At 37.3% G+C, this 144179-nt stretch overlaps 1 protein-coding gene across 2 annotated transcripts; it reads left to right on the plus strand.

Annotated features, from left to right (window-relative positions):
- Positions 1 to 1557: 1557 nt before the first annotated feature.
- LOC131054977 (uncharacterized) lies at positions 1558 to 79618 on the plus strand. 2 transcript variants are annotated; one of them, XM_057989582.2, is made up of 11 exons: positions 1558 to 1884; positions 21191 to 21372; positions 51645 to 51703; positions 51788 to 51842; positions 51947 to 51995; positions 77613 to 77762; positions 77957 to 78027; positions 78164 to 78224; positions 78346 to 78434; positions 78563 to 78847; positions 78995 to 79618. In XM_057989582.2, the coding sequence occupies exons 2-11, from the start codon at positions 21232 to 21234 to the stop codon at positions 79145 to 79147; spliced, it is 1113 nt and encodes a 370-aa protein (XP_057845565.2). In that variant the 5' UTR covers positions 1558 to 1884; positions 21191 to 21231; the 3' UTR covers positions 79148 to 79618. The 2 variants fall into 2 exon arrangements, with proteins under 2 accessions (XP_057845565.2, XP_057845564.2); XM_057989581.2 differs by lacking the exon at positions 1558 to 1884 and adding an exon at positions 18628 to 18753.
- Positions 79619 to 144179: the final 64561 nt, after the last annotated feature.

The raw sequence follows: 144179 nt of genomic DNA on the forward strand, positions 1-144179 counted from the left end.
TCATAAACCAACATTGCAAGTTTGATAATAAATTTGTATGTAGCTTCAATGAATGTGCAAACATAGGCAAGAGCATTGAAATGTTAGGCAAATTACACCAAACGAATGGAGGTTTGCAGGATGTCATAGATGCTGGATATGTGATCTAGTAGATTGATATGAAAAAAGAGAGGCAAAAAGTGGGTGCAGATGGTTGAAAATGGTGATATCAAAATGACATTTTGTAGGTCTAAATAGTAGCTAACAGACATTTTCATGAAGCTATTGAGAATGGATAATTTTGAATGCTTAAAAAGAAATGTAGGCATTGTAATTTTAGATAAAGAATGATTTTGTTTGTAGGCTAAGAACAAAGAATTAATATTGAATTTTTAAAATTTAAAATTTTATCTTGGAGACCTCTTGTTGTCATCTACCTGTCTGGAGCAACCAATAGTTTGCAAATATTTTTGGGATTGCATCCTCCCAATTGTCCTTATGTGCAATAGTAGTTTGCTAATAAATTAAATGTAAGTAGGTGATTTTGAATTTGAAGTTTTTGAATGGGAAATTGATTTAAATGGCAACAAACAAAAAGAAGAATGTTTCTTAAATCAGTCAATTTGATGAAAAGAATAGACAATAGTTCTTATAGTCTTAGGTTGGGGTCTCAAGGAGGGAGGCTTCCTAAAAAAAAATTCCTAGCACAAAAAACAAATTCTTCATGAGATCACTTCTTCCTTAAAAATTTAAATAGAGCTTAAGCCCCCTTATAAGACCCGCCTTAGATGATAACTTGATATCAGAAGACAATTTTTTGTTGTTTAGGAAACTAAGGTAATCTAGATAATCCGACATCATTCTTGATACGTTTTGTTGGATATTAAAACAATTTTTGAAATAATAAATAACAAATAAAAATTATCAATTTGTACATTTTATATTAACATTAATATAACCATAATTAAATCTTACTTTATTTTTTGAAATTAAAAATTTATTAGATTTCTTTAATTTATATTATTTTTTTAGTAAAATTTTAATTATTATGAAATAATTATGTTTAATTTTTTTTATCTTAATTATTATAATTTTTAAAATATAATCATTATTAAAATTAAATCATAATTATTATTAAAACTATACTAAAAACAAGGCAAGTACTAGCCACTATGTGGCACTTGTTTTATTACTCCAAATAAAATAGAACCCTCCCACTTGTCTTCAACTAGATTCATAGCTTTTTAGATGCACAACATTAATGAATTTGTATTCTTGATGTTTAATATTAAAAAAAAAACATCTATTTTACAAATGATTTTTTTCCATTATAAGATATCTTTCAGTATATTTTACATATATTTTTTAAATATAGATATATTTGTCTCTATCTCTATAATTTTATAGATCCCTCCACCTCTTTAATCTCTTTATCTTCCTCTCCCCTTATCTTCATATCTACTTTTATCATAGCTATTAAAGAACTTAATTCATCTGATCCTTTATTGATTTATATTTATTGTGACATACTATAACACTATTAAATTCCTCTATTTATACTTTAATATAATCATCACACGTCCGTAGGTATAGTGCCCCACAAATTGTTGAATTTAATCAGCATGAACATTGCGTGCCATAGTCAAGTATTTGTCAAATGGAAATATTGTGTGCTAAACATTTAGTATATTCAGCCGGGTTTCATGAATCTTTCACCTTCCCAAAAAAATAAAACTTCGTACAAGTTGGGCACGAGGCACATATAGCAGAAACCCTGGTAAAGCCCTTGCATGAATTCCAAAATCCAGTCTCTCTCAGCATTCACGTGATTGAAGAGACGGCGCAGCGCAAAACGTATAGTCGATTACAGAACTCTGTCCTCTATTCCGCACCATAATTCTTCAAGTAAGTTCAATTTTAAAATGGATTAATCTCGCGACTGCTCCACGTATTGGTTATTTTGGACACCTCTTATTAATTTGTAATTCCATCGTAATATCAAACTTGATAGTTGCAATTTATGTTGAAATTTTTTCAGTGCCCACAAATGGGTTCCATTTTAAAAAGTCTTTTAATACCACTAATTTTGGCTCTGATCATTGTGGTATACTCCCCAGTGTCTGTTTCAGCAATAAACCCTAATGTATGACCTACCCATGTTTCAGCTGGCAGTCCGAAAATATGTCCTTCATCCTAAATTTTCATTTTTAAACAGAATTGGGTTAATTGAGATTTTTCATTATTTAAACTTGAAACTGTTGCCTTCAATTTTTGTTCAGACTGCTAAACTCTCTGGGAAAGCACCGGTAGAGCCCCAGGCTGAAATCCCAGTGAAGGTTAAGCACCAAGTTTAGCAAGTGCTTCGATCTTATCTGTATTATGCAAGGGATTTTAATTTTACTAATGCCAGAGATATTAATGCCCCCAGCTTCAGTATACATCAATAGAAGAACTTAATCCGAGCCTTTAAGAAGCATCTACTTTATAATCCAATTAATGAGTTTGAGCCCTTCTTTGAAAGCATTGCTATCCATAGCTTGTTGGTTCCACATCAACTGTTTATGAAGGAAAACCAGGCTTGCTTGCAACTGTGTCAACGCGAGGGCTTGAGAAACTTAACAAAGAGCATTCAAATATATCCAGTTGTTCTTCAAAAGAACTGCAAAATAAACTGCAATCCTATGGGAATCTTGGAGTCAGTAAGCCTTCTGTTGTGAGAATCATAATCTGTTGTCCGTCAGTTATTAACGATGATCTACATGGAAACTTCATGGTAGTAATTATTGGTTTGAATGGTTTACAACTGGGGAAAAGCAGGATTTTGTGTTATTTTAGGAAACTTGATGCTTTTAGTGGGCATTGGTTGCTTTTGGGATGAGATAATTGAGTCATTTTATACCAAGGGTGATCTCCTTAACAATGGTTCAAAATAATCTCTATGCTTTATAATAGAATTTTCATCAAGTTGAGGAAAATAGAAGGAAAGTATCTGCAGCATTTTCCTTATGTGTCCCAAAATTCTTAATCCTGAACTAGTCAAATCTATAGGGACTATACCAGGAGGCAAAAGAGGAAATTGATTTTATAGGGGCAAATTGATTAAACTTATCGAATATACAGTTGGAATGATTTTTGAAAAGAAAAAGTTATCTGCATTCATTAAAAAAACATCTCAAGAACGTGAAGCCAATTACTCCATTGTGTAAAGATGATCGAGAAAATATTATGTTATCAGATGGACTAGATGTAGTTAAAAAAGCTAGTCCAGAAAATTCAGAAAATAATTCAGTTTATGCAGTTGGCTAGAGTAGATGTAGTTAATACAACTGTTTTACAATTCCAGAAAATTTCCATAGCATGATAATGGAAGGAGGAGATTTAGCTAATGGAAAGGAAGACCTAGTTGTTGACAGCTTCAACAGAAGCTTTCTGCATCTGTTCAAGAACTATAAATTTATGAAATTTAGAGAGCTCCTTATTTTAGTGCATAAGCTGGACATTTTCTTGAAAGGAGGCTTAGCAAAAAACTTTGAAAAGATGACAAAGCTGCCAGAAGGATTGCATATACATCCAATAAGTCGCAGGAGCGAGTCAATTTTTTGCTGGGACTTGGATTGCCCTTTTGTGCTCTTTGTAAGATACCCTGGCCGCAACCTGGTATATTCAACCAAATTTTGTATTCACTTCAAAAGAAAGTTGATTTTCTTTTCAGTTCTGTGTATGTCCCCACAAGTGCCCACAACTTCTTACCTCCAAAGGCTCCAATGTCCATGAGTGCTAAGTCTATCAAAGACAAAACACTATATAAAACAAAATCCCTGAAGAATGACCACCTGTACCAAGTCTTCAGCTGCTCCATTCTGGTACAATCATTGTCATGCCAAGAGTTGTGAAGCATGATCCTCGTGAAGTAGTGTACCAACTGCGCCAATCCCTATAACGATGCAAAAGGTACCTTTAATGTCACATGATGTTTGGATCTCATCATCATGCCAACCTCCAACACTGAAGTAGTGATCCCAGTCTCTCCAATCCATCCAAACAGCTGCTGTCCTCAAAATACACCCTGAAAACTCCATGATCAGCAAGGTAGGATGGTCATCTACCAACACTGTATGAGTTAGCAACCAGTGGTATAGGGCTAGAATACTTTTGCCCTCATGCTCATCTCCACACCGTAAACCATATTCCATCTGAAACTCCAGCATATACCACTCAAAATCAAGTACCTTTATGACATCATCTTCATACCTTCGATCATAGACCAGCTGCAACTCCACACCTCTACGTACATACTAATCACCATGAAATGTGTCCATGACATGTGTGACAAGTTCTGAAATTGAGGTATCATTTTTTATTAGAATTTGACATCTGTCCTTAATGTTTGAGCCTTGTTCAACAAGTCCAAGGTGAGTATCATTTCTATGTTGATGATAAAAGGTGCACACATGCTGTATCTCAAAGTAGGCTCCCTGTTTGACACCACACAAAATGTGGAATACCACTTCACAACCAAATACCGAGCAATGCTCACATTGAATCGACCATTGCACCACATAAGTAGCTTAAAAGTTAAACACTTTTGTTTCCTTGAACACACTTCCATAGTGGGAACATCATCAATTGGCTCCATAGAATTTCTATCCAGAAGGTATGTTTAATTTGTATACAGTGCATAGACTTCATGATCCCACTTTGCTGGATTTGTTGTTGGTTTAATTGCATTACCATTATTGCAACCAACTTCACAGTATATACAAACATATGCACCACTTAAAACTCCATGTTTTGTGCAAGGCCAATCAGATATTTTTAACTGGTCCATTTGATCAGAATTTTGCTGACCATGGACATAAATTCCACAACTCTTACATCTGTATATGGAATCTGAAACTGAATCTTCAATGCCATTGCACATACAGTGATCTGATGTTTGAGGTACATTAGAAAGCATGGGTCTAACTTTTTTTCCTGGAAGTACCATTTCCTCCTTCCCAGCATTACTGATTGGGTTCCAGTTTTCCATGAAAACTATCAATGAATCTACCAGAGGATCATTAAAACACCAACCTGCTGAAACTTTTGCAGGTTCGTTTTCAAAATTTTCTATCATCTCCTCAAACTTATCTTCAGTCAACTGTGACAAGGTTTTTCTTTCGGCTTCATCATTCAAACTCCTTAGCCATTCCTGGTCATTGCCTTCAAAATCACACTCTGACAGGTGCAGTGATACAACAGAACAATCAGTGATCCAAAAAAGCAGAGGTTGCCAGATCTTATCCAGATCAGACTCTAATTGGGGTATGTTTACAGACATCAAAGTCTCTGCATTTCCCTTAAGTGAACCACCGATAGGCATAGTCAGCTTGAGGTTCTTGTAAGTTGTATGCTGCTCTTCAGAAGCTAGTGCTCTTAAGAATTCTTGATACTTTGCCCCTCTTAAAGATGATCCCCAGAAGAGTGTTCCCTTTCCATCCTTTTAGACACAATAGCTTCGAGCTCTTCATTTGTAGATACTACAGTTATATTCTTCATTGTTACCATCTCCTTCATGCCTTCCCTAGTTTCCAGTTTCATTCGCTTTGCATTTTTTTTGTAAAAGTGGATCTACTAATGTGTCCTGGTAAAGTTTCACCATATGCAACTTTAATAGGAATGAGAACTTGCCACTGTTGCATCTCAGAATTTTAAATAACACCCGAGCTGCTCTTGGGGTAAGATCTCGGTATCTATCTGAACCATAACCAGTGAGAGTTTTACCTGAGCCAATCTGCCCATATGCAAGTATGCAAACATCGTATCCATCAACAAACGATTGTACCAAGTACCTTGTATCTTTCGAAACTTCCTCTTGAGTGGTACCACTATCAAGAACATGGTCATGTTGGTGTTGCTTTGACTTGTTAGTTGTTACCCTTCCATGGTTGCTCTTCTGTAGATTCTTTTGGAGCCACAATAATACTTCTCTGTTTCTCTAGCTTCTTTTTACCACCTAGTACCTGCCAGTGATTATAAACTCTGACCTGCCTTTCATACCTTCCACCTTACTGAAGTACTTCTTCCTAAGAACTTGGTCGGACTTGTGGAGGGCTTCAATCTCAACCGACTGATTGACTTCTTTTTTTCAAAATTGCAGCAGTTTGTTCATTCTTCCTGCCAATGTCACCTGGGTCCCACACCATTGCTTGTGAATGTCCTTGAACTTGAATAAGGGAATCCTTATTCCCCAATCTAAAGATCATCTCGCCAATTCTGTTAGGGTTTTCATAATAAACCTGTGATTCCTCCTCATGGGGGTCGGTCATAGTCAAATTATTCATCACAATAGCAAAACTAATATCTTTCAAGTCATTATCACAGACCAAGTTATCCAAATTACAAATTGATTCCTTACCCATAAGATGTAGAGTTGGTTCATGCAATGGAACATTAGTAGAATTCATACCTCCACATAGCTGATCAATCAATGCTGGTTTGGCAAACTCTGAGATAGCATTTTCCTCAACTTTGTGGTAGTCATGAAGACTTATGTGTTCTCTACTTATAGGTGCAATAGTTGATTCGTGCTTGATCATATCCTCGTATGGCTAATTGTTGTCTTTCCCATGATCATTTGTAAGCTGCAGATCATAAGCAATTGATTCCTCTTTTTTTTCTATCCTTTCTTCAATGGTAACTTCTTAGTTTTCTTATTGCTTCTTACTTTTCTCATTCATTTCAGTTTCTCCACAAGCATCAACTCCCTGTTGACTAGGCACAATTTGAATGTTAGTAGATCATTCATCCTTTGATATCTGTTATATCATTTGGCAATTTTGGAGACCACAATTTCATTATGCCTTTCTTCCATGCCTATAATCATCCTTACCATCGCACAGGCTGGCAGAATTTTGGCTCTGCTACCACTGAAAGATTCCTAATACTATTATGGTAAACAAATGACAATAATAACAATAGCTGAAAGATTAAAAACACCACTGTTCCAGATTCTTTGTAGACAAATAACAGAAATACACCAGTTTCTGATCAGTTTTTCCTAATCCTTTTTAGGAAAAACTGATAAGTCTGTACTTCTCAGATACACAAATTGACAATATGATATTGATCATGCTATATTCACCATTACTCAATACCAGATAGAGAACTGCCTGGAAAATTATATATTTGCACCACAACAGATGAAACAATTCATACAATATTTTTTTTCCAGAATTACCCGTAGACTGAATCTGAAGCTCAATGGCATATATTTTTGAACCTTGGCCACTAAAAATGCACTTTCTTTCTTGCAGATCAAAATCCCTGTGTTCTGCGATTTTAGAAGACCTGTGACCAGCGAATGCATGCAATGATGTTTTAGGCATCAATACAATGGCGCCGGCTAATTCCAGCACCCTCTCCCAATCGATTTCAAGGAAGATCCAACTGTTGCTCCCTTCTCTTATGCTGTTCCTCCTGCGAACTTGCAGATGCTCACTAGGGGTTTTGCCCCAGTAGCAGACTCTGCATTCAGGCAATTCCCAAATCCAAAAACATCCCCTTCCTCATCTCAGCTAGCCTTTTTAAAGAGGCGGAATCAAGGCTCACTTAACAAGTCGGCTAAAAGAGAGGAAACTGCCACAAACAATAGGTTGGCCCAACTTTATGTAAATTTATTTAAGTATTATCTTTTAATGATATTCACCAAAGTCGGCTTAGGAATATTATTTAATATTTGCATTTATTAATGATTTAATTTATTTAAAATATTGGTGGTCGACCCTCCTTAAATTGGGGACATTACAAAATCCAGTAGGAACATATCAATCTTCTACATAGAAATCCTAGCCCAATCCATGTGAAGAGCACACAAAGAATATTGAGAGGGGGTGTGAATCAGTATTCTGATTTTTAAAAAACTCATGAAGCCACTTTAAACGGCGATATAGAAATAAGATCAAGCAGAAAGACAAAGAAACCAGAATTTCTCATGGAAAACCCTTTCGGGTAAAAAACACAGCACAAAAAATGATTATATTAACTGAACAGATGGGCACCAACCTAAATTACAAGTGAGCACCAACCCATCACGAAGCACCAACTCCGAAAGCCTGAAGCACCAACTTCAGTTTTGAGCACCGATTCAAATATATTGAGACCAAAATTTAAAACACATCCTGCAAACTGATCTTAACTCCGTATAAGTTCATCTCCATATACATGCTTCATTCAAAAGCCTTTAAATAGCATTGAAGTGCCAAAGAATGGACTGATACAAGTCTGTAATAGAACGCTGATTACACAGCAGCAGCAGAGATATAAACCATGACCTTCAAAAACTTGCCCAACACTAACTATTGTTTCCTCATAGAACTCATACCAAGGCTTGACCTTACAGAAGCAAGTTAAGAGCCACACCAGTTCAGAAAGACACACCTGAATATGGTCCTACCCATCAATTATCTCAATGTTGACCTGCAACAGCAAAACATTATCGAACAACACCCTTAAAAATTCACAATGTCTGCAAGGTTTTACTGAACGACCCCCATCAACTCCATTCTACAGCAACACAAATAAATTTTCTTGCCATTATCTCACAGCAAATTCTTCATGTCTCACTCATAAAACAATTTCAAGCTCTCTTTTCAATTGAAAATCATTGCACAGAAAATACAGTTTTGTCTTCAAAGGAAGATTAACCACCTTTGAAAAGATAGTTGTATCTATTTAAAACCGACCTGCTCCTCCCAAATTTTTCGAAAATCCCACATAGTTTCCTTTTATTACCCCCTTCAAAAAAATGTCACACACCCTTCTACTTTTACCATATATATTTTCAAAGAACAAAGAATCAATTTTCACCTACAAACGTATACAGCAGATTGGTTTTTGTTGAAAACACATCTCTGAAGCTTTTCGGTTTTTTTTTTTAAATGTTTCAGATTTTTGCCGGAAAAATAAGAATCACTTAAACACAATTTTTATCATCCTATTTTTTTAGACCAAGACAACCTCCCCCATGATCATTGTGTTTTTCAAGAGCTGTTTTTTTTAAGAACAAAAGAACAGAACTTGTTCCGTTTAAAGTCCTGCCAAATCTGAAGCCTACGATATCATAATTTTTTAAAACATCCACTACCATGAACAAAACGTGCCAGCCATTACATGAAACATGAAAAGTCCCTTTTTAAACTGTCAGAGATTATCAAACAAAACGATTCTGCCAGAACTCTGAAAAGAACGGTTTTCTGAAGAAAACAAATCATATTTAAAATATGATGTCCAACATGCATACTTACAACAAAAAACTTTATGTCTTCCGAAGACAATATCGCAGCCTGTTTTCATAAGGCCACAATCAAAGAAAAAAAAATGCCACAAACTTTCCAAAAGATTACACCCAAAGAGGATATTGCAATTTCACCAAACACGTGCCTAAAAAAACGTGTAATAAACCAGAGAATAGTTACCAAAAAAATCTCCCAACTGAAATTCTGAAGGATTTGCACCAATGTTCTTTCAAACAAATCGCTTGATGATGTGGCATAAAGTCTGTCATAGCAAACAAATTTGACATGGCACAAAAACAAACAAACAGCTAGTTGATGCAAACAAGTAACTAGCTGAAGTAAACAGACAGACAGGTGAACCAGACACACAGGCTCTTCAACCAGACACACAAGTGAACCAGACACACAGTCTCCTCAACCAGACACACAAGCAACTCAAATAGGCAACCAAGCACCTCAACCAACCAAGCAGGCAGCTCAAGCAAGTAACCGAGCTGCTTCCTCAACCAGACACACAAGCAACTCAAATAGGCAACCAAGCACCTCAACCAACCAAGCAGGCAGCTCAAGCAAGTAACCAAGCATGCAAGCAGCTCAATTGAAACTTCAATTCAAACTCTGAATCTCAACAACTGACCTTTGACATCAATGACAAAGTATTCAACACCATGGCCTCCCAAATAGTTATAAGGTTCTCAAAAATATACCTTGCCTTAATAAAGCCAGTTGGAATATGATTAACAAAGGAAGGCAGGACATCAACCAATCTGAGAGAGAATACTTTTGCAGGAATTTGTAAGACATTGAGGAGGGTGATGGGCCTTGTAATGTCCCCGGCTAAGTTTAGGCCTGTTATAACAGTAATTAATTTATTTCAATATATTTATGACTTAAACTAAATTTGATTAGGAGACAACTCTATTTTTAGCTCTTTCCTTAACATAAATTAAATATGTGATATTCCATAGATTTAAATAATTTATCAATTATTCATGAATAAATTGTCAATCCACCATGGATTTTACGACGGGTCGATGGTGCGCGTGCAGGAGGTGTCGAGCGGCCGAGCTAGGGTTTCGAAGCCCTAGCTCGCGGGAGGTCTCAGGTGCAGGTGCTGCAGGGGAGGGGAGTGAAGGTTGTCGGGGGTGAGCGGCGAGCTGGGCGCGGCTGGAGGGAAGAGCTGCTGCGTCAGCCGTTGGGGGAAGATTGGCTGCGCGGTTGTTAGGGGTGGCGGCGCGGGAGGAAGGGCTCCGGTAGCCTGCGGGTTGTGGGCTCTCGGTGGGACTCCCGTGGGGTTTGGGGGGTCAGTTTGGGGGTACTTTTGGGAGGAGCTTGGAAGGGGGAGCTGTTGGGGCGGTGTTTTCCCTTGGGTTTCTTCGGGTTGGGGTTTTTGGTTGGCCTTCGTGGTCCTTTAAAACTTATTGAGTTACGATGTCGTGTTTTGGTGGTGAGGCCTCTTAGGGGGCTCCATCCATGGATTTCCGTGCAGCGGTGGGCTCTAAACCCCCACCTCAGAATACGAGGACATTTTCCAATACCCTTTTTTCCTTAGAACCGGGGATTGGAAGTAATGGTAATTCTCGCCTTACGAAGATTAACGGGTGCCTGGAGAGATGCAGTGAAAGGCCGAAGTTGGTCATTCCTCCAGAGATGATAGCGGAAGATGTGGAGTACTTTTCAAAACACTCGCTCTATTGCAAATTTCTGGGAATGAGGGTCTCCCTGCAGTTCCTGGAAAACTGGGCGCAGAGGTCTTGGGCACCAGATGGGGAAATGGAGATTATGCTGCTGGCGAACAATTATTTTATGGTTACTTTCAATTGTATGGAGGACCGAAATAGGGTTTTTGAAGGAGGCCCATATTTTCACAATCAGGTGGGGTTGTTCATCAAACCTTGGCATGCGGGGTTTAACCCTTCGGAGGAGCTCCCAAACAGGGTTCCTGTATGGGTTCGGTTACCACGTCTTCCAGTGGAATGTTGTCGAGAGGACGTGTTAAGGATGCTAGCAGCACTGCTGGGGAAACCAGTGGGATCTTCATCGCAAACCTTAGGGAGAAAGGTAATGACCTTTGCGCGCATTTGTGTTGAAATTGATCTCAGTAAACCATTACCGGATGCTGTAGATATGTGTGTGGGCTCTTACTCATGGGTTCAACAGCTAGACTATGAGACTCTACCCTTTCGTTGTCGACTGTGTCATGAGTATGGTCATCTTCAACGTAAATGCCCTAGATATAAACCAGTGGTGTCCCAACCTCAACATCAGGCCCAGGGTCAAGATAGGGCGGATAAAGGTAAAAGTGCTATGGTGACTGATGTTGTGGGGGCTAAGGGGTTTGTTCCAGTGAAGACAAGGAACAGAAATCGGGGCCAGAAGAGGTCCCTTCAGGAGAGATAGGAGGAGGATACTTTTAATAGATTTGAAGCGCTGGACGACCTCAACCATCAGGAAGTGAATCCGGGATTTACCCCATTGGATCAGGGGGCTTCAGGGGAGGCACCGGAAAAAGCTAGGGAGGACTTTTCCCAGGCCTTGGTAGTGACTGGAGACCAACAAATGGAGTTGGAGCAAGCTGTAGGGGCTGAGCTGGGACTCAACCCTGGTTTGGAGGCGATTTTGGGTGGGGGGGAGGGGTCCCCGATAGCCCTGAAATTGGAACCGGCTGGAGCTAGGACTAGTAAGGCTTTTGTTCACCTGGGTCTTTATCAGAAGGATTTTAAGAAAAGTGCCTCAGAAAAAATCTCAAAGGCTAGTAGAAAGAAGGATGTGGATAAAATCAAAATGATGGGAGAGAATTTGATTGAGTCAGGGTCAGTAAAGACCTTGGATTCTCACTTTTCCAACCCTCCCAAATGATCGTACTCTCATGGAATGTAAGGGGCTTGAACAACGGCCCTAGACAAAAAGCTGTTCGGGATTTGATCAGGAATCAGGCTCCTGATATCCTTTTCTTGCAAGAAACTAAACTGTCAGTGGAGAGTATGATGGGTCTTGTGCCAAAGCTGTGGGGGCGTGGCGAATGTCAGTGTGTTGGGGCAGCTGGATTTGCAGGAGGAGTTGCCTGTCTTTGGAACCCTCTAAGGCTTCACCCTGTCTGGTGGGCCGCGTCCAGATCCTCGATATTCGGGGTGCTTTCTAGCCTTGAGACTGGGGAGGTCATTTTGTTTTCAAATATCTATGCTCCCAATGATCTTCAGGGTAAGCATAACTTATGGTCTCATGTTGTTGGTATGCGAAGGTTGGCCCCTTTTCATCCTTGGATTATGGCAGGAGATTTCAATGCCATTCTGGAGTTGAGTGAGAAGAAGGGGGGTGTCATGCGGTTGGAATCGTCTTTAGTCCTCTTCCAGGATAGTATCTCCCGGCTGCAGTTGGTTGACATCAAGCCTAGCAATGGCGTGTTCACTTGGAACAACAGGAGAGTTGGTGAGAATTGGATCGCTGAGCGGTTGGATCGCTTTCTGGTGTCTTGTTTTTGGATTGGCGGGGGGTGGTCCACAACTTCTGAGATTCTTGACTGGAGAGGGTCAGATCATTGGCCATCAAGTTGGTTTCGTCCTCGGCTCGGGTTGCCCGCTTGCCTTCTTTCAAATTTCAACTTATGTGGCTTAGGGACCCCTCTTTACAGGATCTGGTGGCGGATTGGTGGAGGAAAGGTAGGCCGGCCTTTGGCACTGCCATGTTCACTTTTGCCAAACAGCTGCAATTTGTTAAGCGCCAACTTAAACAGTGGAATTGGCAAGGGGTTGGGAACATCTTTTGTGAGAAGAAAGCTGCCCAAATTGTGTTGAGTGAGATCACCAGGGAAATCAGAGAGCATGGGTTGTCAGAGGATTTGCTCAGAGAGGAAGACAAGGCTGTCAAGGTAGTTGAGGAATGGGAGACTAGGGAAGAAGTTTATTGGAAGCAGAGAGCCCGCATTGATTGGCTGAAGGAGGGGGACAAGAATACGGCTTTCTTCTTCAACTCGGTGAAAGCAAGGAGACACGGAAATTCCTTTCCTATTCTGGTTAATGATAGAGGTGAGCAGTGCTTATCCTTGCAGGAGATGTCTAGGGAGGCTCTTCAGTTTTTCCAGACCCTCTTTAAGGAAGAATCCCAGGGGGAAACAGAGGAGGAGAATTTGGTTCTTGCCTGCATCCCTTCTCTTGTCTCGAGGGAGATGAATGAGCAACTTCTGGGGCCTATCTTGATGGAAGAACTTGAGAGGATTGTCTTCCATATGAGGAAAGGGAAGGCTCTTGGACCGGATGGGTTCCCGGTTGAGTTCTTTCAAGAGACTCGGGATATTATCAAGCTTGATTTATTGGATGTGGTCTAGGAATCCTAGAGAAATAAGCAGATGCTTAGGGCTTTGAATGCGACCTTCATTGCTTTAATCCCCAAATGTGAAGGGGCCGACCGGTTAGGTCAGTTCCGCCCCATCTCTCTTTGCAATGTGATTTACAAGATCATCTCTAAATTGATTGCAGACAGATTGAAGAAGTGCCTGGGGAGTGTTATTTCGGAGGAGCAAAGTGGGTTTGTGGAAGGCCGCCAAATTCTAGATGGGGTGGTCATTGCTACGGAAACCATCCACTCTATGGCAACTTCCACGGAAAAGGCTATGTTTATCAAGCTGGATATGGCCAAGGCTTATGATAGAGTTCGGTGGTCCTTCCTTTAGAAGATCCTCAGGGCTTTTGGTTTTGTTGATGAATGGATCCAGTGGGTGATGAGTTGTGTTACGTCCACCTCTTTTTCGGTGCTTATCAATGGGGATCATACTGAGTTGTTCGGGGCCTCTCGGGGTCTCCGCCAGGGGGATCCCCTCTCCCCTTATTTATTCATTCTTCTTGCTGAGGGTCTGGGGAGGCTGATTAAGCATAATGTGGCCCTGGGTAATATCCAAGGGTGGAATTGGGGTAATGACCTGCAGCCACAGTCTCACTTGCAGTTTGTGGATGATACAGCCCTTATGGGGCTAGCTCGGATCAACGAAGCTTCCAATTTACGGAAGGTCCTGGATGTATATCTTGCGGCGTCTGGCTAGAGGATTAATGAGGATAAGTCTTCCATCCTCTTTTTCAACACTCCAGAAGACATCCAAAGGAGGATTGCTGTTATTATGAGATTCCAAATTGGCTCCTTGCCCTTGACCTATTTAGGAATCCCTATCTCTCCTGGCAACCCTCCTAGGGAGTCGTGGCAGGGGATTTTGGATAAATTCCGATCGAAGGTTGATCACTGGACCCATAGATGGTTATCCTTTGCAGGGAGGGTTCAACTGATTCAGTCGATGGTTCAGGCATTGCCGACCTATCGATGTATGCTTCAGGTGGCACCTAAGTGGTTCTTGAAGGGCTTGGATTCTCTGGCTAGGCAGTTCTTATGGGCAGGAAATCTTTCAGCTTCCAAGTGGAGTCTGGTCAACTGGGACCTGGTATGTAGCCCAAAGCAGGCAGGGGGGCTTGGGTTAAGGCAATCTATTCTTTTTGGGGAGGCTCTTGCAGCTAAACTGTACTGGAGGTGGTGTGTTGAGCATGATCGAAGTTGGGCCAGGATTCTGGCCAATAAATATATGCAGAGGATCCCATTGGAGGAAATCCCTAGATATCCGCTTGAAGGAAAGGGCTCTTCGATCTGGAACACGCTTAAGCGGGGGGCCTCTCTCATTAAGGCAGGGCTTTTCTGGATTTGCAGAAGGGGGGAAGAGGTCCTTTTCTGGAAGGACTCTTGGGATGGTTACCCTCCCATCCTTGATCAGTTTCCTAACCTTGGAAACCTGGGCCAGAGATTTTTGGACGCAGGATGGTCAAGGGTGAGTAATTTTAAGGTGGTCTACAGGTGCGGTCAGCTGGATTTGGAAAGGTGGAAGAATCCTGATGAGTGGCCGGTGGTTGGGATGGAGGAAGAATGTGCTGAGCTGCAGGGCATTTTGGCGAATAGACACTATAGCTCTCTTAAGGGGAGGGATGGGCTAGCTTGGTCCCCAAATCCTAAGGGCGTCTTTTCTGTGGCTAGTGGTTACTGGGAATTGATGAGGCGAAGACTTGAGGGAAGGGAAGTGAATTGGTGGAAACAGGTATGGAATAATGCTTCTTGGCCGAAGTGTAATTGCTTTGCTTGGACTTTGGCTTGGAATAGATGTCTTACATGGGACAATATCCGCAAGCGGGGATTCTTGGGGCCCTCTATCTGTGTTCTGTGTGGTAACGGAGAGGAAGATTCCTCTCATCTGTTTTTCAGATGCCCTTTCTCTATGCTTATCTGGCACTATTGGTGGGGGGTGTGGAAGCATCCTTGTGTCCATGCTGATTCTCTGGTGGAATTTTGGAGCAGTTTGGGTAGACCTCCTATTCCGTCCTCCTTTATCCAAATTGTCTGGTATATTGGGCCCATTTTCATCCTGTGGCAGATCTGGCTCGAAAGGAACAGGAGGATATTCCGTGAGGCCAAATTGTTTGTTCAACAAGTCTGGAATAGGATCACAGTTATGATTCGGGAGACAGTGGAAGCTAAGTGTGAGGTGACCTTCCCGCTGGGTAGAGACGAGGCAGATATTTTGAGTAGGCTTGGATTGCAGGAGCTTTCTCCGACCTCTGCCTGTGTCCGAAGAAGTAGACAGGCTATTAAGAAGGTGCAAAGGGTGGGAAGGTGGGTACCCCCTCAGGAGGAGTTTATCAAGATTAACACTGATGGCTCATTTAGGGGTAACCCAGGCCCGGCTGGAATAGGGGGTGTTGGCAGGAACAGCAGGGGGGAGGTTGTTTTCTTTTTCTCGGTTCATAAAGGATGGCAGTCTAATAATCTTATGGAGGGTTTAGCAATTCTTTATGCTTTGGAGAGGGCTTTGACGTTGGGTTGTAGGAAGGTGATTTGTGAATCGGATTCACAAATTGTTGTTAATTTGTTGACTGAGCAGAAGGTGAGTGGGATTCAGTGGCAATTGGCAGGGATTGTGCAACAGATTCTCCAAATTAGCTCCTTAATGGAGCAGGTGTCCTTTATCCATATTCCTCTGGAATGGAATGGAGGGGCGGATTGTTTGGCCAAGTGGGCCTCAGATCATGACAGTGATTGGAAAGTGGAAGGTTGGGAGCATCTCTCTGGGGACTATTGTCAGGAATTGCAGAAGATTTTCACTGAGGACATGGATGGTAATGAAGCTGGTTGAGGTGTGGTTGGCTTGGTTGTTTTCTCTAGGGGCCTTGGGGCTTTGCCTATTTGTGTAATGCATTTTTCTGATGTTCAATAAAGTTTTTACCCTTTTATTCAAAAAAAAAAAATTGTCAATCCACCATACTAGACAATTAATTCTATTATTAGATAATTAATTGTATCATCCATAATTCTTAATGCAAAATTCAATCCTTGTTACTACTTCAGTTTTAAGGCAGGAGGAGATGACTATGTTGCCAAGCGCTTAGATACCAAACTCAATAGGCTCCCTCAAAGCTTACAGATCCAAGCCCTTACCTTATCTTGGGACTATGCCCTCAAGGTTTACGGGACGCTGATCCTTACCTTATCTTGGGAATCAACCTATTGGCTGGATTTAGACTACCCCTCTTGGAAACAACTCAATCCCATCTTCTTAATTACTGACAGTAGTAGCAAGAATGAAATTGTATTTACATATTCTTCTTATTGTCTATAACCTTAAGAGTTCTTCCTAATTTACAGTTTGAAATTATTATATTTCAGATATTATTATTTCAGCAGAATATTCTCAGAATGAAACATTAATAGTGTAACAGTAATTGTCCAACATACCGTTGGCAGAAAGATGCAATTCACTGACATTCCTGACTCAGCCTTCCCTCCTTTTTTTCCTTTCGATTGCTTGGTGGTGTGCTTTTCATACCACACCTATACCTCTTCATAATGGATGTGACTTTATGCAAATGTGATGTCTCAATGAAGTGGGAAGACTGGAGTTTACTTTATGTTATCCTGATGGTGGGGCCTGCTAGCATGGTATTTATATTTTATTAGTACAAAAGGTATTGGCCAGTGATCCCAGTGATCTATCGTATCGGCCAGCATTGGACAATCTTTGTTGGGTTTACAAGTCTTGTCTTTGCTGAATCAAATTGCTGTATGGTACAGATTTAGGAGTCATCACTGCCTCTCATTAGTGAAGATAATTACTGTTTACATAAAATTGTGAAGTCTTTGAATAAGACAATTTTCTGAGTAATAATATATTTATATATATTCTTGAACTAAATTTATTACTTAATTAATTTCTGATTTTATTGATATGTTAAGGAATAAGTTTATTATATTTTATTTGATTAAATTCATTACGATAGGATCAGGGGCATGACAGACCTCCAATTCTTTATTTGAGATTTATCTCCAGATTTGGGAAGCAATTTGATGATTCCTATATTAATAGAGTTCTCCCGAGAGCCCTTCAAAATAGCTTCAGAATACAACTGAAAGAGGCTATCATGTACCCAGTCAATGTTCTTTTTGTAGAACTCGGCGGGAAGATCATTTGGTCCTGGAGACTTATCATTCTTAAAGGTTTTTATTGCTTTAACAATTTCATCTTTGGAGATATCCTCTGCAAGAGACGTACCAACTTCTTTACTGATTGTCCTTGGAACATTTTTCTAATCATCTTCTGGTCCCTGCTACACTCATCTGTGTTGTCTTGAGTCAAGAAGCATTAATCATTTGAGGAATTAATTGGCAAAACAAAAGTATAAGATTTGTTTGAAAAAATCGGGAATTAATCTGGAAAAAATCGGCAAAAAATCGGATTAAAAAAAATTTAAAAAATTATAGAAAAAGAGACAGAATACTTTCTTTTTAAATTTAAGGGCATTTCCATAGCACAAAGATGTAGGTAGGTTGCTGAATTGAAATCAGAATTGGGGTAAGTGGGTACAATACATCGGTATGTCAAATTTTTTTGGAGGAACTACTTTGGGTACATTTGTATAAAAACCATATTAAAAAATAAATATATTTTAAAAATTAAATATAGTTTAAATTAAATATATATTAAAAATGATATAATATACTTTATAAATTTAAAATAAATATTATTATATTTACATTTATTAATGGTCTATAAAGATACAAATTTATAATTTATAATTTTTTAAATTATTTAAATTTCTAATTTACAATTTTATTAAATTATATAATTATTCTATATAATTTAATAAATGACACACTAATATAATGTATAATAATTTTAATTTACAAATAATTTTATAATGCTAATTATTAAATTATTTTTAATTATATATTAAACATATAGTAAATGATAATGTAAGGATTGTCACTTATAAATTTTTTTATAAATACCTATATAAAGTTTATAATCCCCCAAATCAGATGTCATAGTTTTTAATTTAGAGTTCAGATTTTAATTTAAAGTTCTCAATAATATAAAGTTACCAAAAATAAGGAAACAACGGAAAGCTTATTCTCGTATTTCTCAAGCTTTATCAGTTGCAGAAATGTTATTTCCGATTTGCAGAAACAGCGAGACAAGGTGAGGCTCTTATTCAAAATGCAAACAAAAATATTTAAGGATTCAATTTTCAGTGATACATAAAGTCATTAAGGTTTTGCAGAGGACAAAACGTCCGGCAAAAAATTAAGTACAAAAATTTCGAACCCTAACTGATTCCATGCATACTATACCCAGAATCGGTCTATTTTCACAGGTGATTTTTAGGGTTTATGTCATTTTTTTAGCCGAGCAGATATTTCGCAATTTTTAAACATGATTTAAACACAATTTTGCAGAGTTCTACCCGCAATTAATCGGCCATTTTTTGGCCCGACTTTGGGGAAAAAATCGGCATTTTTGACGATTCGCAATTATTCACGATTAATCGCGACCCAATGCAGAATTTTGCTTCTTTGTCGTCTTCTGCTGAGAATATAGACTTATAGAAGACAAGAAACGCATCATTGATTTGATTTTGATCAGTCACCAGAATATTATTAACCCACATAGCGTATATGCCCTCCTTAATGTTCTTATCATTCAATAGTTAAAAAGAGAATTTTGAACCTTTTTCACCATTTTTGAGCCAATTAATTTTAGCTCTCATTCTTAAACCTTGAATTCTTTTAATTTGAACATCCTGAAATCGTGTTTTATTCTGGTCAAGTTAGCTATTAAGGGCAGATTCTCAAGGTCATTGGATTAATGCTTCAGGAGCAAACAGTTCTTCCTGCAGCTTATTTTCCACTTTTCTATTGTCAAGTGCTCTTTTTTTCCCCGTAATCTGAACAATAGACTTCCAATAGCTGACATATTCTTGAGAAGGGATTTGTTAATCTATTTAAGTGTAAAAATAGCATTATTGCATTTCCCAATTAAGCAGATCAGTAGTAAGCTTGAATGGATTCTCTTTTCTAACAACAAGGTTTATTTGGCCATGTATGAGAATTTTGACCTCTATTGAGTGATTCTGTGAGAGAGCCAGGATGAACTATGACTCTGTTGCCTTGTCCAACTTGGTCAAAGCTAACAAAATCCTTAGTTGCATAAAATCTATCTAGTCTGCCATAGATTCTTTTATTTACTTTCTGAAAGTTACACCAGGTAAACCAAATACTCTTACCATCTTTTTCATCCCTTCCAAAGGATCCTAGAGATACAAAATCTTTTTTTTTTTTAAAATCTTTGACCAGAAATACTCTTCATTTCCTTTCCATCCCATATCAAGACCTCCGATTTTATCTTCCAGATTTTCAATCACATTGAATTCTACCCCCCATGACCCAAGGAATGTTGGGGAGATTATAGAGCCATCTCCACAGATTTATTCTCTCTCTGTAGTCATTGAGAGCATAAATATCTGAGAGATGAATTCCTCAATGGTGGCATCAAGATCTGATAGATGGGACTAAATGAACAAAAGTGAAAAATATGGTATGCAGATCTCCTAATGAAGTGGATTAGGAAGACTAATATAAACCTATTGCAAGGAATCATTAGAAGTTGTCGATGAAGCTACACTAGATTTAGATGGACCAAGCAGCGATGGAGGTGAGATCTTAATGCATATTATTCAACTACACTACTCATCCCTGAAATATGTTCCCACAAAAGATGTCAAACACCTAATATATCTACTAATACTATAGCAGATCAATCTAGAAAACTAGTGTGATTATGTTGAATATGTTGTTGTTTCAATTCATTGCTTTATTTTAGAAAACATTCATTTTCATCTTCATGTTTCGTCCCATAGTATCCACATTTGACCTTCCACGATTTATGAGAATTGCATAGTCTACTCAAGTGGAAATGAGAGAGTTAGAGACATGGTTAACTCCCAAAATTTTATTTAATCAAGAAACCAACAAAACCAAAAAATCACAATATCACTGACCAAAATCGCACAATTACGAGTGAAGTGGTAACATAATTTTCAATAAAAAATTGCAATAAATATATTTTGTGATAACTTATTGGATTCAACTGTGTGTAGTTTTGAGTCAATAAATGTTGATCCAATTTAATAAGTAGTGGTTCCAAAGAATCCATCTCTCATAAACATATATACCATATACAAAATCTATAGCAGATTTACATGTATACTAAATATCCAAAGAGAATATAAAAGAAAGTACTAATGATGAAGCAAATTATGCTATTGAAATATAGCATTAAAGGAGGTATTGCAATAATAATGGTATTATATATGATCATGTTATGCTTGTTTTTGATTAAAATAATTGCTTTTGACTGGAGCTCTGAACCAGAGAGAGTTTTGAAAGGACCACAAAACCTTGAACAACAAAAAAGGCTACAGCCCTTATTATAGTTGTTACTCCAGCCATTAATGTCAGGCACACATATTTTGTTTACTAAAGATTTGTTTTTAATGGTTTTTTTTTGTATTGAAGAAAATCATTTTCTTGAATATCAGACAAGCTCATATCATAATCTCTCATGACTGTTGTTATAGGTAGTTAATTGTAGAAAAACAAAGCATCCGCATCAGTGTATATGATGGCAGATCCACCGACTGAAGGTAGAAAGGCTCGAACAAGGGTAGTTAAAGCTCCTTCTGCATCAAATGTGCCATCGTCTTCAGATGGACCAAAAATATTGGATGCTGAAACATTCACCCATGGGGGTATTCCTAAGGTTTTCCCTCCCTACTCTCTTATCTTTCACTTTTCTACAGTTGTTGCTATTTACTCACCAATGGTAATGCAATTACTGTTTGTTTATATTAGCATTACAAGCATAAATGCTGGTTACTATAAACTAAGCACTGGCATTTAAATTCATGGCTACTGCTGGCTGGCAGTAAATGATGAAATCTGGAAGTCCCATAAAAATTGGAAACACCTAAAAGTATACCAAATGCTTAGTGACTGAACAAATTTTTTAGGAATTGTTACAACATTGAGAACATAAATTCCCCAGGAAGACCAATGAAATACCATATTCATTTAGGATTGACCATTGCATTCCCATGTTAAGGTAGACTCTTGTGATTGTTTTACCAACTTGAACTCTTTATAATTGAAAAATGTATTTGTAACATTTGCAGCATTGGCTGCAAAGTTTTCACTGATTTGTATTGTATATATTTGAGAAGCTTGCTTTTCCCATAGATGAGACACAACATTTCTTTTTGGAACCATTTCTCCTAGACACATGTAACGTTGGGCATTGTGGTCATGCAGGTAGAGTGCCTTGACCCTATTAGCATGCATCCTCTATAAAGTCCTGAATGCCAGTAGAAAAAATAATGAAATCAATTGTAGGACATGTAGAGTTCCCACCATGACATGACCACCGTTGATTGACTGTGGAGGAGGGTCTGTACCTTACCCACCTGAATATAAATTGTTCTCCCTTTTTCACAGGGCAGCTGACATTAGTGGTATATGGATAGGATATATTTTCTATGTAAGCTTTGAGGAGTGCCAAAACTGTGGAGTTATCCAACTCAATACTGACCAACAGCATGGATGACTCAGATGGGTTACTGTACTGCTTATTGAAACAATTTAGGCTGACCGAGAATGCAACAGTCCTTGTGAATCTGTTGTAAAACTTGGGTGTTCATATGTACCTTAACTCGGAATTTTAGAAGGTTCTCTAAGGATTAAATCTCCATATGTGGTAATTCATTATTTCAGCTTGAAATCCATTCTTACCAGGATACTGGCATTTGAACTTAGTGACTTGTATTAGAAACATAACAATTTTTTTTTGCTCAGAAAAGTCCTTGTTAGAGTTTTAAAGGTCACTCCTTCCTCGTTTCAAGAGCCCATCGTCTTTGATTAATGGTAGAACTTAGTTTTCTTATCCATACATACATGGACTTTGATATTTGTATTTTCTAAGCATTATAAAATCAGTTGTTGCCATATAATTATTACCTTCTGCTCATAGAAAAGTATTTCTTATTGTTTTAGAATTTAGAGTTCTCTTCAGCTTCTTTGCTTCAATCTATGTTAGATGGGGGCGTCGGAAATGTCTGCAGAGCTGTCCCAGCGCCCCTATTCTGTAAAGGAAATGATCCAGAAATGCAGGGGGCATCTGACTGTCCCTGGGATGGCAAGGGATGTCTCATGCCAGAGATGGATAGGCCCTCTGTGAGTAAAATAAAAGAAAAAAGAAAAGTAAAGTGGAATTGAGATGTTAGTTGATAAACATTTCTGGAATCTGCTGTTACCAAGAACTTGTAGCTGAAATACAAAGCTGATATTAGTTTGTGAATAAGATATATAATATTTTAGAACAAAACAGAATACATCTGAAATTTTTGGAGTCAAAAATTTTCTGGTCTGCCAAGTCTGAGTATGTGAACTTTGATTGAAATTAAATAATGTTTCAGACATATACAATGAAAAATCATGAGAAGAAGTTTGAGGTACAATCTGTTAAAATTAGAACCAGAAAGCTAAAAACTCAGATAACAGTAACTAGGAAAACTTATGAGAACAAGATACACAACTATTTATCCTGGGAAAACCCTCCACGTTAGGGTGTAAAACCCAGCCACACCAAAAAAATATTTTATTGAATTTTCAAATTGTGTACAGAACTCTCACACTTAACAGTCAATCATCTAACAATGATTGATAATACTTAAAATTAGAAGAAGACTATAAGAATACTGCTTACAAATAAAGTTAAAGAAGATGATAAGAGATCAAATCTTCACAAACAGATGATCACAGCTGAACATAATAATTATATCAGAAGACTGAAGATGATGCAAGGTCGCAGCAGCAAAATCCTGAGCTTTTCCCCGATAATCATCAAATACACCAGAATATCGATCACCCTAAACTTCACATCCCTCGGCATATATATAACACATGACATGACCCGATATAGCTCACGAAGAAGGAAGACGGAAGGCCAAACACCAAAAGAAGATGTTAGTTACACAACCAACAGACACAAAGAGCCAATGAACTTCAACAGATGAAATCCACGATGGAATAAACGCTGCCAGCACATACACAAGATGGAGACAGTAATACTTCCAGCTAATCGCCGAACAAGAAATAAGGAACAGCAAAACGGAAAGACAACCATCGGAGAAATAAATAACTCTCTATTCTCTTGAAGCTACAACATTAATACTCCCTCTTACTAAAGGAGATATCATTTACAGATTTTCAAGTCATGGAGTCTCTCAACATGACAACACAATGGCTACACCCATATGTGTAAATAGAAAAATTAATCACGGATTCTCTCAACGTGATAGCATCATGGATTCTCTCAACGTGATGTTCACCATGGCTACTCCCATGAGTGAAATAAACACAAGCTCTCATCACAGAGTCACTCAACGTGATGTTGTCATGGAGTCTCTAAACATGACATCCACTATGGCTACCCCCATAAGTGGAAAGAGCATCAAGGACTTTCACCTCAAATTTCTTCCTCACAAAGAAAAATGCATTACAAGGGATTGCACCTCGAACTTCTCCCTCACAAAGAAGAACTCATTAACAACATGAAAAAGATTCATTGAAGCTGAGATTCTCTTTCAGTAAGAGCATCATTCTCCACAATACTAAGCTTGTCTCGAAAATAACAAAACTTCACTCTAGGAAGTGGCTTGGTGAGAATGTCTGCTGTTTGCTCTTTTGTACAAATGTACTTGAGCTCCACTGATTTTCTTTGAACCATATCGCTCAAGTAATGATATTTTATTTCCACATGCTTGGTTCTGTCATGGAAAACAGGATTAACCGAAAGCTTCACACAACTTTGGTTATCACAAAGAATCATTGTAGGTTCCAAAGGCCGCTCAAACAATCTTGCGAGCAATTTGTGAAGCCACATTGCTTCTCTTGCAGCCACACAAGCTGCAACATATTCCGCTTCAATTGTACTTTGAGCAACACATGATTGTTTTCTGCTGCACCAGGAAATCATAGCTGAACCTAGGCTGAAACAACATCCTGAAGTGCTCTTCCTGTCACGTACACATCCTTCCCAATCTGAATAAAAAAAACCTTGCAATTTCAGACCTTCACAAGAAGTATATTTCAGACCATATCCCACTGTACCACACACACATCAAAATATATGTTTAGCTACAACAAAATGAATCTGTCTAGGCTCACACATAACATGACTGAGAGTGTGTTGACGTGTATTTTGTACACTATCAAACACAGAATAAAATACCCAAGGGTACCTTATCCTCTCTTGAGTAAAGCCTCTGAATGCTGAAGATATCGCGAGAAAGGATCAATCAGGGTGACTTCAAGGTTCTTCGTTGTAGGATCTCTACGTGTGGATAAGCACCAGTGGTCGTTGTGAATGCTGTTTCTTCAAGGGGCCTTACGTTTTCGAATTGCAGGAACAAAATTCTCCTAAAGCTAACAGGTTCTCAAAAAAAGATCAAAAGATAGGGTTTGCAAGAGATGAATTCTAATCTAATCCTAAGAATGACTCAATGTAGGCTAGACTTGGTAAGATTCTACCAATTTCAGTATTGCCAAGGAATTACAACTCTATTGGAATTGATGCGATCTTCTAAGGTGATTTAGTGATTTTTCAAATCATCAAGAATTATAGACACTACCATGAAGGTACATATCAATAGTTCAATAATGATTGAAGGTTCAAGCAATCCAAATATCTCCAGTTGACCACACAAGGCGTCCTTACAATCAGTAAGAAGCTAGTGGTTTGGAACGTGAATCTCACCAAAGATCAAGCCCAACACTTAGTCCTTCAAACTTAAATACTACTTCGACTGAGAATGATTCAAGAAAGTAAACAACCATGAAGATAGCCACAAGAATTGCAATAAAACACCATAACTTCAATATTTTATTGATCTCAAAGCCAAAATAGACAACAATTGTTTGAAATTCTTTCTTCAATTCTCAATCTTGCTACAAAATAACTTTCTTCTTTCCAAAAGCTCTAACTATCTATTTGCTCTCTAATCTTCTAATTTCTAATTGCTAATGACAAAATGAAAATGAGTGAGGGTATATATAGCATCCTCAATTACAATGAACGGCCCAGATCAAAAGAAGATCAATGGCTGCGATTTTGACACCTAAACCCTAATTAGGGTTTGTTACAAAAAGTTCCCTTTTAATTGAACATTATTAAATGCATAGCCAAATATTTAATTGGCACAAAAATCGAGGGAACATAGACCAATGATAATTAAGATGCCACATCATTTTATAACAACCCCTCTTCTAGAACCTCATTCCGCTTCCAATGTTCTTTTTTAGCATATGCAACGAATTTGGACACAATTCCTTCAATCTTAGCAATAGGAATCTCGGGAAGATTCCTCATTCGCTCCTCCGAAGTAAAAGTCATTGGTAAAGTAAAAGTCATTGGTACGTTCTGTTCTCTTAACTTTTGATGTTGTACATCCACCCATCTGCGAGTCCATGACAAAACTGGGGCCATCAAAGCTCTCAAGTCTGAAATCTCAGGCTCGTTCCAATCTATCTTCACTGCTTTGTCTTCTCTGTCATAGGATGACTGGAGATGTCTGCCACTGTCCTGAGCTTGATCGGCCACTCTGTAAACCTTGCACTTCCTGATGAAATCTAAAGGTAATCTGGAATGCATCTTTCTTTTCACTTCTAAATCACTTGAGAGATTCATCCAAAAGTCCTCTACTTGAAATTCGTGCTTGTACTTCCTACCAGCTGTCTCTTCCATATACCCATAAGGATCAAAATTCTCCCTTAAGGCAAAGAACGTGAATGAATATAAAGCCAATTCCCTCTCTGCATCATCCAAGGCTTGAGCATTAGGACATACCTCAACTGAATTCCCCAATATGATGGGCACGAGAATTCCACTTCCATGCCTGTGTCTGAATGCCTTCGCATAAGCTGCCAACTGCCTAGTCACCTCAAGTAGCACTATCCTGTCTGTCGGATACCTCGGCAACATGTAGGGAGGTGAAGGACACCCATGAACTCTGATATATGTAAACTTTTGAAATTGGATGAACCAAGCACCATACCTCTTTACAAGCTCCTGTGCATCCAGAGATAGTCGATTGTGAATCCCGCCTTGCAATATCCTAGTGATGTTCATCGTGAAGGTATCATTGACTAACTTGTAGTCACTTCCAGGTGGATGATGCAAATGAACATAAGAGTCACAAACTCTCACTTCTCCGGGTCCTCTTCTGATCACTCCTCTGTGAGGTAGCCCTGCATATTCGAAACTCCTGATCAAGGCATATGTGACGTATGAGCTCATGTGAAACGACTTGGTAGGCTTTAGTCTTCTTAAATGCACATCCAGGCAATGGCTAATAATTCTAGCCCAATGAATCGTTCCTTTCCCTTGAACTATCACTTGGATGAAGTAGAACATCCACTTCTCAAAGTAGAAGGCTTGAGGAGCCCCTGTAACTCGATTGAGCAAAGTTATCAAATCTCTGTACTCCTCCTGGAAGTCGATCCTATGTGGTGTGTTGGGAATCTTGCTCAGGCGAGGACGACTTTTGAGTAACCAATTCTTATTGATAATGCTTAAGCAAGTGTCTGGATCATCTTCATACATTGACCTGGCTCCTTCTAGGCTTTTGTAAATCATATCTTTATGCTCTGGAAGATGGAGAGCTTCACTTATAGCCTCCTTTGAAAGGTACGCCAAAGTGTTCCCTTCCTTGGATACGATTGATCTTGATTGTGAGTCATAATGGCGGGCACACTCGATCATCAGCTCATGACATTGGACTGCTGGAGGGAAACCAGCCGCCTTGATGATGCCACTTTCAATTATTCTCTTTGCGATAGGTGATGGCTTGCCAATGTAAGGGACCTCTCGAAACTTCTTCACACTGAAGTTTCCCAAGTTGGTATCTCCAATATTGCTCCACTTGGACACGATCTTGGTCTCCAATTCTTCGTTCCTCTGATCTTCCTTCATGAGGGCTGGACGACTAGCAGATGTTCCTGCCTTTGGAGTTGCCATCTTGACACCTACACAACATTTCATAATGAGTAATATACCTTAAAGCGTAGAAATATAAAGTAGAAAGGAAGATTTAAGATTTTAATTAAGAAACTTCATGATAAATCTTGAGTTATCATTTCCTAATTAACTATGCAATTTTCAAAACCAAAATTCAAAACTTCAACATTGGGACTAGGATGATCTCGCCATACCTCCACTTGAGTATTAATTCTAAGAAATGATGCAAAAATAGGAGAATTCGCTAGGCAAAAATGTAGATCAAAGCTCTCCTTTGAGCAAAATGCGCCTCCTTTAGTCTTCACAAGAATCAACTCCACCACCTTCTAGCCTCCAACACTTGAGATAAATTCGCTCCAAATAAACCAGATTTCGCACTTCCTTCTTTCTCTCAAATTCGCACTTGAAACAATGAGTGAATGATTTGAATGATGAAAAAACACACCCCCAATATATAGAGTGCTCACCACCCTACTCCTCCTAGGCCGACTTGGCAAAATAGGCCTAAAAAATAAATAAAATTGCAAAAAAGGAGAGGTCGACTTGATAAAATAAATGAAAATAAGCCCCCAAGCGCTCCATTTTTAATTTTAATTTCACAAAAATTAATTTTAAATGCCTCTGTAATAAAAATTCGATTTTTTTTTTGAGGCTCAAAATTAATTTATTAAATACCAATGCGCCTTTTATTAAATGCCAATTTAATTTAATTTTTCCAAATATTTCCAAGTTAGCAATTTGGCATCTAATGCATTTTTAGAGGATATCAACGTTCAAATATGGTAAAAATAAAGAATGCCAATAACTTCGCCCTGGACCCTTGGAGAGGGACAAGAGCGAACTTTCAATTTTGGCCTTGCATTCCTTATTTTTAATTGCCAAAACTTCATCTAGGCATCTAAAATGGCATTTTTAATTGGAGCCTTGAGTTTAATTTCACTTGATCTCTAGAAGGGAAGTGCATTAGGACATTTTCGCCCTGGACCCTTGGAGAGGGACAGGAGCGATTTTTTACTTTTGTCCTCAATCCTTCATCTTTAATTTGTCGATTCTCGTTGTGGGGTAAGCAATGATCCCTTTCATTCATTCTATGCATGCTTAACTTAATTTTGCAAGGCAAAATAGGTGCTCCAAAGATTTTCGCCCTGGACCTCCAGTGAAGGACAGGAGCGACTTTTGCATTTTAGCCTAGGATTATCAAGTTTAAAAGTCAAGTCTTTGTTCACCATGCCTTAGAAGACCTTTTCCATCTTGCACAACCTTGCCTAAGCGTAGTCTTGGAGGGAAGTTATTGATTTTGTAAAAATCGCCCTGGTCCTTCAGTGAGGGACAGGAGCGCTTTTGAGTCCTTTGTGCAAATTCTTGATCGCTTCAATCTTCAAATTACTCTAAGGCGTAGAACATCATTCTCCACTCCCTTTTGAGTGTTGTAGACAAAAGGTTATCCCGAAATGCAAGGTAAATGGGCACATTTGGAAATTTCGCCCTGGACCCTTTGGTGAGGGACAGGAGCGATTTTCCTTATCGTCATCAAAATTTGCAAATCCTGTATCTCAATTGCACCTCAAGGCATTTTAAACATCCTTTCAAACTTGCGCCTTGGCTTAGATTTGTCCAAACTTGGAGAGAAGAGTTGGAAACTAGGTTTTTCGCCCTGGTCCCTTAGAGAGGGACAAGAGTGATTTTGCAATTTCAAGCTTATCCGTCCTTTGCTAGCCTTCCAAATTATCTTCAACGGGCTAAACATGCCCTCTTCCATTCATTTCAATCACAAAACTTGCCTTGTCTTTGCAAGAAATTTTCACTTTTAGAAAATCGCTCTAGACCCTTGGAGAGGGACAAGAGTGCCTTTTGCCTTCTAGGTACATTTCCTTGTTCTGTAAACCCCCCAATCGCATCTGAGGTATAAAACATCATTTCTCCCTCCATTCAAGTTAGGTTTTGCCTCAAAATCTCAAACAAAGGAGAATCTTGAAAAAACGCCATGGTCCTTCAGTGAGGGACAGGAGCACCTTTAGTCATTTGGGTTGATTTCCTCCTTTGTGGACCACTCAAATCATATTCAACGGACAAATCATGCTTTCCTTGATCTCTTCAAATCATAAAATCACTTTGATCCTGCAAGAATAGTGCAAATTTGAAAATCAAGCTCCGGACCTTCAGTGAGGGACAGGAGCGAACTTTGTCTTCTAGGCCAAAATGCTTCGTCTTTCATCATGAAATGTCTTTGCTAGGGAAGATTTCATCTTGTTACACGCCATGAATAAGAGTTCCAGTCCAAAGAAGGTCTAAAAATGTGTATATAAAGAATTTCGCCCTGGACCCTTGGTGAGGGACAGGAGCGAAATTATCCTTCTAGGAAAAACTCCATCATTTCATTGTCTTTAATCAAGTTTGGATGCTCTATCACGTTCATTTCGTCCTCCACCATGCCTTTGATGTACCAAACAAGGTCAGGAATGACTCAAATAAGCTTTTTCGCCCTGGACCCTTGGTGAGGGATAGGAGCGATTTTGATGATTCCAACAAAATCCTTCATCATCCCAAGCTAAAACTCTTTCAGGCGGATGGAGAAAATCACTTATTTTCCATTCATGCTCAACACTTGGTCCTTTTTCACTGCCAGATGAGGGAATTCAAAATTTCGCCCTGGGCCCTTGGTGAGGGATAGGAGCGATTTTTCCCTTCAACCTTCAAAATTCTTCATTTCCATGCCTTCAAACCTTCAAAAGCATCAAAACACGTCCAATCATCTCTCCTGAGACCCTGCACAAAACAAAATAGAAAAGTCAATGACAAATATGCATTAAATAACATTTTCGCCTTGGATCCTGAGCAAGGGACAGGAGCAATTTCACCCTTTCCGGCTAATCCATCCAAAATTTAAGTCTCCAATCATTTCACAAGGCAGAGTTAGGTCATCTTCAAGGCCAGGAACCAGTTAACAAGTCTATCAAAAACAAGGAATTGTACTTAGAATGAATTTCGCCTTGGGCCTCCAGTGAAGGACAGGAGCGATTTCTCTGTTTCAGGCATCATCTTGCCTCCAAAATTTGATCAAAATTTACCTAGGCAAGGACACAATTCCATCTTCAAAATGCTAACACTTAGACAAAATTTGGATTTTACCCCAAAAACCCTGATTAAACCTAACCTGAGACCTATCTGACTTTCTTGACAGGCTTACCCTATCGTCTCAATCTCAATCCTCGGGAGGACGCTTAACAACTTTCAAAATTTGCCTGGACTCAGCTTGAAAAACATCAGAAGAAACCCCTAAGGTTTAGCCCTAGCCCAGACAGACAACTCACTCACTCAAAACCCTAAAAGCAGAGAGAAGAACAGACAAAACAAAAGCGAAAAAGAGGGGGTCCCCATTCTAATGGGGCGATGTGTGAAATGGTCACAACAGAGTGTTAACGGCATAACATATGTCAAGCCTTGTATTGACTAAATATATCAAAGATCCAATCAATTGCCTATACATAGTAGGATCAATAAAGTTTGAACTAGCTGCAACCTCATGTAACTTTTTCAAATTTGCTTCCATGGGAGTTGCTTTAGACTTGCAATCTAACATACCAAATCTTTTCAAAAGGTCAATGGCATATTTCCCTTGACTCAATATGACTCATTTGATTTTTGCCACACTTCTAAACCAAGAAAATAATGCATCAAACCAAGATCTTTCATCTCGAATTCAGAAGCTAACTCTTTCTTACATCTAGCAATGAGATCATCCTCTCCTGTAAGAAATAAATCATCAACATATAGCACTAAAATTAAGGCTTTAGCATCAATTACCTTGAAGTAGATATTTAGATCTGTATCATTTTTGAGAAAACCCAAGCTCAACAAATAATGATCAATTCTTTCTTACCATGCACGCGGAGCTTGCTTAAGGCCATACAAGGCTTTTTTCAATCTGCATACATGTGACTCTTTCTCATGGATCACAAAACCATTTGGCTGCTCAATAAAAACTTCCTCTTCAATTACACCATTCAAGAATGCTGTCTTTACATCCATCTGATGTAATTTCCACCCTTTAACAGCTGCAATAGCAATAATAGTTTTGATAGAAGTGTACCGAGTTACAGGAGCAAAGGTCTCCTCATAGTTTGTACCTTCCTCTTGAGAAGAACCTCTAGTTACGAATCTAGCTTTATTTTTCTCAACACTTCCATCAGCTACATGTTTAATTTTGAACAACCACTTAGAAGAAACAACAGATTTTCTTTTGGGCCTAGGAACTATGTCCCACACATCATTCTTGATTATGGATTGGTACTCTTCCATCATAGCATCCTTCCATACTTGCTGTTTTGAAGCCTCCTCAAAACTTGAAGGCTCAGATGCTATAATATGACTCATCAAAGCAACATATCCTGCAAACTTATGAGGTCTTTTACTTTCCCTGAAAGTGCCTTGTGGGGCTGCATATTTTTCAGCCTCTTGCATAGTATGCCTAGCCCACAAAGGTCTCTTCTTATTAGCTGAAGCATTACTTGGACCAGCAGTAGTATCTGTACGATCAACAGGATCAACAAAATCTTCTAACTCTGTGGTCTCCCTCTGAATCTTTGAAGGGGAATCCAGGATAGTCATATCCATATCTCGAGAAGGCACAAAATCTTCTCTATCAATTTCCATATTAGAATTTTTAGACCTTTTGCAAGCTACATCTTCTTCAAAAGAGACATCTCTGCTGATTTCAATTTGCTTTTGACCTGGAATGTAAATTTTGTATGCTTTTGATGATTCACTATAAACAAACAAAAATGCCTTTCTTTCCTAAAGGTTCTAACTTAGCTTTCATATCTTTTGGAACATGAATATACACTGGACATCCAAAAATTCTGAGATGACTAATATCTGGTTTAGAACCTGTGAAAGCTTCTTCAAGTGTCATATTATCTAGAATTTGATGTGGACTACGATTCTGAACAGAAACAACTGTCCTGCAAGCTTCTGCCCAAAGAAATATTTGAAGACCTTGATCGTGGATCATGGACTTCGCTGCCTCAATAATAGACCTATTCTTTCTTTCAACAATTCCATTTTGTTGAGGATTATATGGGACACAAAACTCCCTCTTAATCCCAGCTTCAATACATAAATTTTGAAACAAACCAGAAGTATATTCCCCCCCATTGTCAGATCTTAAAACTTTGATCCTCTTATCAAACAAATTTTCAACAAGAGTTTTAAATTCTTTAAATCTGGATAGTACTTCATCAGACTTTTTAGATTTTAGAAAATAAATCCATGAATTACGAGCGAAGTCATCAATGAAAGTAACATAATAACAAAAGCCACTTAAAGAAGCAACTAACATAGGACCACACAAATCGGAATGAATTAGCTTTAGGACATCTTTTGCTCTACTTTAACTACTATGAAATAGATGTTTGATGTTCTTACCTAGAGTACATCCTTTGCAGACGCCCTCATGATCTTGATTTAGCTTTGGAAGACCGACTACCACCTTCTCCATGGAAGACAAGGTTATGAAATTTAGATGAGCAAATCTTTTGTGCCACATCTCACTTGTACTTATTGAATCATGTGCAAAAACTTGAATAGGATGAGCTGAAAGTCGTTAAAGGTTGTCATGGCGTACACCAATCTCACGAGCTGTTTTAATGCTTGAGTTCTTCTTCCATGCAAGGACTTTTCCATCAACAAATGCAACATTATAACCCTTATCTTCCAATGCTATAATGGAAATCAGATTCCTCTTAATTCCAGGAACAAACAGTACATCACTCAAGTGGAGAGGAACACCTGAATCTAAGTAAAATGAAGTGGAACCAGCACCCTTCACAGAATAGGAAGCATCATCACCAATGATAATTTGTAAGTGAGAGTCTTTTCCTTTCATATTAGAGAGGTGCTCACGATAACTTGTAATATGGCGGGGGGCTCCACTATCAATAAGCCATGTATCACTATCAGTAGGAATATTAATGGAGAGAGCAAAAATAAATAAGAATCCTTTTGAATTTTCACTAGACTATCTATGAGGAGAAACATTTTCAACATTTGTTGCAGCAGCTTGATGCTTGGGTCTCGAAGGACATTCTCTAGCAAAATGACCAAACTTGTCACATCTGAAGCATTGTACCCTAGAGAGATCCTTTCTTTTCTTAGATTTAGGAGCTGAATCAGAATTCCTATCTATCTTTTTGAAGTTTCCCTTCCTTTTCTTTTAGACATATGGGCAGCAAGAACATGATCTTCTTAATGAATAGATTTACGTCCAATTCCTCTTGCCTATTCCAATTTGCATTCCTCTTGAATGCAATCAGCTCTCAATCAGTCAAACTTGAGTAATTCATTTCTTCCACTAATACCTTGAATGAAGGATTCCCAAGAGTGAGGAAGGCCATTCATGGCCAGCATAACCAGGTCTTTATCCTCAATAGAATCTCCAATAGCATTGAGCTGATCCTTCAATTCTATAATCTTCATAAAGAAAGAAACAACATATTCACCTCTAGCCATTTTGATATGAAGGAGTTGACGTCTCAATGTTAGAGCTCTACTAGTACTGTTGAATTCATACAAACTTTGAAGACACTCGAACATCTCTTTGGCTGAATCCAACTTGGATATAACAGGTACCAGATGATCCTTAACAAAATCAATTAGTATCTTTTTTGCCATGAAGTTATTCTTTCTCCATTGTGCTTTTTCAGAATCATCAGAAGGTTCATCTACAATAGACTTCATGTTGTTGAGAAGATTGTTCTCTTCAAGCACAATGAGGACTCTAAACTTCCATGAAGTATAATTAATTGCACCATCCAATCTGTCTTCAACTTTGAGTCCATTCACCATTGTTGAAACTTGAAATAAACAAGCTAAGATAAAGCAAAGAATATTTCAAAACTAAACAATCTGGTTCTGGTTCTTTTCTTTAGACTCGCTTTGATACCATGTTAAAATTAGAACCAGAAAGCTAAAAACTCAGATGGCAGTAACTAGGAAAACTTATGAGAACAAGATACACAACTATTTATCCTGGGAAAACTCTCCATCTGAGGGTGAAAAACCCAGCCACACCAAAAAAATATTTTATTGAATGCTCAAATTTTGTACAAAACTCTCACACTTAATAGTCAATCATTTAACAATGATTGATAATACGTAAAATTAGAAGAAGACTATTAGGATACTGCTTACAAATAAAGTTGAAGAAGATGATAAGAGATCAAATCTTCACACATAGATGATCACAACTGAACATAAATTATATTAGAAGACTGAAGATGATGCAAGGTCGCAGCAGCAAAATCCTGAGCTTTTCACCGATAATCATCAAATACATCAGAATATCGATCACCCTAAACTTCACATCCCTCGGCATATATATAACACATGGCACGACCCGATATAGTTCATGAAGAAGAAATACGGAAGGCCAAACACCAAAAGAAGATGTCAGTTACACAACCGACATACACAAAGAGCCAATGAACTTCAACTGATGAAATCCACGATGGAATAAACGCTGCCAGCACATACACAAGATGGAGACGGTAATACTTCCAGCTAATTGCCGAACAAGAAATAAGGAACAGCAAAACGGAAAGACAACCATCGGAGAAATAAATAACTCTCTATTCTCCTGAAGCTACAACATTAACACAATCTGTTTCTATCATCTACTTACTATTTGCTAATAATAATCCAGATTTTACATGTACTGAGCTGAAATGAGGCGTCTATTTTGAAGCTCTCTGGTTCAACTGTTTAAACTGAAGCTTGCCATTTGCTGTTTATCAAAAGAAAAACCTATCTGATGTTGCTGTTATGGGAAGGAAAAATGCTACTAACTCTGATGTGGTCAGATCAATTTTAGGGGAAGAAGAGGAAACCTTGTGATTATTTTTTACTTGACTGTAACTTACAGGCTATTTATAATGGTGGATATCGTGATGGGATTTTATTCTACTTTTTCTTCTTCTCCTCTTCCTTTCACCACAGCATGTCATGAAGGAACATGATAATACACCCATTTCTAGCTTGAGAGATGACAATGAAATTTTGTTATTTGTGTGTCAAATTTCAAGTGAATTTCCAATTCAACAGTAAAAAAGTAAGTCTATAGGATCAACAAGAGGATAGCTGTGTTTTATGACTTCATTTAGAAAAAATAAAAAGGATAGATGTGTTTTTTGCACAGGCGGGCAGTGGACATGGCACCAAAAATATAAAAAAGTCAAGACAAAAAAATTTCAGAGGAAGACACAGCTGACCATGTTTAGGATTTAGATTTTATATTTTTGTAAAAATATTGACCTAGATACAACATGGTCGACTAGGTTGTTGAATCTAGATGTATCTGGTGTGGCTTCAAGTATGCTCTAATTTTGAGTATGGGTTGACTTGGTACCTGATCTTTATCCAGGCTCTGCTACACCTATATCAATATTGGGTACAATGATACACATGGTAGGGGAGTGGCATATCGAATATCCCTGATTTTATGAGATTGCATTCTGCTAAGCCTATTTGTAACGAAGGGTTGCCCACCATTCATTCCGCGCCTCTAGTAATACTGGGCCTAAAAACTTTGTAGGATTCAAGTGGTCAGGTAATAGGATCTAACATTGTTCAACCCAAATGTATCTTAACCACTAAAGCTCTAGTTCAAATAAGTTTGCTAATAGTTTGATTATATCTGTAGTTCTTTCTAAAGTTTTGTAAGATTACCATGTATCACCTTTCCTGCACAATAGATCAAAGCACAGAAACAAAAGCACATTCAATTCACAAAAAATAATGTTAAGGTGCAAACTTTACTTCAATACAGTCAATATAGCCAAAAAGTTAAGTCTTATATTCTTGCAACTTATGCCATCAAATAGATTAACTTATTAGCATGTATGTTTCCCATTCATGTTACAAATTATTTTCCACCAAGTTTTCGGGAAAGGATGGCAAGGGATGGGGGCACACATTTGCAGGATGGATTTTGTTTGAGGCCATTTTAGGGGACAGTAGGGACACCAAAGGGGATGGCTATATAAAAGATAGGGAAATTTCAAATATTCATGTGATAGCATTGATAAGGAATTCATCATATAAATTATAAATCCTAAAACACAACATTAGAGTTGAATTGAGATTCATGTGTGAGTTGAACAAATTGACAAATATCAAAGCTCAAATTTAATTGCTTTCATGATTCATTGTCAATGTGCATGTGATATAAAATTTAAAAATACAACAAAATGCCCAAAGGCTACAAGTTTGTACTCCAAAATGACAAAAATATAGAAACCATAATGCTGTCCCTAATCAGTGTTTGCCAACATTGCATCAAAATTGGAGTTTGACTTTGAGCCACTACCACTATGATGGTTTGCCTCATCCAATGGAACTCCAACTGATCCTTCCTTTTCCTCATTAATTCAGGTGGCATCTTAAAGATCAACATCTCATCGTAAAGCTAGAGTTTGCATTACGTTGAAGTTTGATTATTTTGGAGTTGCAAAGCACAATCCATGGCCACTAACGTCTCTACTCTTCTAGAGGTAAGCCTATTCCTCTTGATAGAGTGGATGGTGTTGTATGTGGACCAATTTCTTTTCTATAGCAGAGGAATTGGCAACCTGTGAAAGTAGGCGAATGGTGGTATCCTCAACTTTGGCGTATCCTTTCAGTGCCATGTCCACCATCTGATAGGATCAGTTTGAGATAATGTAGTTCTATCCATCTTTGCTTTTTGTTTGTTAAATGTTGGACCACAAAGATTAGTAAAGGCAAGCCATTGTGTGCGAAGTATGGTTGACTTCTCACTTGAATGCATCTTTCAAAGGGTCTTCATTAGCCCTTCTCTCACCTCTTCATCATCACAAGGAGACAATCTCCCAAGCTTTGGTGCATACCATATGAGATTTAGAACAAAGGCTGCCATATGAAGTGGGGTTAATATGTTGCTCATATAATTCTAAATTAGGATACCCATTACAAATTGTTTGCTTCATTTGCCTAAATATGCTGTCAAATGTCTCATAGATCTCTCCAAGACTAGGAGAGTCCATAATGGTATATCTAATGACATCTACAAGAGGTGAAATGTAATGTCCCCTATTTGAGAATGCCCTGATTTAGCCCTAAATTGTAATGTCCCCTTTTGGGATTTATGTTATTTAGTCTTGAGATAACTGAATACTATTCATTATAATATTTAACGTAAGATTCTAAAACTAGTTTGGAAGACAGCTTATCTTGATAACTTCCTCCGATTTGTATACTTGACGTATATGCCTTAATGTTATAAATTGTTGCTACATATGATCTGATTAGCCTTCAGTCTGATGTATAGATTTTATATATATATTATCTGATTTATTCCACTATCTTCATTAATTCTCTTCTTATATCATATTCAATTTATTATATAAATTATTAAAAACCATCCATTATATTCATAATAATATGTATATTTATAATTCATGTTTTTATAAATATATAAATATAATTATGTCAAGTAAAAATATATATATGCGTATATCAAGCCAATGTAAATCTTGCTGATATCACTATCATACATAAATCTATTATCCTCTTGTGATTTGAATATAAATAAATAAATAAATAAAATTATCTTATCAAATATTTATGTGTTTTCTAATGATCTATTATATAAATTATTAATACCCCAGTGCCTAAAAGCATAACTTATATTTGGAGGCTGTGAGGCCAGACAGATCTGGTCTGCCACTGACTAAGAATGTCTGTCAAACGTATTGCAGTCTATATTAATATTGGTATTAAATTCTGTATAAAAAACATTATCAGACTTCATATTAAGCCATCCTCATGCATACCACCGAGAACATGGATGTTTTCTGCCTATGACTCCCCAATAGCCTCCCCTCCTATGTGCCGATATCCCTCCTTATGTATCTCTTATGATCCTTGAAGGTGTGCGTCCCTTTGAGATAATTGCCCCTTTTCTGAGGGAACGTGACTATTTGATATTTCTTTAATTGATTGCTAATTAAAGAACAGTTTCTTTAATCACACCCTATCATGTTATTATTGTAATTCCTTCTTTAATTAAAATCGTTGTTCCTTAATGAATAATGATTGCGATTCCTCAATAATGATCGCTGGATAATGGTCACTGTCCCTCACTGACGATCGCTGACCTTAAATGATGATTGTTGTTATATGCATGGCTGTTGCTATTCATAATCAGCTCAGCTGTCTATTATGATATCTCTTTTGTAGTGGGGCATGACAAATCTTGCTCAATATTTGTTTATAATTTATGTAATATAATATTAATTTAAATATTTCAAGAATAATTAATAAATATTAATGAAATAATAATATTTAATGATTCCAAGTAATTATTTTGTTTCATTTATGCTATATATAATGATCAACAGTTTAATAATAAAATCAACAGTTTCTTAAAAGTCAACAATTTCTTATCTTACAATGGACCACCAGTCATCATCAAAGATTTTTTGTTTAATAGTTTATCTTTCAGTAGTGTTTGCTGTAGGCCATCTAGTTCACTTTGAATTAACCATCATCAACTTAGATCTTATTGCACCTCAAGCATCCTCTCTAAAAAATTGAAATAACTTGTATATCTAGTCTCCACAAGTTTGAGAAATTCTTTATTTGAAAAAGTCTTGAAGAGAGCAAGGTGTGGTGATTGAAAATTAATATTTGAATATTTCTAGCTTCTGCCACCACTTGGCGCTGAATCTATCTTCCCATTGTTTTTCAATATATTGTTCAACACATGAACATATGGGGTCCAAAAGACGTGCTTCTAAACACCCTCCACCATCATGCCGATTGATTTGCACACACGTGTCAAATCAGTGACCACTTGTACAACATTTGAGGACCAAACCTCCTATATGGCCTTTCTCAAAATATGAAATTAGAAGTCCACATCCTTGCATGTACTTGAACAATCAATAGCTCTAAGAAAATAAGAGCCAACTGAACATGTGACTATAATGTTAACGAGTGGTCAATGTTTAATTTTGGTCCACCCATCCATGACAATAGAGTAGCCGATCCAAATCCAAGTCTACCCCATGTTCTCCATCACCAAACTCACCTTAGAATATTCATTCTCAAGTGTACTTTGTGTTCTCCAAGTGGGGTGAATGAAGGACCTACAAAAGCTATGTACATAGAATGGGATGACATGGGCATAATTTTTTTTGCCAATTGTAGACTTTGCCACATTCCATGTATGCATCTTGAACATACTTGCAACTGTCTCCGCCTTCGCACTAGCACTAGTCTTTCTCTTTGCTTTTGTAAAAACATCACCACTACTACTAGCAACCATAGATGGCATAGGGATAGTTGATTGTGTTGACATTGCCATGCCCTTAGACTCTGGTTCCGCTTCCATATACAATCTATGGACCTCTATCTTCTCATCCTCCTTTATATCTTGACACACCTTAACCCCATGTCCTGTAAAGTCCAAAAGATGAGAATATATTTTGGCGTAGCTCCCTTTAAATTTCTTTTACAAATCTGATACAACCACTCTTTGCTACCTCTCGAAATTTTATTTTTGTCGTTGTTTATGGCTGTCACAAATTAGAGCAGAGGTTTTTTGGAATTAAAGGACCCTTTGCATAAGGTTTAAAATGCTGGAAGGGCACTCAAATGGGTTTTGTGGTTCTTCTTCACGCACAAGGACTCCCACACCTTAATGAATCCCCAGCTGAGGCTTAAACTGTCACATTTCTTTCTTTCATCTCATATTCACTACTCTCACTGCTGCTGCTCATGTTGTTTTGTTAAACAATAATGCAAGTGCAAATTGATGAAAAAAAAATCATACATTTCTTTCTTAAAAATCTGGAAAAAAAAAAACCAACGGAAGAATCACTTATATTTTGCATTTCTCTTGCCATCTCCCTTCTCATAGCTTACCAATGCTTATTTCTCCAATTGCACCTTCAAACCCTACTCGAAATGATTATTTTGCGCCAAATGTAAAAATGAGTTAGAATGAGATAGTGAGACTTCTTTTTGTTCATTTAAGGTTAATTGTGGTGTGGGGTCCACAAAAAAAGGAATAAAATAATTAGTTTTTTGCTTTAGGACTTAAAAAAAATGGCTATTTCATTGTGGTGACTGTCGGCAGTCCCTGGAATGGTTGGGGTGCATCTAAGATGTCCCTAGTTTTCTCAGGAATGTTTAGTGCTGCTCATGGTGGCACTCGTCTCGAGAATGTTTCCGGGACAGCTAGGGTAGATTTTGGAAAATTGGCGATGGCATGAGGACATTTTTGAGGCATCTCTGTGTCCCCAGAATGGGAATGCCAGATTTATTAACAATCACATTTTACCTATTGACACTTTGGCTAGCATTTTGTAAATTCCTCCTTTACTAGCTCCAAATTAGGATGAATCAGAGAAGCAATTAAAAACGTCTTAGGAATGAAAATATATAATCTTCAAGATTGAAATATAATACAATCACTAAAAGTCTAAAACAAACAAAAATGAAAGAATGATAATACGATGATGCTGAAACAGGAAAAACAGAGATCGCATACTGAATGTCAAATAAAAGGCATTAACCCTACATATTCAACTACATATGCTCTTTTATGCTTCCAATTGGAAATTACTACTTGCTTCCAATATGAATTTTGACTAATATCTGTTAGGTAATTTCATGTCTTTGAATGATAGCTTTGCAAAACATAAACACCACTTATTATCATTAATGACAATGTTATTAGACATCAACACTATGAAACTAAAGTCTAAATTAACTCCATACATCGATCATAACCACAGCCTAACTAGGCATCATTGATAACAAAAACAAACATTAGGAGCTTCAATCTAATCTAACGCATCTTCCAAATCCAGTCCAATCCAATATCCAACCATTATATTAACCCCTGAAGATAAAAACTGCATACTAAGTTCTGAAATGACTATCCTGCAAGCCCCTCATCAGAAGAAATGGTAACCCAAGTAGACCCACAAAATGGCAATAAGGTATTGAATTTGATAGAAGGCAGAAATATTTTGTTTGATTATTAAAATGTATTTTTAATTGTTTGTAACTTTGTTTATTATTGTCTTGGCAACATGAAAGATCAACAAGGAAAACCTAGATGAGTGTCTGAAAGGAAAGAGGAATTAAGAAAAGCCTCTGGATGCTATCATATTTGTTTGTCTGCTAAGAATATTCAACAACTTTCTCAACTGATACTGGTTATCTTGTTTAAAAACTTCACAAGAAGGTCAAGAAACAAACATCAGTATTTCATTTTAAGAGATCATAATCTTATCAAATGAGCCCTCCTGTTTCTTTGTAGTGATTCTATTATAGGACTCCATATTTTTAGCCACGAAGGAATTGAAAGGACTCCACACAACCTCTTCCATACAACACTTGTGACATCAAAATGTAGAAAAAGAAAGCACAATAAAAAGAGAAAATCCTGAATTTTTTTTACAATTTAAGACATTTTCTTTCTAATGAAATGTGGGGTAGTAATATGTTAGGAAGCCAGCATTGAAGCACTATTGCTGCAGACCAGACTATAGGGTTATTAATAGAATATTAAAATAATGTTATTTTTAGTATTAATGCTCAATAGTGTATATTCTATTATAGTTAGATCGTCTTCGATCTTCTCAGCAGTTTCTTATTAGAAACTTGCTATTTTTGTAAATATTCTTGTATTATTTATGAGCGTCTTGCTCATTCTGTTAATAGATCAATTCTTTGAAATCTATATGCTTCTACATTTGTTTTATGGTATCAGAGCGGTAGTGATCTAGAGCGGATTTTTTCCTGTAATTCACATTTTCGTGTGAGGACCTGTAATACACGTTTGTGTGTGAGGACCTATAATTCACGTTTTTGTGTGGGGGCTATCGCAAGGTTTTTCTGTGTGTTTGTGCCCGCACTGTAGCTCCCGTGCGACCTGCAACCCTCTGCAACGCGCGACCTGCAACCCTCTGCAACCCGCGACCTGCAACTCTCGGCGTTCCGCGACCTGCAACCCTCGGCGTCGCGACCTCAACCCTCGGCATCCGCGGCTCTGTCTCCGGCGGCGTCCGCGGCTCTGTGCGTGCCCTGCAGTCGATAACACTGTTTTGGGCTTGTTTTTGTGGGTTCAAAACCGCGTGCGGCCATCTCTACTGGTGGCGCGACTTTGTTTTCTTCCCTGTGCCAAGTTTCTTCGGTCTACAGATTTTCTGGGCGTATCATGGCTTCCACAACCCTCTAGTTTTTCGATTAAGGTGTTTACCTTCAAGTTTTTATCGAAAATAAATTTTTCTTGCAGATTCTTGGTGGGTTTTTCGAACCCCAATCTGGGTAGTTGTCCGTTTTTTTTTGGTGCCTCGATTTTCGAGCCCGCGGATCCAGATTCTGACAGTAGATTCCTTTTGGGTTTTTCGCACGAAGTTCTGGGTTGTCTTTGGATTTTTTTGGGTCAGCTGGGAATTTTTTGAAATCCGTGCCTGTTGTATCTGTCTCTTCCTGTCTTTTTCCGTGTCTTGGGAAACGTGCAAATGGCTTCTCTAACCAACCTGATGTTAGAAGGCAGTCAACGCTTTAATGGCAACAATTACAACATCTGGAAACAGCGTATGTTGACCATTTTTGAATATAGGCGTCTTGACCAGCTTGTTTTGGGAAAAGAGCTCAGTCCTGGTACACCTGGTGCAGAGCAAGATAAGTTTGATGAACGCAATCGGGAGGCAGTTATGCTTCTCAAACTCTCAGTGATTGATGATCAGTTACCGCAGATTCCTTCCGGCAAGACAGCTTCTGACATCTGGAGGCATCTGAAGGAATTGCATGAGACATCCGACAAGAGCCGAGCATTCTTTCTAAAGAATCAACTGTTCTCCATTATGATGGACGAACGTATGTCCTTACAGGAACACCTCACGAGGATTAAGGACATTCGAGATCAGCTCGAAGCTATTGGTCGGACTATGGAGGAAGAAGACATGGTAGTAATCACTCTGAAAAGTCTTCCGAAATCATATGAACACTTCATTGAGACCCTCACTATTACTTCCACTAATGTTGATCTGAAGTTTTCAGAATTGTGCACCAAACTTCTACAGCAGGATCGTTGGAAACAACAGTTTGGTAGTGGTACTACATCAGCCTCCTCGGAAAATGCCTTCACAGCCCAATCCTTTCACAAGGATAAAGGCAAATTTCAGTCCTCTCAGTCTTCTCAGCAGAAAGGCTCTTCTCAGACACAGGATGGAGCTAAGAAGAAGAATGTGCAGTGCAATTACTGTCACAAGTACGACCATATGAAGAAAGATTGCCGTCAGAGGCTCGCTTCTGAACAAAAGAAGCAGGGAGGGTCACACCAGAAGGCGCATGTTGCTGAACATTCCGAGCAGAAGGAGTCTGCCTTTTATGCCTTTATGGCTAAGAGGTCTTCAGATCATGCTAGGTCTTCTGCTTGGTACATCGACTCTAGTGCATCACGTCACTTTTCTCATCGACGTGACTGGTTTACAGACTTCTCACCTTTCAGTGATTCCGTTGTATTTGGCGGAGGTGAAGAGTATACAGTTGTTGGCAGAGGCACTGTTCAGATACAGTCTGGTGGCAGGACTCTCCTTTTTCTGAATGTGTACTATGTTCCTGGAATGGAACTTAATCTGCTCTCTGTCAGCCAGATTATGAGGAGTTCTTCTCAACTAGATGTGGTGTTCAGTGCTCACAAGTGTTCCATCATTGATCGGGAGACTCGTCTTACTGTTGCTGTTGGTCTAGAGGATCATGGCCTATATAGGCTTCTTGATACTGGTGATTCTCCTGAAGTGGCTTTGGCAGCTCGTGTTTCTCCTCTCAGCACTTTGTGGCATCAGAGGTATGGACATCTCAACATTCAGTATCTCTCTCAGCTATCTCGGGAGGGACTTGTTTCAGGGTTACCTGATATTCAGACTCAGCATCTGGGAGTATGTGGCGCTTGTCAAGCTGGCAAACAGCATCGGACTTCATTCACACATGGAAAGTCTTCGCGCACATCTAAGGTACTTCAATTACTTCATGCTGATATTTGTGGTCCTATGAATACATCTTCTGTTACTGGTTGCAAATACTTTTTGCTTATTGTAGATGATTTTAGTAGAAAGATGTGGGTGTACTTTCTTAAACATAAATCAAATGTATTTAGTATCTTTCAAAAGTTTAAGTCCTTTGTTGAAAAAGAGTTTGGACATAGTATCATTACTCTTAGGACAGATAACGGGGGGGAATTTTGTTCTTTTGCACTCTCCAACTTCTGTGATACCCATGGCATCAAACGCCAATTGACTACACCCTACACTCCTCAGCAAAACAGTGTTGTCGAGCGTTGCAATTGTACGGTTGTTGAGATGGCTCGCTCTATGTTACAACACAGGAGTGTTCCGAATAAGTATTGGGCTGAAGCAGTGTTTACTGTTGTCTACCTACTTAACCGTTCTCCTACTCAGGCTGTTAAGGGGAAGACTCCAGAAGAGGTTTGGTCTGGTCGGAAGCCTAAGATCAGCCACCTGAAGGTTTTTGGCTCTGTTGCCTATGTTTGGATTCCAGATGCTAAGCGCTCCAAGCTGGATTCCAAAAGTCAGAAACTCATGATGATAGGATACAGTGATCACCATAAGGCCTACAGACTGATAGATATAGACACTGAACGTCTTATCTTCAGTCGTGATGTTGTATTTGATGAAGACAGAGGATTCTTTCAGTCCCCTTCTTCTGAGCAGAGTTCTGAGGATCAGCCTCACAGTGTTCTTATTCCATTAGGTTCGCCTGATGGGAGGGATGATGCAGAATCTATTTTCGATGATGCACTACCTGAGTTCCCTCCGGAGAATAATCCTCCTCCTGCTGCTCCTGTTCCTGATCTTGAGCCTCTTCCAGCTCGTCCAGATGTTCGCACTTATACTCTCCGGCCTAAATGGTGGGCCAAGACCATTGGTGATCTCAAGGATACTGAGCTCATTGAGGGTAGAACCTCCCGTAATAAGAGCAAACAGCAGCATACAGTCAATTTTGCTCTCATGGCTAACATACATAGTGTTTTTGAGCCTCAGACATACTCAGAGGCTAAAGGTATACCTGAGTGGGAACAGGCTATGGAAGCTGAGTTCCAGAGTCTTCAGAAGAATCACACTTGGGCCCTTTTTGATCTTCCTTCAGGGAAGAAGCCCATTAGCTGCAAATGGGTGTACAAAGTAAAATACAAAGCTGATGGAACCCTAGACAAGTATAAGGCTTGTCTTGTTGCTCGTGGGTTCTCACAGAAAGAAGGCATTGACTACGAGGAGACTTTTGCTCCTACAGCCAAAATGAGTACCATACGGCTTGTTCTTGCCTTGGCAGCCCAGTTCAGTTGGAAAGTCCATCAGATGGACGTCAAGAGTGCTTTTTTGAATGGTGACTTACAGGAAGAAGTCTACATGACGCAACCCCCAGGATTCAAGGTTACTGGTCAAGAACAGAAGGTCTGTAGACTAGTCAAAGCACTCTATGGTCTGAAACAAGCTCCTCGGGCTTGGTACATGAAAATTGATAAGTACCTGATAGATCATGATTTTCAACGGAGTCCATCTGATGCAAACCTGTATATCAAGCATACTAGTAATGATATTCTGTTTGTGGTTGTCTATGTGGATGACTTAATCATTACTGGCAGTTCAACACATTTGATCACTGGGATCAAACAGGATTTGTGGCGCACCTTTGATATGACAGATTTGGGACTTCTACATTACTGCTTAGGAGTTGAAGTCTGGTAGATTGAGAACAGTATCTTTCTCTCTCAGTCCAAGTATGCCAGAAGTCTTGTGGACAGGTTCAGAATGTAGGATTGCAAACCTGCCTCTATTCCTATGGAACCCGGGCTCAAACTTTCAGCTCAGTCATCTTCACCAGTTGTGGATGAATCTCTGTTCAGGCAACTAGTGGGCAGCCTCATCTATCTTACTGCCACTAGACCTGACATCAGTTTTGCAATGAGCTACATTTCACGCTTCATGACAGCTCCCAAGGCTGATCATTGGATAGCAGCGAAGCGTGTGCTGCGTTATGTGAGTGGCACTCCTGATTATGGACTTCTGTACACTCGGAGTTCTGATCCTCTACTCAGTGGTTACACAGATTCTGACTGGGCAGGTTCGGTTGATGACCGTAAGTCTACAGCAGGGTATGTGTTTAGTTTGGGATCTGGTGCTGTCACATGGACTAGTAAGAAGCAGCAGGCAGTGGCTCTCTCCTTGATAGAAGCAGAGTATCGGGGAGCAGTTAAGGCATCTTGTGAGGCGGTTTGGCTTCGACGAATGCTTGCGGATATGCATGTCTCCCAGGCAGGTCCTACTCCCTTATTCTGTGATAATCAGGGAGTGCTCAAACTCGCCAAGAATCCAGTCTTCCATGAAAGAACTAAGCATGTGGAAACTCATTGTCACTATATTTGACAACTGGTTGAAGACGGATCCATCCAGTTGCTGTATGTTCCTACCTCGGAGCAGCCAGCAGACATCTTCACCAAGCCCCTTGGTCCTGATAAATTTGTAAAATTCAGGGGGTCTATAGGTGTAGTTAATAGATTGAGCATTAAGGGAGGGTAATAGAATATTAAAATAATGTTATTTTTAGTATTAATGCTCAATAGTGTATATTCTATTATAGTTAGATCGTCTTCGATCTTCTCAGCAGTTTCTTATTAGAAACTTGCTATTCTTGTAAATATTCTTGTATTATTTATGAGCGTCTTGCTCATTCTGTTAATAGATCAATTCTTTGAAATCCATATGCTTTTGCATTTGTTTTAGTTATTGCAAATACAAACTAGCTGGAATGGAGCCTACTCTCTTGTACCTTTCTTAGGAACAATCTTGCAAAGAAACCTAGAATCTAACTATTATCCTTTAACCCTTAGTGAAAGTTTTATCACTTTTGTTAAAACATTTCAAAACCTATTTTTATTTATTGGTGAAATAATGATCGCAATGGGTTCCTCACCCATTACAACAACCATAACTAGCCAAAATGAAATGGAATAGCTGCAATCCCACATTCAACAGATTTGATCCATTCAGGATAGAAATTCAAACAGGAGAATTAAAAGTCAATTGGAACAAGATTCAATATTTTGATCACACATTTCCAAAATTGGTAGTCTGTCAGTAAGCCACCATTCTATGTTTCCCAAAATGGGTAATTCACATAACTGCTAACTAAACAACTGTTATCTAGTTAAAACTAATATTAAACTACAAGATTCTGCCATATGTTTTTAAAATAATGGAAAAGAAAACCAAAGAGCATTTCACACCATCTACAATTCAGCATTGGCAAAACATGACAGAAACCCACTAGTCAACAGACCAACTCACACCACTTACCCATACAAGAATGTACTGTAATCACATAATAGAGCACCTTTTCCACTTGACTTCAATTGCTCTATTTGGATGATCGCCATGCTTTTGGACTTGCAGGTTACTGTGTAGCCTTGTCTGCCTTTGCCATGTAGGATGGCTCCGCATCTGCCCTTTTGCTTGAGCTTCTTATAATGCACTGTCTCATTCTAGATGTTCCATGGAATAACAAATATAAATTCCAAGAATCTCTCCGAAACCCACTTGTAAACCTCTTGTTCCCTGAACAGCCTTGCCAATTTCACCTGGAAGTCATTTTCAATGGGGCCCCTTGTTATTGTTGTCAGTGTTTTCTGTCACACTTGCTCCCAAAGTATTGCATATCATTCTTAGACTCCTAGTGTATTGCACCTCCCAATCTAGAAGGTTTTCCTCGGGTGACAGACGAATGTAGCACTCCTATATGGGGAATCCTTGAGAGACCATTTGACCATCATCCACTCAGCTTGAACATTTCCACACCAAATGCTGTTCAAAACCAAAGCAAAATCCAACGGAAGGAATGCATATTTTCCACTTTTGTCAGCTTACAGTGCATTGTTTGCTCAACCTGACCCTATTTGCCAGAGATGATTGCCTGGGCAGGTGTATCCTCATCATATGCTTCAACAGGCAATGCATAGTTCTTTTGACATTTAATGACTTCCCTTTTATCATGTTAGAGAATAACATCATTCAGTTTGGTGATAGGAAATTTCTATTAGTCTCTTTAATTAATGTGAATTTTGTGTAATAACTTTGCATCCTTCTTAGATGAACATCTTGAATGCCTCCTCAAGGAGCAGTCCTTGTCAAATGCGGATTGAAACTTTTGGTCTTTAGGAAGGAGGGTTGTAAGTCCTTCCCAATCATTTGCCTTGTCATCAAAAGAGTCCATGGATGGGAAGTAATGTATCCCTGCCTTGGCCAGGAAGTCAGCTGGGTGAGTGCATTCACATACGATGTTTTTAAATTTCCAGTGCAGAGTCTTATCCTTCTTCATTGCCCCAATGATTATCATTGAATCCTTTTGCACTACCATACTATTAGTTCCTTTCCTTTTTGACATTTGTAATCCTTCAACAAGAGGTGAGACATCAGAAAAACAAAAATAAATCTAGCCAAGCAGAAATACCAGCAACAAGAAAACACAGAGGGGACCAGGCTGGGACCAGCTGAAACAGAAAGACCAATTACTGGTTGCCCAGAAGCTTAAGGCCCTTGATGGCCTGCCACTCCTTGTTTAAGATCTCCAGCTTGTCCTCAAAAGACAGATTGTTGGGAACTCTATTATCTGTAGCCTCCAGGTGGAAGTGTTATCCGGCTGGGTGTTCTCTTTGACCTTTTCTTTTTTGCTGGAGCTAGAAGGGGAAACAGAACGAGGTGTTGGCCTGATGATGAAGGCATGTGTACTCTATGATGAAGGGTACATGTTCTGGAGGATGGTAGGGTTCTACATCTCAAAACTATTGATAAGTAGGATATAAACATCATAATAATCTCAAAACTATTAAAGTTATGGAAAAAAAACAATTCCTTTGTGGAATGGTTTCATAAGGGGGATCTCATACCCAAAATTATTGTCTTGCTTGGCAGTAACCTACAAATCTACTTGTATCCTTTTACCTTTCAGCATATCTGGTATCAAATTGGTTTCTCCTCATATTCACCCAACAAATTAAATGGCTCCTAGGTATTACATTTTCTTCACATAGCGTGCTTGCTGCTTTTTGTATCCTTGTTCAATCAAACATCATTCCCCTTTTGGTCATTCTGGATGTTGGGGCTGTGACGCCTGAGAAGTGGAAAATCAGATATCAATAAACGGCAACAGTACTTTGGAGTCTTGGACCTTGGACAAGTTCTTTGGTTTGGGTTGGTTTGGGTTCGTTAGTACAAAAACATGTAAATTATATATGTATGCAACCTATAAGCATGAATTAAGATTAGCATGTCACATAGCATCATATAAACAACAAAACCAACATAAACTTGTAATCATAGCATCATGATCATACCATAACAGCATCATATACATCAAGTCTAATATCAAAATGATAAAATATTCAAGTATCATTGTTTCAACTTTCAACAATTTAAAGTTTGATCATTAAATGGATTCAAACTAAGAACATCCAAGTTTAATTTTTCAAACTGAGGACCTGGATTTTGCCGGCAACACCCCCAACGGGGTCAAGGGGCAGCGCCCCTTGCGGGGGTCTGGGGGCAGCGCCCCTTGCGGGGTCAAGGGACTCCATGGCGTGCATCAGTTTTCTGTTTTTTTAAGACGTCTAATTTTCTGCTTTTAAGGTTATAACTTTCACTTTTTACAAGGCGGAATTGAAAAAAAAATTAAATTTGCATTGTTTTTTAACTTTACGGGCCGCCCAGCCGCCCAGGTTCGACTGGGTTCGACCCCGGGTTCGACTGGGTTCGACTAGGGTCGAACCCACTCTAGGTTTTTCGAACCCTGGTCGAACCCAGGTCGAACCGGACCCGTACCACGGACCCGGCCGAACCCAGACCCGTACCAGGGGGGCCCAGAGGCGAACCCAGTAACTTAGTTTTTATCTAGTTTTTGCACCTCCAACCAGAATCATACATAGCAAAGTTGTTGTTTTAACTTTTGCATACGCAGGTGTCCTTAAATTGAGCTACAATTGATTCTTACAAAGAGTGTCAAATACTTGCTGCAGATGGTCATCTTCCTCACATGACTCTCTGAATATAATTGTGTATTCAAGATACACAATGGCAAAAATTTCTATACATGGTCAGCAAGTGTCATAAAACACAGTTAAAAAAGCCTAACCAATCATTTCAACAATATTTGTTTGAATTCAAGGGTTATCTTTTGAATGCCTTTTTTAAAGGTGTGCCTGATGGTAGCCAAAGACGATATTCAGCCTGCAAAAGTATTTGTCTTATAGCTGGTCCAGTAAATCATAAATTTTGAATTTTGATTGTTTTGCTTGGTTGTTGGTGGAAATACTGTAGTTAAAGAACAATAATCAACATGGCATATAATATACAAAAACAGAATGTGGAGGGTTATGCAATGCTATGTGTACAAGGCTACAAAAAATAAATCTGCATGCATGGATGGTGTTTGAAGGTTACTAAACCCAGTCTATTTTTAATTAATTGGAAATGTAAGTCTGATATCCAGTTAAAAGGTTGTAAAACCAAGTCTAGCTCTAATTAGCTGGAAACTAAGTCCAACATCCATCTGGAAAGTCTTACCTTTAGTGAGTTGGAAAGAAAATTATAATATCTTTTCAGGATATTGAGAATATATTTTTTAATTTTGACTAGGAATTCTCATAACGTGTATAATTTTGGATTAATATTTATTATATCCATTCTCTCTACACTTGTTCTCATTGTTGTTTCTCTCTAAATATATCACAGTGATTGTTTATAATAATCACATGCAGGGACCATTTACAATTGTACCATTTGAAGTTGGATGAAGTCCAAATTTGACTTTGATAAATGCACAATGGTTTAGTGACTGCAAGCATGTTTTATTGGTTGCAGGCAAAGTTTGTTCCTAAAGTACCACAAAGGAGAGTGAAGAAACTGACAGCAGTAAAAAAGTATGATCAAAATCTCTTCTAAAATACCTATCTTAATCTTGGTGCTCTATTCTGTTTTTAAATTTTTTGTTCTACTCAATGCAGAGAGGTTGGAGAAAAATCTGAAGCAGAGCTGTCTGAGTTTCTGAAACTTATGAAGGTACATGGTTCTAATTCTAAACTATTCAAACTTCAGCCTTCATGTGGTTTCTGCTTTATGAGTATACCGACTTTTAATCTTAATCATGTCAATTAACTTCTCAGCAATCAAAAGAAGATCCTGGGCGGAGAGGACCTGGAATAGATAAAAAGGGTAAGCATTTCACTTTCTGTATTGCTCTAAGATTTCACTTGCACTCAGTTGCTACAATATTCAACTTTTCAACATGCAAGTGTAACAAACTGACCTTTACATGATATCTCTACCATAGTTTCGTAAACAGATCTAGCATCAATTTACTAAAACGTAAGAAATGTAAGTGTGAATTCACAACAATAGCTCTTCTGGAACAAGGTTGGAGATGCTATTCATGAACCATTGAATTATAACATTTAAAAATTAAAACTTTGCAACCAAAAGAAATTTGCAAAGCAAATGATTTTGGATTCAAGAAGACCTGTCTTGTGCATTTTGTTCATTTGGCTCGGATTCTGTGTTTTTTTTTAAAATATAAATCTAGCTGTGTCCATAAGGGCCCCTGCCCCAGAAACCAGAAATCAGGAAACATAGAAAACAAAGAGCTATAGAAAACCAGGGAAAATGCCCATGCCAGGGCTATAGAGAAACTTAAAAAATGTAAAACCATTACTATCTGTAGTTATTGAAATTTGACTTAGCAAAATGAAGACTAAATTCCTTTGCTACATGATCTCAATAAGCACTACACTCAGATTAACTGGTCTTTTTCAGTTTAGGGACCTAATCTGCAGCTAAACACAATAGATTATGCCAATTAATATAATGTGTTTTAACTTGAAAGAATTATGTTTACTAAGCAAGAAAAAACACTAAAGCAGAAATAAACAGATGATGTTTGAGAGAAATAACAAGAGGAAAGCAAAACTGGAAATCGATAACAGAAAAGAAACTGGCAGAGAAATTCGGAGCTAGCTGGATTGGATGTTATTCCTAAGTGTGGATGTCAGCATGATGCGCTGTCATCTGTATGATGGAATCAACCAGAATACAAATTTACTTTGAGAAATGCCCTATGAAACCAGAAACTCCAGAGAAGATCACCAGGGATGGAAGAGGTAAAATAACAGAAATTTAAATTAAGCTATTGCAAAGAAATTGACAGAAATGGAAAAGAACAAAAGGGAAAGATATCACCAAACTGCCAGAAGTTCCTCCAGATAATAACCTGTAGCTAAAGAAGATGAGAATTTTCTTTTTTTGTGGCTAGGAGCTTGCCTTAAAGTGAAGCCACTGAATAGGTTTTTCAACCTCCATAGATAGCCTATATTTTGAAAATAGTGAAAGAAGCGTGCATTATTTAATACTTAGTATATCAAGGAATGAAAGAACAATAACAGTGCTAAAAAGAGTGCAATAAACTGAGAATAACAATGCAAGTGAATGAGAATGTGATCCCACAATACCAAAGGCAATAGCATAAGGGTCTCAATAGAGATAACAATGGAAAAAGCAAAGAAGTGAGAGCAAACTACAATGCAAATAACCTCATAGAGCTTCAAGTAAACAAAGGAGGAATAAATGCTTGTTGCAATGTTGCTTCTACACTTCTCTTGAATTGGACAAAGTGCTGGGTAACCTTTACATGAAATCACAGTGTTAGTATAAAGCTTCAAGAGAGCTGTTCAACAATGGATAATGCTGGAAGAGCATTCAAGTTGCAAGAAGATTGAATGAATGAGGAATTGTTTGAAAATGAGTCAAAGGAGGGGGGAAGAGAAGGGCGATTAATTGTTCAGGTTCTCTCCAAAGCGGTTACTTGTCGACTGGAAAGGTGGCAGAGGATGAAATGCCTAGAAACAAACATAGAATGATGAATTATTGCAAAATGCTAGTGCATCGAGCACATGTTTGCATGTCACACTAGTGCCTGAACAAATCTAGCTCAGAAAAGGTCCAGCATGCTAGGAATAATCCAAGACTGACACTTGTGACACAAGCTTGAGGAAGAACAATGGAGCCAAGTCTTTGACATCGAGAGGGCAAAAAACTAAGTAAAAGGCTAAAAATATGCCTAGAGAGATGAACACTAAAGTGAGTGTAAAACATAGCATGAAATTGCAAGGGTATGCAATTTTCAACATTACATTTCGCCCCCACTTTAGCAAACTTATAAACTATACTAAATATGCATACAAAAGTAAATAAAGGAAACATTGGAAAGTATATATATTAAGACACCCAAAAAGAATATTGTAGAGGATGTAGAGCTCTATGAGTGGGGTAACCATGTCCCCAGGCTGAGAACCTACAAAATCAATACATTAGATAATATAAATCTTGCATAAGAAATTAATTTTGAACAACATAGAACCTACACAAAACAATGGATTAGACCAATATAACTTGCAAAACAAATATGTCAGCAAAATTATATAGCCTAAAACATCAAATCAAGTTGGAATTCAAGATATCCATCTTGGGAATTAACTGCAGTGTTCCATGGGGACACATCTCCCCCCAAAAAAATCTGCGTCCCCTGTACAGGGACATTTCCGAGCCTTGGGGACTTGGGGAAAACGTCCCCCCACAACACCACCACTTCTGCCACTCTTGCTTGCTATATGGCACATGCCATTATATACTGATTGCAACCTTTAACTTTGTGAAAACTAGTTGGCCTTTCATGGGGCATTCACAGAGATGTTAAACTACAGATTTTGACTTGAAGATTTCAATTCACGTCTATTTTTTTATCAGCACCGGCCCCCCCAACCACCACTCCACCACCGTCCCCCCGCTATCCCCTCACTGTCACCAAATTTAGGCCCTTCGTCCCCTGGTCCTTGAAACCCGTCCCCTTGTCATGAAACTCTATGGAACATTTGGAATTAAGGTGTGTCAACCTTTGATATTTCCTAGCATTTTGTAATTTTTTATGTGCATGTGGTAATGTCAGTGAGAGTTGCCTTGGGAGTGGTGTCATTTTACATGTAAGGAGGCTCCTTTTTTTTAAGGAGATAGGCATCCCATTTTGTGGAAGTTAATTCATTGTCATTTGTTAGTTTAACCATGATAGGAACTATGACAATGTAAGAGTCGGAAGTAGAAGTTGCCATGATAGGTGGAATTTTGCATGTGCATGTGCTTTGCATGTTGAGTTTTGCATATGCATGTGCCTTACATAACAAGGAGGCATTGAGTTTTGCATGTTGCATGCAAGGAGGTGCTTATGCATGCATGCAAGTGCTAAAAACTTGCCATGTGGCCTTTTTAGGCGTCCATTTCTAGAAGCATCTATATTTGCTTTGTAAACTTTGTAAATATAGGTGTTTGATTGAGGAGTGTATAGAGAGAGTGGGTATAGTTGTATTTGCAGCTAATGAAGTGTAATGTCCCCTTCTTGAGGATGATCAATTTGCAAACAATTAGTCTATTTTTCGAATTTTCCCGTAGGCTAATTGGTAAGTGTTGATGTGTTTTTTATGTACATGCGAACACAGAATAAAATACCAAGGTATCTTATCCTCTCTTGAATAAAGTCTCTTAAATGCTATGCTTCGCAATCAAATGAGACAACTCCAAGGTTCCTATTGTCAGGTCACAATGTGTGGATAAGCTCAATGGTTGATGTGATTGCTGGTAATCCAAGAGGACTTACATTGAATAATTGAATTTGCTTGAATTGCTGGAACTTAGATTCTAACTATTTGTTTGGAGAATAAAAAAAGGGCAAAAGATGTAGGGTTTAAGAAGACTATGCTACTCCTAAGAATGCAAGAGACAATGGATAATCTTTGGTGAAACTCCACTAAGCCTTGCTTTGACATGCAAAGGAACAACTCCGCAAAGCTTAGTGCGATCTTTAAAGGAAATGAGATGATTTTCAAATCATTATCAAGCATAGACACCATTAATTGAATGCATATCAATGATTGAATAACAATTGAACTTAAGTTCATTCAAGTATTCCAGATGACCACACAAGGCAAATTTGCAATCAACAAACTGCTAGTGGTATGGATTAAGAGTTTCACCATGAATCACGTACAACGCTCTATCATTCAACTAATCAACATGAAAGCAAATGAGAAGTAGAAACCATTTAGCTTGTTGAAATAACAAATTTCACCATATCTTCAATGAAAAGAGTACTTCCATTTACAAGCCTTTGCAACAATCTCTTCTTCTCCTAATCTATTCTAACACCTAGCTTCTATCTATTCTTCTACTTTTCTAACATTAACTTGCTATTAACCTCCTATTCACTATTAACTATTAACCTTTACAAATGAGAGGTTTGAGCCTTATATAGAGAGCTCATTACAATTCAAAGGCTCATATTGATTTGAGATCAATGATCGAGATTACAAGATGAAAACCCTAATTAGGGTTTCTTAAAACAGTTCCTTCTGGCCAATGAAATAATTACAATATTTGGACACATGTCTTCTCTTGAATATTTGACCAATAGATAGTGGGGGTAGGTACATTGGAATTTGTGTCCCCATGGATGAGCTTGGTTCACAGAATCCGGACATGCTGATGTAGAACCTTTCAATTGGTGGAATGATGACTAGGTTGACACCTCAGTTTGCTTGTAGACTCAATAGATTATCATGAAGGAATGTTGAGCAATATCTCTTGATACTAAATGTATCTAGGGGTAAATTAAGTGTAAATGACATAATGAGATTATCAGAGCGAATCAAGAACTCTAATCTAATCAAATTACTCCTAAATTACAATGAAATAACATCAAATCAATTGCATAATGAAATTAAATCTAATTTTAACTCAATTGATGTTATTGAAGCTTCCATTGCTCTTCTCCATTATTGTTGATGTAGGTGGCTCTCAGGTATTGCATTGATTTCCTGCATAAGATGGACAATAACTTTCTGTAATTCAAGAATTCTGGATGCTGTGATTTTTGCTTGAAATGAGAAAATGAGGTTGAATTTATAGATTTTCAACACAAAGGAGGTGAAAATTTGAACTCAAGTGTTGATTGATAGACAACTGAAATTGATTGATCTGTTAACTCATTTTGATTGATCTGTTAACAGGGTTGATTAAGGAGTCAACTGAATTGATTAACCGGTAAACTGAATAGACTAGCTATTTGACTGAGTTGATGGATCAGATGACTGAATTGATTGGAGAGATAAGTGGATTAATTGATCAGTCAGAAAAGGTGATTGAGAGTTAAAAAGGGTGATTGATGAGTTAACCGAGTTAACTAATTAGATAACTGATTTGATCAATCAGTTCTGATTTTAGCATATGCTGTAGGATTTTGAAGTTGAATTTGATTTTTCATTTTCAATTTGGATTTGAATTTGGATTTTCAAATGTTGAAATGCACATGAAATTAACTGAAATTCACATTTGGTGAAATGTTAATTTGGAAGAAATGAAATTAAGTGAAATTCGAATTTGGGGAAAATGAAATGAAATTAATTGGAATTAGAATTTCGGGAATTAGAGGAATAATTAATTAATTTAATTAATTTAAATGAAATTATTTAAACATTAGAAATGAGTTTAATAAATAATAAAGATTATTTAATGAAGGAAAATGTCGCAATTAATTAAATAATTAATATTTGGAAGAGAATTAATTGATTAAATTGATTTGAGAATAAAAATTGAATAATTAGTAGTGTTGAATGTGATAATCAGAAGAACTAATTAGTTTAATCAAATAATTAAAGAATTACTTAATTAAATAGACGAATAATTAGTATGCGATCAATGAGACATTTTTAGGTGTCTACATTTGCCCCTCCTTGAGACAATGTCAAAGCGACATTGTTTCAAAGAAAACAAAAAATTTCTGCCCCAATATGCCTTGATAATGGAGGTATGATGCCCCCTCGAGAGATTGTTTGTGTATTGAAGGCATGAATGATCTCTTGAAAAAAGAATGTTAGATGAAAGATGGAAGAATGGTTGACTTGATGATGCAAATGAGTTTGATTATAGAAAAGAAATGGTTGAAGTGATTTGTAGATTGATAGGATTGATCTAATTGATCTAATAAAGATAAAGTCTGGTTTCAGGAAGGACACATCTTTTATAAGACAAAAATGATCAAGACGTCTGGTTTCAGGAAGGATACATCCTGTATAAGACGAAGATAGATGATCGTGCCTGGTTTTAGGAAGGACACATCCTGTATAAAACAAATGATAGATCAAAATATGATGAAAGTGAAGAATAATTGATAGATAGATAGAATAGTTGATGTGAGGAAATGATAGAATTATAGATGAAAAGATTGGAATTAAGTGATGAGAGAGATCGTGTTAGAATGATTGAAAGAATTGAAAAGGTTGATTCAAGAAAAGATTCTTGATGAGAGAATGATTTGAAGAGACAATCAACATGATGAGATTAGAAACAATTGGTGTGAATTGAAATGATATGATGATGATTTGATTGATGGTGAATAGTCTTCTTGTCGTTATTCATAGTGCAACACATTTTCATCATTGAGCCTTATTATGTAACAATGAAGTTTTGTACACTAGGGTATAAGGAACCAAGATGCATAGATATCTCATTGCAAAGAACAAACACGTAGCAGACAAGGAATGAACCCTCCACTCTAGGAATAGCAACAGGGGTCGAGGTATGTACGGTAGTCACAAGCATAGTTATCCTTCATGGGATACTTGTCGAATGAACGTACCAATCACAGACACCCACTGGAACTATTGCCCCAGGACTTCATTGGTTCACACCACAAACAACAAACAAAGAAAAAAATCATGCCCATCACGGCTCCTCTAGTCACTTGTGGACATCCTTGAGTAGCATAGTTACATAATCTCTCGCCAAATGATAAAAGATAAAAATTAACTAGGACAAAATCTAGCAGCCATATTGATCTGTGTCTTCGTGTGATTGCTTGATGTGATAGTTGATAATGTCTGGTTTCAGAAAGTTGCGGACCCCTTTTAAGATTGACCTATCTGGTTTCGAGTGTATCCTCTTCTGTTTAAGACAAGATAATGATCACGTGATAAGGATAGTTGATACGATTGATAAGACTTGTTCAGTTTGATTGCAGATGCTTGGTTTAAGATAGCTATATCCTTTGTGAACTTCATGCAAAGTGTTTGTTGGATAGCTGCTAGGATATTTGATTCTTGCAAGACATGTTATTGCAAGTTTTCAATTGATTTTTCAAAGTTTTTGTTTATTGTGGATTGATATTTTTATTTTTTATTTTTTTGCCCCTTTTTGGCAATTGTAGTGGATTTTAGCAATTGCCAGAGATTTTGATAGCAATTGCGTGAGATTTTAACATCAATTGCGGATAAATATTAGCAATTGCGTGGGATTTTAACATCAATTGCGGATTTCCATTTTCTAGGCTTGATTTTCAATGTTTTTGTATTTTTGATGTTTTTTTATTTTTTTCAACTTTTTATGTTTTTGATTTTTTTGATATTTTTACAATGTTTTTGTTTGATTTTGAGTTTTTTGATGTTTTTGTTTGATTTTGAATTTTTTGATGTTTTTGGTATTGATGAAACATGACTTGCCATTAATTGATAAAGATAAGACTAACTTGGAAAAAATTCTAGTAGTCATACTCATCTATGTCGTTGTTTTGATTTGTGTGATCATTGATAGGAATGTTTGGTTTCAAAGAGTGAGTACCTCGTATAAGATCGATCTGTCTGGTTTCGAGTGTACCCTTCCTTGTATAAGACATGTTGATGTTTGATAAAGTTTGATCGATAGATTGATTAACAAGACATGTGATCAGTTTGATTGTAGACTTTGAGAGTTTGTCTGTTATTGATTTGATTTGATGGATGGCCCATGTTTTCTTGCTTTGATTTTTGATTTTTGATTTTTTGATTTTAATTTTTTTTTATTTTTAATGGCTTTTTTCAAGACATTGCGATTTTTTCGATTTTTTCAGGGCATTTTTTGGATTTTTTGAGGACGTTTTCTGATTTTTTAAGGATTTTTTCAGCTATGCCCCCAGTATGTAGACCTATATGACATGATGATATAGGTGATGCACATGGAGACAATGAATTTTTGACATGAGCTAAGCTAATGCAGTATACAAGATGAAGATGCAATTCCTATTCAAACAAGGATGATTGTGTGCGTTCTTCATTCTGAAATGCACTAATTGAATTGAAGGTGTGAAACGTTTCAGAGATAGGAGTTCAATCCGTTCTCAAAAGAGTTTAGACCATCCAACCTAACACACTATGTAACCACGATTTATGAATGGAGGCGCGGAAAACTTCACCAATTCTTGAAACTTTGATCTTCTTTTTTCCCATGTGTGTGCAAATGAATTCATTTTGACTCTTATAACCATTAAAGACCCTTGGAATCCTATGTGGCCAGCTACGTGAGTTATTTTAACTTCAAAAGCATCCTGGATAGAGCCTCGCTGCCAGCAAGCTTTTAGGGCTTCGACGAGGTTATGCATTGTAATCTCTCAAATATTGCTCAATTGCCAACAGGTATCCATAGCTCTGCTGGAGTTATTTGCATGTTCCCATAGTCAAGCTTTTATTGTCGCACTTGTATGCGTGATATTTCAGTAATATATCATTGTTTATTTTGCCTTCAGATGGATATTGGTATAGTATTTTTCTTTTCTTTTCTTCATTTTCTTGCGTTGACTTGTAAGTAATAAAACCCACTTGGGTATGACAATTACAGCGGCGCTGAAGCAAAATATTGGATTTTTCACTAGCCACTTGACCAACTAGGTATCTGTAATGACTTAGAGCTATTGATTAATGTGTGATATATAGCAATTGATAGATTTTGGGTAACAAGTTCCAATGGTAAAACCTCTACACAATCATGGATAAAGCCCAATTGCAAGGTGATTTTGAAGATGAATGACTAAAGGCCTCCTAAAGACTTCATAATCAAGTATCTAGGAAATGAGACAACCTTCGTTCCTTTTAGTGCAGACAGGTGAATGACTTGGACAATTATCATGTTTTTATTGATGCAGCTATATGAGAAAGCAATAATGATATGCAACTATATGTTGTGCAATGGTGATATGCAAGTAACTGTGATGTACTCTGAAATGAAGATATGCAATGCAGTAAAGAAATATGCAAATGCAGTACTGAAAATTGAAATGAACCCACCCTTAGATGTAATATCTTTTTAGGTGCATATTGTTATTGAGCTGGTATGAACTTTGTGTAGATAAGTCATTGGTCTTTGTTTGAAGAGTTGGATGAACCTGTCTTTTTCAATAGGATATTCAGCTGAGTGTCTTTCATGCATAGTTTTTGCTATAGCCTCCTTATTTTCAAACCAATTCGGTTGTGGTAGATCTTCTTGCCCCCAATCTTTCAAGTGTGGGTGTATGAGGCAAATAGATTCTGGTTTCAAAGTTGTGACATAAGTGGGTGCTATGCCTGTTTTTATTGATGCACTTGAAGAGTATGATGAAGCCAACCAGGTGTTGATCTCATTGGCTGGTTCTATGTTTGTTTTTGTCTCCACATTGGCATTTGACGATGGCGCACATACAATTGTTGACAAATTGCCCTGTGTAGTATGATTTGGATTGGTGATTTCATTGATGAGGGGTTCATGAACAACTTGTGTAGAGGCATTGGGATCATGAGGGAATCTTGTGAGAGAAATGGTAGATTCATTTGGTGAGATGGAATCTTGTGAGAGACATGGAGGATTATGAGATGGAAATGATGGGATGGAGGGATCTTGACAAGAATCTGGAGAAATAATGAGATCTTGTTTAGGACATGAAGGTAAAGGTATGCTTTGATCTTTACTTGGAAAGGGATTATTATGAAGGATAGAAGGGCTATCCTGATCTTGCTTAGGAGGTGGATGTTGGATGGGACTTGAAAGAACATCTTGCTCTTGAGAAACAAGGGTGTTATTATGAGTGGAATAGAAAAGAATGAGGGGATCATCATAAGACTCTTGATCGGTGGGATCTTGATAAAAAATTGGGTAAGATGAAAGGGTTTGTCCTTGATGTTGATTTATTTCATGACTCATTTCTTCTGATTTTGGATTATCCTCTCGACACTAGGAAGGAGTTTGGATATGCATGGGAGATTCTTGGAAGGTTTCAACATTTTGACTTGATGAGAAAGGATTTTGAATGACTCTCTGAATCATGACTTGGATTAGATTGGATTTGTGCTATGGATACCCCTTGGGAGATTGTGTTATTGAATAGAGATGGTGTGGATTGCTCTTGTGTAACTTCAAGGGATGATGAAATGGTGGATAGATATGATTGATTTGGACTTTGGTTGAAAGGGATTTGGTTTGGGTTCAAAGAGTTTTGGTTTTGGTTGAAAGGGTTTTGATTTGGGTTGAAAGAGGTTTGATTTTGGTCGAAAAAGGTTTGGTTTGGGTTGAAAGAGTTTTGGTTTTGGTTGAAAGAGTTTTGGTTTTGGTTGAAAGGAGTTTGAATGTTGAGTTGATGTGATTGGTATGTTTGATATGTTGGGTTGAAAGAAGCTTGAATGTTTGGTTGATATGATTGGTATGTTTGAATGATCTCACAAGAAAAAGAAGGTTGGCCTGATAATGATTCCCTCGTGGTTATCACTTCTCTCATCATTTTTTCTAACCAGTCCCTATGGTTGTTAGGACTAATCATGTTTCTCATTTGTTGTTGCAAAGTATTGATTTGTTGAGCTAAGATCTCTATGGATAGTGATGGAATAGGAATGGAAGGGATGAATTGTTCACCTTCCCTACAAAATGCATAACGCCAGTCCATGATGTTTGCCTGATTGGTTTGGACCTAGGATCACAACATGTAAGATGTTTTCTCCATTTCTAGAATGTTGCAACGTTTGATTGATTTGTTGATCTTGACAAGCTTGTTTGCTGCGGGGTTTTGATCTTGTTGATATTGAAACTTGACTTTGTTGAGGGGTTTGATCTCGTTGATGTTGAAACTTGACTTTGTTGAGGGATTTGATCTTGCTGATGTTGAAATTTGACTTTTGTTGTGACCATTTCACACATCGCCCCATTAAAATGGGGACCCCCTCTTTTTGCTTTTGTTTTGCCTGTTCTTCTCTCTGTTTTTAGGGTTTTGAGTGAGTGAGTGAGTGAGTTGTCTGGACTAGGGCTAAGCCTTAGGGGTTTCTTTTGGATATTTTTCAAGCTGAGTCCAGTCAAATTTTGAAAGTTATTAAGCGTCCTCCCGAGGATTGAGATTGAAGTAAGATAAGTCTGTCAGGAAGGTCAGATATGTCTCAGGTTAGGTCTAGTTAGGGTTTTTGAGGGAAAATTCAAATTTTGTCTAAGTGTTAGTATTTTGAAGATGAAATTGTATATTCTTGCCTAGGTAAATTTTGATCAAATTTCGGAGGCAAGATGATGCCTGAAACAGAGAAAGTGCTCCTGTCCTTCACTGGAGGCCCAGGGCGAATTTCATACTAAGTGCAATTTCTTGTTTTGCGAGAGCTTGCTAACTGATTCCTGGCCTTGAAGATGACCTAACTCTGCCTTGTGAAATGATTGGAGACCTAAATTTTGAATATTTTAGCCAGAAAGGACAAAAGTGCTCCCGTCCCTCTCCAAGGGACCAGAGCACAAATGTTATTTTATGCATTTTTGTCACTAACTTTTCTATTTTGTTTTGTGCAGGGTCTTCCGGAATGATAATTGGACATGACTTGATACTTTTGAAGATTTCGAAGGCACAAAAATGGTGAATTTTGAAGGTTGAAAGAAAAAGTGGTCCCGTCCCTCTCCAAGGGACCAAGGCAAAGTGCTCCCGTCCCTCACTGAAGGACAAAGGCGAAAAGGCTTATTTGAGCCATTCCTGGCCTTGTTTGGTCAAATTGAAACATCAAAGGCATGGTGGAGGACGAAATGAACATGATAAAGCATCCAGACTTGATTGAAGACAATGAAATGATGAAGTTTTTGCCTAGAAGGTAAAAAGTGCTCCCGTCCCTCACTGAAGGACCAGAGCACTTTTCTTTATATGCACAATTTTAGACCTTTATTGGACATTAACTTCTATTCATAGCATGAAGTAAGATGAAATCTTCCCTAGCAAAGGAATTTCGAGACGAAAAGTGAGACAATTTGGCTTAGAGGGCAAAAAGTGCTCCTGTCCCTCACTGAAGGACCAGAGCACTTAACATGTTATCTAGCCTTTCTCACCAATTTTGGACAAATTGAGGCCAAGGCGCAAGTTTGTAAAGGTGTTTAAAATGCCTTGAAGTGGAATTGAGATGCGAGAGTTGCAAATTTTGACGACAAATTGCAAAAGTGCTCCCGTCCCTCACCAAGGGACTAGAGCGCTTTTTTCAAATATGACCATTTACCTTGCATTTTGAAAGGATATTTTTATTACCAAGGCTCAAGATGGAGTGAAATACGATATTCTACGCCTTGAGGGTAAATTGAAGATTAATGTGATCAAGAATTCATGCAATGGACTCAAAAGTGCTCCCGTCCCTCACTGAAGGACCAGAGCACTTTTTATGAAATCAACAAATTCTCTCCGAGATTATGGTAAGGCAAAGTTGTGTGAGATGGTAAGGATCCTCTAAAACATGGTGAACAAAGGTTTGACTTTAAAAATTGAGAATCCTAGCCTAAAAATGAAAAAGTGCTCTTGTCCCTCTCCAAGGGACCAGAGCGCTTAACATGTGCATTCATTGTTTTTTGCCATATCCTAACGTTGACATCCTCCAAATCGCATGAAATGCCAAAATCATCAACTTCAAAATATTTGAAAAATTTTAATTAAATTGGCATTTAATAAAGGCGCATGGCATTTAATAAATTAATTTTGAGCCTTAGAAAATCGAAATTTTAATTATAAAGGCATTTAAAATTAATTTTTATTAAATTAAAATTGAAAAAGGAGCGCTTGAAGTATATTTTTATCCATTTTATTAAGTCGGCCTCTTCTTTTTTTAATTTTATTTATTTTTTGGCCTATTTTGCCAAGTCGGCCTATGGGGAGATGAAATGGTGAGCGCCCTATATAATGGGGGTATTTTGAGCAATTTTAATCATCATTCATTCATTATTTCAAGTGCGATTTGAGGAGCAAGGAAGGAGGTGCGAAATCTGGTCTAGTTGGAGCGAATTATCCTAAGTGTTAAAGGCTTAAGGTGGCGGAGTTGATGCTTGAGAAGATTAAAGGAGGCGCATTTTACTAAAGGAAGGACTTCAATCTACATTTTTGCCTAGCGAATTCTCCTTATTTTTGCATCATTTTTTAGAATTAATTCTCAAGTGGAGGTATGGCAAGATCATCCTAGTCCCAATGATGAGATTTTGAATTTTGAACTTCAAGTTTTTGAAAATTGCATAGTTAATTAGGAAATGATAACTCAAAGATTTATCATGAAGTTTCCTAATTAAAATCTTAAATCTTCCTTTCTACTCTATATTTCTACGTTGCAAAATATATTACTCATTATGAAATGTTGTGTAGGTGTCAAGATGGCGACCCCAAAGGCAAGAGCATCCACTAGTCGTCCAGCTCTCATGAAGGAAGATCAGAGGAATGAAGAATTGGAGACTAAGATCGTGTCCAAGTGGAGCAACATTGGAGATACCAACTTGGGAAACTTCAGCGTGAGGAAGTTTCGAGAGGTCGCTTACATTGGCAAGCCATCACCCGTCGCAAGGAGAATAATTGAAAGTGGCATCATTAAGGTGGCCGGTTTCCCTCCAACGGTCCAGTGCCATGAGCTGATGATCGAGTGTGCTCGCCATTATGACCCACAATCAAGATCAATCGTGTCCAAGGAAGGGAACACTTTGGCTTACCTTTCAGAGGAGGCTATAAGTGAGGCTCTCCATCTTCCAGAGCATAAAGATATGATTTACAAAAGCTTAGAAGGAGCCAGGTCGATGTATGAAGATGATCTCGACTCTTGCTTGAGCATCATCAATAAGAGTTGGTTACTCAAAAGTCGTCCTCGCCTGAGCAAGATTCCCAACACACCACATAGGATCGACTTCTAGGAGGAGTACAGAGATTTGATAACTTTGCTCAATCGAGTTACAGGGGCTCCTCAAGCCTTCTATTTTGAGAAGTGGATGTTCTACTTCATCCAAGTGATAGTTCAAGGAAAAGGAACGATTCATTGGGCTAGAATTATTAGCCATTGCTTGGACGTGCAGTTGAGAAGACTAAAGGCTACCAAGTCATTTCACATGAGCTCATACGTCATATATGCCTTGATCAGGAGTTTCGAATATGCAGGACTACCTCACAGAGGAGTGATCGGAAGAGGACCCGGAGAAGTTAGAGTTTGTGAGTCTTATGTTCATTTGCATCATCCACCAGGAAGTGACTACAAGTTAGTCAATGATACCTTCACGATGAACATCACTAGGATATTACAAGGCGGGATTCACAATCGACTATCTCAAGATGCACAAGAACTTATAAAGTGGTACGGTGCTTGGTTCATCCAGTTTCAAAAGTTTACATATATCAGAGTCCATGGATGTCCTTCACCCCCCTACATGTTGCTGAGGTATCCGACAGACAAGATAGTGCTACTTGAGGTGGCTAGGCAGTTGGCAGACTATGCGAAGACATTCAGACACAGGCATAGAAATGGAGCTCCCGTGCCCATCATATTGGGGAATTCAGTTGAGGTATGTCCTAATGCTCTAGCCTTAGATGATGCAGAGAGGGAGTTGGCCTCATATTCATTCACGTTCTTTGCCTCAAGGGAGAATTTTGATCCTTATGGGTATATAGAAGAAACATATGGTAGGAAGTACAAGCACGAATTTCAGGTAGAAGACTTTTGGATGAATCTCTCAAGTGATTTAGAAGTGAAAAGAAAGATGCATTCCAAATTACCTTTAGATTTCATCAGGAAATGCAAAGTTTACAGAGTGGCCGATCAAGCTCAGGGCAGTGGCAGACATCTCTAGTCATCCTATGATAGAGAGGACAAAACAGTGAAGATAGATTGGAACGAGCCTGAGATTACAGACTTGAGAGCTTTGATGGCTCCAGTTTTGTCCTGTACTCGTAGATGGGTGGATGTACAACATCAAAAGTTAAGAGAACAGAACGTACCAATGACTTATACTTTGGAGGAAAGACCAGAAGAAGGAGGAGCAAGTGCAAGTGAAGACAATTCTCATCCTAGAGGCACGAAGAGGAAAGAAAGACCCGAGAAAAGGGAACCCTCCAAGAAGCAAGAGGCTAATCGAGATCGCTCATCAGGTACATCATCTCGACATGAGAAAAGGACAAGTCAAGCTGAAGGACAAGAGATGGCGATGCCTGACGTGGATGAATCTATGGAGTCAATAGTACAGAATGATAGACCTGAAAGAGGGAAGGCACCTCAGCATTCGTCAAGTCGATCTCCCCAAGTCAATGAGCTACATGAAGACAAGAATGATGATGAAGTGACATCTCCCCTTCGAGAAGAAGAACCTTTGCCTAAAGAAATACAAGTCAGAGAGACAAGATCCGCCATTCCAGATTGGTTGAAGGAGAGATTGACAAGGGTGATTGTGATTGAGGATGAAGATAATGTGATTGGCTTAGAGAGCCTTGTAGGAAATTCTTAGGAAGTAACGGAGAAGAAGAAGGCCACCAAGATGTCCAAGATGATCAGAGATGAGACAGGGTCCAGGAAGTTACAGATAGCTACACCAGCAGTGGACAAGTATGAAGGTGAAATCCTTGCAGAAGAGTATGATGTAGAAACATTTGAACTTGGTCCACTTACTGTTGAGCAGGCACTGGATGAGGCAACCGATTCATTTGAGGCACTTAAAGACAAGCTTAGGGAAGAAATGGAAAAGAATAGAAAGCTTGAAAGAGAGGTCGGTGCTTGGAGAGGCTACTTTAGCCATCTCAATCAGCCCTTGGGACGTCAAGATCCAGCAGTGTCTCCTGTGCAAGCACTTCCCCTTGAATCAGTTGGCGAGGCAGAGAGAGTCAAGAGCTTGGTTCAGCTTATGAGCTCTTGGATGGACAAATCCCACACAGTTGCCTTTGAATTTGCAACAAGAATGATGCAGACAATCCATCGAGCTATCCAGGTCCTTGAGATCGTCCACAACCTGATGATAACAGTAGCCGCTTTCACTCACACGAGATGTTATCATTCCTGTTCTACAAGTAATCAGGCAAACACCAAGGAAGATCCTAGCACAAGAAAAGATAATGGATGGAGGAGCTCATAGTTACTCCAGTGGTCAACTCTACTCCAGATGAAGGAGGTTCTTTTCGAAGACATCAGCACCAAATGCAATCAAGTTGAAGGAGTCATCCATCCAATTCAGGACAAGGTATTTGAGGTGTTATGTACCATTCTGGGCAGAAGGATCGAAGTTGAGACAGATGTGGACCTTCAAAAGTTGGAAGAAAGGGTCAAGGTCATCTTTTGCAAGGATGAGAATGTCATCACAGATGGGCAACGGGATCAAATGTTCGCTATTATGCTCCTGATTGAGAAGATCAAAGAACTCGAACCTGGATGGGATGCGGCTCTTCTCAAGGCCTTTGATCAGGTTATCCACTTGGAGGAACGAATGAGGAATCTTCCCGAGATTCCTATTGCTGAGATTGAAGGAATTGTGTCCAGATTCATTGCATATGCTAAGAAAGAGCATTGGAAAGGGAATAAGGTTCTAGAAGAGAGGTTGTTGTAGATGATGTGGTGCCTTAATTATCATTGGTCTATGTTTCCTAGATTTTTGTGCCAATTAAATATTTGGCTATGCATTTAATATTGTTCAATAAAAGGGGAACTTTTTGTAACAAACCCTAATTAGGGTTTAGGTGTCAGAGTCTCAGCCGTTGATCTTCGTTCGATCTGGGCCGTTCATTGTAATTGAGGATGCTATATATACCCTCACTCATTTTCATTTTGTCATTAGAAATGAGATATGAGATATTAGATGAGAGATTAGAAATCAGATTTTAGATTTTAGAGAGAAGAAAGTCATTTTGTAGCAAGATTGAGCATTGAAGAAGGAATTTCAAGCAATTGTTGTCTATTTTGGCTTTGAGATCAATAAAATATTGAAGTTATGGTGTTTTATTGCAATTCTTGTGGCTATCTTCATGGTTGTTTACTTTCTTGAATCATTCTCAATTGAAATAGTATTTAAGTTTGAAGGACTAAGTGTTGAGCTTGATCTTTGGTGAGATTCACGTTCCAAACCACTAGCTTCTTACTGATTGTAAGGACGCCTTGTGTGGTCAACTGGAGATATTTGGATTGCTTGAACCTTCAATCATTCTTGGACTATTGATACGTACCTTTGTGGTAGTATTTCTAATTCTTGATGATTTGAAAATCACTAATCACCTTAGAAGATCGCATCAATTCCAGTAGAGTTGTAATTGCTTGGCAATACTGAAATTGGTAGAATCTTACCAAGTCTAGCCTACATTGAGTCATTCTTAGGATTAGATTATAATTCATCTCTTGCAAACCCTACCTTTTGATCTTTTTTGAGAACTTGCTAGTTTTAGGAAATTCTGTTCCTGCAGCTCGGAAAATGTAAGGCCCCTTGATGAAACAGCATTCACAACGACCACTGGTGCTTATCCACACGTAGAGACCCTACATCGAAGAACCTTGGAGTCATCTTGATTGATCCTTTTTCGCGACATCTTCAGCAATCAGAGGCTTTATTCAAGAGAGGATAAGGTACCCTTGGGTATTTTATTCTGTGTTTGATAGTGTACAAAATACACGTCAACAACTTTGTTGAGGGGTTTGATCTTTTTGAAAATGTTGCAAAGACACAATAGCAAAGAAATGAAAAACAACTTGGCATGATCAAAGAGAGCACTGTTTGAAGGACTTTTTCAAATCTTCATGAATCTTGAGATCTTTTTCAAGACCCCATTTTGTTTTCGATGGTATTTGGTTAATCGATAGCACATCAAGCAGACTCTCCTAATGGTCAAAAGGTCACAAGTATTACCACAACCCACATCTTGATATTCCGTTAGCTCAAACAACCCTGTCACACCCTAGGGTGCACCCGTTTTTTTCCCTTTTTCCGGAAATTAGACCAAAGAAGATTGCTTCTCAATTGACCCGTTATCCTGGGAGATATATGGTGAGTGTCTTGGGGGCGGATTCTTCCCCACCCTTGCACTGTGATAATCCAAGTGTTTGGTTACTGACTCAGTTGGGCTTCTAATTTCTAAGGTGTTTAGAAAAGGTTCCGTTCGAGTGGTCACAATCAACAATGTTTTACACTCCGTTGAGGGAGGTCTCCCAGTTTGTAGAGGCTACACTCTACAGATTTTAACGTGCCGTATAGGCACTGAGGGAGGCATAACGCCGTTGTGACAACATGTATCACTCATCACATATGATTTTCATCACATACGCATTTATTTATAGTGGCTTGGATTACTTGGCTTTAGCCGTTGCCACTTAGGTCGTTCCCTCTCACTTGTCCTTATGGGCTACTTGGGAGGCAGACCTTCTAAAGGTGTTATCCTAATGCAGAATATGAAATAAAGCATGAAAAAGGTGGGTTTGGCTTTTTGATCACCCCAAAAAGGGGAGAGCATATACCTATCACCTTGAAGACATGAAGAACAATGATTCCTTTTAAAGCTTCATTGCAATGTTTTCTAAACTATTGGAGACTTCGTTCCAAAAAGGCATGGGGTTCATTTTAACCATCATAGCAATGATGAAAGTTGTATTGTTCTTTTTAACAACACCAATTTTTTTTTTTCTACTCTAACCCTGCAAAGAAAAAACGTTAGTAGACATATGGTGGGCTATCCAACCTAATTTTCTCAGTTACAGAGCTTTGTCTTTTCACAAACAGAGAGTAATCTTGATATAAACTAGAACTAAATAAAGACATAATGCAAAAAACCCAAACTGGCAATTGCGAATTACTATGATAGCAATTGCGAATTGATGTCTGAACAATTGTGTAGCAATATCAGGTCAATTGCTCATCAGTTAAATGCAAAAGAATTTTTTTTTTTTAGACAGCAGCAAAAGACAGAAGATAGAGATTTTATTCTGCAATGATGTTATCCCAAATCACACGAGCCATCACATCAATGTTGTCATAAAATTTGTATTTGGCAATGAATCGGTGGATGCTTCTATGATATTTGGGCGTTTGCTTCTTTTTCTTCAATTTCGCGAAGCTCTCTTTCTGCTTTTAGGAGTCTTTGGTATGTTCATTGTTCTCTCCTATGCTGTCTTGCCCTCCTTGCACCTGAGATTTTGAAGGTTACCTTTCCTGCCATTGGATTAGACACATTTTATGCAAAAAATGAGAATTTCCAAAATTGAAAGATTTTTATGGGTTAGTTGCGCATGATCAACTAATTAAGAAACGACAAATAATTTTTTTTTTCTTTCTCTCTTTTGAGCAATTGCGGATCATGTTAGCAATTGTGGTGGATTTTATTGTCAATTGCAACAGATTTTAATGGCAATTACGGAGAAATATTTGCAATTGTGAATTTCTGTCTGATCAATTGCATATTCTTATTTTCCTGGGCACTTACGAATTTGCAAAATCAACCAAAATAGCAAATGAAGGTTAGATCTATTTCACGTCGGGTTCACCAAATGTATCTAGGTGTAAATTAAGTGTAAATGACATAATTAGATTATCAGAGTGAATCACCAACTCTAATCTAATCAAATTACTCCTAAATTACAATGACATAACATCGAATCAATTGCATAATGAAATTAAATCTAATTTAAACTCCCTCAATTGATGTGATTGAAGCTTCCATTGCTTTTCTCCATTATTGTTGATGTAGGTGGATCTCAGGTATTGCATTGATTTCCTACATAAGATGGACAATAACTTTGAAGACTATGATTCTAGAATTCTGGATCCTGTGATTCTCGCTTGAAATGAGAAAATGAGGTTGAATTTATAGATTTTTAACACAAAAGAGTTGAGAATTTGAACTCAAGTGTTGATTGATAAACAACTGAAAATGATTGAGGAGTCAACTGAATTGATTAACCAGTAGATTGAATAGACTAGCTAGTTGACTGAGTTGATGGATCAGATGACTGAATTGATTGGAGAGATAAGTGGATTAATTGATCAATCAGAAAAGGTGATTGAGAGTTAAAAAGGGTGATTGATGAGTTAATTGAGTTGATGGATCAGATGACTGAATTGATTGAGAAATAAGTGGATTAATTGATCAGTCAGAAAAGGTGATTGAGAGTTAAAAAGGATGATTGATGAGTTAACTGAGTTAACTGATTAGATAACTGATCTGATCAATCAGTTTTGATTTTAGCATGTGCTGTAGGATTTTGAAGTTGAATTTGATTTTCATTTTGAATTTGGATTTTCGAATGTTGAAATGCACATGAAATTAACTGAAATTCACATTTGGTGAAATGTTAATTTGGAAGAAATGAAATTAAGTGATTCGAATTTGGGGAAAATGAAATGAAATTAATTGGAATTAGAATTTCGGGAATTAGAGGTCTGAGGAATAATTAATTAATTTAAATAATTTAAATGAAATTATTTAAACATTAGAAATGAGTCTAATTAAATAATAAAGATTATTTAACTAAGGAAAATGTCGCAATTAATTAATATTTGTAAGAGGATTAATTGATTAAATTGATTTGAGAATATAATTGAATAATTAGAAGTGTTGAATGTGATAATCAGAAGAACAAATTAGTTTAATCAAATAATTAAAGAATTACTTAATTAAATAGACGAATAATTAGTATGCGATCAATGAGACATTTTTAGGTGTCTACACTCAACATCTCAAGCTCGCTCAATGTGGTGATGATGGTGGGAAGCATTGTTATGGTCGAGTCAATCCTCCATCTTTGCTTGCTTATCTTGCCCTGAGGTAGTTGTATGATTTTTCCGTTATACTTCAAGGTTTTGAGCTCTTCATGTCATCATGATGCAGTGAGAGTTCCTGAATACCTCAAAATACTTCTTATGTAGTCACTTTCCTTGATACCCTTGTGCTTGCCAATGAAATCCTTCCTCTTGAAGACATCTATTTCCATGTTCCACATTGAAGTTGTGATGATTGTTGATACACTTTATAGCATAGACTTTCATGTTGCAGGATTCTGATCTCCCTTGTATCTTGGACCTTGACCTTGATGTGGAAATTTCCTCATTGTAGTACTGTTCTGATCTCCCTACAATCTGGCCCCTTTGATTTCCTCCTTTACCACCTGCAAAACAAACAAGTAGGTATCAAACACACATAGTATACACTTAATTTCATCCATCTTTTATTCCTTATAACTCTGATTTTGTCTGATTTGGATGGTTTTAACACTGAATTGATGCATCTGATCCAAAGACATGTCTGATAATGCTTAGGAATTTCGCTGATGTTGGAGGTAGATGAATGAATTTGCCTTACACTTGATGAAATTTGCTCCTTTTGGTGACTGAATTCACTATCTTTGTGATGAAGTTCGCTTCCTTTGCTGATTATAATCACGGCTTCTTCTCTTAAAATTCGCTGCTCTGCTATATAGAAGGAGAATTCGCTTTGTAATTCTGATCAAATGACTGATTTTGACTGTAACCTTTATAGGCCTTTAAGGGAAGGGGTGTGTGTGAATTTGCTCCAATTGATGAGCAATGGAAGTTCGCTCCATTGTTTGACCAAAGGAAGTCCACTTCAATGCATGAGCAATGGAAGTCGCTCCAATTGAGGAGCAAAGGAATTTGCTCTAATTGATGAGCAAAGGAAGTGATTTCAAATTGCTATCTCCAGCAGTTTTCATCAAGTTCTCCATCAATTGATCTCTTTCAATAAGCAAAAAGGGAAATTCGCTCCTCCAAAGTGGCAAAGGAAGTTCACTTCCTCTAAGGAGCAAAAGGAAATTTGTCCAATTGAGGAGCAATGGAAGTGAATTTCGCTCCAATTGAGGAGCAAAGGAAATGACTTAAAATTCAAACTTTCATCATCATTCCATCACTTCTTCATCAATTTGTCTTGAGGTTTTGCTCTCCATGTGAATTCGCTCCAATTGAGGAGCAAAGGAAATGCATCAATAGTTTGCTCCTGTGAATAGGCAATGGAAGTCGCTCCTAAGGATGAGCAATGGAAGTTACTTGAAATCGCCAAAATGTTCATTCCTATTGCTTCGCTTAGCATCATCACAAGGAAGAATTTGGACAACATAATGGGCAAACTAAGAAGTTCGCTCCTCTCCAGCAGCAAAGGAAATTCGCTCCTAACGATGAGCAATGGAAGTGCAGTTTGCTTCAAAGCATGAGCAATGGAAGTCACATCAAACGGAGCCCAATTTCTTTCATGCGACCTACCTCTTGATAAAGTGCAATCAACCCCTTTTGATGGCAAAGGAAGAAATTTGCTTTGATGTCTAGGCAATGGAAATCGCTCTTGTCAGAGGGCAATGCAAATTTTCCCATAGATAGACAAATTTTGCCCTATGCGACCTGCCTTTCAATAAAGTGCAATTAACCCTTTTGACTTGACACCTCATCTCACGTCGCTTCATTTCACATCTCATAGGAAGGGCAAAGGAAGGCAGTCAATGCCAAGGAAGGGCAAAGGAAGTTACTGTTAATGCCTTAGTCATTCATTTCATTCCTATCCCTGCAAGCAAAAGATGAGTCATCCATTCCAAAAGCCTTGATAACTGGCTGTCTTCATTCCATCCAAAAGAGAGAGATGTAACTTGATTTCCTCCTGGCTTCTTGAGCAACTATACTTCTTCAACGCTAAGGCTAATAGCAAAAGACTCTACAACTGCCAGCGGCTAAGCTAAGACAACTAACCTAGAAAGCGAAAAAGTTGGGATCCCCATTTGCAATGGGGCGATGTGTGAAACCGTCACAACAGTAAGGGAGAACTCTGAAGTTCTTGGACGATGAGTCTTGTAGAGTTGTTGGTGTGAGCTTAGTTGGTCTTCGTGAGCCCGGTTATGCTTTTAGAATTGATTTATGACCTTCTAGGAGCTCTCCAAACTTATTGGAGAAGTTTACTATTTTTAGAAAGTCACCCATTTGCTTTAGATCATTGTCCTAAGACATAAAGATCACTTTGATATGGTCAAAATTGCATAGTTGTGTCGATTTGATACTTTCCACATCTTGTGTAAATTATCGAATTATTAAATAATTATTACTCAAGTTGTCTAATGGTGAAAGTATTAAAAAATACAACCTGGTGAAATTATTTATTAAATAGGTTTTGAGTTGTGCATCAAATGGGATTCGTAGGCAAGGGGGTGTTTTTACATATTGGGTTATAATTTTTTTAGGAAAAAAGAATGCTGTGGAGGAAAAAAGGAGTTATTATTTTTTATTATCGATATTTTCCCTCTAGAAAAGTTGTCAAAGGAGGATGAGAGCTCATTTGAAAGGTTAGGCATGATATGCTATTTGCTTTTGCATATGGAGAGAACCTGTGTTCATCACAAATTTTTTTGATGGAAACCCTCAGGAGATCTCTGGTCTTGGGGATGAAAACCCCCCTAGCTGGTTAGTGTGATTTCATTTAGGAATCACCAGTGACCTACTCAATGAAGTTTGAGTTTTTGTTGCAGTATGGGTGATTTTGATGTGTTTTGATAATGTTCTGTTGCTAGAGTTTGTAGTTGTGTTTTAGTTTTTCAAATTTTTAGTAGCGAATTGAGAGTTAAATTGACATTGGCTGTACATCCCAGGTAGGTCGTACCATTTTTAACCTGGCCCTAACATTCTGGAACCTTCATTGTGGGCATCATACTTTCCCTTCCCCTGTTGTTTTGGCTGCTAACAGTGATATTGTGATGGCCATACAGTTCTAAAGGAGCAGATTGAAGTTGTGAGGGCAGTGCCATTCTCTAGGAGGCCATACGATAAATTGGAGTGTCTCTGTGAGGAAGGTGTGTGAGTTATGGACTGAAGCGCTGCAATATTTGGAGGTTTTTAATGTTGATTTGTGCCATTCAGCTTGTTGGAGGATAATTGTATCAAATCTGAGTTGATCTTTTGGTGTTATCATGAGCTTAAGGGGGCCGTACAATCCTCTGTACTGACTGTAACAGAACCATATCAGAACTGCACGTCTTAATTTTGTAACTAGTTTGATATGTTCTTCTTGCAATGTGATTTGGTGAAGTCCCGGTGTGTTTTGAGGTTGTATTTCAGCCTATGATCGATTTGAGGTGTGTTGGGCATGAGCTGGTTGTGTTTTTGTATGATTTCCTTGCTGATTATACCTGTTTGTAGCGTGTTACAGCTGATATTAGACCTGCAGCCTACCTTACTATCATCTATCTGAGGTACCCTGCTTGTTGGGTTCTTATTACTTTGATTATCCATGTATATTCAGCTTATTATGGAGTGTTGCAGCAGTTATGTGAGTTGTATTGCATTTGATATATCATTGTAATACATTAAATGGTAGTATCGCTAATGGGCTTGGTCACTGCTTTTAAAAGTTTTGTTTACCCTGCTGAATAAGTGGAAAGGATTGTAATTGCTCACTCCATTGAATAAGTGGAAGTGCTTAATTTGCTCACTTCACTGAATAAGTGGAAAGATTTGTATTTGTTACCCACTGAATAAGTGGAAGCTTTGTAATTGCACTCCGCTGAAGAAGTGTGAAATGCCTGAGTTTATTGTATTGTACACTCTGTTGAATAAGTGTCAAGTGTTCTTTCCTTTCAACTATTCCATAGCACTCCACTAAAGAAGTGAGTTAGACAGCTTGCCACCTAGTGCATTTTCTTTTAGTTGCAATCTAGATAGTTGTGTGGTCTTTTCAGCATATGTTTCTCACCTTGCTCATCAGTGGAATTGGCTGATCAGAAAATGACTCGGACATTGCATTGCATCTCATTTTTTGTTGAAATTTTTCAAAAATAAGATAAAATAGGGGAAGTGTAGTTAGATTAAAGACAGAAGAAATGATGGAAGTGAATGAATTGCAATCTTGCTATTGAAGATAGTATACGCTTGGCCTCTACCTTTTTCCACAAGGGTTTCTCCATGTAAATGCTGTGTTGTGGAATGTTCTTCTTACGTTGCTGATTTGTGCCATTCTTTATTGCTCCTATCATATGGTGATGTAATGTTCACTTTTTTGATGTTTTATGTTCATCTTAGGTAGGTTTATTAAGCATGTTAAAGTGGCTGATTTTAGCATTACAAGGAGATGAATATCTCTCTGGTTTTTTATATTAAGGCAACTTAATTTTCAGATTTGGCTGATTTTAGCATTACAAAGGAGATGAATATCTCTCTGGTTTTTTATATTAAGGCAACCTAATTTTCAGATTTACATAGAATCTCAGAATTCCATATTGTAGTGGTCTAAGCCTTGTATCTCATCGATTTTAATATTGGCTTAGATACAAGGCTTAGACCACTACAATATGGAATGATAGGAACAAAAGGTCCATGGACAGAGCCAGGACTACATGAATCCTTTTGGGTTTCCTCTCATCTGGATCCAGAGGAGGGACAAAAGATGTTTGAATGCAGAGACTCTTAGGGGAAGAAGGGGGTAACAAGTCAAGAGGTATCTGCATAGGAGGATGCTCAAGATCAGGATTCGATAAGGCAACACACTTTTGATTATTTAAAAAACACATTGTTACAGTTGTTATCTAATATGTTAATTTTTCCAAATATTTGGTTTTACTAGGTTGGTTTTGCTCGGGACTTCCACTAGTTTCTTTATTTGTTACTTATAACACTAAAATCTTTTATGGGGACAATCTTAGATTATGTAAAACTGCTATGCTATGATTTAAAAAATGAGTGATGATTGATGTTATTAATGTGTACCAGTTGCACCTGTACGAGTTGCATTTGGGTATGGCTCAAGTGGTTCCTTTGGAAGACCAGTACCAGGCTTTTCCAGGGGAGGAGGTGGAGGAGGTGGAGGAGGGGGTGGTGCAGGCAGCTTTCGGGGAGTTGACAAAAAGCCATCAATCGATGGTATAAATGGATGACTTTATTTCAAATTTGTTGTGCCTCTGAAGAATAATACAAGTTAGAAAGTGATTTTCTAATATGTTAGTGCTGCCTCTAAGGGTAAACGGAAATTTTCTTTTTCATTTCTAAAGAACTGATCTTTTTATTTGTTCATTCTTATTTAGTGATGCATTTGTTTGCATAACTTTTCTGGTCAGATGATGCCTATGAAGGAATGCTTATAGATGATAAGACTGGAAAACGATCAAAGCAATATGATGAACCCATGGTAAGCTTCTATGATGTGTGACCTTACTATATTTTTTATTTGAATCCCTCCAAATTTATGCTGGGCAGCTGGAACCTTTACAGAGTGACCTTTCAATATTCTGATGGCTAGTTTATGTCACCCTGATGACTTGCAGGATTATTCTACATACTATCCTATTTCTCTTCCTTTGAGGAAGCGGTACTCTGGAAAATCTGGTAGTGTCCTTTTTCCATGTTCTTTACAGAGTTCCTTAAGCACATAACAAACAACAATTCATTGGTGGAGATGTTATAGTTTTAGTTGTATTAAGGGCTCATTTGTGTATATTGTTTACAGAGATTCTAGATGAAGAAGAATTTGGAGAAGGATCGACTAACACATTTGACGAGGATACCATAGTTCCAGCAGAAGAGCTTGATTTATGGGTTTGTTACATGGGATTAATTATTTCTGCGAATACTCAACCTTACCTGCAGATTTCTATCTGCAAATTATTCTTCTTGTACTCCTGAAACTTTTCAAGTTCTAACATTTTTCAATTGTTTGCTTGCAGAATGAGAGCAACGATGACAGAATTCTTTTTTTCCAGCTTCCAGGTTCACTGCCATTAGGCAGGTTACCTGTTGTCAAGGCCGAAAATGCTACTGAAACTAGCAGTGGTGCAAATGGTAAAGATGTTAGCCGGTCAGATGATAAGTCAGCTAGCAGCTCTGGTGCTTCAAGTACTAGTAATGAAGAAAGTTTTATTCTTGAAAGGCTGCCAGCAGGATTCATGGGGAAACTGCTTATATATGAGAGTGGTGCAGTAAAGATGAAGCTTGGTGACATACTCTTAGATGTAAGTTGTAACTGTTTCTATGCTTCTTTTTCTGTATTCAGGGGATTGCATTTGTTTTGTGCACTTTATATTTGCAATGAACATAATATTCTTCTTCATGCACATTATCTGATTCAGTTTCGTGGCTTGTTCAAAAAATTGCATCAGGCCGTACCTGGATCTGAGTGCATTTTTGCACAGGATGTTGCTGCAATCAATTCAGTTACCAAACAGTGCTGTTTTTTAGGTGATATAAACAAGCGAGTAACATTAGTTCCAGATGTGGACAGCCTTCTCCAAAACACAGTTGAAATAGGTTAACTTGCCATCCAATACAAGTGACACTTGGGAGAAAACTTGCGTTCAATATATTGTGTGCATCAGAAATCAAAGCAGGACACTCATATTGCTTTTTGGAAGCAGGAATTTCATTGGCACAGATTTATTATGATCTATTCTTGAAGCATTGGATTTGCAGAGAAATCCAATCCAAGCCAATGTTGCAAGGTTGAAGCTAAAATATTTGTTGTGCAATCTTTATTTTTCTTCGATCTTAGAATTAGTTCATTAAAATGATAGTTTTTTGGAAATGGTCTTGTTGTCACTGAACAGACCCCCTTTCGAGAGCATCTGGAAAGCTTTTCTGCTTAAGCATTATGCTGAAAATGTCACCAGATGATTTGTGGTTCCCCTTTCACATGATGTATATTATTCTTACAAACATTCTGTTCAAAGCTAAATAGTTGTATGATCATTGACAAGCAAAGAATAGATAATCAAATTTTTGAGGCAGCTGACATACCAAAGTTTATGACATTTTACTTTAAATTTCACAGGTTTCAGACAGGGAATGCCAACAGGTACAGAGGCTGCCTATTGAGCACTGCAATGTTATTTAACAAAGAAACCTTGCACAGAGATCCTGAAATCTAAGTTTGATGCAAGTCATTTAACCTCCACCATAAAGGAACTTATGGATTTATATCTTGCAATATTATATATCAGATGTTTCAGCTGCATAGATAAATCTTGTTGCAGGTTGTGAAAGCATTCACTATAGGAACAACTTGAATCTGAGAGACATGCTATTTCCACAGTCAATATTAGTGATCATTAGTGCATCTGGATTTAGCTGTGACAAATTTTTGCATCAATGCTTTGCATCACACTCTTTGATGCATCATGAGGATTAGGAAAAGCTATATCCTAACACGGAAAAAGCCACACACAGTTAAAGCCAGAAGCATTTATGATCAACTTGAATCTTTTCTCCTGACATTAGACAACAGTGTATCCTTGACAAGTTAGTTCACAATGTAAGCTTTTACCCCTCAAACAATTGTTTTGTAACTTTGTTTAAAACCCTATCCAACTGACTATCTTTCTCCTGATCCCAATGATGGCTACACAGCTTACATTGAGCACGTGTCATTGTCACTTAATAACATGGCATATTATTGAGAAAAAAATCCTTTGTACAAATAAATCAGGCTCAATTAGTGCGTTATGCCAACTCTGGGCCAGTCAGATTTGAAATCCTTAATACAAATAAATCAGGATTAATCAGTGTCTTGTGCGAACTCTAGACTATTCAGATTTACCATAAGAGATTTCAAGTACTACGATTTGTTTTATCCTTGGATGTGACAGGTCTGTTTGTTGCTCACCCTGCAGTCATACATCCTTTTTTATCGGTGCATTTAAATTGACTGTCTTCAATAATTGAGAAGGGGAAGAGTGATTCTTCTCCATATCTGTTCAACAAGGCACACAACCCCACCTTGATTATATAGAGGACATATGCATTAACAATCAGCCCCACTGGTTTTCTGATTAGTAGATATATTATTCAACAAGGCACACAACCCCACCTTGATTATATAGAGGACATATGCATTAACAATCAGCCCCACAAAAAAAGTACTGAAGTGCTAGAAAGAACTTTATGTGTGAAAATGAAGTAACTAACGCTAAAGCGAATGGATGATCCCTTTGGCCACATAAAGGTTTTTCATTTACTTCCAAATAATGTTCTCTAGAGTAGGCTCCACATTTCAACCATTTAGAACCTTCCATTTGTTTCTTTGCTTACCATTCGTTATTTGTTAACTATGTGTGCTTTTGTTTTACTTAAAAATTTAGTTTTCCAACTTTAGTTATGAGTTTGCTTTAACGATTTAATTATTTTCAAAAGTGGTGACTTCATCTAAAAGCATGAAGTACTTGTTGGCATTAGATTGCCATTGATGGCAACAGTTGAGAAAATGTAGTGGACAAAGATGCAAAAGATGATAAGTGCCACAGAGAGCAAGTACAACTTGATAGAGAATGTGCAAAGCGATAGCTCCACACCTACAAAGTCACTAGTTAGAGATGCAAAAGCATACAGAGACATCCATTGGACAGAGAGGCAAATTAATAGAGGTTGTGCTGTCTCAGGTTGGCAAAGTACAAAGATGTTGGGTGATAAGTGTCTTAGAGGTAGATTAGATTGGCTAATACGGTGTTGCATCAGGTTAGTAGGGTTGTGCAGGTTGAATGAATATGCGTGGAGGTTGCATGGGGTCAATGGCCTCAAATAAGATAGAGAGGAAAATGAAGTTAGCTATTGGACTTGTAGGTGGATAGAGGACCAAAGCCATAGAGCTGTGATGGCATGGGGCAAACAAGTTTGACCAATGATGGCATAGAGAAAAAGTGTTGTTGCCGCATAACATAATACATCATGTTAGTCTCACATGAAGATTTAGAAGGAAAGCATGGGATGTGCTATTGGGACTGGTAATTGGACGAAGAAGTCATTAGCCATTGAGTTGGTAAGGCATTGAGTAATCTGGTTTGACTCAAAAAGTGTAGTTATAGGTCATGTTAATTGCACAAATGTTACAGGGATAGCATAACACATCGTGTTATTGCTATCGCTATCTCGTGGTCAACTCTCTGCATTGACCAAAGGCTACCGCGATAGGAGAAAGGAGAAGCGCATAACACAGAGGTTATCTCTATCTACGAAACTACAAAAGGTGACTTGGGATGTCAATAACATGATAGGTTCTCACCCCCGTTATCCCGCACTGAAGAAAGGTGAGACAAAATACCTTGCGGGGTAACATAAAAGAAATGCTAAAGGCGTCCCTCGCTATCCCACGACAACGAAGAGCGAAGTCAAGCAACTTCGCGGGGAAACAAAATGCATAGCAAATAACCTACCTCGCTATCTTGCAATGAGTAAGGTAGAAGTGAGATGACCTCGCTAGGTGACATGGATGTGAAGCAAAAGGCGAGCCCTGCTACCTTGTGCCACAAAGAACGAAAGAGAAAAGAACTCGTAGAGTAACAAAAATGAAGGAAATAATGGCTCCCCGCCATCTCGCAACAAGGAAGCAAGAAGACGGAAGATCCTATAGGGCAGCGGGATGTTATTTCAATGTGGCGAAACCGGTTCCCCGCCATCTCGCATCAAGGTAGACCAAAGCAAAATAGTCTTGTGGGGTAATGAAGAGAAGAGAAGCATGCTGCACCCTACCATCCTGCAACGTGGAAGACCAAAGTTAAATGGTCTCGTGGGGTAACAAGGGAAAGTGAAGAATGAAGCTCTCTGCCAACTCGCAACCAAGAAGCTTAAAAGAAGATGGCCATGTAGGGTAAGGAAAATAAAAAAGGAAAAGGTTATCTTGCTGCTATACTTTGCAATGCAGAGAATGTGATAGAGTTTAAGGTCGTCGTGACCTTTTGAGGTGATTTTGTCGACATGTTGCCAACTCAATAGACACAGAGGTCCACGTGGCAGTTGACCGACATGGACTGAGCGACTTGGACGTCGATTTTGAAGACATGTGGCATCCAGGTGTATATGATATACAGATGCCGGTGATGGTGCTCTTAAATGAGGTAGTTGTCTATCTCATCAGACTAGGTCAAGAGAGGATGAAGAAAACATTGATGGCGACTAAGTTGCAGACTGTTTTTTGTGGCTCAAGGAAGGATATCATATCTCATCGGGCAGATGAAGATTACTAAACTTACTAACCGGTACACGGAGAATGATCCGAAGACAAAAATGATGCATTTAATACGAACGACCAATCTGAGAACATTTTTAAGGACAAAGAATAAAATCTTTTGCGGTGAAAATCTTCAAGATGTCAAAACTGAATAAACTATTTAAATTCATTCTTGGGGGGGGAAATTATTGGTGTACAGGGCTGATCGAATCGAGGAGTTGATGTGATTTGATAGTGGTAGATGAGGTAATTGAGTTGGCAGAGACAGACAAGTTGTTGGTGATCAAAGACAAAGAAGGAAATTTTAGATTAGGAGAGTTGAAGGGAAGTGAGTGAAGTGCATTTAGCTGCAGAGAGGAAGCTGAAAGCCAAGGCAAACGATAGTAAATAGAGGACTAAGAAGGCAAAACAAAGAAGACAAAAAGGGTACAACCAAGAGGTGAAAAAGATCAACAAAATAGAGGATATAAAATAGAGCACACAAGAGAGAACACAAAAGTAAATCTAGAACATCTGCACCACACAGTGACTAGCAAATGGAGAATGTTTGAGTTTGGGATGAACAAAGAAGAAGAGAAGTGTGCAAAACATAGAATACAGAGCAATGAAGAGAAACAAAGGGTCACAAAGAAGTTGTTGCCGCATGTGTTGGTGTTAGCAATCCACAATTACCATGCGCTTACAAGGTATCTAATTTTAGCCAATAGAAGGGCCTGTTTTTGAAAAGCCATCTAGTTGTATCCAAGATTTGTGAGAACCTTTCCCAAGACCATTGTTTACCAAGCTTTCAAATCAGTCATTCTCAAACTAGTATTATTTGTCTTAACATCTCAATCCTCTTTTGTTAAGGCTGGCCTTACCTTGGAGAGTATTACCTATAGTCAAGTGATCATAGGGGGAGCAAATCAATAAGGGATTTGCACTATTAGTCAATAAGTGATCTGCATTATTGAGGAGCAGATTGAAGCTACCTACTTTAGGTGTGGTAAAAAATAATTATTTATCTACATTTAGTCTAATAGTTTTATAGATTAGGAAAAGATTGACTGCTAAAGATTTTGTGGTAGTGTAGATTCATTTATCAATCCAACCATCAATATGGAAATTAAAATAGTAGTATTTGATATGTGTTTGGTTTGCAACTCGTCTTTGTTTGTATATTTGTTTGTTTCAATTTTCTCCTATTATAAGAAGCAACAAATTTCTCTATAAGCCACAATCAAAGAACTTTGTGAAACTTAGATCTCTCAAATTTCATCATTATTAAGAATTGAAAAGCATATCCATAAGGGCTTAAAGTAAATAAACAAGAAATGGCAAGCACTTGAACATTTGAGAACTCCATGTGGAAATAAGGAGCTCAACAAGGTCATACCTCCATGAGAGCTTGTGACCATTTTCCTCTATTGAGTCCTCATGTGCACTTAATGGTTCCTTTGTAGCTTCGACTTAAAGCTTTTAGACATGAGTGATGGGGGGGATAGGTCTCACACCTTATAGGGAGAGGGATAGACACAAAACAAGAGGATCAACTAAGCCTATATCATCATTGCTACCAGCCATGATAATGTAGATCAAACTACACCTCTCTAAGTTGCCTTACACCAATGCAAGGCTTGAGTAGGAGGTAGGTGCATCTCAACCCTCATACTTTGACCAAATATGCAATAATAGGAAAACTATCCTTGAGGTGGCAATGTTGTGTATAACCATTAAAACTAGGAGCAAAACTATGCCACCCTTGAGCTCTCACCATCACCATTGAAACCCTCATTGCCATTGCGGTTGAGAGAATCAAGACTTTTGAAGCTAGCTATGCTTAGCAAACACACTAACAATCCAACCATCATAATGAAAGAGTAGGATTTCCTATATCTTATATGAACACAAACTCATTCCTTAATGTTCTAAATAAGGCCAATTAATGTAAAGAAACCACCCCTATATTGTAACCTTTATTCATGTAATGCTAATGGCACATTTTACCTCTCTATCCATCATCACATACTTTTAGATTTGCATATTTTCCTTGTGGGTTCCCTCAAACCCACTTTCACTTTTACATCGCTTGGATTCCTGTTAGTTACAATCAGAAAGGAAGACTGAGAGGGGCTGAATCAATCTTCACCGGAATAACAAACTTAATCACAAAAAACAGATCTAATAAAATGCAACAATAAGATAGCTAGGCAAATTGAAAGCATGACACGCAACACCAAGATTTTGACGTGCAAAACCCGGTTAAGGGAAAAACCACGGTGGGAACCTACCCACAGTAAGATGATACTTTGCAGTAGTATGTGAAAATATTACAATGGGAAATGCGCATGCATTCAAGCACAATGCCTAGAGCTCACTGCTCAAATAATATTTGCCCAGAAGGTTACAACCCTCAGGGAAATCTCATTGACTTACAATATGATTCAGACTACAATTCGAAAGAAATGAATTGATGAAATAGCATCTCCATATGCCTGATTACAGTTCCAGTTAAGCACAGATGTCTGCCCTGCAACACCAATATCACCTTAAAATCAACACCGAAGGATAAATCAGTTGTTCGCACATAAACCTCTTTTTGATAATGCAGACAAAACATCGATACCCAAACTGCATGACTATAACACTTATATATAATTCATCAACCTTGATAACAAGATCGACTAAACCCTCAACCCTCAATTACAAAATTACATCACACGATACAAAGATCGATCACTGGAACAATATAATGATTTTTATAGCATAGCATGGTCCTAAATCAAATTCCTAAGCACACAACTCCACCGGAAATCATGCCAAGATCAATCGCAACACGCTACACCACTAGAAATACCACATAACACGCAAATAATCACCATTTGATAGAAACCACCAAAAACTTGCACAACGATCAATGCAGATTGCCAAAACAAGTAGGACACGACTAGAAAACACCAACAAGTACGTTAGAATCACCAAAAACATCTGCACCAACACCACTTTTCAAATCTTCATCGATCAACATCTGAAAGCTCAAGAACACAACCAATCAACAACTGACATGAGGAAAGATAACTTGTGGAGCACCAAATCACGAACCATATGAAATGAAGATACACAAGACCATCCCAAACAATATCCCAAAATCTCAGCACCAAATCTAATCACATCGGAATATACCAGAGGATATACCGAATTCTGCAAAACAGTTATCAACAAACCAACACTACAAATCGGATCATAAGATCCTCCCAATCAGTAATCACCGGAACAATAAACATGAATATGTTGACATCAATGACAACAACATATCCTAGCAACAACAATGACAATATCCAACAATCTCCCCCTTTGGCATTGATGGCAACATATGAATGTGAAAAATAGTGAATGCAAAAGAAAGAAGATATCTCCAGCAAAACTCCAACAAACTCCCCCTAAGATCAAGACTTATAATTTTTTTTTTCACATGATCTCTCTCTCTCTCCCCCTTTGACAACAATGCCAAAGCTTACAAAATAGAGAACCAAACTCTCCAAAACATGAACATGAATCTCTCTCCCCAAAACAGACTACTCTAGCAAAGGAGCAACACCAACAGACCAATTTGGATAAAAAGATAAAGCTTTGAAATCCACCAGATCAATGCAACTCAATGCATCTAGTTGTCATCAGGAGGGGTGGATACCCCTAACTTGTCTTTCAAGTAGACAAATGTATTTGTAGGCAAAGGTTTAGTGAAAATATCAACAATTTGTTCTTTTGTAGATACATACTCCAACTTCACCTTCTCTTCACTGACTTGTTCTCTCAAGTAATGATATTTTATTGACACATGTTTCGTCTTTGAATGTTGCACCAGATTCTTTGACATGTTAATAGCACTAGAATTATCACAGTAAATAACAATAGACTCATCATAAATAACCCTGATATCCTTCAACATTTGCTTCATCCAAACTACCTGAGTGCAATTACTAGCAGTAGCAATGTACTTAGCTTTAGCAGTAGATAAGGATACTGAATCTTGTGTCTTGCTAGCCCATGAAACCAAATTCTTACCCAAAAAGAATTCTCCACTAGTCATCAATATCACCAGCCCAATCAACATTAATATAGGCACAAAGCATGAAATCATCATTCCTAGGATACCATAATCCATAGTCCACAATTCCCTTCAGGTATCTGAATATCCTCTTCATTGCAGTGACATGACTCTTTTTTGGATCAACTTGATATCTAGCAGCTATGCACACAACATGCATAATGTTCGACCTAGTATGTGTAAGATATAATAGTACACCAATCATAGATCTATATAAACTCTGATTAGCTTTAGGAGATTCATCATTCTTGGACAATTTACAACCAGTCACCATAGGAGTTTCAACCAGTTTGGAGTCATCTAATCCAAACTTCTTCAGTAATTCCTTCACATACTTAGTTTAAGATATGAATATACCTTTTCCAGTCTGTGCAATCTGCAAACCTAAGAAGAATTTCATCTCACCAATCATAGACATCTCAAATTCTTTCTACATATCACCGACAAACTTCATATTCAAGTTATCATCACCACCAAAGATTATATCATCAATAAAGACTTCAACAATCAATATGTTATCATTTTCTAGCTTAGAGTACAAATTACTGTTAGCAACACCTTTACTAAATCCCAATTTCAACAAGTATTTGTCTAGTTTAGCATACCAGCTCTAGGGGCTTGTTTCAATCCATACAGAGCTTTTTTTAATTTACATACCATGTCCCCATCATCCGACAAAGAAAATCCATGAGGTTGTTCAATGTATACTTCTTCCTCAAGATCACCATTCAAAAAGACAGATTTGACATCCATCTAATGTATCTTGAAATTTTTATAAGCAACATAAGCAAGCAACAGTCTAACAGCTTCAAATTTGTCAACTGGGGCAAAAGTCTCCTCATAATCAATTCCTTCTTGCTGTGAATACCCTTTGCAAACCAATCTAGCTTTATTTCTGACAACTTCACCGACTTCATTCATATTGTTTCTAAATACCCATTTAGTACCAATAACGTTCTTATCCTTAGGTCTAGGCACAAGTTCCCATATATTATTCTTTTCAATCTGATCTAGTTCTTCTTCCATAGCTCTCATCCAATTTTCATCTTTACAAGCTTCAGAAACATCTTTAGGTTCAACTTTAGAAATCAAACATACTTCTTCAACAACTAACCTTTTTCTAGTCATCACACCCTTAATCTTATCACCAATAATCTATTTTTCAGAATGATTTAATCTTACATACCTTAGAGTCTTTTGATTGTTTTGATTATCAGGTTCCTGCACTCCTTCACAAGCAACATCCAGATTAACTGTCTCTACCGAATCATTCTTCTTAGGCTCTTCAGGCTGAATAGGCATCAAAACAATATGTTAACCATCATCATAACCGCATACTTTGATCTCTTTCCCAAGGTTCTCATCCATCTTCACATTTGCACTCTCTACAATTTTTCTCAGTCTCTTATTGTAGCACCGGTAGCTCTTGCTCTTTGTTGAATATCCCAAGAAAATACCTTCATCACTTCTAGCATCAAACTTTCCTATGCCTTCATCTCTTTTGATATAACATTTGCTACCAAATATTATGAAATATCTCACAATAGGAACATGACCAAATCATAACTCTTAAGGGATCTTACCGATATCACCTTTGATGTGAACTTTGTTGAATGTATAAATAGCAGTGCTAATGGCTTCTCTCTAGTAAATCTTCAAAAAAATTCCTTCAATCAACACAGTCCTTGCAACATCCAAAACAATTATGTTTTTTTTCTCAATGAATCCATTCTGCTAAGGGATACTAGGAGCAAATAATTGTCTTCTAATCCCATGCTTCTCACATAATGAATTGAACTCATCGAAACACAATTCTCCACCTCTGTCAAATCTCAGACACTTCACCTTCAATCCAGACTCAGTCTCAACCTTAGCTTTGAATATCTTGAATTTATCAAATGATTTTGATTTCTCTTTCAAAAAGACAACCCACATCATCCTAGAATAATCATCAATTAGTAGCATAAAATATCTATCACCCTGCACACTTCTAACATTTGTAGGTCCACATAGGTCAGTATGTACAAGATCTAGCAGTTCTTCAGATGTATATTGTTTGCTTTTGAAAGAAATTCTTGTTTGCTTACCCAACTGACATTCCTTACATACCGGATTAGCAAGCTTAACAATCTTAGGTAGATCTCTAACAACATGTGTATAACATATCTTAATCATTGAATCAAAATTCACATGACATTTTCTCTTATGCCACAACTAACTCTCATCAATTTGAGTAATCAAACAACTTTTCTCACCAGCATTCAATTGAAAAATATTATCTTCAGTCTTTGTTCTAGATGCAATCTCTATACCAGAGACATTCAAGATCTTGCATTTGCCATCCTTGAATTGTAGATCATAGCCTTTATCAACCATTTGTCAAACACTCAGAAGATTATGCTTCAAACCTTCAACATACAAGACATCATCAGTGTTATGCTTACCATCAAAAGAAATCGAACCTCTCCCATGGATTACACAGGCTTTGTCAACTCCAAATCTAACTATTCCACCATCATATCTTTCTATACTCACAAATTTGCTTTTATCATCTGTCATATGATGTGAACAACCACTGTCAATTACCCATTCATCTTTCTCTTCAACCTTATCAACTAAAGCTTTCTTCTCAATAGTACAACTAGTGGAATCAACAGGTATGGGTCCATCTTCCTTAATGGCAAGGAAAACAACTTCATCTCCTTCATGTTCTTCATCTGTAAACCTTCATCAGCAGTATAATAATAGTTCTTCTAATTTCTAAACTTCCGGTTAGGCTTGTAAGACTTGTCATACTTCTCATGCTTGTCATATCTATCGTTCCTATCATTCTTATCAAACTTATCATGTCTTTCATACTTATCCATTCTCTCCAGACATCTAGAAGAAAAATGTCCTATCTTATTACAAGAGAAACATTTCAAAGGTAACTTTCCATCATACTTACCGACAACTTTAGGCAATCTCCAGACAATCAAAGCTTCAAGTTCATCTGGCTCCCTTTCTTCCTCTTCCATCTCTCTTCTCTCTATTTCATATCGAGATATTTTTCACTCATCAAGATCATATTTTTGTTGACCAAATATAGATGCAGATGCTCTAAATGCTATCTCAGACTTTCCATGTGATTATCCAAATTCACTTAGCTCAAATACAACAAGCTTTCCAACCAGCATATCTCTTGTCACAATAGTCACACTCTGGATTTCATCAATAGCAACATTCTTATGCTTATAGGCAGGAGGCAAAGATCTCAACACCTTAGCAACAATTTTATCTTCCTCAATAATTCCACTGACACATCTGATACCTAGGACAAGATCATTTACCTTAGCTATAAAAGAGTGTATGTTCTCATCATCTCCCATCTTCAATGTCTCATACTTTCCTTTGAAACTCAACAACTTAGCAACCTTCACTTGTTTATCACCTTCATACAACACCTCGAGCTTCACCTAGATCTCATGTGCGGTCTAAAGTCCCATCACATTTGTCATCTCAAAATCAGTCAGGGCACTAAGCAATGCCTCATTTTCTCTAATATTATGTTCTGCTTCCTTAGCCTCATCAGGAGTAGATGGTCCATTATGAGGAACAACAGACATTATTTGTAATTTTCCAATAATCTTCACCAAGACATTCCAAGTGTACTTCCATCCGGTCCTTCCATATAGCATAGTTACTTCCATCAAATCTCGAACAATCCTTCTTAAAGATTACACCTTGAGCTGCCATCCTGGATCTCCTCAAGTGGCTAAACTTCTACCAGAGGATTTAGCTCTGATACCAATTGTTAGCAGCAATCCAGAAGGAAGACTAAGAGGGGGGGGAGGGGGGTGAATTAGTCTTCACCAGAATAACAAACTTAATCACCAAAAAAAAATCTAATAAACTGCAACAATAAGATAGATAGGCAAATTGAAAGCACAACACACAACATCAAGATTTTGACGTGGAAAGCCCGGTTAAGGGAAAAACCACTGTGGGAACCTACCCACAGTAAGATGATACTCTACAGTAGTATGTGAAAATATTACAATGGGGAATGCACATGCATTCAGGCACACTGCCTAGAGCTCACTGCTCAAATAATATTTGCCCGGAAGGCTACAATCCTCAAGGAAGTCTCAATGATTTACAATATGATTCAGACTACAATCCAAAAGAAATGAATTGAATAAATAACATCTCCAAATGCCTGATTATAGTTTCAGTTAAGCACAAATGTCTGCTCTACAACACCAATCTCACCTCAAACTCAACACTGAAGGATAAATCAGTTGTTCACACATTAACCTCTCTCTGATAATGCAGACACAACATCGATACCCAAACTACATGACTATAACACCTATATATACAATTCATCAACCTTGATAACAAGGTCGGCTAAACCCTCAACCCTCAATTACAAAATTACATCACACGATACAAAGATCGATCACCAAACCAATATAATGATTTACATAGCAAAACATGGTCCTAAATCAAATTCCCAAGCACACAACTCCACCAGAAATCACACCAAGATCAACTGCAACACACTACACCACTAGAAATATCGCACAACACATAAATAATCGCCGATTGATAGAAACCACCCAAAACTCGCACAACGATCAATGCAGATCGCCAAAACAAATAGGACACAACTAGAAAACACCAACAAGTACGTTAGAATCACCAGGAACAACTGCACTAACACAACTTTTCAAATCTTCATCGATTAACATCTGAAAGCTCAAGAACACAATCAATCAACAACTGTCATGATGAAAGATAATTTGTGGAGTACCAAATCACTAACCATCTGAAATGAAGATACACAAGATCATCCCAAACAATATCCCAAAATCTCAGCACTAGATCTAATCACACTAGAATATACCAAACTCTGCAAAACAGTGATCAACAAACCAACACTACAAACCGGATCATAAGATCCTCCCAATCAACAATCACCAGAACAATACACAGGAATATGTTGACATCAATGGCAAAAACATATCCTAGCAGCAACAATAACAATATCCAACAATTCCCACAAGTGAACCTAACTTATCAAACTTACCAAGCCTTTTCAATCTACCCCATACATCTAAAAGGATTAACATTTCTTACCTATGCCACTCTTAATCTCCTCAAGTTTAAATGTGAAGGGGATCCTAATGCACATATAAAGGGTTATGCAACAATTATTAGGGATCTCCCTTGGGACATAATGGTTACCAAAATATTTTCCAAAACCTTTGAAGGAGTTGCCTTTGATTAGTATTAGTGGTTTGTAGTTGGATTAATCCATTCCTTCCTAAATATTATTAAAATTTGTAGCTATATTTGACATGAATAAGCTTGTCAGAATTAGAATAAGGGAACTTTGTGGTTTTATTCTTATACACCACGAATACAAACATGTATGAAGAGGTCTAGAATCATCCTTATAAATACTTTGACGAGCTTTGGAAAATGCCTCGGACATTGATCTAGTGACTGATAGTGGTCAAAGGATGTATAGCTTAAATTAGAGGCTAGTTAGTCTTGGGAAAAAGCAATACTCAAAGTGACAACCCCTCTACCATAAAGCTCCTAAATAAAAACACAATGCAATCATTGATGGAGTCATAGATGTTGGATTATTTTAAACTATTTCTTATGGCATTCTATTATTGTGTCAAAGAGGGATGACCTTATAGCAAGGGGTGCCCAACCTTGAAAATATCTAAATAAAAGTATTTGTCATTTGCTGATTGGGCCAATCTACGAAGTTGTATGCCAAATTTTAGGAGGGGTTTTAAATTAAAATAAAAAATTTGATCTTTGTCTTGGTTGACCTCTCTGAAAAGGCATATCCTTTGGTGCAAAGTTGTTTTGGAGGGGTATAAATATAAGATCTTGTGGGGTTTATTTTACGTCCATTCATTTGAAGAGATTTCCTATTAGTAGCAAATATATAGAAAAACAAGAGCAGTTATGAAGAAAAATCAAATGTATATGTGAGCAGATTTATGAGGTTAAATCAATCTCATTTAGAGGTTAAATTCATGCAAGTTATGCGAGTGTGTATTGTGAAGATTGAAGCAAACTTTTGTTAGGATATAGTTCAGATTTGCAAGCAATTTTTGAAGACCATATTGCAGATCTAAGTAGAGGGTTAAGACTAGAAGGTCACTGCAAATTTGTGAAAAGTCCTCGTTGAAGACTTTGAAGGGATCTAAGGTAGATTTCACAACTTGATAATTATCTTGGTTGATGCAGGTTGGTGCTTTCTTCTTTGCAAGCGCAAGAGGTTGGACCCTCTCATTTAAAGAGATTGGAGTTTCTTGTTGAGTTTGTGCTTAGTGAAGGGGATTGGTGTCTCTTGGGGTTGGTGCCTCCAAAGTTGTAAGAAGTTTTCTATAGAAAGCAATATTTTTGCATGGTTTTCTTGCACAAGGTTTTCCATGTAAAATCGTGTGTGCATCTTGTATTCAAATTTACTAGATCTTACTTGTAAGGATGTTTTGATTATTGCTTATGATTGCTAAAGTTACAAATTGAAAAGATTGTTCTTATATTGATTCGCCCCCTCTTAGTATAAGTGTGTGTGTCTTCTTCAATTGGCATTAGAGAAAGTTCCTTTGAAAAAACCTAATTGCTTGAAAAAAAATCTTAAGAACACACATGGTGAGTCAAGAAGGGTTTTCTTCAAGACCAACTTCATTATTTGATGGGAACGATTATGCTTTATGGAGTTTTAGAAAGCACACCTACTTGATGGTTGTAGATTTGATATATGGCAATCAATTGTGGACAACTATACGACACCATCTACTCCACCTACTAAGCAAGTTGAAAAAAGAGCATTTGAGAACAATGCAAAAGCTATGCATACAATCTTGAGTGGGCTAATCGAATCCGAATTAGTCAAAGAAATGCATTGCACTTCGACAAATGAAATGTGGGATAAGTTTCAAAAAATTATGAAGGAGATGAAAAAGTGAAGAAGGCTAAGCATTAAACCCATATGAGACAATTTGAAAGCCTAAAGATGAAGGAAGAAGAAAATGTTGCTGCCTACTTTCTTTGTGCGGATGAAGTTGTAAACACTATTCATGGTCTTGGAGAAAATATTGAGAATGAGGTTATTGTACAAAAAATATTAAGATGTCTTCCCATTATATTTGATGGAAAAGTTTTGGCCATTGAAAAAATGAAGGATTTAAATACCTTGAAGATGGACGAGTTGCATGGAATTCTTATTACATATGAAATGAGAATTGAAAATCGAAAAACATTAAAATGAGAAGATGCCTTCAAGATATCAAGAAAGATAAAGAAAAAAGTTCCAACATCAAGCGAAAGCTTAAACAATGAGGAAGAAGACAACTTTGTGAAGAAATATAGCAAGTGCAGAGGTTAGTATACTCTTGAATATTTTAATTATGGTAATATAGGTCATTATGTTGCCAAATCTCTATAGGTTGGAAGTGAAAGCAGTGAAGAAGAAAAGTTATATTACGACAAGAAAAATCATCATAGCAAGAAGTATACTCAAAGAAAATCCAAGAAGAATTTTCGAAGGCACAAGAATAGATTAGATGCCCAAGGAAGTAACACTTAATCTGAAGGTGATGAAATCTTGACGGAAATTGAAAAGTAAATTCTCTTCATGGCCATGGGAATGAAAGAAGCAACCCCAAGGTGCAAAGACAAAACAAATGGAAAACCTGACAATGAGAAGGATATTATAGTGGATCTTAAGGAAGAGCTTACAATTGCTATCAATGAAATTAAAAGACTTAAGAAAAAGAATTTAAAGATGAAAGATCAAATTCAAGAAGACGAAAACAAAGTCTGAGAAAAAAATTGTGGACTTAAAGGCTGAGTTGAAGAAGCTAAATGCATTGGATATGTGTTGAAAGAGAAACTAAAGGAAAAAACATCAGAGTGTGAGAAACTTCAATCAGAAATTATTTCCTTGAGGAAGGAGCTAGAAAAGACTAAAGAACACCTCAACATAAACATGAAGTTTGACAAGAGTTTAGAAATATTAGAAGTTCTTCTTAACTCACAAAGATTACCCTTTTTCAAAAGTGGTCTTGGTTTTGATGGTGAAATCTCACAAACCACAAAGAAGTTGGATAGTAAGAATTATGCCATGACTTTCAAAAGTTCCAACAAAGAGGTAAGAAAGGAAGTGAACAAAGAAGAGAATAAAAGGGAAGAAAGCCAAAAGCAAGCAAAGAAAGATGAAAGCAAAAAGGAATACAAAACCTCATATTTTTAAAGAACCAAAAAGGACAATATCAAATGTCCTTCCCTAAAATAAAGCTAGGCACTACCAAGTTCAATTATTCCTTTCATGGCTATTGCTTTTCATGCAATCAATATGGTCAGAGCATTAGAATGTAGAGTGCATACAAGGAATGATTTCAGTTTTTTTCAAAAAGAAACCTCAACTCATTTGCTTCTCTATTGGATTATAACGTCATATGTTATAAGTGCAACAATTTCAAACACAACTAAGTTTTGCAGAAGTACTTTTGCTAATCCTTCAAAATAAAATAAGAAAAACGAAGTTTGTGACAAGAAAAAGATGAACCAAACAAAGTTTTGAAAAAGAAAGAGCAAAAGGAGATATCTATGCTTGTACAAGTGGCACTACATTCTCAAGACGAGAGAAACCAATGGAATATTGACAATAGATACTTGACTTACATGACTAGTGATAAAAAAAAAATTCTCTTTTTGAAAAGGGTGAATGAAGGATAAGTATAATTAGGAGACAATGCTACAACAAACATAAAAGGCAAAGGTACACTCAATCTAGACAAAGTAAAAACTAAAATAATAGATGTGTTATATGTTGAAGGACTAAAGCATAATCTACTAAGTGTGATTCAAATGTGTGATGAAGGGAAAACCTTTGCATTTCATTCTAGAGGATGCAAAATAATGAAAGAAGAAAAACTAATAGTTGATGCCTACAAAACGGATGGAAATCTCTAGATTCTTAATGAGGTCAGAAGTGAAAATTGCTAAATGGGGCAAGAAGATGACAATTGGCTATCACACAAGAGGATGAGACACTTAAATTTTGACAATATCGTGAAGATTGACAAAAAAGAAAGTCATAAAGGACACGCCAAAAATAGAAAAACAATCAAATACCATTTGTAAATAATGCCAATATGGGAAACAAACAAGGACAAGCTTCAAATTGAAGGAATATTCTACATCAAAACCATTGGAACTTGTTCACACTGATTTGTGTGGGCCTACAAGAACAAAAAGCTTGCAAGGCAAGTACTATTTCATGTTATTGATTAATAATTATTTCATAATGATGTGGGTAGCATTTCTTAGAGAAAAAATTGAAGCAATAGAGAAGTTTAAAGCATTCAAAGCCTTAGTAAAAAATGAAATAGGATTGAAGATCAAGTGCCTTATATTTGATAGAGAATGAGAATTTTCGTTAAATTAGTTTGAAGAATATTGTGAAAGATATAGGATAAGAAGACAATATTCAGTTGCAAAATGGAGTAGTCGAGAAAAAGAATAGAATCATCCAAGGTATGACAAGAATGTTATTGGAACCAAGTGGGTGTTTTGTAAGAAGTTGAATGAAGATGGGGAAGTCACAAGGAATAAAGAAAGGCTTATGTGCAAAGGCTGTGTAGAAGTTGAATGAATAAACTTCAAAGAAACATTTGCTCCTATTGCAAGATTATAGACTATCAATTTAAAAGTTGATCAAATGGATGCCAAATCCACTTTTCTTAATGGAAATCTTGAAGAGGTGTATATTGAGCAACTTAAGGATTCATTCTATTAGAGAATGAAGTTTATGCATGTAGACTCAAGAAATCCCTTTATGGACTAAAGAAAACCCCAAGGGTTTGGTATTCAAGGTTAGACAAGTACCTCCAAGAGAAAGGCTTTGAAAGAGGAATAGCGGATATAAACATGTATATCAAGAGTGAAGGAGATAAATTGTTGATTGTTCTGGTATATGTCGATGACATTGTTTTTGGGTGTGATAGTGATAAGATGTGCCAAGACTTTGCTTCAAATATGCAGAAGGAATTTGAGATGTCAATGCTAGGTGAGCTATCTTTCTTTCTTGGTTTGCGAACTTCTCGATAAGATAAATGATTCTTTATATCACAAACCAAATATATTAAAGAAATGTTGAAGAAGTTTAAGATAGAAGAATGTAGTCCAATAAGTACACCTATGGTTACTAGTTGCAAATTAAGCAAAGATGATGAATTCCCTATATCTAATCAGACTATGTATTAATCCATGATTGGAAGTTTGTTATACCTCACAGCTATGAGGCCCAATAATATGCAATCAATTGGTTTGGTAGCACGACTTCAAGAAGCTCAAAATGCCATGTTAATGTATTCAAGAGAATATTGAAATATTTAAAGGGGATATGGCTTTCGGATTGTGGTATCCAAGAGGTGAAGATTTCACCCTTACAACATACATGAATGTGGATTAGGCTACAATATTGATGATAGGAAGAATACGAGTGGAGGTACACCCTTTCTTGGCAATTGTCTTATATCTTGGTTAAGCAAGAAACATGCTTTAGTTTCTTTATCTCATAGTATATTGCAAAAGGGACTTGTTGCACATAGGTTCTGTTAATGAAATAAACATTCAAAGATATAAAGGTTGAGTCTAAGCATCCCATTCCCATACTCTGTGATAATATGAGTGTTATAAACATATCAATGATTCCTATTATGCACTTAAGGACAAAGAACATTCCAATTAAGTATCATTTCTTCAAGGAGCAAGTACTTGAGAAGCAAGTAAAGTTGGAGTCTATTGCTACTAAGGAACCAATTGCAGATATCTTCACAAAGCCTCTTCTAAAAGAGACTTTTGAGTACCTAAGGAACAAATTAAGAGTGAGGTCACCCTTATCTATCCACTAAGTTCTCAAGAGAAGTGTGCATTTAAAGGGAGCTATTCATTACCTTATTTAGTTAACCTCAGATACCATTTCCCCATTGATGTCAAAGGGGGAGAAGCAGAGTAAGGAGGATCATTTAAGTTAGGGGGATTTGTTTGAGCTAGTTTCCTTCAAAAGATCTCATTTATATAGGGTTGCCATCAATGAAAAAGGGGGAGATTGTTGGATTCATTTTATTGATGTTATAGGAAAGTTAGGGAAGATTTATTAAAGGTCAAATTGTACACATTTCATGAGATATAATTGTAAAACCCTTTCTTTATTGATTGCCTTATTCAAGGGAACATCTAAATTAAATTAAATATTTTTTGTGTCTTTCAGAAATGGAGCAACCCCGTAATAGAGTTGCATATATTAAAAAGAGGATTAAATTATTTCTTATGAAATTATATTAATGTGTCTCAAAGAGGGACGACCTTATGGGAAGGGGCACCCAACCTTGAAAAAGATGTAAATAAAAATAATTGTCATTTGCTGACTAGGTTGACCTAGGAAGTTGTATGCCCAAGTTCAGGAGGGATTTTAAATTAAAATAAATATTTTTATCTCTACCTTGGTTGACCTCTTTAAGGAGGCATGTATGCTCTGGTGAAAAATTTCTTTGGAGGGGGGATACATAAAAGATCTTGTGGGGTTCATTTTACATCCATTTGTTTCAAGATATTTCCTATTAAGAGCAGAGATATACAATAAGAGATGAGAAAATTTATGAAGAAAAATCAAAGATATATGTGAGCATATTTATGAGGTTAAATCAATCTCATCTAAAGGGAAAATTCATGCAAACTATGTGAGTGTATGTTGTGAATATTTAAGCAAACTTAGTGAAAATTTTTGTGAAAATATAGTTCAGATTTGTAAGTAATTTTTGAAGACCATATTCCAGATTTGAGTAGAAGGTCAAGGCAAATTTGTGGGTAGTTTTTGTTGAAGAGTTTGAAGGGATCTAGGGAAGATCCAACAACTTTATGATCATCTTTGTTTTCAAGGTGTCTTTTACTTTGCAAGCACAAGAGGTTGGATCTTGATGCAGGAGCATCCCCAATTCATGACAATCTTGCATCAACCAAAAATATTTTCCTTTCTATTTTTGCTTTCTCTTTGCAGTTTCAGAATTTCTTTTTGTGTGTCCCGGATTTGGCTCACCAGAACCTGTGGAGTTGGATTTTAATTGAAGACCTGAACATATTCCTTATTTCCAAGCCTTGGAGCATTTGGATCATTTTCCGACAAGTTATCGCTATCGGTTTCCATGATAGTGTATATGGTGAAAATGGATAACAATAATAACAATATTGAAAGGCTAAATGAATTCAACCACAAAACCCTAGCCTAACAACAACAAAGATCCACCATAACATATGAAGATTACCTAAGACAATGCAAATCAAATGAAATCACAAAGATTATACCATCACATGTCCCATAGGGTTTGAATCTCCATTCTTCCTATCTCCATTGATCTTGCTTGATATATTTGCTCTCAGATTTTATGTGCACAAGAGCTCAACAAAGAACGGAATGTGGTTGTAAGTAGGATCGTAGTGTAGTCAAGTCCTTAAGATCTTTCATTAGGGTTTGATAATGAAGAAAGCATCTCCTTATATAGAAGACACTATATGAAATGGAGGGATAAGATTGAGAGGTGTAAAAGGAGGTCGGCTATGATTAGAGGGTAGGTAAAAGAAATAATAAAATAACGAAAGGGGTAGGTAGTGTATGAATTAAGAGATGAATGACATGTGTCATGGGTAGAAAAGACTAATGAATTAATTAAATAAATAAAGATTTATTTAATTAATAGAAGAAGTGGGATAATTAAATAAATAAAAATATTTATTTAATTTAGGAAAAGGATAATTTAAATAAATAAATGTATTTATTTAAATGAGAAATAAGGCTAGAAGAGGATAAATGAATTAATTAAATAAATAAAGATTTATTTAATTAATAGAAGAATTAAGCTTAGATAATTAAATAAATAAAATATTTATTTAATTAGACATGAAAATTTTGGGTGTCTACAGATAGTTTCCTGGTACCGGTTGACAGTTTCTTGTTACCAGTTGCCTGGACCTATTTGCATTGGTGACCTACCGGATCCCTTCCATAGCTTGCGGATCCCTGAGCATTGATCCTGATGATCCTTGGCACATGGTCGACCTTTTCCCGTGATCTACATGTTGATTTTCCCAGGTTTTATTGGATGTATTTTAATGTATATATTTGATTCAATCTGATACTTGCATTCTTGGAATTCTATGTGTTCTCAAATTGAATAACATTATACTATATATATTCCTTTGGAGAGGCATGTCCTTGAATGGACATGTCTCTCCTTTAATTATAATAATTTAATCAATATTATAATGTTTCATCAATCAATTATTAATTTAGAATAATATAATAGATTAATATTGAATATTAAATTTTATATGATTAATAATAATATAATAATATAACATAATAATATATTATTATTAATCAACATATATTATATGTATTCTAAATGATCATTCGACTGAAGCTACAAACATTAACACTCCCTCTTAGCTAGGGAGGATGATCAGACATAATGTGTAGTGATCTCCCATGTCAACACTTATGGCCCTCACCATAGCTACACAAAACATAATTAACACTCCCTCTTAGGTAGGGAAGATAAAATCAATGCAAATGCATTAAGTCTAGATTAATTATGGAATAGAGAAAATATTATCTCACTATGATATCAGGAAGTATGGTATAAACAAGAATATCAAGGCACATGATATTCACCATAACTCAAAAATATCATCTCATGATATTGGGAGTATTTGCATCAACCATATGATGCTCATCACAGGGGACCATAGTCTCAAGGTGTGAATTTGCCTCCGTTGGTGATTCTATTCACAAGATCTTGTGTGGATTGCCTCTGTCGGCAATTCTATCCACAAGCTCTTGTATGGATTGCCTCAGTTGGTGATTCTATCCATGAGCTCTCAGGTGAATTGCCTCAGTTGGTGATTCTATCCACAAGCTCTTACGTGGATTGTCTCAGTTGGCGATTCTATCCATGAGCTCTCACGTGGATTGCCTCAGTCGGCGATTCTATCCACAAGCTCTTATGTTGATTGCCTCAATTGGTGATTCTATCCATGAGCTCTCACGTGAGTTGCCTCAGTTGGTGATTCTATCCACAAGCTCTTACGTGGATTGCCTCAGTCGGCGATTCTATCCATGAGCTCTCACGTGGATTGCCTCAGTCGACAATTCTATCCACAAGCTCTTACGTGGATTGCCTCAGTCGATGATTCTATCCATGAGCTCTCACGTGGATTGCCTCAGTCGGCGATTCTATCCACAAGCTCTTATGTGGATTGCCTCAGTTGGCGATTCTATCCATGAGCTCTCACGTGGATTGCCTCAGTCGGCGATTCTATCCACAAGCTCTTATCAGTTGCCTTTGCAGATGCGAAGACCAAGCAATTATATCTTCTACATTCACCACATGTATCATATGTAATTTTATTCAACAAGGGTGGCGGATATATATCATTTGTCTTCATTGGATCGTGCCTCCACAGGGGGTCACGATCCTATGTGGAACCACGTGGTTCCACATAGGGTCGTGACCCCTGTGTGGAGCCACGATCCTTCTACACCGGTGGGATTACTTAAACCAAACATAACAATAACAAACTAGTATGTTAGTTTAATACTAAATTAAATCGCAAGTATAAAATCTAATTTTCTAGGCGCTAAAACAGATTACGATTTTAGAGTTATGACTGAGACTAAATTTAACACTCCCTCTTAGTCTTAGGAGTATAGACCTAAAACTTAATTTAGCTCAACACTAGTCTCATGATAATTACATCACCTAGGTGTGAAGAATCAGCCTGTGATTCTAAGGATATACTCACTTTGATATCCATGTTTTAAGTATTATCCTGTGATACTAAGGATATACTCACTTTGATATCCTTGTTATAAGTATCAGCCTATGATACTAAGGATATACTCACTTTGATATCCCTGTTATAAGTATTAGCCTGTGATACTAAGGATATACTCACTTTGATATCCCTGCTATAAGTATCAGCCTGTGATACTAAGGATATACTCACTTTGATATCCTTGTTATAGTATGTGCACTGACATTAATCCACTTACATAATGTCTACTATAACTTATCATATTACTGATATTCAAATTGTCTGATTTTCAGTTTATATGATCTTCCAAACATTTATAAGATCATCACCTTACAATGTTAAAATACAAGTGTTCATTAACTAAAGAATCGTCATCCTTTAGGAATGAACACAGGGAAAGGTTACATAATTCATATATTCAAGTATATGACCAAGAAGTTTACATAATTTTAGACATCAATTACATTTTAACCATACCAAGATACCTCCTGAAGTGATCAATTTTCACTCTTGCTAGGGGTTTGGTGAGATTGTCAGTTGTCTGATCTCCTGTATTGACATATTCCAGTCTTATTACCTTTCTCTCTGTCATGTCTCTTACATAGTGATATGGGATCTCAATGTGCTTGGATCTATCATGGAAAACTAGATTCACTAGAAGTTTAGCTTCAGACTTTCACCAAACAGTCCTACTATCAATTTCCTCAACCATACGGCTTCCTTAGCTGCCATGGATGCAACTATATATTCAGCTTTTGTGGAGCTCTGAGCTACAGATGATTGTTTTCTGTAGATCCAAGATACCATAGCTGATCCCAAGCTGAAACAACATCCTAAAGTGCTCTTCCTGTCTATCACGCTTCCAACCCAGTCTGAATTAGAGTATCCATGTAGGTTCAATGCAGTGTGTTCATAATGCAGTCCATAGTCCAAGGTACCTTGAAGATATCTCAATATATGCTTTACTGCAACCAAATGTATTTCTTTGGGTTCAACCATGTGTTGGCTGAGTGCATTTACTGCATAACATATATCAGGTCTGGTATTGACTAGGTACATTAATGATCCAATAATCTATCTGTATAATGTTGGATCTGCAAATTTGGAATCTGTTATAGCTTCTTTTAGTTTATGTAGGTTTGTTTCCATAGGAGATGACATTGGCTTACAATTCATCATTCCAAATCTCTTTAGAATGTCAATGGTGTATTTACCTTGATTTAGATAAATACCATCTGGTTTTTGCCATACTTCTAATCCAAGGAAATAATGGAGTAGACCTAAATCCTTCATCTCAAACTCTGAAGGTAGTTCTTGTTTGCATTTTGCAATGAGATGATCTTCACCTGTAATTAATAAGTCATCTACATATAATATGAGTGTCAACATTTCACCTTTGATTATTTTGAAATACAGATTTGGATCATCAATGTTCTTAGAGAAACCTATCTCTAATAAGTAATTGTCAATTCTTTCGTACCATGCTCTGGGAGCTTGTTTTAATCCATACAGTGCTTTCTCTAACTTGCATACATGTGTTTTAGCATTATTTACCTCATAAGTGTTTCACCTTCAATAGTGAAAATCCCTCTCAATCACTATGATCAAAATTGTCACAAGTTGACTGAACCATCTTCTCCCTCTGAAGCTCAAGTTCTTGTATCAACCTCTTGTCCTCTTTTGAAATGTCAGACTCCCTCTGCATCTGGTCTCAATCATCAATTCGTTTATAAGCATCAATTTATTTCTCCCTTTAATTCAATTTTATTGTGCTTTCGTCCTTAAGTTTAAAACATTTCCTTTCATAAGGTGAGCCCATATAGGAAATATCACGCATGAATCATCTCTCATCATAATTCCCTTTGAATGATGTAGAACATTTTCATAATTTTGATCAACACTTTCATTATGATCTGCTGCACACAATCGTTAATAACTTTTTCAATTTAGAAAATTTATCCAATCTCTTCAGTGAGATGTTAGAAAAGATAATTACAAACATTTACTCCAAGTTATAGCGAGATCCAATAGTTAAAACAAAAGTTATGAAATTTTTCCCAAAACTACTAACCCTAGGTAGGGTTTCAAGTGACCTGCACCAAAGTCATCATATCTTGCACAAAACTAAATCAAATTTGATGAGATAAACATATTTGAAAACTATAAACACAGATCTTTCCATCCATATATTATAGTCCTCATTTTGAGACCAACCAAGGGTCGTACAATGGCATATTTCAGACTGAAAATTCTAAAAAAACTGAATTCTCCAACCCTCTCCAACCTCCAAATTAAACTTCACAGGCCTGAGCTTTGATACCATGTTGATTTTCCTAGGTTTTATTGGATGTATTTTAATGTATATATCTGATTCAATTTGATACTTGCATTCTTGGAATTCTATGTGTTCTCAAATTGAATAACATTATACTATATACATTCCTTTGGAGAGGCATGCCCTTGAACGGACATGTCTTTCCTTTAATTATAATAATTTAATCAATATTATAATGTTTCGTCAATCAATTATTAATTTAGAATAATATAATAGATTAATACTGAATATTAAATTTTATATGATTAATAATAATATAATAATATAGCATAATAATATATTATTATTAATCAACATATATTATATGTATTCTAAATGATCATTCGATTGAAGCTACAAACATTAACACTACACTTCATCCTTTGGATTTTTCGGAGGAATTTCTTTGGCGGAGGCCGACCTTGTTGGTTTTGCACTTAGGTCTTGTTCTTCGGGGTTTGATCCCTTTTTGGGCCGATCGGCTCCCCTTGGATCACATAAATCACTGTAATTGAGCATTAGAATGTAATCCAGAAGTTAGGCTAAGTGTAGAAGATAGATCTTGAGATTTGAGGTCCCGGTTGTGACCTATTTTATACTTTGAGAATGTTTTAGCAGGCCTGTGAACCGATTTCTATAACCCGGTTGTTACTAGTAGGTTGTAATCAGTTTTCATGAAATAAAACAATCTGTTCTACATTGCCTCCATCATGTCCTTGTGTTTCCGGTGTGTTTACTCTTGCTGACCGGTCCAGATTAATCTCTTTGAGATCCCTCCTAACCGGTGACTGCTTCAAGTGGTATCAGAGCGAGTTTTCATTTCATAGATTGCGTTGTCCTAAGAATTTTGTTGTAGGGTGGCAGACTCTGAATCTGATCTGTAGCTGCAGAGGGCTGGCGTAAAGATGGTGCAAAGAGGAACTAGGAATGGTGGAGTGCGTGGGAATGCAAACCCTGTTGTGATGGAAATGTTGCAAGGAATAACAACCCAGTTGGAAGCTATGGAGACAACCCAAAGAAGAGGCTGACATATTGAAGATGAAAGTGAAGATGAAGGAGAAGAATCCCTGGCAAAACAAGTAAACCCACCGACGGTTGATCCAGATGAGGAAAGGTTTTTAAGGGTTTTGAGTAGGGCGAATACTAAACCTCATTTTACCTCACCGGAATATGATGGAAAGTTGGACTTAGATGAATTGATGGATTGGATCTTGGAGATGGAGAAATGTTTTGATTTTGAAAACACTGTAGAAGAAAGGAAAATGAAATATGCCCGTACCCGGTTGAAAGGTCATGCAACTCTTTGGTGGGAATATTTGCAGGTTGATAGACAGAGAAGAGGTAAAGAGAAGATCAAGACATGGGATCAAATGGTTGCTAAGTTGAAGTGAAAATTTATGCTAGCTGATTATCAAGTGAATCTGTTCTAGAAGTTGCATAATTTGAGACATAAGGAATCTAGTGTGAGGGAGTACACTGAAGCATTTTACAATTTGAATATCAGATCGAGACATGTTGATGATGAAGTTGAACAAGTTGCAAGATATTTGAATGGAATGCGGGTGTCTATACAAGATGAACTCACTTTGATCAGATTACAAAGTGTTGAAGAGGCTTACTAGTATGCCCTGAAGGTTGAAGAAAAGCCAAACAAAATACATGAGCAGAGGCAAAGAGGCAGAGGTGGAAGGTTTTCCGAAGGTAGATTTCAAGGAGGAACAGGATATACCGGGGAAAGAGGTACCTGTACAGATCAGAACAAGGACAAGGAAGTGAACAAAGAAGGTAATTCATACCAGAAAGATGATAGAAATTTCTATCAGAGGAGAGAACTAGATGGATACCGAAATGAGAATTTTGGAAGACAAGACAAGAGGACATTTAGAGGATCTTGCTTTAAGTGTGGAGGAGAAGGACATCGTGCTTTAGAGTGTGAGAAGACAAAGAATGCTAGAAGAGAAGCAGTGGTGAAATATAATCCCACTGGATCAGATAATAAGCCAAAAGATGGAGAACTGCTGATGATGAGGAGAGCTTTGTGTCATACCGGGAGAGATGAAGAACCCTTGCAGAGGAATAATTTGTTCAAGACCAAATATAAGGTATCCGGTAAGTGCTGTAAAGTTTTTATTTATAGTGGTAGTTCAGATAATCTTATTTAAGAAGAGATGGTGAATAAGTTGAATTTGGAAAGATTGAAACACCCCAAGCCTTATCAGATAGCATGGATTCAGGATGAACATGAGTTATTAGTAAGTGAACAATGTTTTGTGAAATTGAAAATTGGGAATTATCATGACGAAGTCTTGTCTGATATTGTGCCTATGGATATTTGTCATCTTTTGTTGGGTAGACCTTGGCAGTTTTATAGATAGACAATACATGATGGGAGGAAGAATACTTACACCATTGTGGCTGATGGGATGAAACAAACCTTGTTGCCCTTGGAGGAACCTTTGAAGAATGAAGTTTGTACAAATGCTAGAATCTGTTTGGTGGATGGAAGGAAATTCCTGGATGGATTGAGACATGAGAATGTGTGTTTTGCCTTAATTCCTAAGAAGACTGAGAATTTGGAGCATGAAGAAGAACAACCAGAAGAGATAAAAGATTTGTTGACAGAATATGAAGACATCATTTTAGATAATGTACCTAATGGATTGCCACCTATGAGAAGTATCAGTCATTGCATGGACCTCGTTCCTGGAGCTAGTTTGCCTAACAAAGTTGCACACCGAATGACACCGACAGAGAATGAAGAACTAAATAGGCAAGTGCAGGAGTTGTTGAAGAAAGGTTTGATCAGAGAAAGTCTGAGCCCTTGTACAATACCAACAATATTAGCACCTAAGAAGAATGGATAATGGAGAATGTGTATTGATTCTAGAGCAATAAACAAGATCACAATGAAATACTGGTTTCCTTTGCCTAGGATGGATGACATAATGGACTGTTTGAGTGGAGCCAAATACTTTACAAAGATAGATTTGAAGAGTGGATATCATTAGATCGGGATTAGAGAAGGAGATGAGTGGAAGACAATATTCAAGATAAATGAAGGATTGTATGAATGGTTGGTGATACCTCTTGGGTTAACTAATGTACCAAGTACTTTCATGAGGCTGATGAATGAGATATTGAAGAAATTCTTGGGTAAGTTTGTTATTGTGTATTTGGATGACATCCTGATTTTTAGTAAGACAAAAGAGGAGCATTTGTTGCATTTGAGACAAGTTTTGCAGAGGTTGAGAGAAGAAAAGTTGATAAATCTTAAGAAGTGTACTTTCATGAAATATGAGTTAGTCTATTTAGAATTTGTGATATCTGAGGATGGTTTGAAGATGGACCATGAGAAAGTAAAATCAATTGTTGAGTGGCTTACACCAGAAAGCATTGGAGAGGTAAGATGATTTCATGGCTTGGCTAGTTTTTACCAGAAGTTCATAAAAAATTTCAGTTCAGTTTGTAACCCTATGATTGAGACAATGAGAGGGGATAAGAAGGAATTCAAGTGGACCACCGGAGAAAACAAAATTTTTGAGCTATTGAAACAAAAAGTGACTAAGCAGCCTATGTTGGCTTTACCAAATTTCAATAAAGTATTTCAAGTGGATTGTGATGCAAGTGGAACAACAATAGGAGCAGTCTTGAGTCGGGAAGGGAGAGAAGTAGCTTATTTCAGTGAGAAATTGACTGATGCCCGAAGGAGATATTTAGTATATGATCAAGAGTTTTATGCCATAGTTCAAGCCTTGAAGAAGTGGAGACATTACCCTATTGCCTAAGGAGTTTGTCTTGTATACAGATCATCAAGCCTTGTAGTATTTGAACAGTTAGAGTAAGTTGAATTAGAGACATATGAGATGGGTATAATTTTTGCAGAGTTACACCTTTGTATTGAAGCATAGAAGTGGGAAGTCTAACAAAGTTGTTGATGCATTGAGTAGGAGAAGGAATTTGCTAACATAGATGAGAGTGACTGTATTAGGATTTGAGGAATTGAAGACCTTGTATGATGATGACCCAGATTTTGCAGAACCTTGGAAAGCATGTAGAGAACCAGTTACAATAGATAGAAGCAAGTGGTTGGATTATTTCATTCAGGATGGGATGTTATTTAGAGGAGTTCAGTTGTGCATACCTAAGAATTCTATGAGGGAGAATCTGATAAAGGAGAAACACAGTGGAGGATTCGCCAAACATTTTGGTATTGAAAAAATAGTAGCATTGGTGAGTGAGCATTACTTTTGGCCCCATATTCATAAGGATGTTAGAAAATATGTGCAAAGTTGTAGAGTTTGTCAAGTTGCAAAGGGTAGTAGTCAGAATGTGGGATTGTATGTAGCTTTAATAGTACTGGTAAGACCTTGGGAGGATATAAGCATGGATTTCATACTTGGATTGCCTAAAACACCGAGAGGGAATGATTCTATATTTGTGGTAGTAGATAGATTCTTGAAGATGGCTCATTTCATACCTTGTAAGAAGACATCAGATGCATTACATGCACCAGACCTATTTTTCAAGGAAGTAGTGAGATTGCATGGATTACCTAAGACCATAGTTTCAAACATAAACACTAAGTTTGTTGGCTATTTTTGGACAACACTTTGGAAGAAGATGAAAATAGATTTAAAGTTCAGTTCTACTTTTCACCCACAAATTGATGGACAGACATAAGTAGTTAACCAGAGCTTGGGAAATTTGTTGAAATATTTAGTAGGAGATAAAACCGGAAGTTGGGATTTGATTCTTGCACAAGCAAAGTTTTCCTACAATAATTCAGTGAACATGAGTACCGAAAGAACACCTTTTGAGATTGTTACCAGAGTGCATCCTAGAGGTATATCATAATTAAGAGATATTAGCTGTGAAAACCGGAGAAATTCAGAAGCAGAAGAATTTGCAGATCAAATTAAGGACTTAAATATTCAAGTTAAGCAACATTTGGAGGACATGAACAACACGTATAAGGAGAAGGTAGATGAGAAGATGAGAGATGAGGAATTTGAAATTGGCGATGAAGTGATGGTATATCTGAGAAAAGAAAGATTCCCAGTCAGAACTTATAACAAATTGCAGATGAGAAAGTTTGGACCTTGCAGGATTTTTAGAAAGTTCAGTTATGGGAATGCATATGAAGTGGAGTTATCAGATAGTTTGAGTATTTCACCTATGTTTAACATTGCAGATCTTCATGAGTATCATGAACCAAAATTCAGTGAGGACAGTATTATAGACTTAGAGAAATAGTTGCCCCAGAAGGAAGCAGATCAGATTGAAGACATTTTGGACAGTAGGATTGGGCGTAGTACCTAGAGTAGTCAGTATAAGGAATATCTTGTGAAGTGGAAGGACATACCAATTGAAGATTCATCTTGGATTTCTCAGGTAGAGGTAGACCGCCTTGGTTTTCTTCTAACCCCGACAAAGTGAGAGACTCACTTTTTCATCAACCTCAGATGTTTGATGCAGGAGCATCCCCGGTTCATGGCAATCTTGCATCAACCAAAAATATTTTCCTTTCTGTTTTTGCTTTCTGCTTGCAATTTCAATATTTATTTCTGTGTGTCTCAGATTTGGGTCACTGGAACCTGTGGAGTTGGATTTTACTTGAAGACATGATCATCTTCCTTATTTCCAAACCTTGGAGAATTTGGATCATTTTCTGGCAAGTTATTGCTACCGGTTTCCATGACAGTTTCCTGTTACCAGTTGACAGTTTTTTGTTACCGGTTGCTTGGACCTATTTGCATTGGTGACCTACCAGATCTCTTCCGTAGCTTGCGGATCCCTGCACGTTGATCCCAATTATCCTTGGCACGTGGCCGACCTTTTCCTGTGATCTACACTTCATCCTTTGGATTTTTTGGAGAAATTTGTTTGGTGGAGGCCAACCTTGTTGGTTTTGCACTTAGGTCTTGTTCTTCGGGGTTTGATCCCTTTTTGGGCCGACCGGATCCCCTTGGATCATATAAATAATTGTAATAGAGCATTAAAATGTAATCAATAAGTTAGGCTAAGCGTAGAAGATATATCTTGAGATTTGAGGTCTCGGTTGTGACCTATTTTGTATTATAAGCATGGTCTAGCATGCCTGTGAGCCGGTTTCTATAAGCCAGTTGTTACCATTTGGTTGTAATCAGTTTTCATGAAATAAAACAATCTGTTCTTCATTGTCTCCATCATGTCCTTGTGTTTCCATTGTGTTTACTCTTGTTGGCCGGTCAGGATTGATCTCTTTGAGATCCCTCCTAATCGGTGACTGCTTCAGAGCCTCTCATTCAAAGATATCATAGTCTATTGCTAAGTTGGTGCTTAGTAGAGGGGAATGGCATCTCCTATGGGTTGGCGTCTACAATTTTTTAAGAATTTTTGTATAAAAAAAGTATTGTGTCATGGTTTTCTCCCATAAGGGTTTCCACATAAAATCGTGTGTGCATTTTATGTTCATATTTTACTAGATCTTAGTTGTGTGGATGTTTTGATTATTACTTATGATTGCTAAAGTTATAACTTAAAAATATTGTTCTTATATTGATTCACCATCCCCCCACTCTCAATATAAGTGTGTGCATGTTTTCTTCAATAGATACTCTATTCAATAGAAGAATAATGACAATCACAAAAATGATAATTATGATGTTCACAACTATAGCAATATGAACACCAATGGTAGTAACAACCAAAGAATCCAAAATGCTAATCTAATTCCTAATGCCATTTATTTCTCACAACCACCATGGTACTACCAACAAAATCCCCACCCTTAGTATAACTATCTATACATTTGATGCCAATAGATTTTATCTCTACTACCAACTATGATAATATAATCCACAAAAGCCACAAATATCACAAGACTAATTTAATCATTGCTAGAGGATCAATTTCTCTTCATCGATATGTTCCTACATTTGTAGGATCACCTTATACCAAACAACTAGGGACCCACTACCCCTCCAAAATTCAATTCAATATTTATCAAAATTCTTTTCTTGAATATGGATGGGTTGTAGGTCAACTCAATATATTTGATCCAAACTATCCTTGTCAACTTCAATGACCCTTTCAAACTTCAAAGATACCAACATGTCACCTTAACTTTGCCAATATGGAGAACAAAAATGATTGGATTGGTTGATCTAGATAGTGATGATAATGTACACATAATTGCTAACTTTGAGCATAAGGGGAATGTTGTCCGTTACATACATGCATTTTAATTTGTAGGCCCCTATGATTTGGTTGAGGACCTTGAGAAAATGTTCGCATAAATCCCCTTTATTGATCTTCTTAGGAACTTGCTCATTGGGTCACTTCTCGAGAAGCCATTGAGCTTCAATATTTGAATAAAATTACTCCTCCACTTGAAGCCCAAATAAATCATTTGAAACTAGATTTTATCCCTTCTAACTTGGGCTTCTAAGCTTTGAGTTTCTTTTTTGACATTAAATAAATGCATTTAGAGGCTAAAATTGCAAGAAAAGTAGATGTTTCTCTTTTGAGTTTGAGTTCAGGACAACAATGTTAACAAAGATATGATAGAAAATGGAGCTACAATAATGTGATCTCTTTTTCCTTGTTGCAAAGAATGGGATATGGGGAAACCAATATTGCCTTTTTCTAGGATACCTTATGATGGTATGATATTCTTAAAAGCGAAAATGATTGAAAAAATCATCCACTTAGTTTCTCTTAGTTGAAATGTTTGTTAGGATTAAGCTTTCATTAACCTTGAAAATCTTATGTATACTTAAAGGTGTCTCCAACAGTCTTGGAAGGTGTGCTTAGATGCCTAGGGTGTAATTGGAGAAATATTTTGTATTAATATTCTTCTAGGAATCTTGATATTAGTTGTCATATGCACTCATGGAGGGATGGAGCATCATAAAGGTAATTACATTTGACATTGGACTTTTTTAAGACACATTTCCATTCCTAGGAACTCAATGAAGAAGTGGAGAATATTGTTATAATGGATGGGATCCACATGAGTTAGTGGACTCCAAAATGGAATGCTAAACTTGTGGATGTGAGCTACTAGAGATTTAAGGATCAAAGATGCCTTTGTGGCTACATTTTCTATTTAGGAATTCGTTGATTCAACCCATGCGACATCCATGTGAAGTCATTAATTGAATTTTCTATTTTCCAATGTGGGTGTGGGTTTTTTACTGATTCCATGGTTTTGAATTCTTTCTTTGGCTATATATCAGAGGTATGGGATAATGGTTTGATATCATTATTTATAGGTACATTAGTTTTGTTGAAATGTTGTCAGTGTATAGTGCAATGTGTTGAAATTTGATTATGTATATTGAATATTAGTTTTCATTTTATTACTCATTTATTTTTCTTCACATAATATTTTATCGTAATCCAAGATTAAGAAATTAATTTTAAATTTGTATACACTTTTAAGAATATTTTACTATAGTGGTTTCACCTTGTTTCTCAACAATGTCATTGGGAAGGCCTTAGACTCACAAGAGGATGGTCATCCCCTTGAAACTATTTTGGGAAGTTTGTTTCTTACAATTGGGGAATTTCATTTGGCGAGAGGAAACATTAAAATATTTACATGATACCATGGTTTTGGCTTCTCTCTTTACCTATATATTGGAGGTATGAGATAGTAGTTTGATATCATTGTTTATAGGTACAAATGTGTTGTTAAAGTGATGTAGAGTGTAGAGTGTATTGTGTTGAAATCACATTACGTAAATTGAAAATTAATACATACTGATGCCCTCCTAAATGGCACAAGATTAGTCTATGATCAAATAACACAAAAACACACAAAACATTAGTGTTAGTCAATCAAAAACTAATCTAAAAAGGCATACCAAAAGAGAGACTACAAGCATGCAAGCATATTTAACTATCAAAGCAAACATGATGAGGCATCTCCAAATACCTCCTAACATACTCTTAGTTCCTTCTCCCTTGTTCCTCTCCTCTCCAAGTTCCAAAATAGTGTAGCTCTCAGCAGCTTTTTGCACTATGGATGCTTATGGAGGATTGAGATTTAATATTAAGCTTCAAATATGAAATGAAAAGCTAAATACTATGCTATTGATGCTAAAATGATATATTTTAACTAAAAATGATAAGATGTTAGATTGCTTATGCTAAATGCTCTCTAAAAATGTCTATAGCCTAAATGCATACAAGTTTTCAGGATCTGGATTATGAAGGAATGGGCTCTATTTATAGGAAAAATGGAGCAATGGATGGCCAGGATTGAAAGGTTTAATCAAGGGTCAAGCTTGAAAGTTGGGGATCCATGTGCACAATTTGCACCAATGAAATGGTGACAAGTGTCAACATAAGATTGGGTTGATAGAAGAGGTTGGAGGCATTAAATGCCTGAGGAGACCTCATGGTTATCTAGAAGGTAAGTGTCAAGCCTAAATTAGGATTACCCACTGGATTAGGAGTTAATGCAAGGATAAACCTTTGTGCAAATGATTAAGAGATAATCATGGTCAAAGCATTAAAGGCTTGATGAGACCCTTGGGTTGGGTAGAGGTTGAGTCAAAACAAATGTTTTAACCATGTGGGAGGGTTTGAGGTAACCATTAATGGTTATTGGAGACTTTGGGGATTAAGTGGTTGAAGGTTGAAAGCCTTCAATGGTTATCAAAGACTTTGAGCCATTTAGTGGTTGAAGGTTGGAAGCTTTCAAAGGTTATCCAAGACTTTGAGACATTTAGTGGTTGAAGGTTGAAAGCCTTTAATGGTTATCAAAGACTTTTAGGCTTTGAGAAGTGACTCCATTTTGCTTAGGAATGTGACAATAATTAGGGGATGGATTAAGTTAATTAGGAAGGGGTTAGAAGAATCTAGAAGGGGATTAGATTTTGCAAGTGGATTTGGTGGGTGAGGGAAAATAGGATTTTATTAAAATAAAAATTCATTTATTTCAATAAATGTGTGCAAGTTGTATTTGGATAAATATTCAAATAAATATTAATTTATTTAAATGAGAAAAAGGAAGATAAAGCATTAAAATGCTTGAAGACTTTGAGGGGAACCATTAAAGGCTTGAAGACTTTAAGGAAAACCATTAAAGTCTTAAGAAGACTATAGAAGGAAGCCATCAAGTTTGAAGACTTTAAAGCCATCAAGTTTGAATACTTTAAGGGAAACCATTAAAGGTTTCAAGTGGGTGAGGATAAATAGGATTTTAAATAACTAATTTATTTAAAATAGTTGTGCAACTTGCTTTTGTAGGAAAATACAAGTGGGTGGAGGATAAAGGTGATTTAAATAAATTATTTATTTAAAATAATTGTGCAACTTGCTTTTGTAGGAAAATACAAGTGGGTGGAGGATAAAGGTGATTTAAATAAATGATTTATTTATTTAAATGTGAGAGGTGGGATTTTGGGGGATTTAAATAAATAATAATTTATTTAAATGTGAGAGAGTATTTAATTAAATAAATATGATTTATTTATTTAATTAATGATCTGAATTTGGTTAAGTGAATTAAATCAAATAAATTGAATAATTTATTTAATTAATAGGAGAAGAGGGTTAAGATGAATTAATTAAATATTAATTTAATTAATTATTAATTGATGGTTAAATAATCAAATAAATACTAAGTATTCATTTAATTAAGTGGACAGATTTATGTGACTACATTTGCCCCTCTTTGAGACGGTGCAGTTTATCGCGTCGTTTCAAAGAAAGAAAAATAGGTGTGAAGAAATTCCCCATAAAATGTAAATTTAATGGGTGGTACGCCCCCTCGAGAGATGGGCCGAATTTTTTTTGAAAAATCGGGCGATCTCTCGAAAAAGAATGAAAAGTGGAGGGGAGGTAGAATAGAAGAAATTAGAACTAATGATGAAAGAATGGGAGAAAATGGAGTGAATATGAAGAAACAACAAGCCAGTGGGTACCCTGAGGTCATGCAAGAGATACATAGCAAATGTAGTGTGGGGTTTGGATTGATGCTATACAATTGATCAAAATTGGTTGGACAATCTGGTGCAATCGGTTTAATTGCCCCGATCAAGTCAAAGCGTGACAGTTAATGTCAGTTGGTCTCTTGGACATGATAAAGTCTGAGTAAGTGAATCAAAGTGACCTGATGTGACTTAGACAATTGATGTAATTACTCGATGAAGTCAAGGTATATGAAGAAAAATACTCGTTGAGACGTAGACAATTGATGTAATTGTCTGTTAGATTGTGTTTGATTGGTTGATCAATTGATAGTGTGTGCGTGTGATGGATGGTTGTGGGGAATCATGGCAGCCCCGTTGAGACTAGGTCATTGTGATAAATGTCTGATGTAGTCTAGGATTTGCCAAAATCGACTACCTGTTAAGACCCGAAGATACTTAATTAGAGTATCTATTGATAGTCTAGGTGTGTGTGAGTCGATGTATTTGTGTAGACAGAGTAACTGGCTTGACTTATTGGATGACTTAGGATAGGAAACACAATCCCTCCTATTTAGAGATGGATGGTGATGAACGTGGCTTGATTAGGTTGATTGGGACACGATGTAGGGTATGTGATGGTGATTATTGAGATGGGGAGGGTGGGGGGGGATTCAATGTTAAATAGAAGAAATGGAGGACCTATTACATTCCTATGGAAGAAGAGGAAAATAGAGTATCCATTGTCATTACTATGTATGCATGATATGCAGCTATTTATGAATGTATGGATGGATGGAATGCAATGAAATGCAATACATACAGATGAGATGGAATGACGATCCATGGTGCTTTATTTTTCATCATTGAGCTTTAAAATGTTGTAAGAAAATACAAGCATCTTGACATAATGATTCAAGATGACCTGAGTATTCCTTACATGGATTTTATATAGCAAGTTAATACAAACGACTTGATATAAGGGATCAAGTTGACCAGAGTATTGCTTGCGGAACAGACAAGGATTATCTCTATTCATGCATGACTTGGATCGTCCTCCTTGATCTTAGGCTGATCATATCCTGAGACAAGTTCATACCGTACTAAGAGATAAAAAACCTTTATCCAGTTTGGATGAGGTAGGAGGAACCAAAGGAAGAGCATTGCACCTACAAACAAACAATATATACATAAAGAATAAAGAATAAGGATCCTTGGTAATGGTTCATGCTCATATGGTCGAGGTATACGTTGTAGTCAGCAAGCCGTAGTGATCTATGATTGCATTTGGCATAAGATCACGTAGCCTAGTGAACTTCCCACGTAGACACCATTAGTACATGCCCCAGAACTTCATCGAAAATAATGCACAAACAAAACAAAACAATGCTGAAAAGATCCCGATACAGATAAACAAACGATTGTACTCACAAATCAACCAAGTATTTGACAGCCTAACAGAATTTTCTTGTCAAAGAAAACGTCATCTTGTCTTTGTTTTGGTAAGGAAGGATGCATCCTTGTTTTAAAGACAGTTTTGGATTGTTGATGTGGATTGTGTGGTTGATTGGTAAATGGTCATTGTGTGAGTAGTTTGTCGCAATGTTTGTTTTGGTATCTGCATGGATGAGTATGTACAAGGTGTTGCCATGTTTTTGTGTGATTCTTGATGTTTTCTGATGTTTTTGGATTTTGTATTGTTTTTGAATGTTTTTGGTATTTTGTGAGACATTTTTGAATGTTTTTGGTATTTTGTTGAGACATTTTTGAATGTTTTTGGATTTTGTTGAGACATTTTTGAATGTTTTTGGATTTTGTTGAGATATTTTCCAATGTTTTTGGTATTTTGATGATTGCTTGAATGAAGAACTGAATGAATCATAAGACAATGTAGAATCCACTTCCATCAATAGTTTAAAGGCATTGCCCCCAGTTTTAGACATGACTTATGAAGAAGCGGGACGCAAGATGCATGAAGTATTTATCATAATTGCAGAGAAATAACAAGCCATGGTTTTTTGGATGGATGGATGTATGTATGAAGTAGATGTGATCGCAACAAGTTTGAAAGACAATGGAGCCATAGCCTTTACGAGTGGCGCCTGTTTGCCAGGTTTTCACCACCGTACTTACCCAAGGTGCCACCGGAGTGGTTGTTCACCGTTTGGATGCATGATTTTCCTTTGAATGTTTTTGTATTTTCTTTAGGACATTTTTCTGAATGTTTTTGGTATTTTCTAGTATGCAGGGGAGCCTGATGCTCTGTACAGCTTAGGTATAAAACCGTTTGAGGTGCATGTTGTTAATTGGATCTGCAAGCGGTTCTCCTTATGATGTAGCCAACTGATATGCCCCGGACCCAAATACAGCAGTGACAACATATGGGCCCATCCAGTTTGATTCAAACTTGCCTTTATGTTCTCTGTTTGGTTGGTTGCGAGGATTCTCTCGAAGAACAAGATCACCTACCTCAAATGTACGAGGTCTAACTTGGTGATTGTAGCTTCTACTCATGCGCTGCTGATAGGCTTTGAGGTGATTGTATGCAGCTTGTCGTTTCTCATCAAGTAACTCTAAGTCCTGAAGACATGAGACTCTATAAGATTCATCATCAATGAGATTATGCAAAGAAACCCGTAATGATGGTATCTCGACCTCAATAGGCAAGATAGCTTCTGCACCATAGACCAATGAATAAGGAGTTGCACCTGTAGGGGTTCGAATGCTAGTTCGATATGCCCATAGCACTGGATTCAGTTGAACATGCCAATCACGACCGGCATCATTGACTGTTTTCTTGAGGATCCTTAATATGTTTTTATTGGATGCTTCGGCCTGACCATTGCCTTGTGGGTAATAGGGAGTGGAAAAGCGGTGTTGGATATGAAATTTCTCACAAAGTTCACGGACATCCTGATTTTTGAAAGGAAGACCGTTATCTGTGACGATGGACATGGGTACACCATACCGGCAGATGATGTAGTTGAGGATGAATGAGGCGATCTGCTTGTCAGTGACTTGGGTAAGTGGAACAACTTCGATCCACTTTGTGAAATATTCGATGGCGGTAATAATGAATTTATGGCCATTGGATGAAGATGGATGAATCTTACCCACAAGGTCGAGGCCCCATTGACAAAAAGGCCATGGTGTTGTGATTGGTTGCAGTTCCTGGGCTGGTGCATGTATCAGGTCACCGTGAACTTGACATTTCTTGCATTTTCTGACAAAGTAGTAGGAATCCTTTTCCATAGATGGCCAATAGTATCTAGCTCGCATGATTTTTTTGGCTAGTGATGGACAACTTGAATGAGTCCCGCAAATTCCTTCATGTACCTCTTCCAAAGCTTTTGTTATCTCACCTTGTTCCAGACATCGAAGGAGAGTACCATCAAGACTGCGTCAGTATAGGGTTTCGGCAATAATGGTATATCGAGCAGTTTGACGAATGAAGGTTTTTCGTTGGTTATTCGATTGGTTGGGAGGAAGGGTATGATCACGAAGATAGGTGTAGAACTTACCGTACCATGGGGATTCAGAACCAACAAGGCGACATATCGTTTCAGATTCAGGGATATCATAAGCAGGGATCCAAAGCTGTTCTACCAAGAACTCGTAGCGTGTTGAATTTTGTGGAAGATCTAGGAGAGATGCGATGGTAGCCATAGCGTCAGCAGCTCGATTCTGATCTCTTGGTATCTGCTCAAAAGTGATAGTAGTAAATGATGTCTTTAGAGTGTCCACCATTTGCTTATATGGCATGAGTTTATCATCCTTGGTTTGATATTCATCTGTTGCTTGTCGAATGACTAGTTGGGAGTCGCCATATACTTGTAGTTCTTGTAATTTCCACTGTACGGCTAACCTAAGTCCTGTGATCAAGGCCTCATACTCTGCTATGTTGTTTGTGCATGGAAATGTGAGCCTGTAAGACTTCGGGATGCTATCACCTTGAGGTGTGATAAACAGAATGCCTGCCCCCGAGCCGTGCCTAGTGTATGACCCATCAAAATATAGTTTCCATGGTTGTGTTGTTGTGATCATGAATATCTCTTCATCTGGAAAATTGGAAATAAGAGGATGATCACCTGTGAGTGGCGCATCGGCCAACTGATCTGCAATAACTTGACCTTTGATAGCTTTACGGTCCACGTACTCAATGTCAAATTCACTTAGAATCATCACCCATTTGGCCAAGCGGCCTGTCAATGCTACTTTGTTAAGTAAATACTTGAGTGGATCAATCTTTGCAATGAGTTGTACCTTGTGTGTTAACAGATAGTGCCTCAGTTTAGTGGCTGCTAAGATTACTGCTAGGCAAGCTCGCTCAATAGGTGTGTAATTGAGTTCATAGCCAACCAGTGTGCGAGAGATGTAGTATATAGCACATTCTTTGCCTTCTGCATTATGTTGTGCCAGTAGTACACCCAATGTTGTACTTGTTGCCGAGATATAGAGTAACAATGGTCTACTTGGATCTGGTGGCATCAGCAATGGTGGATTCATGAGATAGTCTTTAAGTGTCTGAAATGCTTGCTGGCATCGAGCATCCCACCGAAAGCGGATGTTCTTGTGTAGTAGATGTGTAAATGGGTGACACTTATCAGCCAATTGTGCAATGAATCTTCGGATGGATTGAAGCCATCCTTGTAGTGTCCTTAGCTGACTGATATTCTTTAGAGGTGGCATGTCCATGATTGCTTTTACCTTTGTTGGGTCGACCTCAATACCTTTGCTTGAGACAATGTATCCTAGAAGCTTCCCGGAGGTTACTCCAAAGACACATTTCTTTGGGTTGAGTCGAACATGGTATTGTTCCAGTCTATCAAAGATTTTATCTAAGATGTGGAGATGCCCTTCTCTAGTGAGTGATTTTGCTAGTAAGTCATCAACATAATCTTCCATCATGGTATGCATCATGTCATGGAAGATGGTGGTCATTGCTCTTTGATAGGTTGCTCCTGCATTCTTTAGACCGAAAGGCATTACATTCCAGCAATATGTGCCCCATGGACATGTGAAGGCTGTCTTATGTTGGTCCTCTGGTGAGATCTTTATTTGATTGTATCCTGAAAAGCCATCCATGAGTGAAAGAATGGCATGTCCTGCTGTTAGATCCACTATGATGTCAATATTTGGTAGGGGGAAATCATCCTTAGGACAGGCCTTATTTAGATCTCTGAAGTCAGTACAAATGCGGATGCCCCCTTTTGGTTTGCCGACAGGCACAATATTGGAGATCCATTCTGCATAATCAATTGGTCTAATGAAACCAACATCCAGGAGTTTCTTGAGTTCTGTTTTGACTAGCACTGCAATCTGGGGATGCATCTTACGAAGCTTCTGCTTGACAGGTTTGGCTCCTTCTGCTACGGTGAGGTGATGCATGACTAAATCAGAATCAAGCCCAGGCATGTCCGCATATGACCATGCGAAGTTGATCTGATGCTTTTGGAAGAACTCTATAAATTTAGGCTGTTCCTCTGGAGTGAGAAGAGATGCTAGATGTATGATATGAGGATTTTCAGGAGTCCCCACATTGTATTCATTGGTTTCCTCGATAAGAATCATGGATCGTTCCTGTTGTGTACTAGCAGGGAGAATGTCAAACCCTTCATCCTCAGGCACCTCAGAGAGGTTTTCACCGTTGGATACGCTCTTTCTTTTTACTTTTGTCGGATCAAACAGTGCCACAGTGTGGTTTTCACTGAAAGATCCATGTTTTATTGTTATATTTTTGCAGCTGAAAGGTTTGGCATCCGCCCCGAAGTATGCTGCGCTATTAAGTTCAATGGCGAATCCAGCTTTGTGATCCCCGCTTGGTAGGTTATCCCTTAATTCCAAAAAGTCAATGATAGCCTCATCGTTTTGGAAGAAATCAAGACATGGGGGATTTGGTTGGTTCCATTTGATGAGTTCAGGGTGGACAATGGGCATTACTTCATCGACTAGATTAAGTTCGTTAGAGGTATCAGTGAGGGTTAAGACATTGTGGTGAAGGTCGTTGATGGTACTTTCCCTGTCAGAATCAGGCGTAGGATGAGACGTAGGGTTTGTGGAAGATGTTTCCAGCTCAGGAACCCAAGTGGTCTTTATCTGTGCTTCTCCATAAACAGGGATGTCTTTGCGTGGTGGAGGTGGTGATGTGTCTTCCTCATCTGAAGTATTAAGCTGTACAGAATCAAATTCCCACTCATGTGAGTCGGTCTCTGAATCACTTTCCAGCATCCGATTGCTATACCATACGGGGATGTCTTTAGAATTAAACACGACAGGTGTGATTGGTTGATGTACCTTTGTAGTGATCGGTGCTACAGGAAGTTTGATGGGGATAAAAGAATCTGGCACAGGAAGTATCGGCAGTGTTGACTCAGTGGCTTCTATAGGAACTGCTGGTACCATAGATGCTACTGCGGATTCTGATACAGTTGTTGCTGCTAATGGTACTATGGATGTAATGGCTGTTGCGAATGGGATTACTGGTTTGATTGGTGGGATGATTGGTATTGTAGATGGTGGAGTTGTGAGCCTCGATGGGGCAGTGGGGATAGTGCTTGATGGTGCTTTGATTATGAAAGGTGTCCTCTTTGCAGTAGGTGGGAAAAATGGTTTGTTGGGTTTTCCTTTGAATCTGAGTTTAGGAAGGATCTCTTTTTCAAAGCCAAGGCCTGTATTACCTTTGGGCTTGAATTCTAGTAGCAGAGGTTCGTGTCGTCCTTGTTTGCAGTATCCCAAAGCACTTTGACCATCATATCCCATTCTTTGCATAATGAGAAGGCCTTTGCCATACTGATCCGTAGGAAGTGTAACTCGCGGTATGTCAGTGGTGATGGGATCTTTATAGATCCATTCCGCCAGGTCCTCATCTTGTGTTTCTTCCTCTTGACTCTTTCCAAGAACGAAAGGTGTCAAAGCACATGCTGGTATGTTTAGTGGTTGCTGGAGTAACTGCTGTGGTTTACCATGAGTTCTAGGAGAAGTGGGCATTTGTCCCACACAAAAGAGTTGACTCAAGTTGTATTCCCCAGGACCTTCCTCTGCGATCTTCATCTTAAGCTTTTCTTGCTTCGGTATAGTGGTGTTTGAACTGGCAAGAGAGGCGGGATTTATATATGATGTGGAGGAAATGACTTCTCTATTATTAGGAACGGTAATCTCTGGTTGATGGCTGATATTATGGCAAAATGCAAAGGGATTTGCATCGCCCAAGATTGTGATCTCTACACCATTATGTGGGAACTTGATACATTGATGGTAGGTAGATGGAACAACTTGCATGGCATGTATCCAAGGTCTCCCTAATAATAGATTATATGGCAGAGGAAGGTCCAGAACCTGACAAATTATGTGCTTTACCACAGGACCGACTCGGATTGGTAGTACCACAACTCCTTTGGATGAACGCTCTGCATCATCATAGGCCTTGATGGTGATCTTCTTGCGAGGATCCACTGATTCTATTGCATATCCCAATGCTGTGACCAACTATAGTGTGCAAATGTTTAGGCCTGCTCCATTATCGATCAAGACTCGCTTGATCCTGTGTTGGTTGATAAAGCCTTCAATGTGTAGCGAAGCATTATGAGGTTGTTGGAAAGAAGAGTTGTCACTTTCGGAAAAAGTGAGACAAGGTGATGACTTTAGATTTCCAGCCATGGCTTGAAATTGGTCCGTGTTCAGGTTTGCAGGGACTGACGCCTCTTGGAGTGCTTGATCCAAGATTGTTTTATGAGAGGGTGACAGACGCAAAAGCTCCAAAATGGATATAAGTGCAGGGGTTTTGTCTAATTGTTCCACAAGATTGTATTGCTTTGGGATGGAGGTGGTGCCTTGTGGAGCTGCCTTTATGGTGTCCTTGCCACGATGTGTAACAACATTGCAATTTGAGGTGGGATTTTTGAAGGTGATAGTTGCAATTTGTTCACTGGCATCATACAGGTGATTTACAGTGTAGTTATACGCAGCCTGCGTATAATCAGTGGTATCAGTGCCTCGTCTGGAAGTGGAAGCATCCCTTTGATCTTGTGATGGAAGTGGATTTTTGAACATCAGATGATCATTATTGGTTGTTTTTGGGTCATGTCCTTCAATTTCAATTTCTCCTTGATCAATAAGATCCTGAATGAGATCTTTCAATCGGTGACAATTACTTGTCTTGTGTCCTCTTCCTTGATGGAATTCACAGTGTTTAGTATCTCTCCACCATGCTGGTTTGACTTGAGGCTCATAGTTTGATAGCTTAGGTAGAGTGACCAAATTTTGAGAGAGGAGTTGTCGCAACACTGTTTCAATGGGTTCCCCTAAGGGAGTGTATGTTCGTTTTTGTTTTTGCTGACGAGGTCTTGGTTCATCATGAGACGTGATGCGACCTTGATTGAAAGGAACATATGTGTTATTCTGAGGTGGAGGATTTTGTCCTGCAAACCGAACCACAGGTTGTGCATTTTGGATAGTTCGAGCATCCACAACCCCATCGTTGACGATATTCTTATTCTTGTTCCAGAAGTTTGGTTTATCACTATTGAAGCACGGGCGAGGACCATCTTTTGGTTCATTAAAGATTTTGATGAGTCCTTTCTTGATGAGTGCCCTTTCACATTTTAAACCCTTGGTGATCATATCGTTAAAAGAGTCTGTGTCTTTGACATCCAAGTGAAATTCCATTTCTTCGTTTAAGTTGGAAATGAAAATTTCCACTAGTTCTCATTCAGGTAACTGAAGAGAACGTCTGCTAGACATTTGGCGCCATCGTTGCAGGAATACTGAGAATAGTTCACCTGGTTTTTGTTTGGTATTGCATAGATTAGCCATGGTGATGTCGCGTTCAATGTTATAAGAGTAATGAGATAGGAACTTCTGGATGAGTTCCTCAAATGTTCTAATGCCACCTGGTAGTCGGGAAAACCATGATGTGGTTGTTCCTCCCAAGCTTTGGGGAAAAAGGCGCATTAGGTAGGTGTCTTCATATGCCACTTCAAGACAAGCGGAATGAAATTCTCGGACATGATCACGGGGATCCCCCTTTCCTCTATATTTTTCAAATTTGGGTGTTTCGAACCCGCGTGGAAAGGGTGGCATATAAAGATTCCTATCAAAAGGATAGGGACAGATGTCATTGAGTGAGAATTGGTTAATCTTGACACCACTATGAAGTTGTTGGGCGAGATTCTCGACTTGTTGCCGCAACATCTCCATTTCATTTGGAGGAGGAGGTGGTGGGTTACCTCGAGGGATGTTATATCTGATGGGATCTCTACGCCCTTCCTCCTCATGGCGACTTTGTCTTTCTGATGCTTGTCTTAATTGGGCAAGATCAAAGTCTGAGGGGAGTTTGGCTCCTTCTTGAGCAAGTCTTAAGAAGTGAGCATCCGCATTGCTCCTGAGTATTTCGTCAAAAAGTCTGTTAAAGAGAGGGTTATGCTGAGCCCTTTCTATTGTTGTAGGAGTGGGAGTACTTGGGTTTTCGTCATCTGCATTTCCTCCAAGTGCTTCTTGAAATTTATTGAGATTTTCCTCTTCTTCTTCTTCTCTTTCTATTTCTCGTTGTCTCGACTGTGATCAGGTTTGAGCCATTTTGTTTGCAAGTTTGTGTTTGAAGATGATGATGAGTTGGTGATGAAATGAAAGATTGATGGTTGGTGATTGTGTTGTATGGGGATCTCTAGCACTTTAAGGTAGATGTAACTGAAATTCCTTCTTTGAATTGCTTGTTTGTTTGATAAGTTTGGATGTGATAAGGTGTAGAGAAATCTGAGATGTGTTACAGATTTTGACTACCTAGCAATGAGAAGATTCACTCATGAACTAGTTTTAACCTGCGTAGATGTGTCTCTTAGGATGAGCTTATCCTAGATGTAGAAACAATCTAAAAAGTGATGTGATGTGTTTGATTTCAAGCAATATCTAAAAGAGAACTTGGGACAAGAACCTCTTAATGTTTTGAGAGTTGGGATGGATTGATGATGAAGTGATGATGTATGAGTGAGATGATGGATGTTTTTGTTTTTCAACTTCAATAAAAACTTTGGGTTATAAATGGGACAAACTCTACCTCTTCCCTTTTAGGTGTTGTAGGTATTTCTCGAGCTGTGTTGTAGGTGATGCAGATGTTGGAGAAAAAGTGGGGATTAATCTTTCCTCCTTGATTTTTGTGATAACTCAGAGCTCTATATTGCATAAAAGCTCTGCGGTTCAATGATTTTGAATCAAACTCGTTTGTTTTACTTTGAAGGTATAGACGCATGCGATATAAAAAGACTCTATGGGAGACAAAGATTTGTCGATTGATATAGAAGAATTTCCTCCTTTTGATCAAAGCCTTTGAGCTCAATGGTCTCCTTTTCAAGTTGATATTCTGATGACACTTCTTTTTTCGCAAGATGTGAAGAATGGTCATAAAAGTTGTGACTCTGTGTTGTTTGCACTTTGTTTTTGGTATTTTTGGTTGTGTTGACAGATGTTGGATGAATACTTTGTTTTTGGGATTGATTTTCTGATTTTTCTTTGAAAAGAAAACAAAGCAAGCACCCAAACACAAAATTGTAGCCTCAAAGGCACAAATGAGTATGGGTCTCGATCAACCCAATCCTTGGACTTGTTTTTGACCCTTCCTTTAGATTTATTTTAAGGTGTATTTCCAAAGCCTGAAGTCGGCTCAATTTGCACTAGGTCTGTAAAACGAACACACTTCAAACACTTTTTATCCCTAAGGTCAAATGGCCAGTTGTGATAAATTTAGCCCACATCTTGATATTTCTTCGACTTTGGTACTACATACCTTATGAATCCCACCGTGGCAGGTAAGGATGTGATATACTAAGTCTTGCACGAGCATAACAAATAGATGATCCCTATGATGGGGGAGTCACCACTTTTATCAAGCCACAAGTGACTTTTCAAAAAGCTATGTTTCTACTCAAGGAAATATGTATGGTGAGTATCTTGGGAGCAAAACCATCTATGCTCTTGCACTAAATTATATCTCAAATATCCTCAATCAATAGAACAGGTGGGCTACTACTTAAAATTGTTTAGTCATGTTCGATGTTTTTGGACATAAGTTCATTCTGCAGTGACTCACTTAAGAGCCTTGTAACTGGTGGTGGGGCCCATTTGTCCTTTCGGCCAGTTACACTGTAGGAACAGCTATACCCAAGGCTACAGCTTTCGCTCTCACCTGATTTCTATAGCGGCTCGAAGGATTTACCGCTCGAGGTCGTTCCCAAGAGTATCGATCCCTTGGCAGGCCTCTCTTAAAAAGATAAAATGTGAGTGTTACTAACACTTTTCTCTTGCACCTAGGACCACGAAAGCCAAGGGAGAGGATAGTGTGTGTTAGAAGTAGGACCACTCGACCAACTCTTTGCACAAGTGTGCCAAGCACGAAAAACACTTGTTCTTTTTAATCTATCATTGCAATGTGATCTAACTATTTGGAGATGTTGCTCCAACAATCATGGTGTTCTTTTTAATTTTCAAAGGCAATTGTTTGAGTAAACTAGAATTTGAAAATCCTGGTCAACTTAATGAAAAACACGTTTGCATGAAGTAAAATTGCTTTAAAAATGAGACAAGTTGATTGTGAATTTTATTTGCACCAAAAATGGAAGTGTGGATTGTGAGTTTTATCTTGATGCAAGAAATAAAATTTGCCTTGTTGATTTTAAGCACCAAAACGAAGTTTGTTTCCTAACTTGCAAAAAAATAAAGTTGTTTTTGTATAAGTTTGTGGTTCTTTTTACCTTGGAACAATGAAATTCTTTTTAAGAGCCCCAAACAAATGTGTGATTCTTTTTTAAAAGCCCAAATTTGAAATGTGAAGTTAATTTTAAACCAAAATAAAAAGTGAATTCATTTTTAAAACCAACTTCAAAAACAAGTTAGTAAAAAATATAAATCTACTTTTTAATCTAATTTAAATCTGCACAAAAGAGAAAAATAGTTAGTAAAATCCGCCTATTTGGTGGGCTTCTACAAGCCTAATTTTGGTTACAAGGTGATTTGTACAACGTTTTGTTACAATAGCGCTAGTCTGCGTTTGAATAGAGGCACTATTTAACACAAATGCACTAAAAGAAAGGGAAAGACAAGAGAAGGCAAAAGCACTGAAATGGGGTGAATAGCGCCAAAATAATGTCAAACACGCCAAAACAGTGTCAAAAACGCAACCTGTGTGACATTTTCAACATTCAAACATGATATTGGTTAAAAAAAAAGTTGATCTTTTTGGTGTTTGGATTCACGTTGGGTTCACCAAATGATGCCCTCCTAAATGGCACAAGATTAGTCTATGATCAAATAACACAAAAACACACAAAACATTAGTGTTAGTCAATCAAAAACTAATCTAAAAAGGCATACCAAAAGAGAGACTACAAGCATGCAAGCATATTTAACTATCAAAGAAAACATGATGAGGCATCTCCAAATACCTCCTAACATACTCTTAGTTCCTTCTCCCTTGTTCCTCTCCTCTCCAAGTTCCAAAATAGTGTAGCTCTCAGCAGCTTTTTGCACTATGGATGCTTATGGAGGATTGAGATTTAATATTAAGCTTCAAATATGAAATGAAAAGCTAAATACTATGCTATTGATGCTAAAATGATATATTTTAACTAAAAATGATAAGATGTTAGATTGCTTATGCTAAATGCTCTCTAAAAATGTCTATAGCCTAAATGCATACAAGTTTTCAGGATCTGGATTATGAAGGAATGGGCTCTATTTATAGGAAAAATGGAGCAATGGATGGCCAGGATTGAAAGGTTTAATCAAGGGTCAAGCTTGAAAGTTGGGGATCCATGTGCACAATTTGCACCAATGAAATGGTGACAAGTGTCAACATACGATTGGGTTGAGAGAAGAGGTTGGAGGCATTAAATGCCTGAGGAGACCTCATGGTTATCTAGAAGGTAAGGGTCAAGCCTAAATTAGGATTACCCACTGGATTAGGAGTTAATGCAAGGATAAACCTTTGTGCAAATGATTAAGAGATAATCATGGTCAAAGCATTAAAGGCTTGATGAGACCCTTGGGTTGGGTAGAGGTTGAGTCAAAACAAATGTTTTAACCATGTGGGAGGGTTTGAGGTAACCATTAATGGTTATTGGAGACTTTGGGGATTAAGTGGTTGAAGGTTGAAAGCCTTCAATGGTTATCAAAGACTTTGAGCCATTTAGTGGTTGAAGGTTGGAAGCTTTCAAAGGTTATCCAAGACTTTGAGACATTTAGTGGTTGAAGGTTGAAAGCCTTTAATGGTTATCAAAGACTTTTAGGCTTTGAGAAGTGACTCCATTTTGCTTAGGAATGTGACAATAATTAGGGGATGGATTAAGTTAATTAGGAAGGGGTTAGAAGAATCTAGAAGGGGATTAGATTTTGCAAGTGGATTTGGTGGGTGAGGGAAAATAGGATTTTATTAAAATAAAAATTCATTTATTTCAATAAATGTGTGCAAGTTGTATTTGGATAAATATTCAAATAAATATTAATTTATTTAAATGAGAAAAAGGAAGATAAAGCATTAAAATGCTTGAAGACTTTGAGGGGAACCATTAAAGGCTTGAAGACTTTAAGGAAAACCATTAAAGTCTTAAGAAGACTATAGAAGGAAGCCATCAAGTTTGAAGACTTTAAAGCCATCAAGTTTGAATACTTTAAGGGAAACCATTAAAGGTTTCAAGTGGGTGAGGATAGATAGGATTTTAAATAAATAATTTATTTAAAATAGTTGTGCAACTTGCTTTTGTAGGAAAATACAAGTGGGTGGAGGATAAAGGTGATTTAAATAAATTATTTATTTAAAATAATTGTGCAACTTGCTTTTGTAGGAAAATACAAGTGGGTGGAGGATAAAGGTGATTTAAATAAATGATTTATTTATTTAAATGTGAGAGGTGGGATTTTGGGGGATTTAAATAAATATTAATTTATTTAAATGTGAGAGAGTATTTAATTAAATAAATATGATTTATTTATTTAATTAATGATCTGAATTTGGTTAAGTGAATTAAATCAAATAAATTGAATAATTTATTTAATTAATAGGAGAAGAGGGTTAAGATGAATTAATTAAATATTAATTTAATTAATTATTAATTGATGGTTAAATAATCAAATAAATACTAAGTATTCATTTAATTAAGTGGACAGATTTATGTGACTACACATACTTATACTCTTTCTTTGATATATTTTCTTTTTTGAAAGGATTTATCAATGCAAATCACGTGTAATTATAGTTTGTTAAATTTTATTTTATTTCCTATTTATGTTTCTTCATATAATATTTTATGGAAATCCATGATTAAGATTATTTTTAGAGATTTGTACACTTTAAAGAAGATTTTACTGTATTAGTTTCACCTTTTTTCTCAATAATGTTGTTGTGAAGGCCTTGGATTGACAAGGGGAAGGCCATTTGCTTGAATATATTCTAGGATGTATTATCCTTATGATTGGGAAATTCTATCTGGTGAGAGGATACTTTGAATCATTTTACATAGTGAAAGCGGATAAAGCCAAAAAGAAGGTAGGATCAAGGTAGATTATGATCTTCCCACTGATAAATTACAATTGTAATGTTGTAAATTGCACTCCATGTTATGCCTTCACTTTAGCAGAATTAGAGACAATGATTTTGCTTCTACCTCACTTTCTTCCTCAATTTTCCTTTTCCACTTGTCATGTACCTATCCTCCCAACCATTTTGTTTGGATTGTTTAGGGACACTTGCGTGTTGCGGAGATGTTCACACACCACATATTCATCTCGTGAATATTTATAGCCGAAGGTGGTTGTTGGGACATTACACCTACTAATTCTAGCGATGTAATGCCTCTTTTGACTCCCATCGATGTTGGGACACTATCTATCCCTCTTGAACTTTCCTTTCTTGGTTCATTTTGTTGTCTCTTACATTCTTTGGTTCTTTTTTTTGCACACACAACTTGCTTTCTGCATTGTTCACTCTCGATAATGCATAGTTTCTTCCATTTACTATTATATTGCTGCCATTTTTGTTCATAATGAATCTTCATCAACTTGAGAGATTCCCACTTCTCATCCCAAGAAGGTCCAAGTTTTTGGTGTTGAACAAGAGTCCCTTCTCTCTTGTTTATTGCATTGTTTATTTTATCATCTCTAATTTAGCTTATCGTTTGTGGAATCTCTATTAAATTACTTTCATTATCGTTTATTCAATTTATCCATTTGGTTGTCCCTGGAGGTGAAAACACCAAAATGAGGGTTTGACTATGGAAAACCACTTATCACAACCACCCAACATTTCATCCTTGCTTGTATTTGTGTAGGCGTAGTAGGGAAGAATGTGGTATTTGTTAGAGGCTTCATATGCTCAACCATTTGTGAGTATCTCCATCTTCTCTTATCATTTCACCAATCCCTTACGTTCTTTTCATTTCCGATTTATTGTTTCCATAATATTTTTTAGTAGGGTAGGAAGTATTTTCTATTTTGTATTTTCTAGTACAAGTTCTGATACCTCATCCATATAGGATGCTTGTGCATTGCATTGTTTGTGCACTCTATGTCCAGGACATAGAGTGCAAAAACTTGTCTAGGTAGCCTTGATAACTTGATAAAAAACAAATTCATAATAAACTCAATATATAGTAAAATTATAGTCATTGGAAAGCTTGCTTCAAGGACTACCATCTTGCATTGTGGATTGTCAATATTGTTCCATTTGAGCTTTCAATCGGAGGTTTGAAGGCTAAAAAACTGTAGAAATTTATAGAGATTGGGGAAGAGATGCATATAAAGTGTGTTCGCTCGAACACCCCTTCGACAAAAGGGGGTTCACTCATACCCATGTTCGATCGAACACATTCGACACAAACATTTTTGTAACGGACGTGTTCGTATCAACATGGCTTATTTTAACTGTCGATGTTTGTATGAACACGAGGCTGACAAGGTAATTTTTTTTTAATTAACATTTCCATATAAATATAGTTTTTTTTTCTTCATCATTTTTAAAACAAAATAGTAGATTAATTCATGTTTTTTTGTGAGAGAAGGCATTTTAAGGTGATTTTTTTATGTGAAATTTTTAAGGGCCATAATTTCAAAGGATGTGGGAAATAAAAAGATAAGGGCAAATAAGACTTCACAATAGTATTCATTAGAGATGGAAAAAAGATATCAAGAACGAAGAATGCAAAGATATTATAGAGATAAAGCAGGTATGCACTTCAGTTAAATTCTATTTATTTTTTATGTATCATGTATCTAAAATTGTTCTTATTTGAATAAACAAATATTTATTATCTATTTATTTTATCCTAATTATTACTTATTATTTAACTAGTTGAGTGTGTTTGTGCTATCTTATATTAGCAAACATTTAGAATTGGTGCATTAAAAAGAATCTTGTTTGGATTCTCTCTCTCTCTCTCTCTCTCTCTCTCTCTCTCTCTCTCTCTCTCTCTCTCTCGATTTATATAATCAATAAGCATGCCACTTTTTTATATTTATTTTGTTATTTCAATTAATATAATTTTTTGTGTGCATATATATAAATAGATATTGGTGTTCTTTTAGCCCTAGGGAAAATAGAAATAACCTAAAATAATTGAAAAGAATATGAATGTTTTCCCTAAAATGGGTTTGTCGAAGCCACTTTATGTTAGGATAAGTTGTACGCCTTGCATAATTTAATAATATTGTAATATTTTATTTATTATTATTTCTATTGTACCTAGGGGTATGTACATCACTACGAGAGAACAATTTTGAGACCATTTTATGTGTTGTATTTAGCATTGCGATAATTGTTTAATAGTGTGGAAAGATATTTAATAAACTGAAAACTTAGTACCTAATATTAAATTTGAGGTCAATGGTATTATTTTTACATGGTTTTGTGACACATGGTTTTACTCTACCACTTGGTTGTACTTGTGTGATATTGTGTCTATATAAACAAATGCATGTTTAGTGGTTAAGGTTTGCTGGGTGAGTGGGTTGTCATATTATTGAGTCTTTTTGAGGAGTGCATATGTGAAGCATGGCATGGCATGTGTGGATACATGTTTGGACACATGGAGGATGCATGGGAGAGGTTTGTTATTCAAAAAATTTCATTGTAACTTTGTAAGTGCAAACATTATTTATTTTTTGAATAATCAATGGAGTATGGGTGATTTGGGAGGTTGGTTTTTTCCCTCTTGAGGGCATTCTCGGGGTATATCATGTATTATCATGTGGCTTATCTATTTGATATTTGTATAATGGATATTTTGTAAGCTTTTATGTATGCTTTTCTCTCATGAGTTATGTAGGAAATAGATTAAATGAACCGGGTATTGATGCATTATTTCCTAACAATTAAATGTTGTCATGTATGGTAGATCGTATGTTGCAATAATTGGATGCAATGAGTGGAGCCATTGTGATGCCAATGGTAAAATTTTTCATGGAAGGGATGACCCTTCTGGTGATACAAGGAGCAATTCTGCATCGAGGTTTTCAAATGAATATAAATCATATATTGAATCCTTAGTGCTGATGGGTGTGGGGATTAACACAATATGCGAACAACATTGCTTAGATCATAGTTTGACAAAGTTTATGATCAAGAGAGATGATGAATAATGATGAACAACAGATACCCTAACTGGTAGTGAGAGAGGGGGGGTGAATCAGTACATGCAAAAACTTTCTCAACAACTTATCAAGTTAAAGCAATACCAACTGGTTGTCATCATTACTGAACTTAACCATGGCAATATCGGTTAAACACAGTGAGACTTCAGACACCATAAACTAATAAGTTTGAACACTTCAAATACATTCAATACTTGATAATAACTTCACCCATAAACATATGCATGTGGTATACCAGTAATACCATAACCTATTAACTCTGCATGCATAATCTCTCAAACAAAGAATACATAATCATCACATGAAAAATGCATAACACATGACACACAGATTTTTCATGCAGAAACCAAAATGGGAAAAACCACGGTGGGGATGAATACCCACAAGCTTGTTTTTGAACTCTTTTGAAGCTCGCCCTGTTAGGAGCCTAGTCCGATTAAAGACTTTACAATGAGGTTTTGTTAGGAACCGATCCTGTTAAAGATCACCTGGTTAAGGGATGGCTATATACCCTGTTAAAGGTTGAAATCCTGTTAGAGGTTACCTCGCTAGAGGATTTAAAGAACTCAATGATCTTGAGTCACCCGGTTAAAGGATTTACAATAATCCTGTTAAAGCTACCCGGTAAAGGGATTCTCAAACTGTTGAAATGATTAGAAGACAATAGGTAAAACTCGGATCTGATAACAACACTACATGCTAAGGCAGATCCTTTTCAGTTCCTCTACTCTGCAATCACACTCTGCAGTTTTCTTCTTACTGGTCTGGCAAGTATCTCATCACTTGGATACACACACAACATTTGCCACCAACTTTACAACAACAAACATCATCGATCTTATAGACAATAGTTAGGTCGGTAGCATAAACCTTAAACCCTAAGCATCTTAGGTTTACAATACAAGCAGTCCAATCTTGACCGTCTAAACACTTTGCATAGAGCAATACAATCTTAAACAGATCACAAGATAATTTGTATCGTTCATTCTTCACCTCACATGGGAATCAGTAACCCATCACGCTTTCTTCTCATACCACTAAGAAGAATGTTCATTCCCGAGGTAGACATTTAATGCAATCGATCTTCATATGAAAGATCCTCAAGAAAATCCTTCACGTGCACAAAACTAATGTGGCACCTCGATCTCATCCTCATCCCTTAGCTAACTCATCATAGAGTATCATTGGTTGCATCGCACAAGCTGGATTGCCAAACCGGTAACCCTAGAGCTGAGACTACCAACCGGTAGTCACACTTAGTGAGACCCTGGCACCAGTTCACTGCATGTCTTCATACTTCTTCATATCGGTTCACCAACTTCTTTTAATCTGCATACCGGTTTACTTGAACTTATTGACATCAATGACAACACACATTATCATCATATTAACATGTCGGTTCATTATATGCTAATAATATCCAACAAGAGATACATGTTTGTTGAGAAAAGATGTGTTGAATTCATGGAAAAAGGTACACTCCATTCAAAACCAAAAGAATGAAGATGATACAAAAAATGTTGGTTTATGACATATAGAGGAGAACAATAACGTCTACTACACAAAACCAAACAACATAGAAAATATTCATTTTATCATAGGCATCCACAAACCATGGACGCAAGAAATGATGGTCAAACACATAACTCAATTATGACAATGGATTCAACATTTGCAACAAATAAATGTGGTGTAAGTAGAATATTTTTTTATTAAGGTATGATGGGTTTTAGACAAAGCCAAAAACTTGGAATTTAACTATATTTATGAATTTTAATTTAATGATTGATTAATTTTTGTTGATAATATTAATTTATCAATGGTTTTTTTCATTTTCAGTATCAATTATATACCTTTCTTGTTTTTTTATAAACAAGAGGTTGATGTACCTATTGCATGGGCTATATCCATAAGAAATAAAGTTTAGGGTATAAATGAATGGCTAACAACAATTTACAAATAAGGAAAACAATGTAAAAAAGATTGGCATGTTAATGCATGAAGGAGCAAAATGATTGATTGATGTTATTGATTAAAGAACAACAAAATATATAGAAAATAATTGCAGTTAGGCCAACCACATAGATTGCACAACTGTAACTGCCTACATAACTGGACACAATAAAATCTAATACACTAACTTTTCCCCTTTATTACATAGTTCCTACAAAAGTACCAAGAGACCCTCGCTTAAGGCTTACATCACAAAACTTATTGATTACATAAAATGAATACACATTTTTGAGAAAATATTTCCTTGAAGAAACAAATCTTGAATCCAATGGAGCTCCATCAAGCTACCTCATGAACCTCATAAAGTTGTAGCTTTGAGTTGAATTATTGAGTTATTAGTCTTGAACTCTCAAATCACAAACACTTAATTATTCGTAAATAATTCATATCGAGCTCTACACACATAAAGCTACATCAAGTTGTCTATTGACCCTTGGTCTCATGAACTCTCTAGGCAACAATCCATATTAATCTTTACAACAAATCTCTACCTATCTCTAAAGAATAAACTTCACAATACATGTGTAGACGTATAAATCTGACCCATTTTCATCTCTCTGATTAAATAAATTATTCAATTTATTTAATTAAATTCACATAAACCTTTTTTAGCCTTTAATTAAATAAATCACTTTATTTAATTAATTCCCCTTTCTTCCTCTTAATTAAATTTACATTTAATTAAATTAACCCTTCCATATAAATAAATCTAATTTATTTATAAAAATCACCCCACTTACATTTTCCTACATCTCCCACTTGCCTCCTTAACCTCTTATAGAGCCTTCTAGATTCTTCTAAACTATCTTAATTAGCTTTAATCCCTCTAAACATGTCCTTTCCCTAAGCTTGACGAGGTCACTTCTCAAATTTGGAGGAAAGTCTTCTAAATGCATTTAAGGCTATATTTCTTCAATGAGCTAACTTGTTGAGTTCCCCCAAATTTGGAAGGACTCTTACAAATTTGTCCCCAAAGTCTTCTAAACCATTAATGGTTAACTCAACCTCCCTTCATGGTTAGATACTTTCTCTCTAACTTAACCCTCATCTAACCCAAGGGTCTTATCAAGCACCCATGGCTTTAACCTTGGTTATCCTATTAACCCTTGCACAAGAGTTTACCCCTTGGGTAAAAGCTTTATCATAGGAAAATTTGTTAGCATAGGCAAATTGTTATTGCTTTGTCTACTGTGTTTTCAAGTCATTTTTCAGAAAATCATTCGTCAAAACACAAAAATCATTTCTCAACATCTCAACAAAATCATCAAAACAAAGTTACCAGGACAGTTAGCGCATAGGAGCAACATCCTAGCGCATAACAACCATCAGATAGTGCTTTTCAACCAAAATTCAGCACTTCCACAACTCACATCAGTGCATAAGAAGTATAATATTGCTAAAACTTAGATAGCGCTTGCCAAAATCTTTGTAGCGCATAGAAGCATTAGCCTAGCACATTTGAATCATATTATAGCGTATTTGCACCAAACATTAGCGCCTCAGAGGGACATATTAGCGCATAACCAATTCAACAATTGTGTTATCAAACAATGGAAAATAGCACATTTGAGAAGCAGCATAGTGCATCTGGATCCTTTTGTAGCGCATTGAGTTCATCCTTTAGTGCATCAGGGCTCTGTTCTAGCGCATGACCAAAATTGGCAAAAAACAGAGAGCAAACCAGTCACCTTGTGAAATTTTCATCAACAGTTTCGGATATCCTCTAATAAATCCAACACAAAAAGGAAAAAATGCAAAGAAGGATCATAAGTGAGAGACATTTCCAAATCCAACTAAGCACCCTTAGAAAGGGATATCAAATCTTCAACTATCTTGAGATCAGATTTCATCCAACAAGATTAAGGAGTATCAAAAACAGTGATCAAAGGTTCCACCATCCAATAAATCCTATCAAAACAAATACCCATTTAAGATCTCAAGTTGTCAAATTAAGTTTCTACATCATGAAACTTGACTAATATCATTTGGCACACTTTATCGTAAGGGCGAATCAAACTAAACCTTTACTTGACAAGTAGACTTGAGTATCCAAAACAAAGTATCCATCCAACATCAACAATCAACATTGATCATTTGTGTATGACCACTCCCCATATTTTGAGAAGAAGAAATCTGCATCAAAAGACTAAGTTGAAGAAGAGACAACCTAGTTCTAAGGCACTTATCAAGAGGAGTAAATTTCTCTATAACAACTATCAACTCTTTAAATCACATCGTGTTTTCTTATCTCATATGTAGTTGTATATCCAAGGAAAAACCAATGAATTTGACAAAGAACCTTTGAGAAGTAGGGCTTACGTTCAAAAAGAAGCATTCAACCAAGACCTTAATAGGGGAGGAAGGATTAATCCCGCCTTGTTTCCAAAGTTTCTTGTCACTTACAACTAAGATCGACTTGAGCCACCAACCACCAATAACCCCAATAGAAGAAGAAGAATTAACTACTATAGAGATATATTGATGCCTGTTGTCACTCGATCTCAGAAAAACAAAAAGAAGGATTCACAACCAGAATCAAGCATGAGTCGTAGGGAGACAAATCCTTTTGATGAATATGCAAATATGGAAGAAACAACGATCATCGAAGAGCTTCTCCAAGAATGTCAAGAGAATGTTGCTTTCCAAAAACTTGTAGAAAGACATAGAATCGGATAAGAAAAAATATCTCCTCATGCTAACTAGTAAAGGAGTCAATATTCTTGAGGATTTTGACATAGAAAACTTAAGGAATACGGATGAGATAATTTCACGAACAAGGGCAAAAAACTATACTTACAATACCCAGAATCAAGAACACTTGAGAGGAGAGGAAACACATGATCAAGAAAACATACACAACCGAGATCACACCCTTGAACAAGATAATACTCATGAACAATACAATACCCACAATCGGGACAATCTTAATGAACGAGGGGAAACTCCCCATCAAAGGACCAATGCACCCCTAGCTGTTCTTACACAAAAACTCCAAACACTTCAAGGACAAATGCAGGACTTGCAACAAGGAACCATGATATGATACTCATTAGAAGACATTTGTCCTTATCCTTTTGATAGGAGATTAAACATGGTACCTTTTCCCCCAAATTCAGATATACCAAAGTATGACAAATACGATGGTAAGAGTGATCCCCATGACCACATTCAAGAATTTTGTACTATGAGCTTGGAGTTCGCTCACAACGACACATACTTAATGAGACTATTCCCAAGAAGTTTGGGAGGGCAAATAATGGAGTGGTTGTCAAAATTCACACCTCCCATCAGATCATTTGATGAGTTAGTGAATAAATTCATAACACAATACTCCTATAATATCCAACACACGATCACCATGCTTGATGTATGCAATACGAAACAAAAGAACAATGAAACATTCATGGTGTTTCTACAATGATGGAGGCACATGGTCGCAAGGTACCCACGAGATGTGCCTGAAAAGGAAAAGATGAAAATCTTCATAGACAATCTGAATAGTGAAATGAGTTATCATCTTAAACTACAATGTATACCATCTTTTGCAAAATTAATAGAGAATGGTATCCAAGTAGAGGAAGCTTCCATCAAGAAAGGAACCTTGAAGTTCTTTAAGGAAGGTGTTAGTTTGTCAAACAATAACACCTTTAACAATCAAAACAATAACAACAACTCAGACAAGTCCAAATTTTGGACAAGAAACAAAAACGTTGTTAATGATGAGGTAGTCGATGCCAACAATGTAAAGTCTAAACAACCAGTGTTGACTTTATCAGGCAACCCACCATCCAATAATGATCAAAGAAGTGTCAATCAAAGCACTAACACTTATCAATGAAATACCAACCAAGGAGCTTCAACGTCAAACAACAACAACAATCACCAAGGCAACAACAACAACCTAGGGAACAACACAAAATAAAGAGGCAATGCTAATACTTCCCCATATCGATGAATATACACACCATTAGGACAAACCTTGGAATCAACATTTTGAGAGCTATTGGCAAATGAGATCATCACATTGCCAGCCACAAGCAACTTTGAACCCCAAGTCAAACCATCATGGTGGAATGACTCGCATTATTGTGATTATCATCGAAACAAGGGGCATCGAACAAATGATTGCATGAGGTTGAAGAACCTAGTTCAAGATATGATAGACAAGGGAGATCTAATGATCGATGGTCATAAAACCAATGGTGACCATGAAGCTTTCAAAAATCCTCTTCCTAATTACGACAAGGGAGGAGCATCAACGTCAAACAACATGAAAGGAGCTCGTATCAATAACATATATGAAAACACCATTAATCACATATCAACATATGACAATCAAGTGAATTTCATAAATATCAAAGACAAACAAGAACATGCGTTGATAAATGTGACAACAAGAACTCATAAATATGTCTTGAAGGGGAACACATCAACAACAACAACTCTCCCCAAGGCTCAATATAACTTGGTCGACCAACTACAGAGAATGCCCACTCAGATATCTATACTTGAGTTGCTCCAACATTCACCAAAACACAAGGATATCTTGGAACAAGCTCTTGTCGAAACAACTGTTCCAAATGATCTGGATATTGATCAATTCCAAGCCATGGTGGCCCATATGATGGTGCCACATAACATATCTTTTTATGAACACGATGATGTCTCCTTGAGTCATCCACATAAAACCCCACTACATATTGAGGTATTAGTCTATAAACATTGGGTAAAAAGAGTATTAATAGATGGAGGAGTTGGTCTCAATATAGGTACCCTAAATCTTATCCGTGCATTGGGATTCTCCGAGCAAGCTATTGATCCCAAAAAGAAGATCACCATCAAAGCCAATGATGATGAAGAAAGGTCATCTGAAGGAACAATGGTACTACCCATTCAGGTAGAGCCTGTGCAAAGAGACACATTATGCCAAGTCTTGGACATAGACTTGACATACAATATACTATTGGGTCGTACATGGATCCATGAAATGCAAGTGGTACCTTCCACGTACCATCAATGTCTCAAGTTCCCCTACAATGGACAGGAAATTTCAATATCTGCAGATACTAACCCTTTTTAGTACTGCAATGCTATGGGGGCAGCTCAAGATAGCCTAGTTCCACACAATAGGGAGTCCCAAGCTTCATCATCATCCAACCATCAAGAAGAACTCAAGTCCATATCCATGAACTTCAAGCAAAAGATGAAAATAAAGGACCAAGGCATGGGGAGTACTCTTTTGAACCCTTGTGTCTATCTAAGTTGCCAACTTCACCAAGGTCTTATGGATAACCTTCCACATCAAGACATTAGGCAGCACAACCCATCATGAATTTTGATGGTAAATTTATCCAAATGGGCACACTGGCTGAAGAATTAGAAGATAAAGACATCCTTAGCTTGCTATACAAGGATGAGGAATAAATCAGAGCTGCTACCCTAGAAGTAGTCGTACCAATAGAATAGTATGGAAATGGGTTCTAGATCATGCAATGAATGGGATATAAAGGAGACGAACCTATTGGCAAGCGTCAAGAAGGCATCATAGAACCCATACAACCCCGTTCACAATTTGCAAAAGACAAAACAAGACTTGGGTATGGCCAACATGTTCTATCTATGCAAAAGAAAGATCACCATCAAAAACCTCAATGGAAAGAAAAGAAAAAATATAACGAAGACTCATGGCAAGAAGCCTTACACCAAGCAACAGAAAAGAAAAGGAAGGAGCAAAAACATGAAGAAAATGAGAGGCGACAAGAAGAACTCGCTATCCAAAGGGAGGAAGCTTCTTATAAGAAAGAACATCATGTACAACAACCTGATCAAACCAAGGCCGAGCCATGATCTAAGGGAATTGCTACTCAAATAAAGAAAACAATGTATGAACAAATTCAAAGAGTACAAGCAAGCACCGATCCTAAATCCGAACAAGTTACCAAACTTGTGTCAATTATCAGTGATATTTTCTCACCATACAACATACCTATCAAATCTAGTGAAGCCACCTCGGATAGCGATTCTAAAATAGATTCCAATGAGTATGAGTGGGACACCTGTTTTGATGTTACTGAAGATATTGAGGTGGATACAATCCACGCATACACACCCATTTCTCACAAGGGACAAGGCTCAAGATCTTGATCATTTGAATTCGGACCACAACATATCTATGAGGCTAGTGAGAACGAGAAACGACAATACGAACAAGGCAATATCGAGGAGAGTACCATCAAAGACCTCAAGAATATCATAGACCTCACCAATATCCCAAATAACTATGACAATGTCTCCATCATGACACTTACAATAGTTGATCTTAACCTGCAAAATGACTCCTTACTGCTCATATATCCTGACCTCATAGACTGGGAACAACCTGAACATCATAATATACCAATATTCCCAAATGATGAGTCAATTATCCAATACCTATGCTCAGTCAACCTGAAAACATGCTCCACCAGTGAATCACATAACGATATCTGCAATCAGGGGAGTGCCAAGTCTATCAGTCGCAAAAATAGAAAAATAAAAATAAAGGATGTATCTGAAGGTGAAAACCTTTTTGAGGCACCTGAAGATGGGAGACTTGACAGTCTTCCTGAACATTACCAGGAGAGATCACCAATCTTGATTGAGCCAACTCAATCAATAAATATCAGCACTGAAGTGGCATCCAAAACCATACATCTGGCAGAATCACTCATAGAAAAAGAAAACCCAGATTTTGTTAAATTCTTCATGGCGAAGCAAATCAATTTTGCTTGGTCTTATGCTGACATGCTAGGGGTAGATCCGAATCTAACCATGCATCAATTGTCCACCGCTCTTGGAGCTAAACCTGTCAAACAAAAATTAAGGAAGATGAATCCACATGTGGCATTATTAGTCAAAGCATAACCGAAGAAGTTATTAGATGTCGGACTCATTCGACCTATAGACTATGCCAAATGGATCTCAAACATTGTACCAATTTCTAAACTGGATAAAAGCATAAGGATTTGTACAGACTTTAGAGACCTCAACAAGGCATGTCCAAAAGATGACTTTCCTTTGCCAAGCATTGACACCATTGTTGATCTAACAACAGGGCACACAATGCTATCACTCATGGACGGTTTTTCGGGCTACAACCAAATTAAGATAGCTCTAGAGGATCAAGATAAGACTGCATTCACATGTCCATGGGGAACATATTGCTGGAACGTCATGCCTTTTGGCTTGAAAAATGCTGGTGCAACTTATCAAAGAGCGATGACAACAATTTTCCATGGTATGATGCATACTTTCATGGAGGATTATGTATATGATTTGATAGCTAAATCATTAACAAGAGCTGAACACCTGGACATCCTAGATAAAATCTTTCAATGATTGGAGCAATTCAATGCCAGATTAAACCCTAAGAAGTGTGTCTTTGGGGTCACATCTGACAAACTTTTGGGCTACATTGTATCAAAAAAGGGCATCAAAGTGGATCCAACAAAGGTTTAGGCTATCATGGAGATACCACCTCCTTAAAACATTAACCAGCTATGATCTCTGTAGGGCAGGCTACAATCCATCAAATGATTTATTGCTAAGTTAGCAGATAAATGTCTTCCATTCAATCATCTGCTTCATAAGAATATACCTTTCAGATGGGAAGACAAATGTGCAGAATCATTCCACCAGCTCAAACAATATCTGATGAATCCACCAGTTTTGGTACCACCGATAGAAGGCAAGCCACTCATCCTCTCTATATCAACAACAAATGTATCATTGGGGGCACTACTAGCACAAGAAGATCCAACAGGCAAAGAAAGGGCTATCTATTACATCAACAATACTTTGAACGTATATGAACTCAATTATACATTCATCGAAAAGGCTTGCTTAGCAGTGGTGTTTGCTTCTCAAAAGTTCTGCCACTATATGTTAGCCCACACAATCAAGCTGGTAGCAAAGACCGATCCTCTCAAGTATCTACTTAGCAAGACCTCTTTCACGGGAATATTAGCTAATGTTAGGATTCCCACAGATACTGAGAGGGGGGAGTGAATCAGTATCTAACCGGTTATAATATTTTCTTGACTAAAAACATGTAAAGCATATTAATATTGTATACCCGTAAACAAGAAATAATGCAATAAGCAAAGATAACAGCAACCACATGAGAAACACACCATAACACAATAGTTTAACGAGGAAACCCAGTGTGGGAAAAACCTCGGTGGGATTTGTGACCCACAATATTCACTTACTGGCCAATAAGAGAATATTACTGCTACAAGAGGGGCCTGCACATGCAGGAAGGCCAAGTGCCTAGAGCTCACTGCTCAGTTACAAAATGGGAAGTCTCACTGACTTACAAAATGGATTATATAAATCCAATGTCTTGTACTGCTTCAAAATAGCATCTACTATGCCAGATCTAGTACCAGTTTATAGCTCTGCTTCATACATAAAACCTTAACCTATAATTCGCATAATAGGTCTACCTTATTTCGCCTAATTACATTCCTCCATACATACTTAATTGTTCTACAATGATCTCTTATATATATGAGTCATTTTACAATTTGCCAAGTCGGCTTACAATGATTTTACAATAATAAACAAAATAAATTACAATCAAAATTCATGTCGGCTTCTGTGCCGATGGTTTGTGTGCTGGTGTAGAATCTGACTTTGCAGATGTCAGTGGATTGCCTTGCCGGTGTCATAGGATTGTAAGTTGCCATCAATGACAAAACCTTCAATCACCTACAATGTCTCATTGGAGTGTGCATTTGCCAACAATCTCCCCCTTTGGCATTGATGGCAACACTCATGAGAAAAATTCAGAAGTGTATCCAAAAATTGAAGTCCAAAAATTGTTAACAAAAATGTGTGCTCCCCCTAAGTAGATGATCCTTAAGTTATTTGATTTTTCAAATGTGTGATCCCCCTGAGCAGATGATCCTTAAGTTATTTGATTTTTCTCATACCACTACTCCCCCTTTGGCATCAATGACAAAGGTTGTCAAAGTGTCAATTGAGTGTGGTTTCCAGCTTCATCCTTGTAATCGATTGGTTACAATCTGAAAAAGGTCTGCCAAAACTAGATTCAAGCTCTCAATAAACTTTTTGTTGTCTTTTATTGCGGCCTCTGTCCTCTAGATTGTACCGATGAGGTGTTGCATTTGCTTTGCCGGTGTTTTCTGTCCTTGAACCATGGCATTAGATATTTCTTTCCTTAAGGTGGCAAGGTAGTCTAGTTGTGGACTTAGTCTCCATTTAAGATCCTTAGCCTTACCTTTTATTCTTTCCTTTTCTCTTTTTAGCTTTAATAGTTCTTCCTCAAAACCTGTTATCTTTTGCTAAAAAACTGATAGTGAATCAGATGAGTTAATGAAATTGTCAGCTAGTTGATTTATTTCCTCATGTATCTTGTTGATCTTCTTGTCTATATCAATTGTCAAAAAGTTAGTCTTACAAGTATCTTTGTACAAAGTTTTGAATACCTTTAATGTGCTACATAGTTCCGGTA

Source organism: Cryptomeria japonica, chromosome 8 (genome assembly GCF_030272615.1).
Source record: "Cryptomeria japonica chromosome 8, Sugi_1.0, whole genome shotgun sequence".
NCBI lineage: Eukaryota > Viridiplantae > Streptophyta > Pinopsida > Cupressales > Cupressaceae > Cryptomeria > Cryptomeria japonica.

What these genes read in the sequence shown, in the direction of transcription:
- LOC131054977 (XM_057989582.2), top strand. Translation starts at nt 21,232, where the DNA reads ATGATGGCAGATCCACCGACTGAAGGTAGAAAGGCTCGAACAAGGGTA. An exon ending in AGTTTCTGAAACTTATGAAG is followed by an intron (nt 51,843 to 51,946) that starts GTACATGGTTCT and finishes TTAACTTCTCAG; the next exon opens with CAATCAAAAGAAGATCCTGG. An exon ending in CAAAAAGCCATCAATCGATG is followed by an intron (nt 77,763 to 77,956) that starts GTATAAATGGAT and finishes TTTTCTGGTCAG; the next exon opens with ATGATGCCTATGAAGGAATG.